This window comes from Serinus canaria, chromosome 9 (genome assembly GCF_022539315.1).
Source record: "Serinus canaria isolate serCan28SL12 chromosome 9, serCan2020, whole genome shotgun sequence".
NCBI lineage: Eukaryota > Metazoa > Chordata > Aves > Passeriformes > Fringillidae > Serinus > Serinus canaria.
Window position 1 is genome coordinate 1,141,090 of NC_066323.1, and position 141,995 is coordinate 1,283,084.

Sequence of the window (141,995 nt, forward strand, 5' to 3'; positions counted from 1 at the left end):
GGGTTTGGAAATTGCTCACGTTCAGGAATGAGCAGGGCTGGATTTTGGGTTGGTTTGGGTTAAACCCCAGAGCTGGTGTGTGGAAGGGACTGGGGGTGCTGGCTTGCACTGGGAGCTCTCTTCCATGGCAGAGTCCTGGAGCTGTGGGCTCTGAGGAGGTTGTTTGCATCCAGCCCTTTTTCCAGGATGGGCCCAAGGACCCTCAGTGAGCTCTCAATGCTGTCATTGCCAAGGACCAGGATGGTTCCTGCAGGGATGAGCAAAGCAACAGAGAAAATACTGCACAATCAGAGCTACCAACGTGCTCCTGGTGGATATTTAAATCCAAAATGTTTTGGATACTTAAATCCAAAGTGGTTTGGATATTTATATCCAAATTACTTAAATCCAAAGTGGTTTGGATATTTAAATTCAAAAGGTTTTGGATATTTAAATCCAAAGTGGTTCAGATATTTAAATCCTAAATGTTTTGGATATTTAAATCCAAACTGTTCTAATACATGTTGTTTGAAAAAGAACCAACAAAATCTATTTATACATTTGCTTGAGAAGTTCCCTGCTCTCATTCTACACTGCATTGATGATCTCTGTGTTTCTCCTTTTAGGAGGGTGACTGGGAGAAGCTGCCAGCTGAATTTCTGTTTTATTTTCCTCCAAGTTTTAATTGAAGGCAGGAGAAGTGTGGCTGGGCTCTCTGTTTTAGGGAGTTATTTCTGACTCCAGAGCAGTGCATCCCAATTGCTCCCATCAGGCTGAGGCTGAAGGGCAGGCTGGGAGTGCCTGGTGACAGGCCTGGGGACAGCAGGTGACACAGAGCTGTGCTGGTCCCACACACCAGGGGCAGCACCTCGGTGACACCACGACTCGGTGACACCACTCAGAGGTGGCAGGCTGAGCCCTGGCTCTGAGGGCAGGACACACAGAGTATCTGGTGTGTAAAGCTGCTTTTGATGGCCAGCTCACCCTTACCTGTGAGCTCAGGGGGAACTGCAGGATGTGATTTGGAACTCAAGGCAATAAATTCCAGGTTCTCACCTGTGAATTGACTTCATTCCCCACACACTCCGTGGTTTGTTCTGAGGCAAGGTGAGGATTTGTTGGTCCAGGTGTTGAAGATTAAATGGAGGAAATCTCCTTTCCTCACCTCCCAGACCTCCTGTGGAAATCTCCCATGTGAGAGATATCTTCTGTGACTAAATTTGGCTTTAACAAGGTTCTTGTGATCACTCTGCCACATTCCAGGATCTGACACCCATCCCCATGTTTTAGCTGATACAAGGATTTTCAGGAATCTGAACATTTCATTCTTTCCCAAGAGCTTTGGGAAGTCTGGAGCCAGTTTTGAGTATTTTTGGTTTTACTCCCCACCCTGCACTCCCTGTGCTGAGCCCACCTGTGGCCTCACCATCTTCCTGCAGGTCCCCTGGAGCACCACTGTCCCCTGGGGCCACCATCATGGGAAGTGATCAAAAGTGATGGGGAAAAAAGCCAAGCAGGGGAGCTCAGAGTTCCCCAGGAGTGCAGACAGCCCAAGAGGAGAAAGCCAAGAGCCTTTCCAGTTCAGCCTCCTTTCCCTTTCCCTTTCCCTTTCCCTTTCCCTTTCCCTTTCCCTTTCCCTTTCCCTTTCCCTTTCCCTTTCCCTTTCCCTTTCCCTTTCCCTTTCCCTTTCCCTTTCCCTTTCCCTTTCCCTTTCCCTTTCCCTTTCCCTTTCCCTTTCCCTTTCCCTTTCCCTGCCTGTGGCAGTTCCTTGCTCCAAGGTCCAGGGTTTCTCCCCAGAGGTTTGAGGGTGTTTGGGTGGATCAGGCTGAGAACCCCTCTGGGCAGCAGAGCTCAGGCACCCCCGTGCTGCCAGAAAGGAATTTTTCCTGACTCTAATTTGGGTGACTGCTCCTTCCCAAAGGCTGGCATCTCACCTGTCAGGATAACAAACAGCAGAGCTCGGGCAGCCAGGGAGGCAAACGCCAGGAACACTCCGTGCTTGAGAGGGACCAGGCTCCAAGGACAAACATTTGCATTTTTTGGGACAACATTCCCAGCTTTGAGCCAGAAACCTGCAGCAGCCACACCACGGGAGCAGGAACCAAACCACCCTGGCAGATCCCTCAGACCCCACTCCCTCCACTCCCCTTCCATCCTCCTCCTCCTCCTCACACAGCCAGACTGGGCAAGGCCAGGAACATCCCTGCTCCAGCCCTGCTCCCACTGACTGGAAGCTACAGGAAAAAGCAGCTTCTCCTCATTTTTCCACTTTTCCAGCAACATTTTTTTGCCAAAGATACATCTTGCTAGCTTGGAAAATTTCAAATTTTATTTCTACTCAGCCTTGAATAATCTCTGAGCTCATTTCATCACCTGCAGGCTTCTCATTCTTTTTTTGCCCACCTTTTCTCCTTTCAGTCTCCTCTACAGCACTTCCTCCACTTTGGAATCATTTGAAAGTAACAAAGAAGATCAAACAAACTGGGGGTTTTCCAGATTTGCAGAAATTTTGAAAAGTTACAGAATGGAGAAGAGAATTTAAAACATTCAGTTACAAAGTAGAGCAAAAGCAGGAAAAAAGAGGGAAAATCAAACCAGTTCAATATTTAAAATTATTTTCCAGCCATACAAAATCTTTCAGATTTCCCTATTTAAACCTGAGAGCAGCAGCACAGACCCATATACACAATAAAAGGATAAAATCCACCGGGATTAAATAAGGAAAATTAACTTTTTACATCAAGCTGATTGAGGAAAGCAGAAAGTCCTCACTGCTGGCATCCTCCTGGCAGTGTCAGAGACCTGGTGCACCTCAAGGCTGGGTTTCTAACCACACTCCCTGGCTGGCAGGACATCAGAAGAACCCCTGGATGTCCCCAGGGAAGGTGGCAGCTGCTCCTTGGGCAGTGTCCCCACAGTGGGACATTGTCCCTCAGGGGAGGGACAGTGCCAGGGGCACGGAGAGTTCCTGGTGTTTGTCTCCCTGGCTGCCAGAGCTCTGTTGTTTCCTGTCCTGGCAGGTGAGATGCCATTGTCCCTCTGGCCCTGCAGGCACTTTCCCTGCTCCCTGTGCCCCACGGGCTCTGGGGTGGCCTCGTGGCTGTCCTGTGGTGGCCCTTGGGCAGGCTTTGGTGGCCTGGGGTTACAGGTAGGTGACCCGGGGTCACAGGTAGGTGGTGGCCCAGGGTCACAGGTAGGTGGTGGCCAGGGGTCACAGGTAGGTGGCCCCAGGTCACAGGTAGGTGGTGGCCAGGGGTCACAGGTAGGTGGTGGCCCAGGGTCACAGGTAGGTGGCCCCAGGTCACAGGTAGGTGGCCCAGGGTCACAGGTAGGTGGTGGCCCTGGGTCACAGGTAGGTGGTGGCCAGGGGTCACAGGTAGGTGGTGGCCAGAGGTCACAGGTAGGTGGCCCAGGGGTCACAGGTAGGTGGTGGCCAGGGGTCACAGGTAGGTGGCCCCAGGTCACAGGTAGGTGGCCCCAGGTCACAGGTAGGTGGTGGCCTGGGGTCACAGGTAGGTGGTGGCCAGGGGTCACAGGTAGGTGGTGGCCCAGGGTCACAGGTAGGTGGCCCGGGGTCACAGGTAGGTGGTGGCCCAGGGTCACAGGTAGGTGGTGGCCCTGGGTCACAGGTAGGTGGCCCGGGGTCACAGGTAGGTGGTGGCCAGGGTCCGTAGGTGGTGGCCCAGGGTCACAGGTAGGTGGCCCCAGGTCACAGGTAGGTGGCCCAGGGTCACAGGTAGGTGGTGGCCTGGGGTCACAGGTAGGTGGTGGCCAGGGGTCACAGGTAGGTGGCCCCAGGTCACAGGTAGGTGGTGGCCAGGGGTCACAGGTAGGTGGTGGCCCAGGGTCACAGGTAGGTGGCCCCAGGTCACAGGTAGGTGGTGGCCAGGGGTCACAGGTAGGTGGTGGCCCGGGGTCACAGGTAGGTGGTGGCCAGGGGTCACAGGTAGGTGGTGGCCAGGGGTCACAGGTAGGTGGTGGCCTCGTGGCTGTGGCGCTGGCGGGCCTGGGCCACGGCCACGTTGAGGCACTGCAGCCACTGCTCAGCGTTCCTCTCGTCCTTGGCCTTGAGCACGTAGCTCCTGCTCTCCGTGAAGATCTCGAAGGCTCGGGGCAGGCTCCGGTCCCGCCGCTTCTTGGCCACCACCTTGACACTCTGCACCTTGCTCAGCTCGATGGGACACTCATCAGGGTCGTCCTTCTGCAGCACGGGGGACAGGGCAGGGTCACCCGGGGAGGAACCAGCCCTCACAAACTGCCCAGGGCTGTTGACAGGGTCCCAGGCTGGCTTGGACAGGGCTGGGACAGTGGGAGGTGTCCCTGCCGTGGCAGGGGTGGCACTGGGTGGGCTTTAAGGTCCCTTCCAGCCCAAACCACTCTGGCATTCTGTGAACTCGTCCTTCCTTGTGGAGATGTTCCCAGGTGCCACCAGCTGCTGCTGCCACATCTTGTGGCTGCCCTTGTCCCTGGAAATGTCCAAGGCCACGGGGCTTGGAGCAGCCTGGGATAGTGGAAGGTGTCTCTGCCATGGCAGGGGGATGGAATGAGTTGGTTCTTTATGTCCCATGAAAATTGGGGACCCAGCAGTGACAGCTCCTGAGCAGCACTCTGGCTGCACTTGGTGTCCCCTGCCACGCACTTTGTGAGTGGGAGAAGCATCAGGGGAAAGCTGAGGGGTGACAACCTCTGGGAAAACCAGAACAGGCAAAGCTGAGGGGTGCCAGGCCATGGGGAAAGCACCATGGGCAGATGTGAGGGCTGCAGCCCCGGGAGCAGTGCAGGGAGCAGGGAGCAGGGACAGGGAACAGGGCAGAGAACAGGGCAGGGAACAGGGCAGGGAGCAGGGCTGGGAGCAGGGCAGGGAACAGGGACAGGGAGCAGGGCAGGGAGCAGGGCAGGGAGCAGCTCAGGGCTGGGAGCAGGGACAGGGAGCAGGGCAGAGAACAGGGCAGGGAGCAGGGCAGGGAGCAGCTCAGGGCTGGGGGCAGTGCAGGGAGCAGGGAGCAGGGACAGGGAGCAGGGCAGGGCTGCTCGGTGACTCACGGATTTGCCCCTGCGGAACAGCAGCTGGTTGCCAGCCAGGGTGAAGTAGCGCGTTTTCCACCTCTTGATGAACTTCCAGCGGACCTGCTTCTCCTTCAGCTTGCCCTCCATCAGGGGCTGCCCGTCCTGGTTCATGCCTGGGGAGGGGAGCACACGGCCAGGGTTAGTGCTGCCCTCCCTGTTCCCAGCCAAAGGCTCTCCGTGCTGCAGGAAGGTCGCTCTGCCTTCCTCATCCTCCCAGCCTCCAGCACTCAGCTCTCACTTCACACAGACAGCTCAGCCTGTGGGGAGGCCGAGCAGATGGAGCTGACAGCTCAGACCCCTCTTCCATCTCTTCTCCTACTCCCTCAGCCATCCCAAACTTCTCCCCACCACTGCACCTCCCAGTTACTCCTCAGCCCTGCAGTGCCCATTTCTGGCCTTGGGCACTTCTGGGCACTGCCAGGGACCCAGGGGCAGCCACAGCTCCTCTGGCACCCTGTGCCAGGGCCTGCCCACCCTCCCAGGAGGAATTCCTTCCCAGGATCCCACCTAACCCTGCTCTCTGGCAGTTTAAAGCCCTGATATCTCCTAGGGGTCTCTTTTTCCTTTCTCTTCTGTCTTTACATTGATGGCCAGGACACACAGGACCAGACAGACCAGAGGGCAGGGCAGGCACAGGCAGTCTGAGCAGGGATGTTCTGGAGGGGGTGTTTGCCTTGGAGCCCATCCCAGCATCTGTCAGAGGGGCAGTGATCCCTGGCTGGCTCCTCTCCCAGCCCCCCATCCCTTTTCCTTGACAGCCTTCCCGGCCATCGGCAGCTCCTGAGTGTCCAGGGTGCCCAAGTGCCACCCAAGGGAGTGCCAAAGGCTCGATGGCCCTCTGGGCCCCAGCCCCTGTCTGGAAGAGGGCAAACCAAGGCCAGGACACGGCATCAGCTGGAGGTGAAGGACGTGTCCTTCCCCCAGCGCTGTTTTCCTTGGCAGCGAGGCTGGCGGGGGGTGCACTGTGGACTCGTGCAATTTCCTCAGGAAAGACCATAAATATTTCTGTCTGTGCAGGCAGGGAGCGCCTGGAAGGAGATGGATGAATGAAAAGGGGGTTGGCAGAGCCTCAGTGCCGGAGGGAGCTGCAGCTGGGATTGCCACGGCAGGGGCAGGGCCGTGCTCTGCTCCCCGCGGCCGCTGCAGCCCTGACTCCACAACTCTCCTGGATATTTCTGTGCCAGCACCAAACACAGCACCCAGCCTGGCATGGGACAGAGCACAGCACAGGGCTTCTTCCTCCCTGGACAGATATTGTCACTGCAAACGGGGATGCATTTCCCAGGAGGCTGGTTTGGGGCTGCACCCTCTCCCCCCCTGCTCTTTAATGGGACAGAACCACACTTTAGTGTCCCCCGTACTAAAAGCTTTGTAATTGTGTTAAATATTGTTCCCTGCCTGGCTCCTGGTTCCACAGGAACATCTTCAATCCCATTCCAGAGCTGTAGGAACATATTTGAACCAAACTAGGAGGGGTAAAACACAAAAGGCTCGGGGACCAGATGATAGTGAGATAGTTTGTGGTCAGGAGCACAACATGAGAAGGGAAGTGAATGTGCAATTTTGGCCTAAAGTGAATTTTTATGGCCAGAATCTTTCAAATCCAGGGTTTGCTGAGAAATGTTGATATCTGTAAGGAGCCAGTGGCTTTAGGCAATGCTAGCAGAGGACTTCTCCTGTGAATCCACAAAGGAGCCCGGGGGAGCTCTGGTGGCAGCTTCCAAAGTGGCCGTAATGAATCTGATGCCAGCGTGTCTGAGGGGCTGATTAGGAGAGAGAGATTCAAGCAAGATAGGAATAAAGCTCTTTTCCAATGTTTTTCTAAGCCCTTCTGCTTATTTTCCTTGTGGTTGACTTCACAGAACCCCAGAATAGCTCAGCTGGAGGAGAGCTGGAGGGGTCTCGCCTCCAGCTCCAAGCAAGGTCACCCACGGGGTCAGACTGGGCTGCTCATGGATTTATCCACGTGGGACTTGAAAAATCCCCTCAACATCTCGGGGCAGGCTCTGCCAGGGCTTGATATCCTCACGGTGGGAAAGCTTTCACTCACAGGGAGCAATTCCTGTCCAATGTCCCCTCTAAATCTCTCCCCTTTCAGACTGAAAAGGTCATGAAATACCCAGAAGTCTTGAAACACCTATTTTTTCTTAAATCCTCTTAATATAGACACACTGACTCCAGCTTAACCCTGAGTAGTTCCTGTTGATGTGTCTGTTGGAATTTTCTATTTTCCATCTTGCTTTCTTTGCAGAACTACAACACACCCAGCTCGAAGTAGTTTGGGCACTGAATAAAAAGTTAAAAACCCTCCAAACTCTTCCAAGATGAACTTGAGACAGATAAAACCCAAAGCTTTAAATCTTGAATTTGATGAAACATAAAATCCTCCACAAGAATTCATGAATGATCTCAGTGATAATAAACCCCTATGAACTTGAAAGAATGGAATGTGTGGCAGAGAAATGCAATTAACCTCAGGGAATATGGATTCCCTCTCTTCCATTAATCACCACCGTGGGTTTTGCTGAAAACCTGGAAGGAGCCCATTGCTGGGTCCCACTTTTGATGATTTCCCAGTGAGGATTAGAGCTGGGCTCCTTCATTTCTCTGGCTAGCTGGCACTGCAGGAGGGGATAAATGTATTCCCAAGCTAAGGTGGTGTTGGCTTCCCCAGGGAGTTGCAGTTTTCCAGAGGAATTCCCAAACACCCTCAGTTTATCCCCAATCCCAGATCCTTGGCCACGGCTCCTCTGCAGCCCCCAGGGATCCCTGCCTGTCTTTGTGAGCTTCCAGAGGGGGAAGGAGCTGGAATTCCCTCAATTCCCTCGCCGGCTCTCGGGTGGTTTTGCAGAATGTTTTGTGCAAGAGCTGGTGGAGCCAAACTCCCAGTCCAGGGGGTTGTGCTGGAATGAGGCTCCCAGCAGGCAGCTTGTCCCAACAGGAGGAATCCTGGTGCTTTCCAGCCCTCCAGGTGCCTGGTGGCTGTGCTGGAATGCTGTGAGCTGCTGCTCCTGCCCTGAGCCCAGGGCAGCTCAGCAGGGTTTGTGGGAATGCTGCTCCTCAGAGCAGGAGAAGCCAATCCAGGGTGATTTAACAGCACTTCTGGAGAAGTGTGGCTGTACAAGTCATGCTTTGGCACTGAAGAATGCATGAGAAGGAGTCAAACTTTCTCCAGTTGTCACTGTGGGTGCATCATCACTTTGCTTCAGCCTCACAGGTTCTTTCCACACAGGATCAGCTTCCAGCCCCAAAATGCCTCCCAGCTACAGCCAAACAGGAATCACAGACACATGGAATGGTTTGGGCTGAAAAGGATCTTAAATATCATCTCACCCCACCCCAGCCACAGCAGGGACACCTCCCACTGTCCCAGGTGCTCCCAGTGTCCAGCCTGGCCTTGGGCACTGCCAGGGATGCAGGGCCAGCCACAGCTGCTCTGGGAATTCCATCCCAAGGCAAGGCCAGGGCTTTAAGGCAGTGTTTGCCCAAGTCTGGAGGATAAATGGCATCCTGCACCACAGCATCCAAAAAATGTAACAAAACCCCTGCAGACAATAACAGGAAAAAAATTTGCCTCTGAATTCCTTCTTCAACAGGAATTTGGTTGCTAAACAGAATTGCTGAGAGGAAGAAGTTGCTTTCTCGCCTCTCAGAAGTATTTCAGATGTCAAAGGGTCTTTCACACTCTGGAATGAAAATAAAAGATGCTTCACAGCCTTTAAATTCCTTACCAGTCCAAGGAGACCTCCAAATCCTTGCTTGTGTCAGATCCTACACACCCAGAGAGACCCTGCAGGGTCTCCCACTCTGCCACAGCTCTGCAGCACCAACACAAAGGTGGAGTTGTCACTCCCTGCAAATTTTTATTCCACTGAGCTCCCTCTTCCACGTTGCCTTCCTCAGCTTTCACATGACCCATTCAGGGAATTTATTTTCTTGGTTTTCTAAAGGCCTTTGGAGCTCAGAAGCAAATCATGATTCTCACAATGAGCCTTTCTTACAAAAATTCTTTTAAAGTGAGACAAAGAGAGCTACTGCTGATGAAAAGGACAGTTACAGCCAGGAGAGCAGGAGTGAGGCAAGGCTGGACTGCTTAAATGTCTTTGGAAACTCAGACCTAAGTTGCTTCATTAAGCTTTGACATTTTAAGCAAGAGTCTCGTTTTCCTCATCACTCAACATCCCTGACGTGATGGAAACCACACTGAGAGCTCTGTGGAGATGAAGCTTTAACTCAGAGCAGGGTTTCTGTCCTGGTCCTGGAGTCCCAGGAGAGCTGGGGAAGGAGAAGAGGCTCAAACACCCATGGGGTGAGCAGGGGCAGCCCAGCCTGCAGCAGCAGCTGGCCTCTCCTGCAAGACTTCCTAAATTCGGGGTGATGCAGTCTGAAGAGACACTAACTGCTAGAATAAATCTCTGAAACAGCCAATTATTCAAAAACTTGGCCAAAATAGTCCAAATTCTTGGCCAGGACTGGTCAGACTTACAGAGTGGCAGAAAGCATCTGAGAACAAGATTCCTCTGCCTGTCAGGGCTCTGACCTGGCACTGCTGCCTGCCAGAGAGCTTCAAAAGCTTCAAGGGCTCCAGGAGCTTAGACCTGGGAAAAAGGCTGGTTTTCCCCATTTCCCACTCACCCTCTCTTCCAATACAGCTGAAGGATTCTGCCTTTGTAAGACTTAAACATGTCCCTAAATGTGCACTGTGCAGTAAATTATATTACAGCAAATACTTCTGAGAGTGAGGAAAGCAGGAACCAGGGGTTGTTTCTGTGCCAATGTGCCCTGACTTGTGGCACCTGGGTGGGCTCCAGGGGAGCTGGGATGTGGTGCAGGAGGTGCAGTCCTGTCTCTGGGATGTGGTGCAGGAGGTGCCATCCTGTCTCTGGGATGTGGTGCAGGAGGTGCCATCCTGTCTCTGGGATGTGGTGCAGGAGGTGCCATCCTGTCTCTGGGATGTGGTGCAGGAGGTGCAGTCCTGTCTCTGGGATGTGGTGCAGGAGATGCAGTCCTGTCTCTGGGATGTGGTGCAGGAGGTGCAGTCCTGTCTCTGGGATGTGGTGCAGGAGGTGCCATCCTGTCTCTGGGATGTGGTGCAGGAGGTGCAGTCCTGTCTCTGGGATGTGGTGCAGGAGGTGCAGTCCTGTCTCTGGGATGTGGTGCAGGAGGTGCAGTCCTGTCTCTGGGATGTGGTGCAGGAGGTGCCATCCTGTGTCTGGGATGTGGTGCAGGAGATGCCATCCTGTCTCTGGGATGTGGTGCAGGAGATGCCATCCTGTCTCTGGGATGTGGTGCAGGAGGTGCCATCCTGTCTCTGGGATGTGGTGCAGGAGGTGCCATCCTGTCTCTGGGATGTGGTGCAGGAGGTGCCATCCTGTCTCTGGGATGTGGTGCAGGAGGTGCCATCCTGTGTCTGGGATGTGGTGCAGGAGGTGCCATCCTGTCTCTGGGATGTGGTGCAGGAGGTGCCATCCTGTCTCTGGGATGTGGTGCAGGAGGTGCCATCCTGTCTCTGGGATGTGGTGCAGGAGGTGCAGTCCTGTCTCTGGGATGTGGTGCAGGAGGTGCAGTCCTGTCTCTGGACACTGCAGGATGGGTGCAGAGCCCTGCCCAGGGCTCAGGGATGGTGCAGATTTGGGGTTGTGTCCCTCTAAGCACACACCAAACCAGGTTTGGGCTGACTCCCTCACCAAAGATGAGTTTAATGGAGAATTCCCACTAAAATAGCCACTGGAAAGTTTGGTTTTCCCTTCCCCCACCACGGCCAGGCACCCAGCACGAGCAGTGAGCTTCACCCCAGGCTCTGCAGCCCCCCGTGGCAGAGGCAGGACCCCTCTGTACCTGTTGCCTTCTCGGGGTTGTTGCACATGAAGCACTGCCAGGCTCCTGCCTCCTCGCTGTAGCCAAACAAATCAAAGAACCTCACCTCCTCCAGGTGCATCTGGATGTTCTCCAGCTCCTGGGGGGGAGGAGAGAAACCAAACTCAGGAGGTGAAGAAGCACCGGAACCCCAAATCCAGAGGGACACAGGGGGTCCTTCCCATGTCTCCTGCAGAGGGACAAGGGGCCAGGGCACTGAGCTGGGCAGGACTGGGCACTGAGCTGGGCACTGAGCTGGGCACTGAGCTGGGCACTGAGCTGGGCAGGACAGGGCACTGAGCTGGGCAGGACTGGGCACTGAGCTGGGCAGGAATGGGCACTGTGCTGGGCAGGAATGGGCACTGAGCTGGCCACTGAGCTGGGCAGGACAGGGCACTGAGCTGGGCACTGAGCTGGGCAGGACAGGGCACTGAGCTGGGCAGGACTGGGCACTGAGCTGGGCAGGACAAGGCACTGAGCTGGGCAGGACAGGGCACTGAGCTGGGCACTGAGCTGGGCTGGACAGGGCACTGAGCTGAGCAGGACAGGGCACTGAGCTGGGCAGGACAGGGCACTGAGCTGGGCACTGAGCTGGGCAGGACAGGTCTCTCTTTCCAGCAGCAGTAGCAGCTGATCCATGAACTATGGGCGGGGGGTGGTCTGGGATTTGTTTTTCCTCTCCCCTGCCCCTGTCAGCAGCCTGGCCCAGCACTTTTCCCACCTTGGAGCACGAGAGTGATGAGGACAGGCTGAGGGAGGAAAACACAGATTGATGCACTGGGAGGAAACCCCATCCCACTGGGAAGGGATGCACAGGCTGGGAAGGGATGGATGCAGGATTGCAGCCTTGCCAGGCAGGCTGCAGTGAAGGAGAGGGAGCAGGGCACAGCCAGTGCCTTGTCCTGCCCCCAGCTCCTGCTGTGGCACCTTGGGGACACAAGATGGGCAGAACAAAGGCACTGCAGTGCATGGGCTGGGCAGGACATGACAGCACACAGGGACAAGGCTGACAGAAAGCCTGGGAGCTTCCCCATCTCATGAAAAATCTGGTGGTGGCTGCCATGAGGCAAGTGCAGCCTGAAAGAGAGCAACTCCCACTGAAATATCAGTGCAGAAACCTGCCTGCTCCAGCACTTGAAATAACCTGCAAGGAGCCCCTTATTTCAGGAGGAAAAAGCCTAACTGGAGAGGAGAGATTTATCTCATCCCTGTGCCCATCACCCTGAGAAGCTCAGAGAGCCCCTCGTGCCAAGGTGGCCCTTCCTTCTGCCAGGTGAACAGGGAGGAGAGGGGAGAACAGAGCCCAAAAATGTTAATTCTGCTCTTAAAGCAACAAAGGGATCCCCGAGGGCACCACATGGGGCCAGGAGAGCAGAGCCACCACCTCAGGGCTGCCAGAGGAGCCAGCAGGGCTCAGGCAGCTCCCTTGTGCTGGGCACACTCAGGGCTCTGATAAGGAGCTCTGCAGAGCCCAGGCAGCCTGGGAGGAGCCACATCTGGAAGTGCTTTGCTCCTGGCACATCTGGAGCCGTGCTGAATGGATAAATAAATGTTTTCTGTGGCATGGAGAGGCTGCCCAGTGGAACACAGCGAGCTCTGTGTGAGCCAGAGCTCAGGGCAGCTCCAGGGATCACCAGAGCTGAAGGCATTTCTCAGAATTCAGTCTGCAGTGAGGCACTGATGTCACACATTGCTCTCCAGGTTTGAAAAATGCTTTAGAATCCATATTGGAAATAAATTATCACCTCCCACTGTCTCAGGCTGCCCATCCAGCCTGGCCTTGGGCACTGCCAGGGATCCAGGGGCAGCCCCGGCTGCTCTGGGCACCTGTGCCAGGGCCTGCCCACCCTGCCAGCCAGGAATTCCTTCCCAATATCCCATCCCACCCTGAAAAGGCATTTCACACTCTGCTAGAACACAATGCATAAAACTTAGTGTCAAATTTAGCAGACAATGTTGATGCTGCCTTTGCATCAACACACTTCAAGGTTTAATTGAAAATTAAAAGTTCTGTACTTAATGAAGCAACCACACCCCCAGAATTTTGCTGCCTGGACTACTGGCAGAGGAATGACACCAACAAATACAATAATGTGTCCAATAATTCACAATGTCTGAAGTCCTGCTAGCAGCGAGAAGAACTTCTGAGATGACAAATTGCAATTATGACAGAAGCTGAGGAAAGTAAGGACTAGGTCATGCAGGGAATGTTCCAGGCAGATTTTTTTGGAATTGCAAAAGAAAAGAAAACCTTCTTTATGGCAGTCCTAGTCCTCATTCCCAGAAAACTGAATGGAAATTGCACTAGAGACAAACTCAGGCTCAGTAGTAAATGAAACCAGAACAAGCTCTGGTTCTGTGTTAATGAACAAAACCAACCCAGAAAGTCAATCCAGCAGCAGAGCCCAGGAGGGGACCTGCAGAGCCAGAGCAGCTCAGGGGGTTCCAGCTCTGTCCTCAGCCCCCAGGGCTGCTCCCTGCTCCAACCCCTGCTGGATCCCAGACCCTGCAGAGACCAGGATCCCCTCCCTGCTCTGCTGCTCTGGAACTCTGAGGTGCTGGAGCCCTGGGCACTGAGAATTTCAGAGCTCTGTGCTGCCAGGCACTGACCCCCAGGAGAACCCTGCACTGACCTGGGGCTGTGGAGAAGGATCCCAGAATGGAATGGTGGCACTGGGATTGTGGGTGTGGAGTTGGGATAGAAGGGTGTGATATCACAGGTGGGAAACTCAGAGTTTGAGGGGTTAGAATACAGTAATGGATAGAAAGCAAGGTGGAGGGTTTGGGGCAGAGGCTGCTCCTTCTCCTTCATTTTCTTCTCCCTGGGTTTGGGTGGCTTTGTGCAATTGGATAAAAAGTCCCCATTGCAGGGCAGGGCTGGTTGGTTATTGGGTTAAAAGTGAAACTAATTGAGGTGTAATTTCTTGATTGGGCAGTTCATCCCTCAAAGGCCTTGCAGAGAGAGATGGGGCTCCATGTTTAGTTTGTTGGAGTGAAGTGCTGCAGAGCTCAGGGTTTGTGAGGCTGTGACATGGATAAGGAACAAACATCTAACAAACATCTGAGTCCCAACAAGAAACATCTCACACATTTAATCCCAACCCCAAAATAAACCAAGACTCCACCCCAAGGTACTGCCACGGAGTGAGGAGAGCTCCCCAGACAGGCTGGGCTCTGCACCTGAGCAGTGCCAGGGTCCCTGCAGAGCCCCTGAGCTGGGGCTGGTGCCACAGCCCTGAGCTCTGTGCCCCCCACCCCCTGCACCAGCTCTGCCTCTGGCTGACTGCAGCTTGCCAGGGCTCCAGCTAAGCCTGTGCTGAGCAGCAAAGCTGCTCCAAAGCCTCTGCATCAGCCAGGCCTGGATTCAACAGCAGCTCAGATCCTTAGCACAGCTCCTCTGTGTGAGTAAAACTGGCCCCAAAGCTGCTCTCAGATGTGGGGGTGCCCCACTCTGAGCCCCAGCAAGAGTTCCCACTCCTTCACCACATTGTCCTGGGAGTTCAGAAGGTGTTCCCAGCAGAACTCTGGTTTTAAAGCAGCCATAGTTGGTAATTTAATCCTATTCCACCAGACATCTTCATGCCCACAATATTCTCAGAGAGTGTTTTAAAATCATGTTTGACAACTTATTTCATCCAACTGAGCTGGATGGGGATGCTCAGGAATAAATAGATATTTGTTTTCCAATCCTACAGTGGCCTTTTCCCAGCAGCTGATGAATAGCTTGGAAAGAGCATTCACTGAAATCCTGGAGACAGAAAAGAGCTTTGGGCTGCAATCCCTTCAGCTGATGGGGGTAACTAATGGCACATGTGCAGACAAATAACTCCATAAAATCCAGGGCTGGATTTTTAGTGTTTAGCTGGGTGAACTTCCAAGGGCTGCCCAGCACCCCAGAGCAGCAGCTAAGCTGAGCCTGGAGCTCCAGACTGTGGGCAGGACCAAACCCACAGGGAGCAGCCCTGCTCTCCATGCCACGGGTCAGGTCAGGGATGGGGTGGGGGACCAGCCTGGGCACCTCTCAAAGCCCAGCACAAAACACCCCTGAGCAGAGAAAAGGCTGCAGAGTGCAGGGCTGAGTCCTCCTGCTCTTTAATGGGTGAGGAAAGTGACCCCTTACCTGCTGCTGTGGGAAGGTGCCCTGGATCATGGCACTCTCAAAGCTGTGCGTGCCCTTGAGCTGAGTCTTCTCCCACAGGGCCTTGAGGACTTGCACAGAGCTGCTTTGGATGGACAAAGGTTCTGCAAGCAGGCTCTGCAGGAAACATTGGCAATGATTTCAGGTGGTTTTTCCCTCAGGTGGTTTTTCCCTCAGCTGTTACCAGAGAGCATCCTGTGCTCCCAGTGGGACAGCCAGGAACACAGCCAGGGGTGAGCCCAGCTCTGCCCGGGGGCTCTGATGGATCCATGGGCTCACAGCTGGATGCAACACCAAACTTCTCATTTCCTCTGGGCCTTCTGAAGCTTATTGCACACCCCACAGCTCTGAGGATTCCCTTCAGTGGCCACTACACGACCTGGCTCTGTACTGAAATGTGAATTTATCACCAGTCAGCAGCACTGGTCTCTGTGAACCACACACAGAGACCTGGGGAGCTGCATCCCCCTGGGAAAACCTGGCACTTCCAGCCAGAGGGAGGGGTGCCTGACACCCCTGCAGGGCTGTGGGAGCTGGTTTGGAGCTCCCCAGTCCTTGAGGAGCATGAGCAGAGCTTGTGAGTGCCCTGGACAGAGAGCAGGATGAAGCACAGGAGGGAGAGCTCCTCAGGACAGTCAGCACGGACTGCAGGGGGTTTCAGCCCCTGCACAGCACAGGATGCCACCCTGCTGGGTGGGTGCTGTCCCCTCAGAGCTCCCTGAGCCCCAGGACAGGGAGGCTCCACCCTGGCATTCCCAGAGCCCGAGCTGTTTGTGGCACCCCTGCTCACAGAGCAGCCCTGTGCCTGGGAACCTTTGTGCCTCTCCTCAATCTCCTCCGTGATCTTTCAATTAAAGAATGCATTCACATGCAGGAGCCAAGATAGGAGTGCACAACACATCTCATTTTCCATACTGCAAATATTTGATTTCACAATATGGGCAATGTCCTTCGAACGTGGCACTCCTGGATGGACTTTCTGTCTCCTCTGTCTGAGCAAACCCATCCAGCCTAATCCTGCTGTCCTGCACTAATAATTTCCCAATTTCCATCCAAGAGTTTTGAAACACAGTAGAACTCTTCATTATTATTTTTTAAATTAACTGACCAGTGTTCTTGAAAAGTATTTATTTCTAGGAAAAAACACAGGGCAGAGCAATTCAGGCTGTTCCATCCACAGCATCCCTCACTGTGTTCATTTTGGATAAATCCTGGGTGTTCCCAAGGCTGCCTGAGGATGGGATGGGCTGCACTGAAAGGCTCTGTGTGAGGTAGGAAACTGAACACTGTATTTCAGCTCAAACCCCACCTGTTGCACCTTGGAGTGTGAATGTGGGGGTCTCTCTCAGTTTCACACCATTTGTAACCTGTTAGGAAATTCCACACTTGTGCAAGTACTGGGCTGTTCTTGGAAACAAAATTAAACACAGGAAAGTCACCTGAAGGGTGGTAGAACAGCACTGAGCTGATTTACAAAGTCTGCTCAGTCCAAACCTCTGCAGTAACACCCCGGTGGGTTCTGCCCCTCCAACCCCCTCCTGCAGCCTTGGGGGAGGTGCTGCTCCCCCAAAATCCACTGCCAAATCCTGGCTGCTTCCAAGGCACCTGGAAGTTCTGCCTGAATAAGAACCATATGCTTTGGTCCCACTTTTTTATCCCCAGACTTTGTAATCTCCCCAGCCAGTTTGAATTTGGGGTATTTACCAGAAAAGAACTCATAAAGCACAGAACAACTTCAGCCCAGTGGAACGAGTTCCTGAGGGTCCCAAGGGCTGTGAGTTAGGGGTGCATGTGATGAGTTCAACCACGAAACATTCCTGTCCAGGTGGCACAGGAGCAGCCCAGAGGGGCCCTGGCTGGCGTGGCCCTCACTCACCTGCTGGAACAGGAACATGATGTGGATCCAGAGGGGAGGCTGCTGGCTCACCAGGGTGAAGCTGGATTTGCTGTACAGGCAGTAGTGGCCCTTCAGGGGACAGCTGAAGAACAGCTTTGCCACACAGCTTTGAACAGCATCTGCAAAGGCAAACAGGGGATGTAAAAATCAGCTCCAAAGCTGAGAGGAAACTCAGTGCCCATGCTGGGGGGGCCAGAGCCACGTGGGAAAACATTCCACTCAGGATTTGGGGCACTCCTGCAGCCAGCAGGGCACTGAGGTGTCTGCAGCCTCAAAGGAGGAGAGAAATTCAGTGTTCAGTGCCTCAGATCTCACCCTGTAACCCTTTAGAGCCAAATGAGGAGGGGCAGCCCAGCCCAGCCAGGCTGTTGATAGCCCTTGTGCTTTCTGATGTGTTGGGGATATCAAACCAGCAGGTCCATCCAAACTGTGGGTCCCTTATCCTATTTAAAGAGCTTGCTGGGAAAGCCCTGCCCTGGCAGCCCCCAGCCAGGTGGGGCTGGCACCTGTGGGATCCCTGCTGAGGTGAAGGTTTGAACTGGAAATTGAGATGCACAATTCTGCTTTTGCTAAATATTATAGAGCATGGAATGGTTTGGGTTGGAACAGACCTCAAATCCCACCCAGTGCCACCCCTGCCATGGCAGGGACACCTCCCACTGTCCCAGGCTGCTCCCAGCCCCAGTGTCCAACCTGGCCTTGGGCACTGCCAGGGATCCAGGGACAGCCACAGCTGCTCTGGGCACCTGTGCCAGGGCCTGCCCACCCTGCCAGCCAGGAATTCCTTCCCAAAATCCCATCCATCCCTGCCCTCTGTCCATGTGAAGCCATTTCCTCAGCAAACCCAAAGAGCTCTGTCTGAGGATGATAAAATGGTTTCCCCTGGCCAGCTTCTGGGGTTTGCTCCCAGCCTCACAGCCACCTGGCCTCTCTGTAGCATTTCTGGCAGGTTCCAGCATCCCACTTGGAGATTTTCTGCATTTTCCATGACAATCTGTGACACTGACACTTTCTCCTGGCAACACATTCTTTTGTACCTCTGGTGAACTCATTCCTCCCATGTCACACCTTTACACAAACACTGAACTTATCACATTTCCCTCCTCTGCATTCACATCTTGGTTAGATGGAGAATGCTAAAACTGAGCATTTCAAACCTGTCTGTGGGGACACACAGGCTGCCTCTGCTCTCAGCCTCTCCTTCTCAGCAGATCCAGGAACCATCTCTGCTTACTCACGTTTTCTCCAAAGTCACAACTCATTTTTCCAGTCAGGAGATTTTCTCTGAGCATTTTCTTCCTTCCCCCTTCTCCCCACGGTGACTCACCAGGACAGCACGAGACTGACTCACATCCCTGCGTGGCTGGCCCATGAGCAACACACCCCAGCAGGGAAAAACGGGGCAGGAACCCACTTCTCTTGGAGTATGCCATAAAATGCCCACACCTGGATTGCTGGCTGTGGGGAACACTTGAGTTTCACCACCCAAACCTGCCAGTTCTCACCCAAACCTGCCAGTGCTCGTGTTCCCTGCAACAGAGGAGTCTGGGAAGCCAGAGGGGTTAATGAGAGCCATCCTGGATCCTGGGGCACATGAAAGCACACCATGACATTCCCAAGGAGGCTGCTGACAGATGCTGCTCCAAACTGCAGACCCCTCACAGATGCTGAAATAACCTTCACTCATGCACTCAAGCAGAAATCGGGCTTGGCCTGGGGCCATGTGTGTGAAAAGTTGATGTTTCAAGATGGGAAATGACTCTTAGCTAAAAATGACCCCAAAGCACGTGAAGAGGAGGGTGAAGAGGAGCAGGCAGCTTGTCCTTCTCTTCCCTGGAACACAGCCATTGCTCTCCCAGGTACAAACACCTGGACTGACAGAACCCCGGGGAGCAGAAGGGGCAGAGCTGCAGCCGTGGGGAGAAAAGGCTCCAGGTAGGATCTGCTTGGGGGGCAGGGAAGGACCTTCCTGAATGCTGCAGATAAAAATGGCAAAGGATCTCTGGAGAAGCTCCTGAGGAGGTGCTTATCAAGGGTTTGTGGTGACACTGAGGAGCACAGGGAGGCTGAGGACACGTGCCAAAACCAACAGCAGCCCCAGAGCAGAGCCCTGGCTGGCTGAGCACCAAGTCCCTGGAAAAGTGCAGCACCCATTTGTCACTACCTCTGCACAAAGCTCCTTCCCAGACCCTCTCCCAGGCTCTGGAATGAGCTGAGCAGCTCCTCAGGGCTGCTCTGCTCTGTTTGATGTGCTGGGTTTGGCACTGGCTGAGCAGCAGCCCACGTTTGCTACGTGCAGCTTCCAGCAGCTCCTGAAGAACCACCAGGATCCACCTCTGACAGGGAATATCAGTTATTCCAGTGGCAGCAGAACCTTGGGATCATGGAGTGCCTTGGCTGGAGGAGACTTTAAATATCATCTCAGCCCACCCCCTGCCATGGCAGGGACACCTTCCACTGTCCCAGGTGCTCCCAGCCCCAGAGTCCTGCCAGGGATCCAGGGGCGGCCACAGCTGCTCTGGGAATTCCATCCCAGCCAGGAATCCTCCCCAGTATCCCATCCATCCCTGCCCTCTGGCAGTTTAAGACCATCTTCTCCTGTCCTTTCATTATCTGCCAGGTTCTCCTCCTTCCCCAGCTTTGGCAGGAGAGTCCAAGCACCACAAGAGAAGGATTTTGAAACACGAGAGCAAGTGAGGAGCACCACCAGACACAAACCCACCCACAGAGTCACCAAATGCCCCCGAAGGCTGGTCAAGACATTCCTCAGCCAAGGAACATTTCTCAGCCCAGCTCTTGGCGAGTCTCTGCCTTCCAGCAAGGGAGCAAGGGAATAACTCCTTCCTCCTACAGGAAACAAGGGAATATATGTTGCAATTTTAAAGTTCACAACTGAGTGGTTGTGCCTGGGGAAAAGGAACGAAATACAACCAGAAGAATGTCAGCAGAGCTGTTAATTGTTACCTATTCCAGCTTCACATGCTGGGCTGAACCAGGAGGGTACAGAGTCACTGGCTCTGGGAACAATTAATGTGTTATTTGATTTACATTGGTGATCCTTTACTATTAAATGAAATCTGTTAATAGGAGTAAAAGTATGCTCATAAATTTCCTGAATAGAATCAAATCCATGCATAAACATGGAACCAATAAGAAATGGATGCAACTTTTTAAATTTTGGGTCTAAGCTTTTTCAGCTTCCTCAGTTTCCTTCGCCTGACCTCTTCAGTTTGGGTTACAAAAAATATGCAAACAATAAATACATTTTATGGGAGGAGAGGGCAATTTTTAAAGCGAGCAGCTTCAAGAAATGCTGCTTTACATTGTTCTTAGCACACTAACTTTGTGTGCAGGGCATAACTCAGTCCTGGGTGTGAGTTACACCAGCAGAGAAGGCTGGGCTGTGATGGGGGTGGGCACCAACAACGAGGCACCCAGCACAGACTCCACATCCAAGGGGCAGATCCAGGAGCTCAGAAGCCATAAAACTATCCCAGAATTACAGACTAGGTTGGAAGGGCCTTAAAGCTCCTGTTCTACCTCCCCTTCCTTCCCCTGGACCAGACTGCCCCAAGCCCTCTGGTTGATGCCCCCACCCTCAGGAGTGTCCCAGCTGCCAGGTGAGGCCCACCTGGAGAGCAGCCCCAGGATGTGCCACACGTGTGTGAGGGCAGCCAGGGGACAGGTCACATCCCCAACACTCTGCTGTGGCACTGGGAATCTCTCCTTGGTCTGACAACGTGGATCACCAGGAGCACAATGGTCACCCTGAGCTGTGGCACTGCCATCCTCAGCTGTGACACTGCCATCCCCAGCGGTGGCACTGCCATCCTGAGCTGTGACACTGCCATCCCCAGCGGTGGCACTGCCATCCTGAGCTGTGACACTGCCATCCCCAGTGGTGGCACTGCCATCCTGAGCTGTGGCACTGCCATCCTGAGCTGTGGCACTGCCATCCCCAGCGGTAGCACTGCCATCCTGAGCTGTGGCACTGCCATTCTGAGCTGTGGCACTGCCATCCCCAGCGGTGGCATTGCCATCCTGAGCTGTGGCACTGCCATCCCCAGCAGTGGCACTGCCATCCTGAGCTGTGGCACTGCCATCCTGAGCTGTGGCACTGCCATCCTGAGCAGTGGCACTGCCATCCTCAGCTGCTATCCTCACCTGTGGCACTGCCATTCTGAGCTGTGGCACTGCCATCCCCAGCGGTGGCACTGCCATCCTGAGCTGTGACACTGCCATCCTCAGCTGTGGCACTGCCATCCTCAGCTGCCATCCTGAGCTGTGGCACTGCCATTCTGAGCTGTGGCACTGCCATCCTGAGCTGTGACACTGCCATCCTGAGCAGTGCCACTGCCATGTCCCTGCCTCCCTGTCCCTGGGGAGTTTGGAATGCCAGCCCTGGTGGCTGGAATGCCAGCTGATGTTTGCAGAGCAGCTCCCTGGGAATGCCCTCCCGAGCCTGCCCAGCTCTGTGATCCCCGGCAGGACCCGAGGCCCATCTGTTCCCAATCAGGGGCTGCTGATGGAATGCTGGAACCCATCAGGGCTGAGCAGGGCTGAGCACTGCAGGGGAGCAATGAGCTTTTCCATCCACGCCGCCATCTGGTCCCCATTAGCCCCCAGTACCACATAAAACATAATAACAGCCACACTGGGGGCCAGCAGGCTGCAACCTGCTCCCCCTGCTGCCTCCCCCTCTGCCAGGAGTGCCAGGGAATGCTCCCTGCATGGATTTCCTCCTGCATGGCACCAGCAGCCAGCAGGGGCTGCTGGAAAATGGTTCCCATGTTTTTCCTTGGGTGTGGCTGAGCTGGCCTCAGTGAGCGAGGGGAAATGATCCCGTGGTGTCCCAGGGTCTGTCCTTCCAAAAGGAGCCTGGAGATGGCAAATCCTCCAGCATCCCTGGCACACTGATATCATCAGATCTTTCCTTCCAGCAGCTCACTCCACATTCAAAGCTCTGGGAATTAATGGTGGCTTTTTTAACCAAATTAGCCAAAAATGGAGCAGGGCAGGAGCAGAACACAAGGGCCTGTCCTTGCTCTACCCAAACCCAGCAGCTGTGCAGGTCCTGTCTGGGAATGGCTGCACCCAGCCCTGCCAAGGGCAGGGTACACAGGGCCATGGCTCTGAGGCACTGTCCTGGCAGGGGGGGCGAACAAGGAGAGCAGATCAGAAATCCTGGTGGGAAACCCTGATCCACCAGGAGAACACAGCATCCCAACCCATCCCTGCTGAACTCCATGAAAATGAAGAGCCTGACAAATATGGTGGCTCGTTGTTTTTCTCTTCTTTTGAGGAAAAGATCCCCAGGGTTAAGTGGCTTTAAGTGATGAATGTGACATAAAAAAAAGCCTCAAATTGCATCAGGTATGTCAGAGATGTGGGTCAGGGCACAAGGCTTCAAGCAAAGCAGGAACTGAACCAATAAATGGATTTTTGTGGGTTTGGGTTCCTTCTTTCTGCCCCAGCTCAAATCCCCTCTCTTACTGCAGTGTTATTCCAAAAAAATTCCCTCCTGCACGTGAGTCTGGTGCTGCAGCTTGTCTGCTCTGTGAAACACCCCCAGCTTAGCCCTTTTCTTTAGGATAAAACCTTCTGGCCCACAGCCCAGTGCTAGCACTGCTCCTGCTGCAGGATCATCACCCAATTCACAGCTCTCCCCTGCCCAAGGCACAGCCAGCCAAAAACAGTAAATATTAAACAACAGGGCTGACATGGCAATTTTTCAAGGTCTGTACGAGGCATCTTCAAACTGTCTCAGACAGTTCATGGATCCACCCTGACACTTCTTAACCTGCAGCCCTTCCCAGCTGTAAAATCTGACACTCCAGTTAATATTGCATCCATTTGGACAGGGAATATAAATGGAATGAGCTTAGAAGTCAACAAGGAGCCTGCAAATCACACCCTGTAAAGCAAAACTACTCCGTGAGGGGTAAGACCTACACAGCAAACATCTGACTCAAGAGCAAAAAAGCCAATTTGCAAATCACAGAGCATTTAGCAGAGCAGAGGTGCCTATTTTGTGTGTTTTGAACTTGTCTCTGACAACTTCATGGCGTGTTCTCCAGCACCTGGGTGGGGGCAGACACTCAGTCAATCCTCCCAGTCACTGTGATGCTGCAAATCCCCTTTCCAGGCTGCAGAGGCCATTCACCTCCACATGGAGGGCTCTGATTTCCCTCACACTCCTGCAGCCACTCTCATCCTTTATGCTCCCAACTGAGGCTCTAATTAATGCAGGCAGGCCCAGAATGGGTTGGGTTGGAAGGGACCTTAGAGCCCCTCCAGCTCTGGCAGGGACACCTTCCCCTGTGTCACTAGTGCCCAGATCTGAGGGTCCTGCGGGAAAACTGGGACATTCCCAAGGTTCTGTCCTCACCAGCACAGCCCCTCCTGGAGGAGCCCCCAGCCTGGGCTTAAGATTGAGGAATTCTCCCCATTCCCAGCCAGGCTGCCCCAGGTCAGACACCACCAGCAGCAGAAATGCCAGCAGGGGTGGAACTCTGGAGAGCAGAATTTGGCCCATCACCCCTTGGAAATTCTTCTGAATTCCTCCTTACTAACACCCTGCTGTCCCCCAGAGCTGCCACTTGCAATCCCAGGAAAGGCCTGAGCAAGGAAAGGAAAGGTTGGGAAATGTGCACTCTTGCAACACATTTTGCCACAATTTCCTCCAAATGCTCTGTCACGAGGGGCTGCTCTGGGGTTCTTATCCTTTCATACCTTCCTTGTCTCACACATTAAATTTCCAGCTCAGACTCCCTCACAGCCACCATAAAATCAGCCAACTATATTTATTAATGTTTTCTAATCTTGTTTTTTTCTGCTAAACACGTTGGTGAAATGTAAAACACGCCTTTGAGTGGGCCCTGATAGAGTTTGGGGATCTCTGAAGTGCAATAACTGCAGGTTTTTGGAGAGCTTTATGCAATATCTGGAATATTAACAGAGCTGTCCCCTGTGGAATGAGCAGGGCTGCATTTCTTCAGCAGATTTAGAACCAGTCCCATAAATCTCTGCTCTGCACATGTGTCCCTGCTCAAGGAATTTCCCTAGGAATGCTAGTTGAGGATTTTCAGGAAATTACAATGGTTTGAATGAATTTAGAAATAGTCACGTGCCTGGGATGTATCACAAGAGGTATTGCAGAAAGGAAACTGAGCAATACATTAAAAAATATTCAATATATGGGATTTCATTAATGTGGGGTCAGAGCACTCAGCACTTCAAAAACCACATTGTTCACTCTCATGTTTTCACTGGAATTTTATGCAACACGAGTTTTATCCTTAATTCTACCAAATAACTATTTCAACTACTAACCCTGGAATTCAAGGTATTTAGGAAATTCACCTTTTAAAATATATGTAGAGAAAGAATTATATCCCTTTTATGAGTGGAAACTGCTTTTCCACTTCTTGACCACTGAGAAAGGAAAGAAATAAATCTTTTATCAACTTCAGTTGATGCTTGTTGGAGCTGAAGTGATGCTGAGTTAGAAGGTGATGTTTGAAGTGACTGGAAATTTAATTTATTAAATCTAATTTAATTTAATTCATTGAGGCAGCTGCTCTTTGGGATCAACGTGGCCCAGGGAAGGGTTGGGCTGTGAACAGCTCATGGCCACCTCTGAGGGGTTGGATGCACCCAGATTCACCTCAGAGGGAATAAAGGAGGAGGCTCCAGACCCAGCCCAGCCCAGCCCAAAGCACTCACTTCAAAGAGCAGCAGATCACAGACCCACCAGGGATGAAAGCAGCCAAGATGGAGCAGCCCAGGCACTGGTGAGATGGGATCCAGCCCAGCCCAGCCCATGGGGGTCTCACCCTGCTGTGCCCCCAGGGAGTTCTGGGGTTGGAATGAGCTGCCCTCAGGGTCCCAGCTGATTTAATGACTTGGTAATGAGGAAGGAGCCCCAGATCTGCCCAAACCAACCCAGCCTGGAGCTGGGAATGTCCCTTCCCACCCTGCCCTTGTGCCCAGAGGCTCTGCCACCCTCAGGGCTCAGTCCCCATCACATCCAGAAGGAAATGTCCACCTGAGCCTTTGTGGGAGTCTGGGAGAGGCACGGGATGTGTCCCTGGAGGAAATGAATCCTGGAAGGGTTCAAAAAATTCCCTTTGGGAATTCCATTCTACAGCTGATGTTCCTCCCAGCCTGTGCTGGGGGTCTTTGCTCCCCTTTGGGCTCTGGGGGGGTCTGGGGGGCTGTAGAAGCCCTTGGGGGGCTCAGACTGCTCACCTTCGATCACACACTGCTCAGGGATGGGAATCCTCCTCCCCATCTCCAGCACAAACTCCTTGACCTTGCCCAGGTTCTCCTTCAGGTGCAGGTACAGCTTGTCCTGGTGCTCCTCAGGGCCCGTGGCTGCCTCTGCCCTTCCCTCCAGGGTCTTCTCCAGGGTCACCTCTGGCAGACTGGCTGCCTGGGGCTCATCAGCCCCTGCCTGTGAGAGCAGGCAGCTCCCCAGGTGCCCTGGCTCAGGCTGCACCCCAGAGGGCACCTGCTGGTGCTCCTGGCTGAGGCAGAGCTCGGAGAAGGAGATGCCAGCAGGGATGTCCCCACTGTCCTCCTCTGTCCCTCCCTCTGAGCTCAGCCCCTTCACCCTGAGTGTGTGCAGGGCCAGGCTCTTGGACCTGCAGGGAGGAAAGGAAAAAGGGTTTGGAATAGAGGCAAGGCACAAAAATCCCCCCAAAACCTGCCCTGTGCAGCTCCCTCAGAGAGCCCAGGGCAGAAGGGGCAAGAACCTTCTGGGAAATCTGCATTTCCTAAGCCAGGCTCAAGCCTCAGCTTCAATAAGCAAATGAAATGGAACAATATCCAAATGATATCCACATATCCCACCATCTGCCATGGGGGAGCAAGGCAGCCCCTCTGCAAGGACCCTGGAGCCCTGGGGTGGTGTGGCTGCTGTGCCAATCCACCATAAAAAAGGCAAGCAGCAATTTCACTGAGCCAGGAGCCTGCCTCCCTCCAGCCCTTCCTGCCCTGCATCCCTGCTGGGGAGGGAGGGAGCAAAGAGGGCAGGAGTGGCTGAAAGGGCAAATCCTGGAGCAGGAAGAGCAGAGCTCTGTGAGGGGCAGGGACAGCCCGAGGAGCCTGTGGGTCACATTGCTGCCACTGATAAATACTGTTAGTGATAACACCCAGCAGAGCTCTCAGGACCTTCCTGTCTGTGATATCTCAGTGCAGGGTTGGCTTTTTTCCTGCCCTTTTAGCTACTTTAGGGCACAGAAAAGATTAAATGGGTTCCCCAGAGCAGCTGGGGCTGCCCCTGGATCCCTGGCAGTGCCCAGGGCCAGGCTGGATGGGGCTGGGAGCACCTGGGACAGTGGGAGGTGTCCCTGCCATGGCAGGGGTGGCACTGGGTGAGCTTTAAGGACCTTTCCAACCCAAACCATCCTGGGATTCTGGGATTTGGAAAGATTTCATCTAGCCCTTAAGTTCATGGATGCAAAAGCCAGTTAAATTTAGGGTTATGCTGCCTGTGGGTATCCCATGAGCAGACCAAACCCTCCCCATCTGGTTAAAGTTTTGTGACAGAACTGATCTCCCTGAAGCCCTCACACATTTTCCAGAGCCATACCTGTTAAACCTCATATCCTTCCTTTCTTCTTTAGAGACCTGGCCCAGGCTGTATCTCCTCACTGAGCCAGGGGTGCTGCTGTCCACATTTATTTTCTCTTCAAAAGCCTGGATTTTAACTTGCAGCTTTTCATCTTCTTCGCTGCCGTTCACGACAGATTTTAAATCATCCAGTGGCACAGGACATTCTGCCTCAGGGTCCTTTTCCACCCTGAGGAAGCAGAAAGCAGAGGTTTAACTCTGGCACACTCTGTTCATTGTGCTGATGCTGTGTCTGTGCCTGGGACTTGTGGTTTGGATCTGGTGAAATAATTATGCTTAAACAGAGATTCCCTGAGGTTATTTTCAGGAACATCTTCTAGATCAACATCTCTGGTGAACCAGAAGCATTGAACATCTCTGACAACCCTGGACTGGAAACTGCCAAGCACCAGCAAATCACAACTCAGTCCCTCACAGTCAAAAGTTTTTCATCTGGACTCAAACCATCCTCTCAAAATTGCTAAACACTAACTTATTGCATTATTTTCACAAGGCAAAAGTCAAACTATTTGCAGACTTTATAGAATTCTGTGGTTTTAAAGCTTTGACCAAAGTACATGCAGTTCTTACTGAATTACTGCCCTCTGAGAAAGAAAAATACCTTTTAAAACTCAGGAAAAGTTATGAGCAGTGTGACTCCAGCTGAGCAAAGAGAAAATGAAGAGTTAAAATGAACTTGTAGGACTGCAGGGCAAGTAGTTCTGTTTTGGATTCCTTCTGTTTGTCTTAAAATCCCAGAATCAGAGAACCAGGGAATGGTTTGGGTTGGAAGGGACCTTAAAGGAAGGGACACCTTCCTCTGTTCCAGGCTGCTTCAAACCCTGCCCAGCCTGGCCCTAGGCACTGCCACAGCCACAATATGGAACTTTTTAATACAAAATTCAAAGGTAACTTTCAAATAAATTGAAGGGAAGCTGTTGATTTTACAGGACAAAAAGAAATCTGCTGGAAAAGACACTGTTGGTAAAAACGTGCTGGGTTCCCTCAAACAGCTTTGGAAATGGCTTTTTCTGGGTTCCTGCATCACTCAGAGACTCAGCTGCCCTGAATATTTGGCCATTTGCTGGAAATCTGAATTTTGAGAATCTTTACTCTGCCTTGGAGATGCTGCAGCAGCAGCAGGACTGGAATTCCCAGGGAGCAAGAGCAGAGCATCACTGCTCCTTCCCCTCTCCCTGCCCTGCTGGGATGATGTGCACGTTCCCACCTCACTCCTGCAGCAGGGAGGGACTGGCACCAAAAACCATGGAGCAAACAGGAATCTCTTGGAGAATCAAGGGGAATTGGACAGCATTTACTTTTTAAACCCCACCCACAGCTCTAAAACAAGTTTGTTATGCTTCTATTTCTTTGTTTGATTTTCTTTTTTTTTCCCCCTGATGAACAAACATCTGAATAGCATTTTACATCTAAATCTGTAAAACATGGATCTATAAAACCACAAATGAGGGCTTTAACACAGCCCTTCCAAGGCAGCAGAGCCTCACAAGTCACACTCCCAGTGGGGGAGCCCATTAAAAACTCCCCAAACTGCACATTACCAATGGTAAAAAGCCAGGTTTTTACAAAACAACCAGAAATGTGGCATCACAAATGCACTTTTTCACTTGTTTTGATAAAGGCAGCTCAGGATATTTCTCAGGGGAGCTGGCAAGTTTTGTCTTGCTTTGTTTTTAATTCAAGCAAGATCTCATAATATATTAACACTGAGGAGCACTTGGAAAATATTCTTCTGTAATAAAGACCCTCGATGTGACCTTTCCTAACAAATCTTTCTGGGGATGTAAGACAAGATTTAATTTATTGGAAAGCAGTCACTCCACCACAGCTCCCAACACTGCTCCCATTGTGGGAGCTGAGCTCTGAGGAAAACTCCTGTTCCCTGTGTAAATATGGGCAAGGCCTGGGGGCACAGGGAGGGGATTGATGGACTGATGGGCCTTGGGAGTGACAGACCCCAACCAGGGAGCCTTGGTGGTGTTTGGGATTACAAATGGTGTTTCAAACAGCACCTCTTTGTCCAGCTTTCTCCTGCTGAGCTCCCATGGCTTTGAGAAGGGGCTGCAAGGAAGTACTTCTCCTCAAGAACCACAAAATCGTTGTGGTTGGAAAAGAAACGTGGATGAATCCCATTTTCTGTATGTAGAGCAGAAAAAAGTCACTCCTAGGGTGTGGAGGGTGGGCTCCTCAAGCCACCATCCCATTGTTGCCCCTGCTGGTTCCAGGATTCCCAGGTGGGAAGCAGAGGGTCTCCGAGTGCCCAGGAGCTCTCCTGTGCACCAGCCCTGCGCCCACATCAGTTCCTTGGGAAGCCAAAAGCACAGACCCCCACAAAACCCCCAGAGAGGGCTCCATCCCACCCCACTGGGACCCCTGGCAGCCCTTCCTGCTGGGCTCCCCCTCCAGCTCCTCTCAGACCAGCCATTGTCTGCAGCCTTGGCAAGAGGCACGGCTGAGGCTGCTGGAGCAGGATCAGTTTACACCAAAGCTGTCTGCAGGAGGAGGAGGAGGGTGCACGAGCTCATGGGGAAACCACCATGCCAAAACCAGTGCCAGGCTGCTGCTGGCTTCATGCTTTAAATCCTCTGGGCAAATGCACCTCAGAGCCAGGGGATGCATTAACACAAAGGGCATTTCTCCAGACCAGCAGTGGGGTGCTCACGGTGGGGAAAAGAGCATCCCAAAGGGACATTAATGAAAATGCACCTGGGGCTGTGGCCAGGGATTCACCTCTGTGCCCATGGAGGCCACGAGGATGGGTCAGGTGTTCCTGGTTTGTTAAGGGAGAGAAAATCACCTCCTCAAACAGGATGGACAAGAAAGTTTGAAGAAGGCAAGTGGTGGAAGAAAAATAATGGAACTGTCAGCAGAATCCCAGACTGGTTTGGGCTGGAGGGACCTTAGAGATCATCCCATTCCACCCCCTTCCACTGGAACCTTTCCACTGTCCCAGGTGCTCCAAGCCCTGTCCAGCCTGGCCTTGGGCACTGCAGGGATCCAGGGGCAGCCCCAGCTGCTCTGTGCCAGGGCCTGGCACCCTCTGGGTAAAGAACTTCCTGGTATTTAACCTAAATCTCTCCTGTGCCAGTGTCAAGCAATTCCAAGCAGCCACAGCACTGGGAGGAGCAGCATTGGTGCAGCCCCTTGAGCTCAGCTCTTACCCAGAACAAGGACTTTGAAGCTTTCTTCCCCTTTAATTGACTACACTGCCCCTCTAGGTTGGATAAGTCCATTAAAACCCTGCATATGTTCTTTAAAAGCCCCTCTGGGACTGAATAACTTGCAATTTTGGGACAGTAAGGAGCAGCAGGGCATGGCCTGGTTTTAATTATGCTCCCCAGTCCCTGCATGTAAAATTCCCTGTGTCAGAGAATGCTGGGCCAGCCATGGCTCTGAAGAAATCAGCTTTTCCTTACGTAAACACAGGAGTTCTGGAAGGAATGGCCATCATCCAGGCCCACAGTTTAAAACCCTGCTTTCCTTTCACAGCACAAACACCCTGGCTTGCTGCTCTTTAGCTCAGTGACTGCAGCAGCTCCAGAGCTGGGAGGGCACTTCCACCTTCACATCTGGACTGCTCCCACTGCCCAAGCACGAGTCAAAACCAGCTCTGCTTAAATCAGCAGAGAGCTCTCACTCAGCCTTGTCTGATTTAGCTGATACTCTGCCTGAAATGTAAAACCAAATAGCCAAAAACTGTGAAAAACAGCGGTTTGCTGTGATCTCTCACAGCCATATTGAGATAATGAGGGCACAGAGGGTTGGGGAGGGGATGAAATTTAAAATAAATAAAGAAATAAATAAAATCAAGGAGTGGAGAGAGAAAATCATCTGTAACCACACTCACACAGACAATGAAACTTCTACTCTTCAGCCAGTCCTTAACAAAGAGAATTTTAGCTACAAACAGCCAGATTTTGATGAAAACCTTGCTTTTAACTGGGTTTTCTTAGCAGCTCTAGAGAGAAATGTTAAGCCCAGAATATAATAAGGAATAGGAACATCACAGTATTTTAACAAAGTAATTTTTAACCCCAAATGGAGGGACCACGATGGGTTGGGCATGCCAAGGGCTGGTTTCTGCTGAGGTTCTGCCACCAGGTGAGGCTTGGACATTTCTCAAAGCCCTGTAGTCAGATGAGGGGCTCTGTCTGGGTTCCTCTCCTTTCTCATTTTTACCTCTCTCCAGGACACCAATTATTTGTTTCTCCACTGACCTCAGTGTTTTGGCTCCACTGCTCCCAGTCTGGCTCCAGGGCTGGCCTTCACTGTCAGGAGTTTTCTGACACCTGTGTTCCATTTTTCCAAAGAATCTCTACTCCTGTGTGCCCCCCTGACCTACTGCAGGATACACAACTCTGATTCTCAGTCTCTCAGTAATTAGAAGTGACTGCCACCCTGTATTTAAATAACATTCCTATCCTCACTGTGACAAACCCCACAACTCTTCAACCTCAGGATGCACAGCCAGAAGCAGCTGAGCAAGCAGAACATCTCACTGTGGATGCTTCAGAAATTCTTTTTAGACTTTTTTTTGGGCAAATCTTCTTCAGGGAGCTACGCCAGCCATTGTTCTCCTCACCCTCAGTGGGCATTTTCTAGAATAAACTCACTGATAATTGTGAGGCCTGACTTCACTGATTTATTTTTAACCGAGGCTTTTTTAGCTTGCTGAAACCTACTTATCTGGGGCATGGCTTTCTTCATGGCAAAGGGAGCATATTTAATGGGAATTTTGGTGCCTCACAGTGATGCCTGGAGAGGCTACCTGGAACAGAGGCTGGGCAGTGTTAAAGGAATCAAGCAGGGATTTATTAAAAGGCCTTCAAAGGAACTTGGGCAGCACAAGAGCCTGGCTGAGGCTCCACCCAAGACGGACCCCAGGTCAGGAGTTCTCACCCTTTTAGAAGTTTTGGTCCCTTTCCACGCTGGGTTCACTGTCCAGTTGCAGCCCCAGGCTCTGCAGTCCCACCCTCCCAGCTGCTCTCCTCCATCCCTGCTGTTTGCACCCTTGGGGCTGGAGCTGCAGCGCTGTCCTTGGCTCTGGGGCTGGGCAGGGGAGCTGCTAGCACTGTGTGTGGAGCTCAGAGTCACACTCTAGGGCAGTAGAGAGCCTGGAAGCTGTGAAAGCCGAGCTGCAGGCCTGAGCAGTGCAGTGTGAGAGCAGCAGTACCTGGCTGCCGCCGCGCCGTCGGTGCCGAGCTGCCGCGCCAGCAGCCTGGCGATGGCAGAGAAGCTGTTGCTCATGCGGTAAATGTCCCTGCTCTGGGGGCCCAGGATGCTCGAGAAGCTGTCGGTGAGGCTCTTGATCTCCAGCAGCAGGAGGTGGTGAAAGGAGTGCTCCATGTTGGCCAGCTGGTTCACCAGATACAGCAGGGAGGTTCTGGCTCGCTCCTGGGCAGCGTGGGGAGATAAGAACAGGGCTGAACACAAGAATTCATTGTTTGCTGCTCTCAGGGGTTTGTGTGCTGGGACTGAGTCACGTCCCTGGGCAAGAGGGGCTGCCCCACCATGACACAGGCAGCTGCCTCAAACACAGTTTATTTGTGGTTACACTGAAGTGACTTTTGTTCCTCTTGGCGTTACCTAACCCAGCCTAACTCAGGACATCTTGTCTCCTCCTCAGACCTAGAGCCAGATCCCTGAAGGCTCTTTAAGGGCCCTGCATCCTTCTGGGTTGGTGATCAGGGCCCCAGCAGCACCAAGCTCCCCTTTCACCTCCGATGAGTCTGGCTCAGCTACTTCATAAAACCAGAGAAGGGACCTCAGAGGCCACCCATTCCCATCCCTGCCATGGGCACAGACACCTTCCACAGGCTGCTCCAAGCCCCACCAACACCTCCAGGAATGGGGAGCATCCAGCCTGGATCTGAACATCTCCAGGTTAGGGCTCCTCTGTTAGAGCTGTCCTAATTAGATTGGGTTTCATAGTCCTAAAAACACCCAAGTGGGAAAAGCAGTGGAACAACCAGCAATTAACTCAGGAACTCCCTTCAGATCCTTCAGTGGGGGAATCCTTTTAGTCAGGGAAGCCCACCTGGTCCTCAGCAGATTGATGGAGAAACTGGGAGATGTTTGGATTTCAGCCTGTGCTGAAACACAAACAAAGGCAAAGACAAACAGCTTTCTTCTTCCCAAGGGCCAGCAGGGAGCTCATGTGCCACGCACGTGCTCTGGGCTCTGCAGGGTCCCTGCCCCATTTCCTCCTCTCTTCTGGGACCTCGTAACCAGAGAGCAAACTCTGCTGAAAGGTTGATTCCAGACCCAGCTGGGCTATAAAAATACCCGGGAGACTTTGGCAGGACGTGGCCCTGCATCTCGGGTGAGACTTTTTTTGAAGAGCAAACCAACGTAATTCAAGGAAAAGCAGCTCTGCTGCGCCGTGCCAGGACAGAGATAAATGGCAGGAGTGGATCAGACAAACTGCACCCCTTCAGCCATGTGGGGGAAGCTCCAGCTACACCCTGGGCTGGGCTGATGTGACCAAGGCTTTTCCTCAATGGCTTGGATGAGGTTGACTCTTTGGTGCACAGTTACTCATTTATTTGAAAGCCGATCCTTCCTCCAAGAGATAAACAGAGGCTCAATTAACATTTAAAACACATTTTTGTTTTCTAAACAAACTGTGCAGCAGACTAAATGGAGGAGCAGTTTTGACCATTTTCCTGTCACTTTGATCCAGCTGGAGAGTCTCCAGCCATGCTGAAATGCTGCTACTCGCCTGGAGTGAGGTAAAAGAACAATAAACTCGCCTGAGTAATATAATATGTAACAGTTATACAAAACAAAATTACAGCAAAACAGCTCAACATGAAAGCAGCCCTTATCCCTGCCACAGCTCTTATCCAAAATGTTTCACAAAGCCTATTTGGATGCACGTAACCCCTTGTTATTTCAGCAATGCCTGTTTGATGTATTCGTGTATTTTCTCGTAAGCAGCCCTTGCGTTTTATGGCATTACATCTGCCAGAAGGTGAGGAGCTAAAGCACAAGCAATGAGGTCTGGCAAACTGTGCTTTTTTCCTAAAAACAGGTTCAGGAGACTACAAAAAGATCACAAGGCTTTCAGAAATAACTCCAACTCCCAGATGGTTCAAAACATAGGGGAAAAAAATAAAGTGTCCGACTGCCCCGAGCCCCAAGATGGTTTTTCATTTGCACAAGTTTATGGTTAAGGGACAAGTTCTGACTCCAGCTTGCCCCCCGAGAGTGTCGCTGACACCAGCAGAAGTGGTGTGTGTAAACAAGGGGCAACCTTTCAAATCCAGAGCTCTCCTCTCTCCCGGGGTCCCTGGAAGCACAGGAGGCTTTTTCTAGGAGCCAGCAAGGATTTGCTGCTCAGATCCACAGCCTCGACCATCGAGGGCCAAGCCTCAATCCTTGCCACCTCTTTTCCCCAGGCAAGCCTTCCAGTGAAACACAACATCAACAAATAAAGCCCCAGCACTGCCATTGATGTCTCCTTGCCTGCTTGTTTTGCTTGGCTGGGCAGGGGACACTGATTCCTGTCTGGGAAGTGACAGAACATCCACGGCACGCTCGGGGACAGGGGGACAAGGGATCAGGGAGGGTTGGGAAGGCCCTGGCACAGGGGCTGTGAGATGAGATGAGATGGGACCATCAGAGGCACACGTGGGGTGGTGGCTGGACTCGATGGTCCTGGAGGACTTTTCCAGCCTGGCAGATTTTATGATTCCATGATCTCACCTCTGCTCAGGACTCAGCCATGGAGGCATTTCCTTTCCCTCTTAGCTGAGGTGATTATTTTCGTAAGACTGGCTTAGACAGGGCTTGGAGCAGCCTGGGGTAGTGGAAGTGTCCCTGCCCGTGGCAGGGGAATGGGATGAGCTTCAAGATCCCTTCCAACCCAAACCACTCTGTCATTCTAAGATCTTCCACAATCCAGAATTATTCCCACTTCCTAACCTTTTAGAGAGCAAAACCAGAGAGGAGCCGTTGATCTCCTGGTGGAACATTCACCTCTGCCACCCTCTGTGTGTTGTCTTTATCCCTGTTTTTGAGCCTGGAGCACAGGGTCCCTGGATGTCAGTGACAAACACAGCAAACAAATGACAAATGTGTCCTCCCCACAGGCTGGGATGCTGCTGAGTCAGCAGCTTCCCAAAAAATCAGACTCATGGCACTGGACATGGTGAGAGCTTTCTCAACATTTACTCCAGGGAGGCTGGACATTAGTGATTCAGGGCAGGCTGTGTGTGCTCCACTCAGTAGATTGGTGCAGCCACTTAAACCAACAGGTTAAAATTACGAGGGGAAAATATTCTTTGAATCATGTCTTTGTAAACTTTACTCTAGTGTGCAATTTCCAGCAGTACATGGAATCCAACAGGGCCAGTTGGTTCCTCGCTCATTCTTGGTTTGGTATAAAACAATCACAGCAACAAAAGGCAAAATAAATAAATCCAGGCCCTTTGAAGTAGCAGAACTCAGCGGAAATGGAGCCTCAGAGACACCCAGATGGGGAGAGCTGCTTCAACACCCCAAAACACAGAATCCAAATGAAATCCCTCAGTTCTGAGCCCAGCTGTGCTCAGCTGAGGATTGGCTGGTTAGCAACCGTAACGTTTCTAGAAAATGCTGACACTCAGATACTAAACACAGAATTAAATGTGGTCACCTGCAGGTCTTATAAAAGTAAAACTTGCTGGGGGATGGAAGTAAACAAGGAGAGAACAAAAAACCTCATTTGGCTCCCAGGCCTCAATGGGATTTTGGCTCCTCTTTCCACACAACAGAAATAAGATTTATGAAGCCAAACCAAATCTGGTTTTGATTCTTCTGAGATAAATTTAATTTTACATGAATGTAAAGCTCCAGATCAGTGAGGATGGTGTCTTCCTGTGCTGCTCAGACACACGGGGCCCAGCCAATACACACCCAAATTAATTGCCAAAGGGGGAAGTACTGGAATAAGATCATCTTTAGGTCCCTCCCAACCCAAACCATTCCATGATTCCATGGCAGGGCAGTCAGGTTACTAGATAAGAAATATGTGGATGCATTACTTCATACAAGGATAAAAGCAACCCCAACCTCAACCCCAAGCAAGTCCTCTTGTTTCCCACCTTACCTCATCGAGATGCCCAACAGCTCCAACGATCTTTGCTGTCTGCCCAATCAAACTGGGAAAATTCTCCCCAACTTCCCTCAGTGTGGGAAGGAAAGGGGCCAAGGCTGCAGGTTCATAGCTGGATATTTCCAGAAGGATGTTTAGAATCATCTCGCTGTGGTTGGGGTCCCTCAGGTGTGCAAATAAAAATGGCAAACAGTCTCTCAGCACCTGTTAAAAAATCAGAAACAAACTGGATCTCTGTTTTGAACTGTGAACACATATAATTAGAGGAGATACAACCACCAGAGTGATAAAAATAAGCCCCCAGACTCTGAGTTAATAGACGTTTTCCACCCTTGGTGACCTTTGCATAGAGCTATCACTGAGGTCAATCCAAGTTCAACTGAACATATGGAAAAAGGGTAAGCTCTGCTTTAAAATATGGCAGCTATGCATAAATAAGTAAGGAAATGCCCAATTAAAAAAAATACCAAAAACCACCTTTACTAAATATTTTCCCTGCTCCAGGCCAGTCTATATTTTATTGATTAAAACATAAGACTCAGCCTTCCTCAATAATACAGTAAATTAAAGTACTTGTATAAATTTTTGGGCTCCAGCAGAAACTAAACAATGTGACAAGGTCAGGAACTGGAATAGAGGGAGAAAGGGGGGCAAGACCCTCCCTGCATAATAAATGTGCTGTAGGTAAGTGGTCATTTCTTGTAAGAACCCAATTTTCGGGAGACCGAGGGTGTAGTCCTCGGAGCCACCCTCCAAACAGGATGCAGTTGTGTTCTGAGGGATTAATTCAGCGTACACAGGCACTAATGCACCCTGGATTCAGGGAAACTGCTGCAGCTGTGGAAAAGACCTTCAGACACAGACACGGGGTATAAAACAACCCCTTCTTTTGTTCTTTTTTTGGGGGGGATTATCAGTTCTCATCAGTTCCTAAATCATTTTAATTGGGCTTGACATGGATTTTAATACAGTTCATGTACACGGACAGAAACACAGTCAGGGGAATTCACACTCAGCTGACAGAGGAAGAGCCAAAAACATTGGAGACAAATGGTTTAACCCAAACCTTGTGGTCCAGCAGAGTCTTTGCTCTGTTCTCCTTATGTCTAGGTGGAGAACTTGGGATGGAATTAGAGAATTGACAGGGAATTAGCACAGGAAGGCACTGCCCTGCACGGTGCCATTCCTCCCTCACCAAGCCTGACACACAACCCCCCAGAGGAGGGCAGGCAGACGCTCCTGGCGTGGTTTACCCCCAGTTCTCTCTTCCTGGCCACGGTGTGCAGGAGCCTGAGGAGGTGGAGCTGCTCAGGTGGGTCCAGCTGGGCCATGGGTGCCACCAGCTCGGGCAGGCGGGCGCGGATCGGCCGCGGCTGCTTCTCGTAGAGCGCGGGCAGCACCCGCAGCAGCATCCAGTTCCCTGGGGACACAGCAGGGACAGGGCTCAGCCTGACAGCTGTGCCTGGGGTGCATCCTATCTGCCAGAGCTGGGGCAGTTCTCTCTGCTCTTGGGGCAGTTTTCTTTCTCTCTCCCATAGCCAACCCTCCCTCCAGGAGATCTCTGCTGTCCATGGGCCATTCATTATTAATTATCTGCTGTCCATGGCCAGGGAGTGTCCCTGCAGGGCTGATCAAATCCCACCATCCCATGGGGAGATGCTCTGCCCAGGGGAGGAGCCAAGCATTCCTACCTGGATCCAATCTGAGGTGCTGGGAGCAGCCCAGCAGCCTTTGCCCCCTGCATTCCCAGAGGAGCAGCTTTCTGCTGCCCTGCATTCCCAGAGGGAGAGCAGGCCCAGCTCCAGCAGCCCTGGAGCTGCAGAGGAAAACTCCCCCCTTGTGCAGGATCCCTGCTCCAGCAGAACCACAGCTGGCACTGCAGGAGGGCTGAGCCCCCCTGGGATGGGACTGTGCCACCACCCTGAGCCCCCCTGGGATGGGACTGTGCCACCACCCTGAGCCGCCCTGGGATGGGACTGTGCCACCACCCTGAGCCCCCCTGGGATGGGACTGTGCCACCACCCTGAGCCCCCCTGGGATGGGACTGTGCCACCACCCTGACACACAGTGGGACAGGGACTGCTCTGACTCTGGCAGGGGTTTGTTTTCTTTTTTGTACTTTTGTATTTTTAATTTTCCTAGTAAAGAACTGTTATTCCTATTCCCATAGCTTTGCCTGAGAGCCCCTTAATTTCAAAATTACAATAATTCATTTTCCATTTCAGGGGAGGCTCCTGCCTTCCTTAGCAGACACCTGTCTGTTCAAACCAGGACAGACAGACAGGACTAGCTGTCAGTCAGTGCCCAGCACTGGGCAGAATCCCACAGCACCAGCACACTCTGGAGACAGCAGGCTAACCACCACAGAATGGTTTGGGTTGGAGAGTTGTTAAAGCTCATCTCCTTCCACCAGGCTGCTCCAGCCTGGCCTAGAAGGATCATCAGTACAAAACCAGGGAGGCATAAAACTGTAGAAAATTACATACTGAGCCAAGAAACCAAATAAATAATCAAAATAGAGCAAATCATTGCAGGCATAACAGCACTGTGTAAAAAAACCCCACAAATTCCTATTAATTATAATTTTATTTCTGAATATCATGAGAATGCTGCTTAATGAGCTTAAAGTTTTGGATGATGCTCTGCTGAGTCCTAGGCCAAACTAAGTGTGATTTCAATTAACAAAGAAACAAGAGAAGAAAGAAGGAGAGAAATGACAAAGAAGCAACAACAACAACAAAAGACAAAAACTACAATTCTCCTTTGCTGAGATTCAGATTTTCAGATTAAATAAGCATCATATGGAAGGAACAGTTGGTGAACAGAGAGCTAAACATGCATTTGAACAGAAATAGTTAAGGATGCCATTTCCAGGAATAGAAGGAGCCAGAGAGAGCCAACTGCAGACAGACAGAGATATGCTAAACCCTCTCTCACACATTTTCTTAAGATGTCTGTGCATAATTCAATTTGAAGCCCAGGCTCATACCAAAATATATAACTTCACATCGCAGTACATGCCTGCCTCAATGGATTTAAGTTTCACTTGAGCAACATATGGAAAACATCTGCCTATTGCAACCTAGTATGGCTCCTTTCTGTAAACCCTTGGAAGTCCTCACGGCCTCTTTGGATTTGGTTTCCAAGAGGAATCAGCTCTCTGGCCTGCTGCTTTTCCCCCCATTTACATCTGAGCCGGATAACTTTGGAAGATAAGCAGATCTGTTCATGGATGGTAGGAAAAGGATATTTGGGTTCAGACTGGAGCACGTGGGGCTCTTGCCAGATGCAGAAAATGCACCCCAGGACACGGCTGGGTCTCACAACCTCCCCCTGAGCCAAGAAACGAGCACATAACTCAGGGCAGGTTCAGACAGCTCTGAGCCCAACAGCTCATAATGATCCCTGAGGGTCCCCATCCTTCACAGGAGTGGCTCTCCACTCCAGCCAGCCACACTTCTGCACCTTGTCCTGCTTGGAGAATCCCTGGCTGCTTCCCAGGGGTGGCTCCGAGCCCCCCGTGCAGCCCCAGCTGTGCCAAAGGCCAGGCCAGACCCCACTCCCACCCCACGGACACAGCAAGTTTATCTTGTTCTGTTCCACACAGTCACAGAGGCCAGGGGCAAAGGAAAGAGATTTGCTGATGAATCTCCCTGAAAAGATGAGCAAACTGCTCCACTCTGGCCATTTTCTAACCACCACGTTCCCTGGACCCTTCCCAGTGGATCTGGATAAAAATGTCACCACTAACATTCCATGGGATTGATGCCTAGAACCAATTCCCCCAGAAGAGAACCTGGATCTCAGGGAAAGGTTCTTCCCCCAGAGGGTGCTGGCACTTCCCAGGCTCCCCAGGGAAGGGCACAGCCCCGAGGCTGCCAGGAGAGTTTGGACAGCCCTGCCAGGGATGCCCAGGCTGGGATTGCTGGGGAATCTGAGCAGGGCCAGAGGAGGATCCTTGGAGCATCCTTGTGGGTTCTTTCCAACCTAGGGTGAGGATGGATTCACTGGAACTTTCATAGACTCATGTCATAGCTTGAAATGGAAACATTTTGTACTGAATACACCAAAAATTATTTTCTCTTTGATGGCATCATGCTTCCAGCACTAAGTCCTTTCGTCACACTGGCCCTTGCTTAGTTTGCACTGGGAGTTTTCTGCCCAGAGCAGAGCCCTTAAACTCCAGTCAAATTTCAGCAAGGATTGCAAAAGATGAAATTCCCGTATTCCTGGACAGGCAAATTTCCTCCCAGCTATAGAAGTGTGATGGGAAGGAATCCAAGAGGCAGAAACAAAAATAACAGCTTTAAGCAAGGAAAGACACCAACCTGAGCCATGCTATTGCCTAAGCTGGGATGTCAGGGATAGGAAGGGATCTGGAAGGGAAGACTGATTATTTAGTCTGGCAAAGGAGCGTTTGGAGTGTGGGGTGTATCAGAGGAGTGATGCAATCACAGATGATGGACTGCAGCCACCGAGCCTCTCTAACAAAAAATACTTTGTGCTAGCACAGCTTTGGGCAGCTTCCTGCAGCAAACACTGCTGGGCTGATATTCCCTAACCAAGATAAATGGAAAGCAAAGGCAATCAGAGCAATCCCCTCCCTCTGCAGCGAGATTGAAGTGACCTCACTGACATGGAATTGCTTTGAAGGGAAGAACCTGTGTGCACACGTGTGAATAATCCCAGATATCCCAGTTTGGGTCTGCTCTTCCGAGACCTCAAGAAAGGTCAGCAGGCACAATCCAGTTGGCCATTTTCTGCTCTCTTCATGTTTGAGGTAGCAAGGGATACTCAGAGCTGTTTGGTTGTCACATCTTTATGGGCTCCCAGGGGATTTATGCACACCCAGCTCCCCAACTACTCAATTCCCAGAGCTCTGACAGCCAGAGGTGATATCGGGAATTCTGAATAATTCACTTGTTCCCAAGCTTGCTTCATCTGCCTCAGTCTAAACTAAGAAAATGTTTGTTGTGTGAGAATGGAAAAACATCCCACTCAACTCCCTAAATGCCTTGCTTCCCTGTTCCTTCCCTGCCACCCTGACCCCCAATACTTTCCAGATTAGATTTCCTCACCCTTCCCAAGCAGACCACACGCTGGGAATGACACAATTCCAGCACACAGTGTCCTACAGCTGGGGACACTCCATGGAGGGACCCCAGGGGCATGGTGGGGTGGTGCCAGCCCTGCACCCATTCCTGGAAAAGGCTGCCCCGAGCTCCAGCTCTGCAATCCCAGCAGCAAAGAGAGCTCGGGAAGAACGAGGGCCCTGGAGCACATGGCAGTGTCTTATGGGCAGATGGATTTTCACTCCAAAGGGAGTTTCCAAAGACAAAACTCAAGCACCAAGACTAATTTTCCCCCAGGATGACTCAGGTTTGGCACACACCTGCTGGAAAGTAATGGAATCATTTAGGTTGGAAAGGACCCCCAGGATCAGAGCCCAGCCTGTGCCCCATCCCCACCTTGTCCCCACCACCCTCCCAGGGAGGAATCCCTCCCCAGTACCCAAGGCACAGGTAGTGCAGGTTTGTATAAGCAAAACCAGAGACACAAATGGAAAGGGAGCCCAGATTCCAAGTCAGATGTAATTACAGGAGGGTTTTTTTGCTATTCTCTGGATATTTCATAGCCAATACACAATTTGTATGAGATCATCCCCAATCTCACCTAAGCAAAGCATCTCTGACATGATTCATGGCCTGTTGAACCAACAGGATTACAGAATTTAAATCAGATTAATACCAATAAGACTTAGACTAAGTGAATGTTTCATCCAAAAGCACCTTGTTTTGCTTTTTCAAAGGTAACAGACACAAGTCTGATTGTGCAGCTGCAGATTTACAGTTCCCAAAACAGGATACAGCACTAACTGATTATCCACGGAGTAATGGTGGTGTAAGTGCTAATTAGGGCTGGAAAAGCAGGACCCTAACAAGCTGTTAGAACTCCTTAAGAGCTCTCCTTTATTGCTTAAAGTAAATTGCTGGTATATAATAGAATTTATTATACAGCAGCGCCTAACCCTCCAAAAAAAGCTGCACTATTTAGCTAAACCAGACACGTGTACCCAAACCAGCTCCAGGTATGTTTATTTTTCTACCGATCCCCTCCAGAGCCCTGGCACACACCGACCACAAACTGAACTTGCAGGGAACACTTTCTTTTGCACAAACGACACCAAACAACCCAACCCAGCCCCCGGCGCTGCCGCACGTCCCAATCCGCCCTGGGGCGAGCCCGCCTCTCCCCTTGGCCACTCCGAGCATCCCCCAAGCCAACCTGGAGGGCTGGGATTGAGCAAGCTGCCCGCCCCTTGCCTCCCCTTCCCTTCCTTCCCCTGCCGGCCAAAAGGCGCAGCCGGGAGCGCTCTCTCATTCATTGGGGTCGGGCGCTGCCAGCGCTCACTCGCGGCTCCGCTGCAGCCCCTGCAGTCCCTGCAGCTCCTGCACAACGCCGGCTCCGCTGCAGCCCTGCAGTCCCTGCAGCTCCTGCACAGCCCCGGCTCCGCTGCAGCCCCCGCAGAGCCCCAGGACCGCCAGGAGAATGCTGCCCCTGAAGCTCCTGTCCCTGCTCACGCTGCTCTGTGCTTTCAGGGCTTTTGGCTCTGTGGTGGATGAAGACGATGACTACGAGCTCATGTACGTGAACCTGGATAATGAAATCGAAGGTCCAGCCCCTGCGACTGAGGAAGGTGAGTAAATTTAAACTGAAATTATGTGCAGAAATGCCTTCGATGATGCCTTGGTCTTCTAAGAGTTATTACTGCAAACGTAATTTAGTTTTTCCAGAGGGAGAAGCTCCTGCTCGTAGCTGTGGGTTATTTTGGGCAGTAAAGGTAAAGCCCGTGGATGGGGTGCCTTGGGCTGTGCTTTAGGCTCTTGATTTCTCAGTTTTCCTGCAAAAGGCTGCTGCTGTCCCAGGCGTTTAAGATCTCTGTAATCACACCCCTGCACGGTTCTGTCCTGACACAGACGGGAAGGCACTGGCCCCAGCACGGCAGGGGGTTGGAACCAGATTGTCTGTAAAGTCCCTTCCAGCCCAAACCAGTCTGAGCCCACAATTCTGTGACAGTCTGGAGGACACAGCCTTGCACAGAGCCAGGTTTTGCCAAACGCTGCCGTGTAAAGCTCGGTACAAAAGAAGAGCAACATCTGTACGTTCCCTTGCAGCTGCTTCGTGCGACTGCCAGCGGGAGCACAGCAAGTGGGACAAGCTGTTCATCATGCTGGAGAACTCGCAGATGAAGGAGAACATGATGCTGCAGGCTCTGGATGAGCTCCCCAGGATGGAGCTGCAGACCCTGAAGGCAGAGCTGAGCCAGCTGGCCACCACCCTGGCGGGCGCCTTCACCAGTGTCACCTCCCACGTGGTGTCCCAGGTGGAGCAGGTGCTGCTGAGGAGCAGGGACCAGGCTGAGGAGGCCAGGAGGCTGCAGGAGTCAGAGCAAGGGAAGGTTCTGGAGCACGTCCTGCAGCTGAGCCACAACGTGTCGGTGAGGCTGGGCTGGCTGGAGAGCGCCTGGCGCCACAGGGCCGAGGAGCAGGCACAGCAAACAGCCCTGCAGCAGGACAAACAGGGGACAGGGGACAGCCTCATCCTGAGCTCGCTGTGGAAGGAGCTGCAGCAGACCCGGGCTGAGCTGAGGGCGTCACAGCAATGGGCAGCTCAGCACCTGCTGCCAGCAGGTAAGGCCAGCCTGAGAGCTTGGGGGAGGCCACTCCAAACTAATAGGGACCCACAAACCCCCTCCCGGGCACCTCCTCCTGCAACAGCTCCAGAGCAGCCCCAGGAGCAGCAGGGCAGCTTGGAACAGGCTGTGTGTGAAGGGTGGAACCCCAGAACTCATGGAAAGAGAGGCACTGAGCTTTTCAAACGTGGGATCAAAGAAAGGTTTCATCAAAGTCCTCGTGCAGGGCAGAGCCGGCCAGGATCCCACCTCCTCCAGGCTCTCCCAGATCAAAGCCATTGTCAGAGAGCAGTAAATGTATTTTAGACATCCAGAGTATGTTCTCTCACCTTTTGCCTTCCCAGCTGGTGACTCCTGTGCGTTTGCAGCAGTCACGGAGCTCTCCTGTTCTCCTGCATGTCCCCACTCCTTCCTCTTCCTCCATGAGCATCTCCTCACCAGCCCGATGCCCAAGAGCTGGACATGCTGCTGCCAGCCAGCCAAGCACACTTCCAGGGCAGGGAGGGCACATTCCCTGCATGCCAGTGGGAATATTCTGCCCTGAATATTCCCACTGGCACAGAGAAACCAGTGAGCCGTGCTGCTGCTGTTTGGGGGATTTTTCCTTTTCCAAAACATTTGCACTGATCAGTGGGGTGGCTGTAGAAAGGTGGGCTCACTCCTCAAATCCCAAATCAGCTATTCTGTGCAGGGCAAAGAGAGAGACACCCAAAGAAGCAGCAGCAGCTTGGGTGTGGCAGAGCAGCCCCTCATTTGTGGAAATCACCATGTGCAAGACAAACTGCACTGAAATCACCCTGCCCACCAGCGAGCTGTCACTGCCCAGCTTCTAACTGCTGGTTAATGGCTCTGTTTTCCACAAATAGAAGATATTGCCACCTAACCCCCCCCAAAATCTACCCCCGCAGGGTGGGTGCGTAGGAAGGAGGGGGTGCAGCATCCCCAGAGGGAACTCTCAGCAGGGAGCAGAGAGGAGCAGTAATTGCTACAGCAGAGGCAACAAAAGCCACAGAATTGTTCACATCAAAGCCTTTACAGCCTAACCTGAGCCCATCCCTTCGTGCAGGGCAGACTCAGCTTTAGAAGTAAATTGGTTTCACTGCTTTATCACACCTCCTCAGAAATCTTTGTGTGCTGGGAGGAGTCTTGGAGCATATTCCTCTTTTCCCCAAACACAAACTTGCAGAGAGCATGATCTCATTCCTTATCTCCCTGTCCCCCAACCAGCCTCAGCAGCTACTCTGCACTAGGTGAGAGCAACAAACTCGATCTGCATTGAGGATCATCAGTGGAAATTCAGTTTATTTCCACTGGTTCCCACATGATTATACATAAAACAACCATACTTGTAAATTTAAAGGCTACATTTTAAGTACTTCCAGAGTATCTCTCTGGACTTTTTTTTTCCAAGGGAATTTTTAGCAACTGACTTTAATTTTTCACATCTTGACTTACTGCCAGCCATACTCTTGAGGGATTTTCTAATCACACTTTTTTGTTCTTCACTGAGGCTGGTTTTAATTTTGTTTAGGCTTTGATAATAGAGCCTGAAAGCCTGCTAATTAAAATCTTTTTCACAATAGTGCTCCTAAGTAGCATTTTAAGGAGAATCCCCAGCAGTTGCTCACTGACCCTGCCCCTCCTCAAAAGGGTCAATGAGAGATGTAAAATCTGCTCAAAGCTGGAGGGAAGCAGCCCATGAAATACCACAGCAGCTCACTCCTGGAGGGCACAAAGAGTCCTTCATTCCCTGGAGCAGAAATTTCTACACACGTTTTAGACATTTGGGATACTCCAGCTTCTTTAAACAGGAAATGAAGCAGCTTAATTGGAGAAGGGGCTGCTTGTTCCCTCCTGTCACCTTGGATATTAACTTAGGTGCAACCAGGGAGCAGCACAGAAACCACCAGCAATGTCTTGGCTTTACTGATCACCAGTTGCTTTCCCAAGCTGCATAAATTTCTGTTAGTGGTTTTAACTAACTTCTATTATCAACGCTTTGATTAATTGGACATGAAAGAATAGCTGGTTAAACAGTAACACTTGTCTCATCATTTCCCCCGTTTAACCAGTGCCCATGAAAACTCCTGAGCAAAAAATCCTAAAGGCAGGGCCAGGAAAGGGAATCCTGTAAATTAAGGAAGCAAGCCCATCTCAGCATGTTCCTGCCAACATTCTCTGCCTCTCAGCAGCTCCTGTGCCCTGGTGCCTGTTACCCATGGCACAGCCTCCCTGCAGTTCCCTTCTCCAGGCACAGCCTCCCCCCTCTCCTGGGAATGCCATACCTGCTGTTTGAGGGGATCCCTTCCCGCAGTCTGGGTGTTTTCACTACTCCAGACTTGGAGGATAAAACAACATTCCAGTGGCGCCGAGGGAGGGTTACCCAATTACCTGGCAGAATTACCCAACTCCAGGGGCTGACAGAGTCCCTCTCCCAGGGGTGGTGCTCCATTCAGAGCTTCCCAAAGGAAGCAGCAGGGCAGACAGGTTGCAGTAACCCTTTGGATGTCCCAGGACTGTACAGTGCCCCCTGTGCAGGCACAGAAGAGCCCAGAGATTCCTGCAGCCTGGTTTATCCCTTGCCATAGTGTCCAGCAATTCCCCCACCAGCTCTGACAGCTCCTTCCAATCATCCTGGGGTAGGTTCCTGCATCCCACTGGATGAGCTGAGCTCTCAGCTCCCTTTGGGAAGCACTGGATCAGGCACTGGGACAGGCTGCCCAGAGGAGTGATGGGAGTCCCCATCCCTGGAAGAGCTCAAAAATGGGTGGATGTGGCACTTGAGGGCCTGGTTTAGTGGTGCACATGGTGGTGCTGGGCTGGCAGTTCACAGAATCATGGAATGATTTGGGATGAAGGGATCTTTAAAGATCATCTTGTTCCAATCCCACCTGCCATGGGCAGGGACACCTTTCCCTGTCCCAGGTTGCTCCAAGCCTCAGTGTCCAGCCTGGCCTTGGACACTGCCAGGGATGGGGCAGCCACACCTTGGTGATCACAGAGGTTCTTTTCCAACCTTAATGATGCCACGCAGTGTCAAAGGTCCCAGCTGTGCACATACAAATAACCCAGTTCTTATTTACCTGACAATCTTCTAAACCCTTCCAGGCTGTGAAACCGCAATTCTGTTCCCCATGCGCTCGAGGAAGATCTTTGGGAGCGTCCACCCGACCTCTGGAATGACCCTGAGCTCCTTCACTGCCTGCATCTGGCTCAAGGTGACCGAGGCCTTGGACAAAACCATCGTCTTCTCCTACGGCACCAGGTTCAACCCCTACGAGATCCAGCTGTACCTGAGCCGGGCCTCGGCCGTGCTCGCCGTGGGCGGCGCCCAGCACAAGCTGGCTGCCACAAACGTGGTTGTTCCCGGCAAGTGGCTCCACCTGTGCGGCTCCTGGAGCTCGGAGAACGGATCTGCATCCCTGTGGGCACAGGGGGAGCTGGCAGCCAGCGCCTGGCACGTGGCTGGGGCTCACACCATCCCCGACGGGGGCATCCTGCAGCTGGGCCAGGAGAAGAACGGCTGCTGCGTGGGAGGGGGGTTTGATGAAGCTCTGGCCTTCTCGGGGAAGCTGACTGGCTTTAACCTGTGGGACCGAGTGCTCAGCCCCGCTGAGGTGACAGCCCAGAGCACGGGGGACACCTGTGGCACTCGGGGCAATGTGGTGGGCTGGGGGGTCACCGAGGTGCTGCCCTACGGAGGGGCTCAGTACGTGTCCTAAAGCCCGGGGGCTGCACAGGAGCGGATTGTGCAGAGCTGAACGTCCACCTTGCAACAGCCAGAGCTGCAGCAGCCCCTGCCTCTGGAATTCCCAAGGAACAGCAGCCCTGCAGGTCCACAGAAGGAGGCACTGTGGGGATGGGATCGATCTCTGCCTGCTGTCCTGGAGAAACCCCTGAAACACAGCCACACACCAAGGCGTGGCACTGGGAAAGCTGTTCCTGGGGTCAGGCAGCTCTGCCTCTCCAGTGCAGGGTTTCTGATGTATAAAGTGAGGGTCACCATGGACACTCAGGAGCCAAATGGAGCTCCCAACATCCCTGCTGAGGAAAATCTGACCTGGCTCTGCAAAACAGAGCAGCTGGGGCTGCCCCTGGATCCCTGGCAGTGCCCAGGGCCAGGCTGGACATTGGGGCTGGGAGCACCTGGGACAGTGGGAGGTGTCCCTGCCATGGCAGGGGTGGCACTGGAAAAGCTTTAAGGTCCCTTCCAAACCAAACCATTCTAGGCTCCCTCCAATCCTTGGGTTCTCTAGTGTTAATGTGAATTTTACAGAGGAAGCACCCAAATCAAGAAGTGTGTTGTCTATTAATCCTTGTTAGTAATGTGTAGACTCAAAGAAAGCTAGTTCCTTGTTTAAAGCATTATTTATGCCACGGATTGATATAAAAATAATATTCCCCATCATAATCTGATGTGCCATTGGGAGGAAATGCAGCTGTATTATATTGTACATTGACTTTGTGATAATTTTATTGAAATTATTTTTGTAAAGTTGTTTTGTAAATAAAGATACTTTACTAGACTAAATCTCTCTACTCTTCTTATAAACCAGAATTCTGAACCAAGGCCCAAGTGGGGCTTTTTCCACATTTTGAACCATGCAGTTTTAGCTGCTGATAAAGAAAACACCAATAGCAACATTTCATAGGAGCAGGGACCCCATGCACAATCCTGGCCCTCTGGGGCCAGGTTTCAAGGTACATTTGGACTTGTTTGCTACCCTCAGGGGGTTTGTACAAGATAGAATTGCTGCTCAGTGCCAGTGATTTTCTTCTCTCTCACAGAAACTTATCCCAAATCCCCTAAAAGCCTAGGGATGGATACAGAGCACAGCAGCAGCTGCAGAGAGCCAAGGAACTGCTGATGATTTTCATGTAAAAACAGAGCACGAGCAGAGAATGATGAATACCCTACTCACTGGGTATGTAACAATTTACAATAAGAACCATGACTTGCTACCTGTTGAAACCTCTGAAGGAGTTATCATGAGGAATGTCTTATTCAAACAATTCCTATTTCCCCTGGAAGCAGCCCATCCTTCTTCTCTATCCCCATGTTTCCCTGTCTCTCTCGTTCTCTACAGATGTCCTGAGAACACACTCTGACAAATTTCTTGACATGCTGCTGCTACACTTCCTCCTGACCTTGACAGATCCTTGCTGCCTGGTACAAAAGCAGTAAAAAAAAGGTAAATTCCACTTTCCTGTGCCATTCAAGAGGGTTGTGCTTCATACCTAAAGTTATACGAGACCTGCTCCAAAGTTTTGGCAGCACTGCTTATTTAAGGGAAAAGAATTGCTCTGATTGCTGGGATTTCTCCTGTTACCCTGCAATAAAAATGTATCTACATTACAAATGCTTGGCAGTAAACTTGACAAAAATCCCTCACTAAGTAATATCTGCAAATAACCTTAGCTAGAGAACAATGAAATATTACCTCTGTTCATCTCTGGCAGCCAAAACCCAGATCTTCAGAGTAACAAAAACACTCAGGGTCCCACCATTGTGCAAGGGAAAACCACTCTCAAATCCTCCCTCTGTTCAGTGCCCTCCATTAAGTGAAAACAAATGTCCTTGAAATGCAGCAGGAAAAGGAAAATCCTCAAAAAGACCTCCAGAAATCCTTCCTGGCTGCTCCTCTTACTGCAGCTCATACCTGAAATGCTTTGTCTTGGAAGGAGCCTTCTCCTGTCTCAGCTCAGGTCTGGCAGAGGACCAAAGGCTAAGCCAGGCCTTCCATCCTCACTGACTCAGCTGGAAAACTTCCCTTTTCCTGAGTGCTCTGCTCTTCCTTCATCACCCCCAGCACCAGCAAAGCTCTCCCACAGCCCAGCAGCACTCCAGCACACTTCTCTCCTTCCTTCCTCGCTCAGCTGTGCTTGCCTTTGCCAGCAGTTTGGAGGAAATGGCATTTGGGGGAATTTGGGCTCCAGCTATGAAAAAGCCTCTGCAATCCTGCCCTGCCAAGGCAGATGGGGGAGCGAGGCTGAGCCCCAGCCCAGCACCACAGGATGCCAGAGCTGCTCTGGGAGGGGGAGCAGCCGCGGGACTCTCGGATTACAGGGCAGAGCTGCTGCTGTCCCCCGGGAATAAACGGGAATAAATCCGTGTGACCCCGGTGCTGACGGGCGGTGTCAGCACAGAGCTCAGAGCCCACGCTCACTGGGGCACAGCAGCCAAACCCTTCCCAAAGAGCTCTTTTTTAGCTAATGAGATAAGAACGGGCTTGTGCAGCCAAAGAGTTGCCCCAAGTAATGAAAAACTCCAGTTCCTCTCCAGCATTTGCAGGCAAGGGGCCAAAGTTTGCTCAGCCTGGTGCCACGAGGCTGAGCCCCGTCTGTGCAGCCCCACAACACGGCTTTGTCTCCAAAAACTGCCTTGGAAATCCATCCTCAGCAGCCGAGCCTCCTGCTCCCTTCAGCAAACACTCGGGGCAGCTCTCAGCTCCCATCCTGCTGCACACCCGGCCTCAAACACCAATTATGCGCAGGGTAATTCAGTCACCACGCAAAACAAATCGTTCTGCCCGTTCGAGCGGCCCCTTCCAGGCTGGAATTCCCAAACCTGATATCCACAGCAACATCTGCTGGTGGAAGAACAGAAATACACAACTCAGCCGTGCTGAAACCTTCCCTTGTGGTGCGCATCACTTTTCCCAAAACCATGGATATATTCGCTATTTCTTTCTCTTACTACCCAACATTTACAAGTGGCAACACATAACATTAGCACATTAGTAAGTCTTAAAAGAATCAATTTATAAATTAATTTATAAATCGATAAATACAGGATGCAGACTTTAATTTGAGGGCTTAACATCTTCATAACAACATTCTTTTAATAATTATTGCTACTTACTGCTATTACCCTACTCGAAGGAGAACACTGATTTTACCACTGCAGTAGCACTGTGTTGCAACAAACACTGTGAACTTTATTACTCCAATTCAATTGGACCTCCTTTTATAGAGGAATGAATATTTTTGGCTTTTTAAACCACAAAAAAAATAAAATGTAAAGAGATTAGCAACATTGTTCTATATAAAGCTAATAACGTGGGCAAAATGAAAGAACCACTACAGAGCTTTTATATCTTCCATCTGACTATCCCACCACAGAATGGGATTAATTTCATCCCCATTTCTCTTTTGGAGCCTTGCCAGTGACACTAAGAGGAAGGATAAGAGCTCCATGGCTGGTGCCTCATATCAGGGCTGATAATTTGGAGTCCATTAGCAGGGAATATTAACGAGCACAGATGTATTTCCTGCCCTGTGGGTCAGCCAATCCATACCAAAACCTCCAGAGCTGCAGTAAATTCACAAATTCCTTGAGAAAGCCTATTGTTAGAGTGTGATTAATACATTTGATCACATTTATGGATATTTCCATAGGTCTGCTTTATACAGCTCCTATGATTTGTTGGATGGTTGGATTGATCCTGGAGTCTTTCCCAGCCCTAATGACTGATTGATTCTATAAGATCATGGCTCTGTACCTGCCTAGCACAGCCTGATCTGTCACACACCTGGGTCAATCCCCAGCTCAGGGCTGGGCCTACCTTGCAGGACACTCCTGACAATGGCTTCTGTGTGCTCAGCCAGCAGCTCAGCCTTGGCAATGGCAGCCAAGGACAGGTAACTGGACATGTTCCTGCACAGCTCCTTGTTGCCCCTCTGCAGGAACTTCACTGCCACTGGCACAGCCAAGGCCATCACTGGAGGCTGGTTGTAATTCTGCAAAAACAGGGAAAAAAATGTATATAAAAGTCTAGTGCTAGGCAGAGTATGGAAACCAAAGTCAAAGCAATGGGGGGAGTAGAGAAAAACACTTGTCAAGAAAGGTGATGTTTTGGTACCACCACTGAAGGCAGGAGTCAAAGAAAGAGCAAACACAGAAATTTAAAACTACTGCAGCAGGAAAAGTTAAGAATAGTCCTATTTTTGTCTGCTGCTAGAGGAAGCAGAAGGGCACTAACAAACTATGTGGTGCATAAATCAGAATCAATATAGATAAAATACAGAAGATATGAAGTGCACTAACTACATGCTACCATTTCTAATGAGACATTTTGTGTTTGGTGCTCCCTGGGAAGACAGAGGCTGTATCCATCATCCCAAAGCACAGGAAACACCTTGGAGCAGCCACTCCCTGCAACTGCACTGGACACTTGCTCACAGTGTAGTAGCTCTAGTATTGATCATTAATTATTCTGTAACCATTGAGATTTTATTTTTTAATTTAAACTCACAGAATTCCAGAATGGTTTGGGTTGGAAAGGTCCTTAAAGCTCCCCCAGTGCCACCCCTGCCATGGCAGGGACACCTCCCAGTGTCCCAGGTGCTCCAGCCCCAGTGTCCAGCCTGGCCTTGGGCACTGCCAGGGATCCAGGGGCAGCCAGAGCTGCTCTGGGAACCTCCAGCCAATTCCTCTGAACACTGAGATCTTTCAGGAGTGCAAACTCCTCTTCCTGAAATGGCTCCCAGCTTCTGGAATCTCAGGGTCCCTGAGTATGCACTGGGGTTTGGAATCAAGGTCAGGAAAGGTTTTCTGTTATTATTTGTAGAGAAAATTGTGTGTACAAAGCACACACATCCATTGCCTGCTGAATTCCCACAGCAGCAGGACACATTTGTGTGTCACTGAGCACCCAGATTCCCTCTGGAGCCTCCTTAACCAGTGCTGTGCTCTCCTTTCCACTCAGATCTTTGAAACTGGAGCACACCCCTGTTTCTGAAAATAATCCTGCAGTGTGTCATGTCTAATTAGCAGCTGAAATCCCAGGCAAACCTGGAACCCAGATGTTTGAGACAGCAACAACTAGAACAGTGCAAAGGAAGGCAGAGCAGATTTTCTGGACTTTCATTCTGGAGCAGCTCTGACTAGAATAAATTTAGACTAAGAAACCCCAAGTCTGTTATTCCACAGAGCTTGAGGGGCTCTGAGGATTTTCCCTAGGAGCAGAGACTTGCCAAGCAGTGAACACTCCCTCCCAGAGACCCCTGAGGGAGCAGGGGCTGCAGCCACCCCTTGGTGTCAAGACAGATCATTCTGGCAGCTGCCATGTGACCAAAAGCTGCATCTTTAATGAGAAAAGCCCTTCAAATAAATGGAGCTTTCTGCAGCAGCATGTTTAAATCAACATAATGCCTTGTTATGTTTGGCTGAGACACCAGGGAGCAGGAGCCAAATGCTGCTCCAAGTTATTGCTCTGCTACTCCACACAAAGAATGGGAAGATAAGGCTTGGCTCTCTGACTAGGATTTAAAAGATCTAAGAAAATTCCAAAGAACAATTCTCCCCCCCAATAAAGATAAAATCCATAGTTAAGAAAAGGCTTGAATTCAGAAGGAAGGAGAAAGGTTTCATTTGTTCCATGATAAACATCAGGGCAGGAAGGCACACTCAGAAGATGTGGAGGTGACAATGAAGAGCAGATTTCAATAAAGTGGTACAGTGATGTTTGCAAACCTTGGGGACCTCCCTGCTGCTGATATCAACAGAGACCTGCCTGAGATCCAGCCCAGCTGGCAGGTATTCATTATTGTTCCAACTGTCCCCCACATCTGCTGGAAAACCTCCCTTTGTACCTCTTTGTTTTAATGCAAAGGAACTTGCCAATAAAAGCTCTGTTTCAGGGAGCAGCAAATGTACTTTAGAACTCAGCTGTGGCTGCCCCTGGATCCCTGGCAGTGCCCAAGGCCAGGCTGGACAGGCTTGGAGCAGCCTGGGGCAGTGGAAGGTGTCCCTGCCATGGCAGGGGTGGCACTGGATGAGCTTTGAGGTCCCTCCACTCCAAACCATTCCTGGATTCTGTGAGTTGCCTCAATGATTTCAAGAGGAATCAGAGCAGTGCAATTCTCCAAGCTCTGAGTTTTAAACATCACCACTCACCAGCACCCAAAAAGAGAGTTACCCAAGCATTTTAAAAAGTAAAACCAAAAAAACTGGCACAGAGATCCCAGCACTGCTGCTCTCAGGCCAGCTCTACCTGCAGGATACAGCTCATGATGTCAGAGGCGATTTTGGCATGTGGGGCATCCTCATCCTTGCCAGAGGGTGTCAGGTTGTGCTCCAGGCAGGACTCCCAGAGGGCCACCAGGGCCCTGCCGTGCCTCTCGATGGAGGCAGTCTCCCTGATGGCCGTGGTGATCCGTGTGATGCAGATCTCCACCACAGCCTGGTCGTTGTCGTTGGTCTGGTAGTCCTGGGCCAAGCAAGACACACCTGCAGTGAACTGCTCTGCCAGGACCCCACCACATCCCATTTTTGTAGCAGCCAATGTCCATTTTTCCATGCCCACCTTTACAACAAGTGTTCAGCCTGATAAACCTCCAGCATTTGTCACCCCACAGGTCTTAATTCTCATTACTGGGAAGGTATGGACCCCTGCAATCTCATATAATCTTTAATATGCTTTAAATAACTATTTAATAAAAATTATTATGATGATGAACTTGAAATATCTTTGAAGCTGGTGGGAACTGGATTTTGTCACATTTAAAAATATTTTTAAACATTTAAAATATAAATATTTTTAAACATTTAAAATATAAATATTTATAAAATTAGATATTTTAAAAGATAAATATATAAAATTTATATACTTATTAAATATTTATATATACATATAAATATAACTAAAATATAAACATTTATATACATTTATAGATATATTTAAAATACTTGCTCTTCAAGTCTTGTCAGAAATTTAAATTGTTTATATACCACCCCTTATTGAGACAATATAATCTCATAAAACATTTTTTTTTAATGACAATGTTTCACTCACTGCAGCTGAACTAATGATTCTGATCTGTTCAAGAGCTTCGGAGAGGCTTCCTTCGATCTCAGCATCCTCCAGGGAGAAGAGATCCCCTGCCCGGGACAGGTCCTTCTGTGCCAAAACCAGCCCGAAGAGGTGATGCATGGCCGGCTCAGCCGCCCTCTGCAGGCAGCATGGGCACTCAGCGGGGCACAAAACGGGAACAGTCCCGGCCACGAGCACTCAGGTTCACATGAAGGATAAATCTGGGCTGTATTTCAAGGCTTCCTTGGCCCCAGTCTTAAAGAAAACAATAAAAAATAAAAAAATAAAAAACTTTTTAAAAAAATTAGCTAACGCATTGATTGACATATTCCAGTTTAGCAAAGATTTTCAAATGTGTGTGAAAGTGTCACACAAGACCCCTGAGCCAGGGACATCCTCAAGCACATTCATGAACTGTGTGAATTTTTATCTTCAAACACCAAGTAGCTTAAAATTAGATTTAAAAATACATAATAATTGAACCCAAGGTTTTCTTTTCTGTGCGTGTTACCTGAGCAGGCTGGCCCCTGAACCAGCTGCAGAAGGTTCTAAATCCCTTTCCCTGGTCAGGAGCAGAGCTCCAGGAGGAGGAGGGTGAAGCCTCTTCCTTTGTTTCCTGAGCTGTTGTGTCTTGACTCCAGAAAAACATTACTAGCAAGATTGGGAAGATAGCGAGCTTTGTTTAGAAAAAACTGTCACTTTTGTTGCCAAAATGATCCCTAGGGTCTTTTAAACTCCTGTAAAACAAAGCCTTGGCTGAGGAGAAACTCTGCTCTTCTCCTTGGCTGAGGAATGGAGCAGAGGCTGAGCCAGGCTCACACTTTGGGAAGTGTCCTGTACTTGTCCCAAAACTCTGCTTATGGCCCACGTGGATTCACTGTGTTAATCCCTCTGGATTCTTCTCTGGAGTTGACAAAGCCACAGGATATATCATTTACAATTATTATTATTTGAGATACCTTTAATCCCTATTTTATTATCTTTTTCAGGGGAAAAAAAATTCAAATATAATCATAGAAACACAGAACGTTAAAGAATTGGGAGGGACCTTAAAGCCCATCCAGTCCCAGTCCCCTGCCAGGGGCAGGGCCACCTCCCACCAGCCCAGGGTGCCCAAGGCCTTCCCCAGCCTGGCTTTCAACACTGCCAGTGTTGGGGCATGCACAGACAGGGCAAAACCAAGGCAAAACACTGAGAACCTTCTGGAAGCAGCTCCCTGACCAATCTCTAGTTTAACAGGCAGCACACTGCACTTGCTAATGGCACAAGGCAGGGCTGCTTTAATTTCCCCAGCTCCACCAATGCCATTCCACAGGACTCCCAATCCCATGGAGCAGAAGCAGAAAGGAGCTGAGACTGCAAATCCCGAGGCACAAATCACCCACCCCAACCACAGGCAGGCTGGGTGGGCAGATGCTCTCACCTGCTCACACTCAGCCATTCACAGATCCAAAACAGAAAGTCAGAAAGACTCAGACATAGATTTCTTTACCTGCTCGGGGTCCCCCCAGGCCATCCTCAGGGATGGGGCCAGGTGCTCTGGGGACAAAACCTGCCCCTTTGCTCCTGTCCCCCCGGGCAGCAGCCAGGGCCAGGGCAGCAGGAAGGCTGGCAGGCAGGCAGGCATCCCGAGCTGTGAATTGCAGTGCCACGGGGAAGGAATCCCAGGAATGCAGACTAAAGCAGCCTAAAAGTTACCCTGGGCTCCGTCAGGTGACCAAGGAACCCAAATGCAGCCAGGCCTTATCTCTGAATGAGCTGCTCTGTTTCCAGGGCAAAATACAAAGCCTGCTCCACTTGAGGGCAGTTGTTTTTAATAGAGGAAACAGAACTCTCTGTGTTAGTGGAAAGCTATCCTTCCCTGGGAAGGAGGGGAAACAGCCCTCAGTAAGCTCCCACTGTTGGAAAGAAAGAGAACAAGTGAACAGCCTTGCTGGAGAGGAGATTTCCTGGCCAAAGGAATAAATGCAGTCGTTCTGCAGCCTTTACCTGAGCACAAAAGAGGCTCTGAGGTTTGCTTTGCCTTTTAACATGAGCCTCAGGAGTAGCACAACAAAATGTGCCCACACAATGCAGAAGAGTGCTCCAGGAAGGAGCCCTCCCTTGGATCAGCTGCTCTGAAACACAGCAACCCTTTCTGCAGGAGCTGGGCTTCATCATCCTCCTGGGTCCCCTCCAGCTCAGGATATTCCCTGATCCTTGGGAATATCATTGGCCTTTTGCAAATGATCCTCCCCTGGGTGTGCTCCTGCACAGCAGCTTCTCAGAGAGCTCCTGAGCTCTACCCAAACAGAGAATTTTATGTGAGTTTTATAGACAACACTCAGGATAATGCAGGAAAACACTTATTTATTGTGAGCTCTTGGAAATGGAATTATAGCAAATCCTCTTAATGCTTACATTGTGTAACAGTGCTGGAAATACTTTCCTTCCATCAGCATTAAAGAGAATTGTTCCTTAAGCATTTCCTTGCTCACGACAAGATTTGCTATTAATAGGCAGCTGGCACTGAGCAAGAGGGAAAACAAATCATGTGTCTTATAAAATGTAATTTTTAAATTTTTTTTTAAGGGTCAAGCTGAGCAATGAAATTGCTGCAGGGTGTAGCTCCTGAGGTGTCTCATCACCTTGGCTCCACACCACCCATCAGAGTTCTCTCACTGGCTGTATTTGTGTCCCACACAGAGAAGGAATGGAGAAGGCAAGGGTTTGGCCAAAGTTGGTCCATCCTGCCTGGATCCCCCTGGCACTGCAGAGGGGGTTCAGAGCAGGAATTCACACCTTTCCAAGGCCAAAACATGGGGGACAAAGCAGGAACTCCAGTGCTCACAACAAACTTCAACTCATTGCTATGCAGGAAAACACCCTCAGCTTATAACACCAACCACCTGCACTGGTTCTGGTGCAGTCCCACATTAATGCCAAGGTTTGATCTGATTTTCAACACCTCCTTTCCCTTTTCATGCCAAGCTGAAAGAGCCACCCTTTCCCTGGGACCTTGAAGCTGCTCCCCTCCAAGGTGAGTCTCTCCACTTTGCTGCAGGCACAGCATTCTTACCAAAGCTCCTTATCAGAAGCAATCAGAATAAAAGCCAGCCTGACAGGTTTCAGAGCTTGAAGCTACTGAATTGGTCTGTTTGCAAAATAATTCCCCCAATAATAGAAGATTAACAATAAAAATCCCATGTAAAAGGGCAGTTGGACCTACAGGCATCCAAAAGCCATTTGAACTTGAGCTGAAAGGCTGAGCCTTACAGTTTACCAGGAGCTCAGCTTCTGCAGAATGACATTAGAAGGACAAGCAAAAAATATCATCTTTTCAACCACAGAGGAAGGGAGAAGATAATTTTTTTTTATATTTACAGTGAAGGAAATTCTACAAGAAAATAATTTCCTAACATCCAAAAGACTCGAAATGTAAATCCAGCTGCTTGATTTTCGGGGTGTTATCCCACTGAAAACAGAACCACAACCTTCAAACAATTGTGTCTTTTTTATCTAGTTCTGTGCTACACAACATCCATCAGGAAAGCCTTCACTCTGTTTAAGGAAGTTTAAGGAACTCAGGCCACTGGAGTTCATGTTAAGTGAACCTTTACAGGATTTTCTGGTTTCTCCCTTGCTGCAGCTGCAGTGAGGACAGGGATATTCCCATTTCCAATTTCTTATTCCCCACGGAAGGGCTGAGCCACAAGAGGTGCCAAAGCTCTTTGATAAACACAAGGACATGCTAATTTTCTGAAATCTTCCACAATATAAAAGGCACAGAATGTGCATCTGGTTCAAAAATGTAACTTGCAGTGTCCAGTAAATTCCACAGGAGACAAAAGTGATCTGGGAATTCCCTCGACCTGGAGAGGGAATTCTCTAGACTCATGCTAGAGAACTGGGAGCTGTTTTATCCTGGTCATCTAGGGCACAACACAGCCCAGAGCTCTGAGTAACCTTAAAAAAGAAACAAAAACTCTTTCCTTACCTCTCAGCCATGCTGCCATGCTTAACTCATGGATTACACAGAGTGCTTTGGATGAAAGGCACTGGAGGAAAACAGAAGGAAAATAGTGTCAGTGACTGTGCCTTTCCAGACTGTAGAACTGCCCCCAGGACTGCTCCAGGAATGACTGGTTTGCACCAAACAGGGTTTAACCCTCAGGACCTGGGTCCTTAAAGGCCAGGAGCTGAGCTCTGGGCTGGTTATTCACACGAGCATGGAGTGAACAGAGCAGGTTTGGATTTTCATGCTCTGGGCTTTGCAGTTTGTAACAACTGCATATTTACTTGTCATTTCCTTTTCCATGAATGGCAGGAAGATTAGAATCATCCCCAAAGACAAATTTGAATTTCAGGTAGAATTTCCTTCTTTTGAAATTCTTCTTCCTCATCTTCAAGAAAGAATTTTGTGGAATTACTGTCTCAAGAGTTACAGAAGTTTGTAATATTGCCAAGACTGCTGGATGCTTCTATCCCCCCTGCACTGACCCAGGGAAAAAAAAAAGCCTGGACACATTTCCCAAGAACATCCACATATGCAATTCATGGACAGAATATTACAAGATATTTCAGAGAACCTTTCCCCTCTGTGTTGCAGTAATCAAAATTTATTTTTTTTTTTATGCTTGGAAAGCATTTCCTCCCTAAACCAGAGCATTCTTTCAAAACTTGGAAATAAAGTTCTCACATTTTTCAGTGAAAGGAAAGGATTAAAGATTATATTGAGAGAGCATCATTTTCACACAGGGTGAATAGTCTACAGCAGTTCCCATGGGATCAGCTGCATATATTTAAAATCTTCCCACAAGACAACCATTGTTTCCTATGAATCTCTCTCTTTTTTTCTGTCAGGACAGGTTTCCACACTTCGCATCCCTTGAAATTCCATAGATGCTGAGTGGACCAGATGATGAAATGATAAATGATGAAGTCAATTAATTAATTTTAACAGCTAAAATTAATTTTAGGGGTTAAAACTGTTTTTTACTGATGGAACACCTCGCAGCAGTGCTGGGAGCTGGCTTGCTCTCAGCACCCAGCTCTTGGACACAAGGAACCTGTGTCCCTGTGGAGGCCACTGCAGGACAATCAGCAACTACAGAGCCTTGCAAGAGATCTCTCCGACCAGAATTCCAGGGCTGAGCCATCACCACAGCCTGAGGGCAGTTCAGGGTCCCTCCAGATGTGGGAATAAACCAGTTCATCACAGGGGAGAATAATCAGCAGGTTTATGGGGCAGAATCTGCCTGAGCTGAACCAGCTCTCCCCGAGCTCCGAGGCAATTCTGGCTGCACAGCCCGTGCAGGAGCCACTGCTGCAGAGGGGCAGGAATGCACTTAGGAACTTGGCAACTTCTACTGCTGCAAACAGACAACTTGATCAATTTTTTATATACATAAATTACTTGATAATCTGGGTGCTGTCAAGACAGTTTTCTCTGACTTTCAATCTATAAGAAATCCTATTTGGCTGCTGGTTCAGCACACACTGATGCTTTATATAACACTTCATAAGACGAAGCATTTTTAACATCAGTAAGGCAGATTTGTAAGAATTCCATGTTTAAATGTCTCCATGATATTAAATATTAGACTAAACTAAACAACACAGTGCTAAAATGGAATAAATTGCTTCATAACAAACACCAATTCCATCACTGTCACAATGATGCCATCAAAAGCTGCTCATTTTCAAGGCTGCTTAATGAGCTTTTAGATCTGTGACTTATTCAAGACCACAGTGATGTTACTGAAAAAGAATTTGGTTTAAAATTTTACAAAGGGGATAATGTGTATTTCTGTCAAAAGGGAGTGAAGGAGGAAATGGGCCAGAGCATGAGGGACAACAGGGTCAGAATACAGGGACCCTGTCATGAAAAATGCCACTCTGGCAGGGAAAATTGGACTAGAGCAGTAAATAAATGCAAAAACCACTGGACCTCAAAGTCTCCTGAAGCAGCAGTCACCAGACAAGCACTGAATGTCCTCAAGTTCCTCCCAGGTACCTGGCAATCCACCCCAGTGCCTCTCCAGCTGGTGATTTAATAGGACCAGCAGCCCCCCAGCGTGCCAGGGCTCCCCCAAAGCAAGGCTTTCATTCTGGAGCCCAGGGACAAAGTGTCCCCAAGCACTTGAGGTGAGGGGAAGGAGACAGCTGAGCCCCAGAAGGATCCAGAGGTGCTGCAGGTTCATGTCCCACACACAGACAATGCTTCTTCCCTCCCTAGCACCCCCAGCCAACTCACAGCACTCCTCCCAGGCATCACTGTAACACATTTCTACCCCCACAGCCCAGCTCCTGCAGTCAGAGAACCCCAGGCACAGCCACGCTGCTAAGGACCACGTTCCCTCCAAACTGCCTCCATTATTTAACACTCAGCCCTGATCCCCAACTCCCCTCCTCCAGTCATTTATTCATTATTCTAGCTGGTACACGAACACATATTTAAGTTATTCATACCTCTCAGAAGCGAGACCTGGGAAAAACATGAATAATTGATGGCAAACTGGCGCTCTGCAGAGAAGTTGGGATGGGCTCCATCCCAGCTGCCCGTGCCCCTTCCATCCCCCTGGCTCTGGTATGTGAGCGAGGCTGCTGGCGGGTGCTCAGCCCTGTCAAGCCGACCGTACAGTCTATTCAGTTACCCTGGAGTTGTCATGTGGAATCAAGCAAACAAATATCTTCTCTCCCTCTGCCCCAACTCCAGTGCTGGAAAACACATCAGGAATAATTCCTCACCCAGCTTAACTTGGGCAGCAGATCGAGTGAAAGTGCTCCCAGCTCGATAGGGAATTTGAATTAGTTAAAAGAATTTATCAACAGCCAGTGGTTACATTCAGTTAATTAATAACCTGCTTAAGAGTAACAAGGAAATTGCAGAAGTTAATATTACTTATGGGGCCTCCTCTCAAAGGCTGGAGCCTCTCAGTGCCTCTGGAGGAGCTTTAGCCCAAAGAGAAGTCAGGGGAGAGCAGGACACTGAGGAAATGCACCTTTCAGCTGACACTTGTGGCATCTCACCAGCCCCTGAACCTCAGCCAGCCCTTCCAAAGGGACCTGCCCAGGTGGGACCCGTGCCCAGGACCTACCTGAGCGCCTCCAGAGCTTGGCAGCTGTAACAGAAATGATCTCCAAAGCATTCCAGAGGCCTTCTGCACACACCTGATCCTTCCCCACCAAGCATGTCCATATTTTTCCCCTTAACTTCCCTCTGACAAATGAATCCCAGATTCCTACCAAGTCAAGCTTAACTAAAACTGACCCTAGGGATCTGAGCCTGCCTGTGTCCTCCTCTCCAGGGAGAGCACAGCAGCAAACCCCCACTGGAAGTGTCCCAGCAAGGACATTTTTCTAATAACAGCCAAAGAAATATCAAAGGAATCCACTGGGAACAGCCAAGTGTAAGGTCAAGCACCCTTGGGCAGCTGCTGGGAGAAAGGAAAGCCTGTTTGCCCAAAGATAATGAGGAGAAATGTTTGTAGAACTCTTGTTAGGGCTTTTGTAATACTGAAGGAGTTTATAAATTACAGGTTTTTGAAAAATCTGCTCCTTAGAATACACATTCAGTCACACAGGTCCTCAATTTTGATGGCAATTCCTCCTAATGGCTTTTTTGCTCCTGTTCATTGCACCACAGCCTGGGCAATCAAATACAAAATTAATGGGGGGTGAACACATTCTTTTAACAACGTTAAAGTTGTTGTTGTTCTTTAAGGGAAATCCAATTGTGTGTTTCCTACATCTTCCTTTTAGCTCAGGAACAACAGGAACACAGCTTCTCTCCCACTTCCATGAGACTGTAAAAAAGCTTGTGAGATGATGGCAAGACAGAAATACTCTCACTCTGAAATTCATTTTCTAAACAAGAGACTTTAACATAATGAATTTCACAGGGCAGGGTGGTCTGACTAGGAGAGCACAGGCAGGGGGTTGGATTTTATTTCTGCATCTGATAACAAGTTTATTCCTTTTACAGCAGGAATTCAGAGCTTCCTTTCCTCACCATGAACCTAATTTTGACTTCTAATAGCAGCCAGAATCACCCAAAGATTGTGGATTTCCCATCCCTGGAAGTGTCCAAGGCCAGGCTGGACTGGGCTGGGAGCAACCTGGGATAGTGGAAGGTGCTCATGGCAGGGGATGGAACAAGATGAGCTTTCAAGTCTTTGGCATAATAATAAGACAAGCCAAGATATTGTGGTAATAAAGCAAAAAGGTTCACATACATCTTTCACCAGCTGAAAGAAGAGAATTTCTTTTATGAAAATAGGTTTTTCCCCATCGTGGAAAAAAGAAATTGGTTTTAATTTTTATTACAACAGCTACAATGAATGACGCCCTTTTTCAGCAAAGCCCTGGAAATATTTATTTTGTTAGACTTTTAAAAACAAACATCTTGTTAGGGAAGAGACAGGCTATTGTTCTCCCTCTGACTAATTGGGGAGAAGCAACAGAATATTCCATATTCATTACATTTCAATTACATTTCACCAAAATGACTCATGTTATCTTCCACCCAGACAAAGTGTTTTAATTTTAATAACGACAATGCCGACAGCTACAATACTGTTCTTGCAGAACTTTGCTTGTAAATAATTAACAATTGTTGTATAATGACAGAGGGGGGGTTGATAGCTCAATTAATTTCACAGTCAGGCTGGAGTCTCTTTAATTTTGGGTATTCATAAGAACCCACTCCCCTCCCAACATAAAAGGCTAATGGCAAAATCAGGTTTATATCCCTGCAGCCCATCCCAACACCAAAATTCTGTTGTATGCCAGGAATCAGCTGTGGAAAACCAAGGAGAATTGTGCAGGACTCACAGATCACACCTCCAGAGGGTTTCAGTTTGGCTAATAATTGTCTGGGTTTGAGGCTGAAATCTGGAATGGGACAAATAACAAGTTTCAAATGCTGCTCTGTGCTGGGGTGGCCTCAGCAGGGGACAGATGCAGGACATGGCACCACTTATTAATGGCCTTTAAATATGTGCACTCCAAGCAGGACACCCAGGAGTGTTCCCCTAATCCACTCATATTCTGAAAATCAGGCACCATTCCCCTGATTCTGGTGGAATCAGCCAGGACACAAACACCTTGAGGACCATGTAAAGGTTCCTCTTGTTTCCATACCAAGTCTTGCTTATTCTCCAGTTACCGTGTACCAGCCACAGTCACAGCCCCTGCTGAAATTAAAAGAGCTTTTCCCTGAATAAAAGGGAAAAGCTGGGATTATGACCCAGGTCTTGCAGGAGCCAAACCCTGCCGAGCCCTGGCACTGCTGTTTGGGTTTGCAGTGCTCAGAGCTCATTAACAGCTGCCCTGCTCCGAAGGCTCATTTGCATCACAAACCCAACATCTGCTGCGCCACCGTGGTGATAAAGTTGATCACAAATAGGGAAACTTTGCATACTCATTTCTTTATAACCACCGCTGGTTCAGAGAGGTCTCCAAAATATTCACAAGCAACAGCAAAAGTCACCTCAGCCTCCCTTTGGACAAACTCAAACACACGCAGCCTTGTTTTCACATCCCCACACACATTCACATTTCACATCTCAGGTAACATTTTCATTAACCACCTGCATCATTTCCCCACCGAAGGCATATTTTATTACTTCAGACATCTCCTTCCACTGGCTTGGCTTTCCACAGACAGGGCTTCCTTAATTGAGCTGCATAGTTTATGAACTGCGCTAATTGAGCCGCAGAACTCCGCTGCTGCCGGGTTTCAGAGCCCGAGCGCTGGGTCGGTGCCGCTGGAGCTGCAGCTCCGCGGGTTGAGGAGCCCTTTCACAGCCCTGCACTCCCAACATTCCTGGAGGGTTTTCCCACTTCGTAATACCCGAAGGGCTCAAAAGCTGCGTTCGGCTCGAACAAGGTTTTTTAAGGAGAGCCAGGACAAACGAAGGAAGGGGCTGCTGACAGCCCAAGGAACGAACCCTCTGTCCCTGAGGGCAGCAGGGAGGAAAACTCACCCAGGAGAGCAAGAGCGGCGATCCCACACACGGGAAAACCCGCCCGACTCCAGAGACCGCTCCAAGCACGCTGCCAGGCCCTGGGTAGGAGCCAGGAGCCTTTGAAAGGGTCCTGGAAGCATGAAGGAGGAGCGGTATTGATAGGGAACCGTGAGGAGCTGGCGGTCCCAGCTGCCCGAGTTAAGAGCTCAGCAATCAGGGCCGAGACACGGCGTCTGGAGCCAGGGCTGGTTCCGCACAGCATCCAGCTGTTTCTCACCCTAATTAACTCTATAGGCTAAAAGGGATTATTAATATTAATCACCAGGCCTCTGAAGCTGCTAATGAAACCACTAATCCATAGCAGTGCAAATGAACACAGGGATTTGCTCAGTTACACGGGAGAGAAGCGCTACCTGCTCTACAAAGTGCTCACACCTTGCTTGAGCACCGGTCTCCTCCTGGCTACGGAGAGATGCCTCAGTAAGGCGCTAAAAACCCTAAAACATCTGCCGAATAAGCTTTCCATCGTTAAAGCTGCACCTCAGAGGAGCACAGGGCTTTGAAAGGGGAACACGCTTCCAGCAGCACCTCATTTCACAGGGTGGCAGAGCTAAGCAGCAGCACTCACTCGGGTGAGTAAGGAAAACAGAACAGAGGCAGCACCTCACAGGAAACCTTACTGAAATTAATTCACACCAGCACTGATGTGGAAGGGGCTTGGCAGGCAAAGCTTTGTTTGCTAGATTTGTAGAATTCTTTGTGCAAATAAACATGAAACTGTAGAATGTTGGAGAGGAAAATCCTCGAGCTTACCAAACCTGTTGAGGCAAGAGCTGTCAGGTCTAGGCTCACCTGATGTTTGTCCTGATGTTGCCTCCCTAAGCAAAGCTTTTCAAAACTCCACAATTAGGAAATTACTCATTAGCCAGAGACTTTTCCCTACTCCACTAGGAACAGAGGACACCAGGTCACTGGTTTGTTCCGGTGTCTGAATTAATGATTCTTTGCTCTCTCAAATGTCTCCTTTTGAAGGAAACATCTCTTTATTTTCATCTCTTTCTCACTCTGCTCGTGTTGTCCTGTCCTGTTCCTGAGCAATCCTCACTGAGTTTTCATTTCCTCAGTTTCTCTGTTTTGGGGGTTCTGTTAGTTTGGGTTTGTTTATGGGGTGGTTGTTTTGGGGTTTTTTGGGTGGTATCCTTGTATGTATCTGTTTTTCCTCCAACATCCTCCCTGACCTGAGAACCTCCTGCTCCAGAAACCAACTCCCTGAATTTTCAACACATTTTGCAGAGAAACCATTTTCCTCTCATAACTTCAAAATTTAAACCAATAGATCTTTCAAAATAAAACCAGATCTGATCCTTTGTGTCTAAAATGTGGTTCCTGGCTTTTCCCCAGCAGGTCTGAATTTATCAAATCGGGAGGTGTACACATTGCATTAAAACCAAGTAATAGAAAATTCAGTGTTCACCTTTCAAGTCCAACTCAGTAGGAAACCAATTCAATTTTGCTGTCAATTACGTTAGGGAGAAATAGGAGAAAATAGAAAAAAAATCAGATTAATGCATTCTGAGATAAATGGTATTTCAGATAAGTTTAATCTTACTTTTGAGAGGTGCTAACTCATCACGTGCATCTACATTGAGGAGCCTGGGAGGCACAACACCAAAATTGTTTCACCCTCATTCAACTGAATTAGGGTTTCCTTTTTTTCCCTCAGCAGGACCCTCAGGACAGGACGAGGATTTCAGCTGGGGCCTGAAATTCCATATCCAGTTTAACTGACTTTAACCATAAAGGCAATTTTCTCCTAATCAGAAGTGAGATTGGCCCTCTGGTCTCCCTTGTCAGGCTGTAAATAGATGCTCCCCTCGCTCCTCGGGAGGACGAGGATTAAAGGAAGGCAGCATGGAAAAGAGAGTGAAACCCACGGGAGCTGGGGGTGGAGACCATCAACTTTAGAGATGTTTTCAGGAGGCTCCAGATCTCAGCTCAGCACATTCTTCAGCTTAACTTTAAATCTGAGTAAGAGTCTCATCTTTGTAATTACTCAGTGTCCCATCCCTTAGAGTGGGGCTGAGACTGGCAGGTGCCTCCAGGGGCCACCAAGCCCCAGCAGGGTGGTCAGGGCCACCTCCACCTGGATTCTGAACCATTTCCATGGCTCTCCCCTGGATTCAGTGCATCCCCATCCTTCTTGTACTGAGGAATTTGTTTTTTAGAAGTGAAGTGCATTTATCACCTCTCATCCACAGGAAAAAAACCTTCCTGGATGTCTTCAAATCCTTAACATTATTTCACCTGTAAAATGATAAAATCTACTTTGATTTGCCACTCGAACAGTGCCTTCAGCCACCCTGTATTTTGGTCCCAGGAGGGGTTAATGTCACACATATATACACACAAAGGATTTTTATAATTTAATAGCGAGGCAACAAAGAAATTCACTTAATGACAAGTTCTTGGACTAATGCATTATTCATTTTGTTATGTGACAGCAGAACAAAACTGTAGCCATAAATATATAATGTTACACACCACTTTTAATGTCGTTTACATTTATGGAGTAATTGGCTGTCATCCACATTATCCTCTTTTTAGTCACTTCTTTTTTAAGGGAGTGTCATGAAATGCAGCTCATGGCATCAAAGATGTGTTTATTCAGGAACAGGGACAGCAACAGGCCTGAAAAAACCCAGTAATCTCAATCTCTGTTTCTGAAAACTTTTTTCAGCCTCTGGAAGAATTTTAGACCTATCTTTACACCACTTTTCCACATACAAATTGCTTTTTTGCTCCTTTTCCCTATGATTAACATGAGTTTTTAAATATTCAGGAACAAAAGGAGACAAGGTGAGAAAGAGGACCTGTGACGAGGCTCTACAGAGATCCAAAGGAAACAGGGGTGGATTCAGGCCAGCTGCACAATGTGCTTGCATGAAGGGTCAGTCCATCCAGGAGCTCCCCTCCTACAGCCACAGAATCCTGGAGTGCCTGGGATGGAGGGGACACCTTCCACTCCAGCCTGGTCTTCCCCACATGACAAAACCAATTCCTTGCACAAGCCTGCCACCAGAACTGTTACAAACTCTCCTGCTTTTCCCATCCCCAACAGATGACTGCCATGAACATAACAGGGAATTTCACCGTGCCAGACAAATGCAGCTCAGCTGCCAAAACCAACACTGAATCATTGCCTGAGCAGCAATTACCCTAGAACAATGCAGATACCCAGAGTCTGCCTTTAATCATCCCCCCAGCCCTGTGTTAATTAGCTAGGCTGCAGCAACCACTGGCATGATGAGCCTGCATGAGAATAAAAAGTAAAACTGTATTAAAAATTCAGTAAATTATACAACACTCTTCTCTATCAAAATAGTCTAAAATATTCATGTTTGGCTTTCCAGGACCTAAAGGGGGCTTGCAAAGAGGCGGGAGGGGCACTTTTCACAAGGGCCTGGAGTGAAAGGACAAGGGGGAATAGCCTTGAGCAGGAGGGCAGGGTTCAATGGGATTTTAGGGAAAAACCCTTCCCTGTGCAGGTGGGCAGGCCCTGGCACAGGGTGCCCGTAGCAGCTGTGGCTGCCCCTGGATCCCTGGGAATGTCCAAGGCCAGGCTGGGCAGGGCTTGGATCCACCTGGGACAGTGGGAATTGTCCCTGCCCATGGCAGGGGTGGAATGGGATGGGATTTAAGGTCCTTCCAACCCAAACCGTTCTGTGTTTCTAAAAGGACAAAGAAACTGGGATTGTCAATCAGAATTCTTTGTACTGCGGTCTTTGTTGATCAGATTAAATGTGTTTAAACCAGCAGATGGGCGCTGGTGCCTCACTGGGAAGTCTCACGATGCTGCTGCAATTCCCGCGGGTCAGACGGTGATTCTGCCCCCTGGAGGGCACATCTGGACCCGGGGAGCAGCTCACCCTCTGTGTGCCCTTCCAGCCTTGCCCAGGCTGGGATTCAGGGATTAAACCGCGGCCTCGCGGTGTGTCCGTGCCGAAGGGCCCAGAGCGGCTCGGCCCCGGCGGGCCCGGCCCTCAGGGAGCTGCGGCCGCAGCGCCGCCCGCGCACCAGCAGGGGGCGCCCCGCGCCCGCGCTCTGAGGCGATGGCGGCGGGCCGGGCAGGGCAGGGGCGGCGGCGGTGGGGACGGTGCTGTCCCGGCCATCCCGGCCATCCCGCTTTTCTCCATCCTCACCTGCTCCCTCCCCGCATGCAGGGTCTCCCTCGAGGCGAGCCCGCCGCACGCCGGAGCGGCAGCCGCAGCCCTGCGGATCCGTGCCGGCCCCGCTGGGTCCGTGCCCCCGCTGCCGGTGCCGTTCCCGGTTTTATTCCCGTGTCCTCCTCTCCCATTCCCGTGGTCCCCCGGGATCACGCTGGCGCTCCCCGGCTCCTCAGGGAAGAGGGGAAGGGCAGGCCCGGGGCCCGGTTCCCTCAGGACGTGGCTCCCCGGGATGGAATGCCGGGCTCTCCAGAAAGGCGCTTCCTTCTCTGCTGTTGTTTGGTTTATTATTGTTAATTAAACCATAGAATCCTAGATCACAGGATCAAAGAACCCGGACCCGTTTGGGTTGGAAGGGATGGTAAAGCTCATCCCATTCCAGCCCTGCCATGGCCAGGGACACTTCCCACTATGCCAGGTTAAGATAAACTGGGATTATTCTCTGGGAACTGGCCTTGGTTCTCAGGTGACATCTGGCCAAGCATAATTTACAACCAGGAGTGTCTAAGATGCTTTCAGAGAACAGTTTTGGCCAAAATCCAGGGAGCAGGTTAATACTGGGACATGCTTGCAGGAGCCCTGGTTACTCCATGGCCCAGCTCCACCTTTTCCTTCCCCAGCAGGAATTAAATGATGCAAGCTGTAAAACTGAACCCCTTCTGGGGCTTGAGCTGTTCTTAACTGCGCTTTAAAGACCTTTGGCACACCAGCCAAACACTCATCTGACATCCCCATCCACCACTTGCAGTCCTGGGTGTTTGACATCCAGAGCGCAGGGATGTTCACGGCAGCTGGAAAGGCAGAGGAGCTGTGCCAAATCTCCCAAATCTCTCAAATTCCAGGGAAAACCTGCACCTCCTTGTCTGCACTGGGAGGCTGTTCCTAAGCATGTGGATTTCACTCCTAAACCATTGTCTATTTCTGTTTACTCACTCCAGAGTAAGATACTAAAATGAGAAAAAGTGTCCAAGGAAGAGGCTCAGGTTACTGATTCCTTATTCCTAAATACCTTGGACCACAACAGAGTTGTTTGTAGCTGGGCAAGCACTAAACCTTTACAGAAAGGGATGGTGCCAAGGGTCCAGGTCACACCCTCTCTGGAACTCCTCCATATGGAAGTAACCAGTATTTGAGCAGCAATCTCAGACAGAATATGAGGTTACAGGCAAAGAATTGTTATAGGAACATAAACCATTTTTAATATAATTTTATAATTTGGGGGTTGGAACTGGATGATATTTAAGATCCCTTCCAACACAAACCATTCTATGCTTTTCTCATCACTGACAACTTCAATACTACAGCGAGCAAAGAAACGTTCTGGCACTCCCCTTATCCTCTTTTCATGTGGAATTCCTGGGTTTGCTCTTCCTGGGACAGGACGTTTGGCATGGGATTTAAGAAAAGTAGCAATTTTTGTAATAGTAAAATTATAGTCTCAGGGACTGGCAACACAAATATTCTGCTGCATAAATATTGAATAATAACAACCCAAAAATCAAATTTAAATACCGTGTCTTGCTTTAGTGAGTCTGCTCAGCTGCAGAGTGCCAGAATGGGATAAAAAGTACTTGAAACACTACTTGCAGCATTTTTTTAGACTTTAAAATTTATTTTCAAAGATGGCTACAAAGTCTAGTAACTTCCCCAGTATAAACTGAATAAACTGAATATATCCTCCAGGCTCAGGTGATTTCTCAGTGTATAAATGTATTTTTATTGTTTAATTGGTTTAGGTCCAATGATGACAGTTCTCTGGAAAGGCAGCCAATTCCTGCAGGAAACTTGTTCCAGCATTTAAAGCCTGAAGTCTCATGGAAAGAAAAAGGAGTTTCTGGCTGACGAGCAAAGTGAGTCCTAATTTTACAGGGAATGATGCTCTGGGAAAACAAACTTTCAAACTTTTACAAGATTGGAATAGTTTGGTGCATAAGGGTGGCATCATTTAGGGGGTTTTGGGGGCAGGATCACCCTACATTTGCCTTCTGCAAGCTTTTTATGCTTCCCATGTTTCCTGTGGAGTGTTAAATAACACAAACTGTTTTCCTCACCTGTGTTGAGTCACTGATTAGGCTGGATGCATTTTAGTGACTTTAAAACTCACCTGGAGTCCGAGTCATAGCACCTGAGTCACCTGAGTTCTTGTTCATAGCATTATCTCCAAATTAATTGCATGGAACTAACAAATAGATAAATATTTTATATAAATATATTTTTAAAGAGTGAGTAGCATGTTCAGAATATGGATAAGTACATTGTGACTTTATTAGAATCACATTGAACATGAAAAATCAGAGTTCTGGTCTTAGATGCCAATGAATTCCCTGGTTTAGCTTCTCCTGTAGCAGTTTTCTGGCCCCTCAGTGTCACCAGCCACCTCATTCACCACGAGCTCCCATTAAAATGCTGCAGTGACAAATCTGGAGTGTTCCATACTGGATCCACAAAGCGTTTCTCTTTCCTGGAAGTGCAGCTTGTGTCTGTAGTGAGCGAAGAGGAGCAGCACTGTGTGGGTGATGGCTGGCTCCCAGGGGCTGTGTTTATTCCCTGCAATCTGGCAGGTTCCTCTGGGAGATTGGGGCTGACTGGAGCTGCTGCAGCCGTCGGGATGTGCAGGGCTTTGCACAGAGGATGTTCAGCATCTCTAACAGGATTTGGGGATTTGCACGGGGTGGGAATGGAGGCAGAAATCAGCTCCTGGGATTGGAGCTCCATCCAGGAGTGATGGCTCCTCAGCTGCTCTCAGTCCCTCCCCAGCAGACAGCAGGAGATTGGGCAGGAGCAGAGCACCCTGGATTTGGCACCTCCTGCAGGAATGTGCCAGGGATGTGTGGGAGGGCTGGCACAGGGCTCACTGCCATTGTCTGCTTGCCTGCTGCACTCCCCTAAGTTGAAAGTCTTAAGCAGTTCTCAGATTCAAACATGAGTAATCTTGCCTGAAGCCTTTTGCAAAAGCTGCCTTTTTCTTTCTCTTTCTTTTTTTTTTTTTTTAATTTTATCTTGGATATGTTCCTCTATCTGCATAATACAGATAGAATAATATGCCAGAGAAGCATGTTGTTCATGTTTGCAAAAATATTTGGTGGTTGACAAATGAGCTTGATGTACTGTGCTGTTGTACTGACTTGACACTAATCTCTGCCACTTAGAGCAAATGAGAATAAATCACCTCTCCTCTCTTATCTTCTCCACCCTGAGTTGTGTGTGCACTTGCAGCTCAAGCTAGCTCAAGGTTTATTTAAATCCATGCTTTCCCAGCAATCCTGTCCTGCCAATTCGGTTTGGGTTGGGAAAAGGTCAGGAGCAGCCCTGGAGCTGGCACTTGCACAGTGCTGAATCACTTGGTCACTGTGTTCAGGTTTCAGAATGCAGGTAGGACATGACAAAGGGAAAGGGGGAATGATCTCAGCAGCTGAAAATGCCTGGAAGAAATGGGGTTGACTCCAAAGTCTGTTCCTATAATGGGGATATAATTTACTGGCCTAGTAAAAGAGCTGTGGAGATCAAGTGAAATAAATCCACGCTTGCTCAGCTGTTGAGCTGCAGAAATGTGAGCTGAAATATTAATTGGAGAGGGGCTTTACATTAAAACTGTCATGTTTGTGAGCATGGAATTCAGCAAGGCATGTCCAGTGGGCTCAGCTTTGGGATTGCTCCCCAGTCCTCACTGTCAGTCTGAATCCCACTCTCCAGTTCAGGGGCTTTAGTGGAGTTGTGAGCTCTCTGTTCAGTCTGAGCCCTTCTGTGTTTAACACAGGGTTCTCTTATTTCTGCCATCTATAAACCACGCCATAATTGCCCAAATATTTACACTGATGTTTATTTCTGGCAGTGATTTCGTGTTTGTCATTCACATTATGATTATGAAGCAACATTTCTCTGCAGTTGAGAGGTATTTCAAATTATTTGCCTACTGAACAAGCAAATGTTTCATTTCCTACAGATTGTCACTGCTGCTTTTTATGAGAACAAGGACCTAATTATGATTTCACAATTTGTGTACTGTAAGCTCAAGAATCAGAAGGTAATCAAAGGTAAGTTTTTACAACAATAAAATGTTCTCCATGATGTAGCACAGTCTTTACTGAGAGATTTTCCTACAGCATCTAAATACCTTTTATTTCAGAGGGAACCAAAAATAAAGTGTGCAAATTCTGGAGTTCTGAGACCTGTTGCCTCCAGTTTTCCTTTCCTTTTCATTTCTGACCCACACACATCTGTGACTATTTTCCATGGAGTACTTTCAGTTGATATAAAAAATGCAATAGCTTTTTGGAATCTGGTTCCACATTTTAACTGGTTCCATGGTTTTTGTGGAAATGTGTGGGAGTTGAAACCAAGCCTCATTTCTTTGTGGGGTTCAGTTGGTTTCCTCCCCGTTGATTAAAAGTGGGCTTTATTTGCTTATAGCATAAAATATGTTGACATCTTCATGTGTTCTGTTTCAATATATGCATTTGAAAAAACATATTCCAGGGAATGAAATTACTGGAGTTGTGCTTGAGCAGATCCTGGTGGTGGCTGGAATGTTCAGCCTGCCCAAGGACTACTGTTTGGTCTGAAATGGAAGACAGCTCTCTTCACATTGTATCAAATCAAAACCATTAACTCATCAATTTAAAAATAAATTGGGAAAGAAAATCCATGGTACAGCAGAGGTAACAAAAAGCTGAAGTAAACCAGATGCCTCCCCACAGACCAAACGGGGTAAGACAGATTCAATGTGGAGCTGATAATGAACCTGGAGATAGGGCAGTGCTGAGGGATTTCCTTCCTGCTGCCTCCTCTGGACACAGACCCAGGCTTTGGAGCATGGAACAGCCACTGCCTGGTCCAAAATGAGCCAGCCATCAATATCTTAGTGAGATTTTACTAATTCACATTCCAAATACCCTTGCTTTGGCAGTTTTTTATCAAGGTGTGTGGCAAGAAAGTTCCATTCTATTCCATTCATCAGTTTTGTTCATTAGCTGTTTTTTAATTATAAATTAGAGATCATGCATAATCATAATATGAGGGAGAAGGTGAGAATGAACATTTCCTGTCAGGAGCAATGCCCACCAAGGAGCTCCCCAGCAATTCCTCCACTGCCACCCTCAGCACTGCAGCAGTGAGCAGGGCTGGGCACAGAGCCCAGAATAAAGGGGTGGAACTTCCACTGCTGCCAAGAAAAAGAGACATGAAATTCTACCTTTACATTTGCATATTTGTACTGCAAACAGAAAGTGACCTCAAATCAACAGCAGATGTTATTTTTTAGCTAATTTGTTTGTGTGTCATTCCAGGCAGTCCCAGCCTGAGGAATTTGGGCACAGCCTGGATTGTGGGGTGTGCAGCTCGGAGTGGCACTGCCCTCTGTCAGCTGCTCCTCAGGAACCAGCAGCACAGGCCAGCAATCCCAAGGAATAATGTCAATTCTTACCTCTTTCCATTAAAAAAAAAAAAAAAATCCACCCAGAAGGGTCTTGAAAAGTTTGTGTACTTTAAAAAAACCTGGAGGATTTTTTAACAAGGATTTAGCAACCATGTTTGTGGATGTTTTTCCCACCCATCCCAAAATAAAGAAGTTGTAAAATTGCTTCTTTCAGTGGCTTCACAGGCTTGTTGTGTCCTTTGGGCCCTGAGGATGCTGCTCTGAACTAACAGAACATAAATGTTGTGTCCCTGCCTGTGGGAAATGCTGTAAACATCCACGTGGAGACCACAAAAAAATCAATAAAAGTGGAAAATCACCATTGTACCTGCTGCTGTCAGTGGAGCAGGAAAGTTCACAGCCCATTCCAGCAGTCTGATGGCCCTCCTGCTAATGCCAGGGAAATAATTGTAATCCAGCAGCACGGCCCAGCAGGGAGGCAGCTTATTTTCAAAACACAGCCAGAGTGAGAAAACCAGCCACTCTTAAACTGTGAAAAATGAGTAGTTTGCTTTCTCCAGACAGGATGATTTTTTACATTTTTTTTCTCGTGGCTCAAGCTACAGTTGTTAGTTTTGATTTGAGTTATTGTGCCCAGGCTTTTTTAGCAGGAGGACTGGATTGATATCAGTGTCATATCCCAAAGCCTGGCACCAGTTTTGATCTGCAGTGTTGTGAGATGAAGATTAAACCCTTCCTGGCCCTCTCTGGTCATCTGAAGAGCAGCACTGCCCTGCCTGAAAGGAGCTCTGTCCACAAACTCAGCCGAGGACTCTCAGTTTAATCCTGTGAAATGCCTTGGAGCATTCCTGCCAAAATCCATGTGCTTCCCTTGTCCCGAGCTCTCCTGACCTGACTGAAATGCCAGGCTTCATTTGTGGCTGTGTCCTGTGCTGTCCTGGGCAGCAGATTCCCTCAGCTCTGTAAAAATGTGAGTGGCTTTTTGGCAATTGTTTATTTCATTTTCTGTTCCTTCCAGTGCTGGGTTCTCCCTCACACCGAGCACTCCTCATCTCACATCCCCACTTTGCTTTTGTGACTGAAAAAAGGGATTTTTTTTCTCCATTCAGAGAAGGATGATGAGAATTTTAGGAGAACACTGGTCTTTAATTGCTGGAGAAAGACTGATTGGCAGGGGAAGAGAAAGGGAATATTTACAGCTGGATTTATCAGCAGAAATCTGCTTTCTGCAATTGTTGTCATGAGCAAGTGGCATCCCACCTTCTCTTTCTCCAAACTATTCCATCCTGGGAATAAGTTAGAATTAGAGGAAAATTTGTTTTAAATCTTAGCCCCTTTTCACCAACATGCCAGTACCTTTCACCACAACCTCTTCACTATCAGTATATTTTAAAAACCCCAACAAATACATCAAAAGACCAGAAGATTTTACTTTGTCAATTATATACAGACATTTTAATTGATTATGGAACTGATTAATTAATTTTTAAGCCTGTTGATATTCCCTCTCTACCTGGAATGGCAAAGCATTTTCAAAAAGATGTGCTAAATACACTAAATACAGCACCAGATTCCTTAAACACTAGTTTAAGGAATGGTCAAAAACTAGTTTAAAAATGGTCATTTGGAAACAGATTATCCCTGCTGTTTGCACTCCCACAAATTACCCAGAGACCTAAGCACTGTAACAGTTCCTGAATGTTCAGTGATTTGTGCTGAAACTCAAAAAATTCAGAGCCCCAGAAAGACAGGACAAAAATGACTGAAAGTCTTTGAATGGGCTATACCACAAAATGCCCAAATTATCTCTAACTGCCTGCTCTGGGTACATTTTAACATTTCTGTGTATTTACAAACTGTTCTTTTAGTAATCTGTGTATAAAATTTGTGTTTAGCTCCAGAGGAGATGCACAGAAGGCACCTTCTACCTGCTCTTTGCCTTGGCCATGATGGGAAACTGCACCTGTGGACTGAGCCTTGTTCCAAAGATGCCAAACCCCAAATCCTCCTGGGCCCTCTGCTTTGTTCACACCTTCCCTGGCTCACTGGGAGCTTTGCTCCTTGACATTTTGGTATCATTTTCCTGTTACAGCCACAGAGTCAGGGTAGGCTCATTAATAAATAGATCAGAAATGAAGTGGATTCTTTTTAAAGTCACATTTTTTCTAACTTGATAATAAAACCCTCTTGCTGAACAATACTTTGTACCCTTTCTATAATGATAATTCTTACAAGAATAGCAAGTTTATAGAAGATAGCAATATTAAAGCTACTTTGAACAGATTAATTTATAACTTGGAGTCAATAAGTAGACACTAAACATTGGGAGGGGTTGCACATGGTGCTGGGGTATTTTTATACTTAATATATTCACAGCCAGTGTAGTAGTTATTGTTAGTTATGCTCTTTCCAGGTGGAGCATGGGCATTTTGTTCTCAAGAAATGAAAAGCAAAATCTTTGGAGAAACTTTTGTACCTTGGCTTCAAACACCTGGTGAAAGGGATGGATTGGGACTCTGCACTGCAGTCACCTGTCTTGTTACCAGAGCTTGGATTTGCACTTAGAAGAGCAAAAAAAAGGAGATTTTCTGATTTTTTTTTTTTTTTTCTGCAGGAAGAATTGTAGGATTGTGTGTGAAAACATCTCAGGGTTTAACTCCATGAACTGGAGCCATAAGCCAGGATGGAACAAGGAGGGATTCCAGGCATTTTGTGTTAATCCATTCCAGATTAAAAGCAAGTTCTTCCCCAGATTTACCTGGAACTCTTCCAGGAGTTGTGATTCCCAGAAGTTATGATTCCAGTTGGTGTTGTCTTTCTGATTAAAGGAATTTCAGAAGGCCCTGCAATCAGAGGAGTGACCTGACAGCCCTGGCCTCGGGATGGGCCCTGAAATTCCAGTGCCATTCCCAAGCCCCAGGTTGTGGGCTGGGTAAAACCTTCTGCACCACAGAACACAATCCCCCACTGAGCTGGGGATGCTGAACTGTGGGTCCTGGCCTGTTCTGAAACAAATTCTGCTGTTACCTGTCATGGGACAGTGCATTCTGGGAGCAGGCTGTGGCATTCAGGGGTTATTCCTTGAACCAAGTCCTGACTTTCTCCTGCTCCAGCCCCCAGCTGGAAACATAAACCAGGCAGGATTTATTTACCCAAACCCCCCAGAACTTGATTTTGACGACCCTCACAGTGCAGTCTGTACAGATTTGCAGATGCTGTTCTGTGATAGACTCTGAAAATCAACTTTTTATTGCCCCCAAAGCTCCCCTGCTCCATTCCCTGCCCCAGGACTGCAGTGCCAGGCTGCACGTGACATCAATTCCTGGGTTCTGCCTTGATTGGGGTCTGAATCCAATCTTGTTAATACTCCTCCAGTTCAAATTGTATTGGAAACAGATGCTGCCAAATCAGGTTGAGGAGCTTACAGGAATCTGGTCAAGTATGAAGTCTTGGTTGGGGATGGATGAAGTATTTGTAATCAAGAGAAAACAAAAGCAGACCTCCTGCTTGGAGAGCCCTGAAGGTAAGGGAGGCACTGCTTTTAGAAAGAGCTCCACTGCTACCTCTTGCCAAGCAAGAAAATAAATTCTGACAAATTTATCCATCACTTCAGTCCAGAAACCAAAGGATGGGCTCACCTGGGTCTTGGAAAACAGGAATTTACCCCAGAAGTCCTAATTGCTAAGAGGGAGGTATTTCATCATTGGTATTTGTGTAACAGTCTGTTTTGAGGAGAAATTGCCTAATTCTGGTCGACTTTATTCCTGATTGTGTCCAGAGTTTCATTCGGTGGAAAATAAACCCTCATTTCTCAAGGTCCAAGGCAGGATTAAGAGTTCACTCACTCTGTGTCTGCTGCACTATTCCTGTGCTTCCATCTGACACAGACTAATCCTGGAAACAAATGGGCTCCTGCTCAGGCTGGAGCAGCAGCTCCAGGGCAGGATTCCCCCAGAGCCCCTTCAGCCTGGGTTAAAGGACAGCAACACCCTCAGCCCAGAGCTGTGGTGGCTGCAGTTAAAGGGGCTGGCTTGCACAAACAGCCAGTTATTGCCAGAATTAATGGGAGTGTCCAGCTGTCTGCAGAGCAGGAGCTGCCCTCCTGCTCACTTTGAGAGGAGTTTCATCACTGCACATTTCAATTATAAATTGGACAGAATTGCCTTTTCCAGTTGATGTTTCCTCCCCCTTTGCAGCAGGAGATGGTTGGGATTTGAGGTACTCTGGAGCTTGTCAGAGATGCTAAATCCAGGCTTGGATCTCAGTAGAGCTTTATGTTCTGTGCATGACTCTTTAATGTTTCCCTTGTACACAGGGCTGCAGTCCCACTTGTTTGAAAATCCTAAACCAGTCCAGCCCTTGGCCTTGGAGCAGCACCATCCTGAAGCTGCTAAGAGCCTGGATCTAGTGCAAGTTTTTCAGGAAAACTTCATCCTTTCCTCTTATTTCCTCCCCTGTGTCCTTCCTCCCCTGCTCCCTCCAAACCCAAACAACTCTGCTTTGTATTTAGTTCAGAAAAAACCCTTCACCGAGATTTTTTTTCCTTATTTTTTAGCTTTGACATCACCCCATTGTCTGGGAATTGTGTCCAGCTCTTCCACATGTTTTCCTTTTCATTAAACATGGCCAGGCTGTGACTGGATAGCCAGAGTTTATTCAGCAAGAGCCAAGCTGCTGTACACAGACTTCTCCTGCACCTTTGGAATCCTTTCTAACCCTCCACAAAACATCAGGCTCTGCAATTTAATTACTGGCCTAAAAATAGAAGCCTGGCCTGACTATTGAGCCAGCAGAGTTTCCCAGCCAGACACTGAACTTCTCTGCACTCCTGTAAATGCTTGGGGATGCCTCCAGTTTTTAAACTAATTTTTTAAATTCATCTCAGATTTTTAAATTGCCAGTACATTGTTTAATTTCAGGGAACAAATTTGCTGCAGTAGCTCAGTGGCAGTTGGAAAGTTTACCCTGGAACCCATTTTGGATATCTCCTTCCTCCACCCTGGGCTCTCTCCTGAGGTCTGAAAGTTCCTGGATTCTGTATTTTATTTTGTTATTATTTTAAAAAAGAAGCAGCTGTTATATTTGCTGCACAAACATTCTGGAAATACTCTTTGACAAGCTGCACATGATGAGTGGTTATCATTTATCACCTGCAGAGCTCTGGGGCTGCTGATGGCTCAGGGTGCTGCAGCCCAGGGGCTTGGGGATGGCTTCTCCAGCCTCGAAAACTCCAAGGTTCTGGCATTCTGTAATCCATGGTGGGACTCCCAACAGATTTTCCCAGTTCCCAGGGAAGCCTCTGTTAGAAACCAGACTGGTTTGTACCAGACTCAGAACTCAGGTCCAAAACTCCTCAATTCTCCTCAAAACTTGGGGAGAATTGTGATTATTTGGTGTTTAAGGGCTGCCTGTGCTCCCAGCCAATGATTTGACTGCAGAGCTGACACCACCAGGAGAAAGGACAAGGACACATTTGGTGATTCCTTTTAGAGGAGCAGTGTTTCAATGGCCTGCTTTACAATGGGGATAAATAATTATGTCTAATTGCACAACTGGTGCTGAAAACAGCTCTAAATGTTGAGTCATTTGTTGTCTGAGTGTCAGTGCCTGGAAATTTGACTGCCTGGAAGTTTTGCAGGAGATGAGAATTGTGTTTTGTCACCAGGCCCTGCTGAGCTATTGCTAATTAGTGTTTTTAATAATTTTTAATCACTTTTTCTCCTTACCAGCCTCTCCTTTCCTTTTATACATTTGTGGGCTGATCAAGAAGCTCCTTTGATTTCAGGTAACTTAAAGGGACACGATATAAATTTTGGTTTTAAATAATACAAATTAATGGAAAATAAATTTGTTTTTAAATAATAAACTAATGGATTCAATGGATTGTATTTAAATTCCTGCCAAAAGCACCCACTGAAACTGAAATGTTTTCCCTGTGTTTTTGAGGATCCACCTTGGAGAACTCCATTACTTTATTAGTTTCAGTCTGTATTTCCCTGCTTTCTGGAGTGAGTAGAAGGAATTAAAAATTAACCTTTTCAGTCCATAAATTAAAATGCAATTTGTTGTCCTCCCAGATTTATCTGCTGTACACATGAGATTAGCAATCTCCTGCCTGGCTGTGATTGAAACCATGACTTGCTCCTTCTTAATGCCCTTAGAATTTGTTCTTCCATCATTTCTTCAAAGATTATTTCTCCTTTTATTGCTGCTCTGTGTAATCCTATTTTGGGATGTCTTTTTATCCCCGTTTCATACTGCTGGTTAGAACAGCCAAATGTTGGGTGTATAAAGTTGCTGTGATTTAATTTGAGGCTTTTGACTGAAAAGAATTTGAATTTTTGCATGTGAAGCAGTGGTAGTTATTTACTGGTAGGTCATATATAAGCAATTACTGTGAATGGGTTCACTCAAGGCTTCAGCTTGAGAAAATGTTATTTCCATGCTCAAACATCCCAGGTTAAAGGCTGAAAGGCAGATCCTGATCACCTCTTCCTTAATCCCAGGAAAACACAGCATGGAGCTCCCATCCCAGCTACTTTATTGGAGAGCAAAGTGCCTCAAATCTTCTTGCTTTATTTTACTAATTCTTCCCTGGTGCTGCTTGTAATCCGAGATTAACAGCATTGTTTGCTAATTTCATTGTTTTAACTATCATGGAAATCTCATTAACTAAAGGAAACATCTAAAATGTCTCCAGGGCTTTATTTTTAAACAAATTAATCCCATTTTAAACAAATTCACCCCACCACAGTTCTCTGTTGTTGTCAGCAAACTCCTCCAAGACTGGAGTTACTCCTGGTTGTTACATCCCAGGTTTGATGCCTTGTTCAATAAGAAAAGTGTGTCTAAAATAAGAAAACTCTGCTTCATTTGCACCTTCTGCCTTTCTCCTGCAATGTGAGGTTTTCCCAAGCCCATCCTGCTGTTCCCCCTCCCCAGACTCGTGTTCCCGGGAAGGGAAGCTGGTTCAGCACGAGTGTGGAGCCCCAGCTGCTCATTCCAGCCTCCCATTCCCTCTGTCCTTACCAAGGAGCTCTTCAGCTCTTCAGAATCCTCTGCAAGCAACAAAAGCTGCTCCCACCGTTTTTGGGTGCACCCCCTGTATTCCCAAAGCCACGGGTGGGCACGGCCCTGCTCCCTGCAGAGGCTGAGCAGGCAGGAGAACAGAGATCCCTGGCCTCAGGGAGCCTTGGGACAGCACCCGTGCTGCTGGAGCAGCCCAGTTCCCTGCTCTGTACTGGGATGAACTGGGATTGCAGCTGGAGCAGCCCAGTTCCCTGCTCTGTGCTGGGATAAACTGGGATTGCAGCTGGAGCAGCCCAGTTCCCTGCTCTGTACTGGGATGAACTGGGATTGCAGCTGGAGCAGCCCAGTTCCCTGCTCTGTACTGGGATGAACTGGGATTGCAGCTGGATCAGCCCAGTTCCCTGCTCTGTGCTGGGATAAACTGGGATTGCAGCTGGAGCAGCCCAGTTCCCTGCTCTGTACTGGGATGAACTGGGATTGCAGCTGGAGCAGCCCAGTTCCCTGCTCTGTACTGGGATGAACTGGGATTGCAGCTGGATCAGCCCAGTTTCCTGCTCTGTACTGGGATGAACTGGGATTGCAGCTGGAGCAGCCCAGTTCCCTGCTCTGTACTGGGATAAACTGGGATTGCAGCTGGAGCAGCCCAGTTCCCTGCTCTGTACTGGGATTGCAGCTGGATCAGCCCAGTTCCCTGCTCTGTACTGGGATGAACTGGGATTGCTGCTGGGCTGTGTCCCCTGCCCTGGGAGGTGACAGGGGTGCACCCAGACATTCCCTGGCAGCACAGCCTCTCTCCAAAGGCTCTGGACCTGTCCCCTGGAAGCTGCTCCAGCTTTTCCAGATCCCAGTCCCGGAGTTTCCCAGCCCTCCTGCCGGGTAAGGAGCCCCATCCCAGCGGGGACTTAAACCCGACCCCTGCCGGGGGGCGTTGAGGGAATCTTAATGGCAGAGGGAGGATTCATGAATATTAACAGCCTCGAGTGCCTCGGTGTCCATCGTGTGGCTGCTGTGAGAGGCTGCTGGAAATATATGGGACGGAGACAGGGCATTGATTCATCCCAGGATGAGGGGGGTCGCCCTAATGTGCTCCAAACAGCTTTTAAATAATGACTGCGGAGGAATTAAGACCAGTTTAATCCGACTAAATAATACTCCTAATGATAAACCATTAAAATCAAGTTGACTTTTAGATTCTAGCAATTGTATCAGACAAGGTGATTACACTCACCATCAGTATTGATAATCATTAAAATAGATTAAAGCATGGACTGGGAAATGAGAGATGCTGGGTGACTCTGGCAGAAACGCTGCTTTGACTTTCCAGCAGGGCCCTTCCTGCTCCCTGGAACTTCTGCTGCTCCCTGGGGATTCAGGGACTGTTCTCCACCAGCCTCAGAATGAGCAACTCTTGAAACAGCACATTTTATATCAAAATCTCTTGGGAGGGTGGCTGCAGACAACAGGAAGGAAAAGGATTGCGTGGCCTTGCCTCGGTCCACCTGCTCTGCCTGGAGCCCAACCCTTGTTCTTCTGTTTTCCAGGGTGGGAACACATCCAGAGGGAACGGCCCTCACTGGGAACTGAGCTTTGATTTCTGCAGCAGCAGCCTGAGGGTTCTTCTCTTACAGGATTGTGGCCCAGGGTGACTCTGAGGAAGCTGAACCTGCAGAGCTGCCCATGAGCAGAGCCTCAGCTCTGAGCTGGGTGTGGCTGGACACAAGCTAGCCCTAAAGCCACCAGCCCACGGGGCCAGAACCAGGTGGTCTTTGAGGTCCCTCCCAACCCAAACCGTTCTGTGATCCTGTGACAATGGGAAGGACCAGAAGCAGCCAAGGCAGGGGGAGAGGAGGAGCCACCTCATTAGAGCTGCTCTTTTCTTGCCACAGGCAGCACCTCTGCCCTGAGGATTGGCCAGAATCCCAGAGCCTGATGATAAAAATCCCCTCCACATGAAGGGAGAAGGTGTTCTGTGAGTGGACAATGCAGAAGAGCTCTTGGCCATGCTGGAGAAGGAATTTCTCAGTGTTCCAAAAGGCTCCTTGGCAATGGGGCCTCCCCCTGCAGTGCTGCCTGCGAGCCACCTCATCCCTCTGAGGGCTCTAACTCAGCCTGGCGTGTTTGGGGTGATCCAGGGCAGCGTGGCTGCTGCTCTGCTCTGGGAATATTGATATGGAGCACTCACTTGTCTGTGCCTTCAATTGCAAAGGGCTTTTTAAAATTGATTACTGGTCTGGCTGAAGTTATTGGATGACCCTGTAAATACAGAGCGAGGATGGGTGTTTTATGATGTCTGACTCCCCTACAATATTTTTTTATTAAGTAAACGGTAATGGAAATATTGGGTTTTCATTCCTTGCTTGCTCCTTTTCCAACAATTGCCAGTAAATCAAAGTTGCAAAGAGCTGCTCCGTGCTGGCAGAGCTGACAGAGCCTGGTGGGCACTCATTTTGGAGATGATATCCCCTTATTTCTAGGCACTCAGCAGACTTCAGCACTGATGTATTGACACTCCCAGCTTTCAGGTCAAGGAAATAGTGCAGGAAAGCATTTCCAGCAGAGAAATGCCCATATTTTAAAGTAAGGACTGCCGGTGGTAGTGACGCCAATTTGCTGAGGTACAAAAATGCCACGCTTAGAAAGCAAGGAAGTATTTCTTCCCTTCTTCTTCCAACATCACGTCCGGGTGTCTCCATATCCATCAGGCACTTTGGACAGCACAGAAACCCCTGTGAGCCGCTGGCCACAGAGCCAGGCTTGGGCCATCTCTCCCATCACACATCTAACACCCAATGCCAGGCAACTGGGGCACCTCCCCACCCTCCCAGGAAGGATTTTCCCCTCACGTCTGATCCAAATCCCCTTTCTTTTAAGCGATTTGTTTGTAACCCGAGAGCAGCCAGCCCGGCTCTGCTCAGTTTCTTTAGGACCAGTGATTCCAGCCGGGATTCCCTGGGATACTGGGAGCCCCGGCATGCCGGGACTGGTCGGGATATCGCCCCCGCTCTGCCGGGGGAGCTGCAAGCCCTCATCCCTCATCGCATCCCGCATCCCGCATCCCATCCTGCTTCCCGCATCACATCCCGCATTCCCCATCCCGCATTCCCTATCCCGTATTCCCCATCCCGCATCCCATCCTGCTTCCCGCATCACATCCCGCATCCCCCCGCGGCCGGAGCCGCCCCCACCAGATGGAGCAGTTGCTGTTCCAGCGCTGCCGAGCCGTGAATCCCAAACTCTGCGGAGCTGCGGCTCCAGCAGGGACCCGCTGATCCTGCGGCTGCTCCCGGAGCCACGAGAAGCAAACCCCAGCCCTCCTTTGCTTCGCTTGTTTTGGCAGCCTCTGCTTCCCGAGCCCGTCCCAGCTCTGCCCGGGTTTTTCCCGGCTGAGCCGCTGCTGTTTTAGCGAACTCTTCTCACCCGCTTTGGCCAAAAGGGCAAACAGGAGATCAAAGATCAGCCAGCCCGTGACAGTGAACCGTGCTCCAGGTGTGGGCTGGGGGTGTCTGTCCCGGGGCGAGCAGAGGATGCCCACACAGCCACCCATCCCTTGGCACAGCTCTGGGGCTGGGGCTGGACCTTGTGGCTCTGCACAACTCCCTGACAGGGACAGGAGGAGAGGGAACGGCCTCAGCCTGGCCAGGGGAGGGGAGGGTTGGATACTGGGAGAATTTCTTCTCAGAGAGGGCTGTCCAGCCTGGCACTACTGCCCAGGGCAGTGATGGAATGCCCAGTCCTGGAGGGATTTATCAGCCCTGTGATGTGGCACTTGGGGACATGGTCAGTGTGGCCTTGGCAGTGCTGGGGGAATGGTTGGACTCGATGACCTCAGAGGGCTGTTCCAAACTGAACAATTCTCTAAATCTGTTCCTTGACTCTCCTACTGCTTTAAAACAAAATTGTTCCTAACCTATCCTGCCCTGGCTGCACGGCTGCCATGGAGGGTGATGCTAAACCCTGTGTGCCCATACTTCTGTGAGAACCACGAGAGGTAAAACTTGAGATTTTTCTATCTCTGCTGGAGGTGAACCTCGAGGTCCAGGTACCCCCAGAATTTGGAAGGCTCAGCCAGAACTCCAGATGTTGCAGTTTGGAGCTGGCTCTGAGCTGGTGAAAACCAAGGTGTGATTTATTATTGCCTCATTCGTCTGCACATTGAAAATAAGATTGTGTTACATAATCAGATCTCATTTGTTATTTATTGCTTTCTCTCCCTGCACAGATGTGGATGTTTCTCTCTCTCTCCTGGTGGATATTCCCCGTGGTTTTCCTGCTGGGCTGTGGAAGGTGCTGTGGGATGGGTGGGGAGCCAGGGCCAGAGGGACGGGATGGATTGAAGTTTTTCCAAAGAAAACCAACATCTTTTGCCTGTTAGTGCCTACAAAACTGCAGGAACTTCTGCAAACGGTGAGTTCAGGGGCCATGGCTTGTCCAGGGAGGTGAAGTGCTCGGATATCAAGCTCATACTGCTGCAAAAAATGCCCCAAAGATGTTTGGTGACACCAAACCCCACCACTGCTTGTGCAGGTAACTCTCCCGTGCCTGCCTGCTGCCCTTTCCTGGCAGGGCAGGCAGAGTCACCCCCAGGCTCCTGCTGTGCTGCTTGGGCATGACAATCCTGATCCAGGGGCTGCCAAAGGGCAATCCTTGCTGCTCAGCACAGCAAAACCCTGCAGCACGAGTGCTTTCCCTGCCCAGCAGCCTTCCAGAGCTCAAGGAGCATTTGGACAATGCTCTCAGGGCATGGTGGGGTTTTGGGAGTGTCCTGTGCAGGACCAGGAGTTGGACTGGATGATCCCTGTGGGTCCCTCCCAGCTCAGGATGTTCTGTGATTCTGGGACTCTTCTGTCCCACAGAGCATCCCACAGGGAGCTGAGCCCATCCACACCCCGGGTAAAATCCACATCCTGCTGAGAGAAAGTGAGATTTAGGATTTAGAAATAGTATGAGGTGAAAGGGCTTGGGAGGGGCTCTGCACTGCACCAAAATCTACAGGTGCTTGTGGGTGCCAGCCCTGCTGCTCACACAGAGCACTGGGAAGAGATCCTGCTCTCTAATCCAGATGGATCAGCCCTTGGAGCATCCCATACCCACACCTATCAGTTCCATCTCCCAAACCACAACAGAAAGGTGATTTGAGATGTGTTTTGGATCCCCACAGCAAATTTAACACGACCCCAGCGGTGCCAGCTCTGCAAGAACTTGCCCCAAGCACAAAGCTGGAGACAGGTTTGATTTGAAACCTCTTTGTGCAATATTCCAGCTCCTACTTAAAAGCAGGTGTATGATGGGGACGTAATAAATGTTGATCTTCTCACTCCAACTCTCTGCTAATGTGATTTTTGGTGCTGCATCATGTAGAAAATATGAATTCTTGTTTTCCTATGTAAAAGTGCTGTCACAAACCCCAGCAAGTTTTCAGTGTGATGAGACCCTTAAAAAGGGGGGGATTTTTGTTGTGCTGTAGTTACTGATGTCTTCTGCAAAGGAGATCCTTAGGACACGGGAACAGCTCTGGCTGCCAGTGCTGGGAATCCCTTGGACCCTCATGGAATGCAGGGACAGTGATGGAAAACCTCCCCAGCTTCTTGGCAGGGTTTGTCCTGCCTTGCTTTGTGCTTCTCTCAGGTTTTTCACCTGGGACCAGCCTGTGTCCCCTCCCTGCCTTCCCTCACTGCTCTCACACAGAAGGACTTTTCCTGCCAGCCCAGCACAGCCTGTCTGAACTCACTGCTGTCCCTGAGGGGACCTGGTGGCAGCAAGGGGCACAGGGACAGAACTTCCCTCAGGAATGCTGTCCTGGCCCTGGCTGCTGCACAGCACCAGGGTTTCTCACTGACTGTCCCAAAGGTGAAGCTCTTGGTGAATGCTTGATCATTCCTCTGCAGCCCAAATTAATTAAAGCACAGCAGATCTGTTGTGTGGAATAAATGGGAATCATTTTACGTGGTGGAGTGGTTACAATGTGTGCTCTTCCAGGGCACACCTGGGAAATCAGGGTCCTTTGCTGGCTGGGGAGGGTGCTGCCCTGCTTTTCCATGCATCCCTGAGCCAAGAGGGAATGCAGAGTAATGCAGGGTGACTTAATACCCAACATGACAGACGGATAATCCACACCCGTGTAAAACGTTGTAAGCACCAGCTGCACGTGACCAGCCTTCATCCAAAACATGTGTGGATCTCCAGCACTCCCTGCACAGCACTCCCTGCACAGCATTCCCTGCGCTGCATTCCCTGTGCTGCATTCCCTGCACAGCATTCCCTGTGCTGCATTCCCTGTGCTGCATTCCCTGCACAGCATTCCCTGTGCTGCATTCCCTGTGCTGCATTCCCTGTGCTGCATTCCCTGTGCTGCATTCCCTGCACAACACTCCGTGCAAAGCATTCCTTCCACTGCATTCCCTGCACAGCATTCCCACCCATCTCACTCCAACCCCTTGCCAGGGGGAGGGACAGCCCCCAGACCTCCAAGTACTCCAGAAGAAGTGCCCTTACTGACAGCCCTCTCAGGAGCAGTGCAAGTATGCATCTCCTGAAAATTCCGGGTTTTTAACTGAAAATGGGGATGTGGAGCCACCAGCCGGAGAGCAAAGGGGACAGAGCTGTCAGAGCCAAGCTTTCTCTTCAGAACCATTATTAAATCATCAGATGTTGCTGAGAGAGGAGCACCAGCCCAAATTCCTTATAAATCCTTTCAGATAGTAAGGCCACAGTCAATAGTACACATGGAAGAGGAGGAGATTTGGAAATTCCTTTGGAAAAGATCCAGCTCCTCTCAGAATTCTCCTCCAGGATGTTTGGAGCCCTGGGGAGTAGCTCTGGGAGTGTGGGGGAGGCTGTGCCCAGTGGTGTGCCCAGGAGCCCAGACCTGCACAGCATGGAAGGAAAACCTGTTCAATCCTTTAGAGAGCAACCAAAAAATTAAATGTTGTGTCTTTATTACATTAGATTTCCAGTTTCTAGGAGAATGGTTGCTTCTCTCCATGCTGGTGGTGCTCCCTCAGTCCTCACAGCTCCAGGAGTTTGGGGTCCCTGCATTCTACTCAGGGTGAAGGGAGCAATATGGATAATTATATTGATAATTTTGGGGTTTGCAAAATTTCTCAGCTCCTGATCCCTCCCACTGCTGGTATTTGCTCTCCAAAAGAGAAAATGGGGTTTGCATTTCCCAGCCATGCCAAACTTGTGGTCCGGATGTTCCACACAAATCCTGTCCCAGCCCAGCTCTCCACTGCTGCCCTGGAGGAGAATGGGAATCTGAAGGAAGTGTGGGAAATGGGAACCAAACAGAGTACAAAGAAATGAAGAGCCCAATTTTGGGGAGGGATGAGGAGCACTCCTGCACACAATCCCCCCTTCCTGTGCTGCCTGTGTTCATGGATTCTTGTTTTGACTCATTCTGCAGCTCCAGCTGTGGCAGCAGCTTCTAAGAGAGCGGCTCAAATACAAATTTGATGTTCAAGTGGAGGAATCAACAGAATTATTCAAGTGGTGCAGAAACAGCCTCAGAAAAGAGAGTGTGCAGCATCTCAGCTATTAATGTATTATTCCCTAACAGCATTCCTTGCTCATTGAAAGAGCAGAAGGGCCTGATTTGGAATGCTCCAGTTTATTTAAGAATATTAAATATGCCAAAGCTTTTCCAAGTAATAGTTTTATTAGTCCCTGCTGGGATCACACAGGGATCCAATCCTGCTCTGTGCAGCACCCGGGGCACCTCTACCCACAGGGTGACATCGCACCTGGAAGGGCCACACGCTGCTTCATTTGCATAAGAAGTTCATTAACAAGTAATTAAATGGCAGGGGTGAGGGCCCGTGGATGGGCAGGGTTTAGTGGAGGAGCCAAGGAGCTTCTCTGGTGACCCTGTCCCTGCTTGGTGTTTTTGTAAAACCATCTCTGGATGCACCAGAACCAGGGTTTGTGGTTCTTATCAGTGCTGTTATCAGTGCCCCGGGTTTGGACAGCACAAACTTGGGTGGGGCAGGAGGGGAGTTCTGGGCATGGCCTGGGGATGATTCCTGGATTCCTGTTCTGGTGTGATTCCACACACCCAGAGGTAAATCCCCAGGAGTTTGGTTTCTGTTCTGGTGTGAAATCCCTAGGTGTAATTCCAAACACCCAGAGCTAAATCCCCAGGAGTTTGGTTTCTGTTCTGGTGTGATTCCACACACCCAGAGGTAAATCCCCAGGAGTTTGGTTTCTGTTCTGGTGTGATTCCACACACCCAGAAGAGCTAATCCCAGGAGTTTTGTTCTGGTGATTCCACACCCCAAGTAATCCCCAAGAAGTTTGGTTTCTGTTCTGGTGTGATTCCACACACCCAAAGGTAAATCCCCAGGAGTTTGGTTTCTGTTCTGGTGTGATTCCATACACCCAGAGGTAAATCCCTAGGAGTGTGGTGGCTGTGTGGGGCACAGAGAGAGCCTTTCTACCCAAGCTGGCTGCAGGGGCACAAATCCATCCTTGAGCCACTGGCCAAGGGCAGTGAGAGCACCCTGAGTGGCACCAGCGCCGTGCTGGAGCAGCATTCCCATTGCCAGGAACAAAGCCCACTGGAGCTGCCCCAGCACTCCCCAGGCCCTGGCACAGGGGCAGCTGGAGCTGGGCACTGCTCTGTTCCCCCTCTGCTGGGGGAATTCACCTTTTACTTTTCTAGCTGTAATCCCAGCGTGGTACCCTGACCACAGGGGGCTGCCACGGCCCCCCTGTCCCCTGGCTGGAGTCACACCCAGCCCTCAGCTCTGGAGCTGCTCTTTGGAGCTACTCAGTATTCAGTGGCACCACTTACCTAATGCACACGGATTTAATTCATTTCTGATTGATCCCATAATTACAAAATTTGTTTAAAGCTGTTATATTATCTCCTTATTTGACACAATATGGCACAATTTTGTTATAGTATTGAAAACCAAATAAGACAACTGCAGCTGGTAGCATTTCAAAGAGCCATTCCCTTTAAGATGAAATCAATCCTGTTTCAAGTTTATTCCCTTGCTTTAGGATCGAGGCTCTAGGGGTGTATTTTGCTGAAAAATGTCTTTTTGATTTTTCAGAAATTCTTTAGATTAATATGCAGCTGTCATTGCAAGGCAAATCCAGCCCGGCTTTCATGTGCTCCTCTCTCCCCGGGCTGTGGCGAGCGCTCGGCCCTGCCGGGAGCCAGCGCGGCGCTGGTGGCAGCCCGGGCACGGCCACCCGGGCACGGCCACCGGGCACGGCCACCGGGCACGGCCACGGGCACGGCCACCCGGCCTCGCCCCACGCTCACCGCCCCTGTTAAACCTGGCTTAAAGCACAAGCCCGTGACAACACAGAGAGTTCGGGTCCTTTGTGCGGCCCCTGGAGTGTCCTTTGAAAAGTTGTTTAACTTGCAGATCATGTCGACAAAACTTTCCGAGGGGATGCTTTGGAGTAAATAGACGCTGAAGGCCCTGAGTGAAGTTTAAATATTTATATCAATATTTGGCTTATTCTTTCAGCAGCATCGATCACAGAATCACAGAAGGGTTTGGGTTGGGAGGGACATTAAAGCTCATCCAATGTCCCATGGCAGGGACACCTCCCACTGTCCCAGGTGCTCCCAGCCCCAGTGTCCAGCCAGGCCTTGGGCACTGCCAGGGGCAGCCCCAGCTGCTCTGGGCACCTGTGCCAGGGCCTGCCCACCCTCCAGGCAGGAATTCATACCCAAAATCCCATCCATCCCTGCCCTCTGTCCATGTGAAGCCATTCCCATTTCTCATGGATGTGCCCTACAGAGACTCCACCTCAGCCATGGCTCATCCCTGGTGTTTGGGAAGGAATTTTCCCGTTTTCTCCCTGCATTCCATCCCTGCATAGCCCCCCGGGCTGCCGAGGAGCGGGATGATCTCAGGCCAGCAGCTCCTGCCCAGGATTTGCCTGGGTGGGCAGGGGAGGCCCTGGGGGCTGCTGGAGCTCCTGCCCCGCAGAAAACACTGCCACAGCTTTCGAGACAGCGTCAGAAAAAAAAGAAACAAGTTCTCTTTTTATTCTTTTCCTTACTGGGTGGGAAGAAAGAAATAAAATGGTTATTTGAGTGCTCCTGTGGAGTCCCGAGCCGGCCCAGCACCGCTCCTTCCCCTGCTGGAGCATGCGGGCAGGTGAGAGCAGGGATGGAGCGCTCCGGGAAGGGGAGCGGGGCCGGGCTGGGGCGTTCCTGCAGGCTTTAAAGAGCTCGTCTCAGAGCGGGGACAGGGATCAGTCTCTTTTCTTGCAACTCGCTTCACAGAGAGCCCCGCTGTCCCCTGACATCTTCAAAGGCGGCGCTGGCAGAGCGATTGAAAGGCGGCCGTGCGGGAGGCGCGCTCCGGCAGCGAGATGAAATGCGGGAGATGCGCTCCCCTCCTCCGAGCCCGGCCTCCCCTTCCCACCACCACCGAGCCTTCCCGAGCAGGATTCCTCTGCTTCCCCGGCCCCCCAACCCGGCCTTGGCCGCTGCAGGGGCTGGGGGAGCTGGGGGGGCTCCCCAGGCCCGCTCCCACACCCAGCTGGGCATCGGGCACCCGGGTGTTGGTGTTGGGGTGCTGGCAGTGCTGCGGGTGCTGGGAGGTGCTGGGGGTATGGGGGTGCTGGGGGAACTGGGGTCCTGAGGGCACCGGAGGGTGATGGGGGTGCTGAGGGGACTGGGGTTCTGAAGGTTCTGGGGAGTCTGAGGGTTCTGGGGGGATCTGGGGTTGTTGGGCGTTCTGAGAGTTCTGGGGGATCTGAGGGCTCTGAAGGTTTTAGGGGATCTGGGGTTGCTGAGGGTGCCGGGGGATCTGGGGGTTCTGGGGGATCTGGGGGACCTGGTGGTTTTGGGGGTTCTGGGGGTGCTGGGGGGCAACAGCTCGGGCTGCACGGAGCCCTCAGCCCTGCCAGCCTGGTCCCTGCCGTCACCCTCAGCCCGTGTCACCTCCCGGCTGTCCCACCCGGAGGGTCCCGGCCGTGCCCGGCCGAGGGCTCTCAGGGGCCGCCTCTGACCCCTGAGCCTGGCCAGGACCCTCCGGAGCCCGGGGCCGCCCCGGCTGCTGCTCCTCGCAGCAGGGATGCAAATGAACGGCTCTGGAGCGTGTTGGATAAATACAATGTTTGTTCTTCCTAATGGATTTCAGCAAGATATGGTAAATATTAACTCCCAGGTGGGGCAAATGCATAATTCATCAGCAGGCTCGCTCTACCGGTTCCCGATGAACGCGTGGCGGCCCTGGCTGCGGCAGAGTTAATTCTCCTCCCAGAAGCTGGGCTGGGATTTGTGCTGGGAGCAGCACCGATAACCCAGGGCTGGTTCTGCTCTTGCTGAGCAGGGCTCACACAGCAGCGAGGGCTTTGCTGCAGAGCTGGGCGTGCACAAGGAGCCGGGGGACCCAGCCCGGACAGCTGACCCCAGCTGACCCCAGGGATTTCATTTGAACCCTCCCCAAATCCCTCCAGAGGAGTTAAGAGTTACTCCTAAAACCTCAGTGTGGGGATGCAGGTGAGTGGTTGAGCTGGGGACAGCTCTGACACCATTTCTGTGGGGTTTAGTCATTAATTATCCCTCTCTCAGTCATTAATGATCCTCTCTCCTGTGTCCACACGCTCCTCTCTGTGTCAGCCAACACATCCCTGTGCAAACCCCACAGCACCCAAATGAATCCCTGCTGCTCCCAAACCCCAGTTTTTGGTAGGTGTGTGCTGAGGAAAGGGTTAAGAGCTGAAACCCTCCTGCATCGATCCTTGGCCATGTCATTTAACCCAATTAATTCCAGCGCAGTAAATAGGATTTAAATTTCTGCTGAAGTGATTTGTTAAGTCAGGAGATAAATACAGGCCCTCACCTCCTTCCCGTTAATTAGATGTCAATTCATAAACGCAGGAATTTGATGCCACGGCGAAAATTGCCCCCAGAAATGATTAGAGCCGCTCTTAAACTGGTGGAGGAAATCTGTTTTAACAGACTATTGGCCCTTCCGCTTTTTCCTGGGCATAAATTAACCCCTGCACACACCTCGGTGGCTCTGGTGGCAGCGCCGGGTGACACTGTCACCCTCTGGAGCTGCTCCCTAGCCCTGCAGTTGGATTTAAGCCCAAGCCTAAGAAGTCAAGGCTGGCGCACTGACTTAGCAGTGCCCGGTTTTTCTCCTTGTTTGAAGCTGCCTTTGCCTCGTGTGGTGACAGCCCCACCAAAAGCCATCTCCCGAAATGAAAGCAGTGACATTCAGCGATGCGATTTCAGACCTGGCTAAGTCAGATGTTAAACACCTTAGGGGTATAATCTCCTTTTAATGTGAGCACAACTCCCATTAACATTAATAGGGGGTTGTGTGGCGGCTTCAAAAGGAGAATATGCACCTAAAAGTGCAAATTAGCACTTACAAACTCTATTGATAAATTATTAAAGCGGATCATTAAAGCATAGCCACGCCTCCAGATCATTAGAGCAAGTCCAAAACATCACGGGGGCATGCGCAGTGCTCCCTCATTAAAACAGCTCCTAAAATGCCATTTAGGGCCCAAAATGAATCCAGAGTAAATATTGGTTCATCAGCCGCTGCTTCGTGCAGAATTTGGAGCTTTAAGAGCTTGAACTTCTCTTCTTTAAATGCAAATGAGCAGCAGGCAGTGCTTTAATGTGGGTCCCCGCTCAGAAATCGGTGTTTAAAAGGTAAATTAAAGCCCAAAGCCCCGAGCCCGGGGCCAGGCTGTCACCAGAGCTCTTTGTTGTTGTTTTGTGGTGACAAAGCTGCACCCTGTCCCCGGGGGCCCAGGCCCCAATTCCCAGCTCTGCCACAACTCGTTTTCCTCCCGTCCCGGTGCCGTGGGGCCTGTGGGTGACACCAGAGGCTTTGAGGGGACACTGGAATCCTCCTTGCTTGCCCTTCGTGCCTTCCCTCGTCCCCAGGTCACAGCACCCATGGCTGCAGCAGCTGATCCCATCCTGGCCGTGTCCAGCCCCAGGGATGTGCCTCACTGGGCACACCGGGGCTGGCTCCTCCTCCCCGTGGGGACCCGGAGCTGACCCCTCCAGGCTGCTCATGGTGGGAATGCAATCACCCTGAAATCCTAAAAGGGGTTCAGCAGGACGTGGTCATCCTGGGAGGTGGTTACTCCAGCTGGGATGATTTTCGGATTTCACTGAAATGGTATTGCCTCAACTGCAGTATTCAGGTTTGTAGCATCCCAACATTCCTGATTTATAGGGTATTGCCTTCACCCTTCCAGGGATATTTTTTAAATTAAAAAACAAACAAACAAAAAAAGGGTTATAATGTTATAACCACTATCCTAAACACAAATCCTAAACTCCAAACCCATTCCAGGAGCCATTCACCAAATTATTTTTGAAAATAAGATTATTTCTATTAATGTAACAGCAAAAGGAGTAAAGGTTAAGAAAGCAGCCCCTCAGTGCTGATCCTGAGTTTGGGATGATGTCTGTTCTTTCTGCTATTGAGAATTTTGCAACAGGTGAATGTGAAGATAAAGAAATTCTATTTATTTATTTATTTATTTTTATAAATTAATAATATTTCTGGAGATAAATAAAGGCACAAATTCAGCTGGGGAGGTTAAAACAGAACGAGAACCAGGCCTTGGTGCACCATCAGCCAGAGCTGGGTGCTGGCTGAGGTGTTGCTGTATTTCCCAGGAAAATTGAAATGTGGATTTTGGGGTTGGGTTTGAGCAGGTTCAGCTCTGAGCTGGAGGCTCCGGGTGCAGCATCTGCCCAGGCACGTCTCCAACAGCCCCCGGTGTCACCAGAGCCACCGGTGCCCCCAGCAACACCCCCCGAGGAGCCCAGCCAGGCTCAGCCCTATTAAACGAGTTTTAATTATTCCACACGTTACACTGAAAACACTCGTTCCTTTTTAAAAATAATTCTCCTCAGAAAACACGTTTTATCTCTCTAATAAGAAACCATTAATTAGGAGATGTTGACCCGACGAGCTGTGATAGTTTGGTGGCTGATGAACACTGCCTTTAATCAGACCTTTTACAAGCTGGTGGATGTTAACTTGTGGCTGTTAATTATTCACACCTTCAAGTATTCCGATGGTCGGAATATTTCATGAATGTCCTTCTTTTTATTTAACAGCGACGATGGATTTTATGAGCCAGGAATTGCACTTATTAATTTACAGTCGTTTTGCACTTCCATGCCAGTCGTTTGGCATTAACTCTCTGTTTAAAAATAATAAATGACCCCTGACTCGCTATTGTCTCTCCTAATTAGCATATTGTCTTTTAAAGAGGAAAGCGTGTTTTCTCTTCATTAACAGTAATATTACCTCGGCAGACAATCAGTAGGTCCGTGATCTAGGAGCTGCTGTGGACGCCAAATTACCTCCTCTACCAGGACAAAATCAATTAACACCACTAGGGATGTCATTATTGTCACATTATGTCACCGGATATACTCCAGGGTAAATAAATGATTTGTGGAATTTTTAATGCCGGAAAGCCGCGGCTGAGCCACCCGGGTGGTGGGACCGGGGTCTCCGGGCACTGCCCGGCCCTGCCCTGCCCTTCCCCGGGGGCCGGAGCTGGACAGTCCCGGGGGACAGGGCTGGGCTGGGCTGGGCTGGGCTGGGGGGACCCCGAATCCCCCCGGAGCGGGACCCCAAATCCCCCGGGTCACCCCGGCGCACCGGGACAGCGCCGAGCTCCGGCGGGGAGCGCCCCTGAGAGCTGGGAGAGGGAGGGCTCAGCGAGGGCAGAGAGCATCTCACAAACAATTTTATTGCCAGGACCGGCCGCCTTTGCCGCTCCGACACGAACCGCCCGGCTGCTCCTCGGCGGAGCTTCCGCAGCGCCCGGGAGGTGCCGGCGTTAAAAGTGTCCCCAAGTTGTGCTTTTGCCCTGCGTCGGGGGGTGTTTAATTAAGTCTGCTCTGTCTGACACGATCTGATGTCATTGTACAAGGAGATGTTCTTTGTTAGCAGCGCGCTTAGTTTCAGGCTCCTCTGTGTATTTGAAACCATGGTAACAGAAGAGTAAGCTAAAGCCAATGAGATAATGAGATATTCTCATTGTAATTGTGTTTCACGAGGGCACACGCTCCCATGGGTGGGATCCGACTGTCTTACAACTGCGAACAGAATTTAAGGGACAGGAATAAATTAGCGCGGCGGCGTTTGCCACAACAGCCGTGTAAACACTCCCGACGCGGCGCTGCCGCTGTCCCAGCGCCTTCCAGCGCGTCCTGCGCGGCTGTGGCGCGGGGAAAAACGCTGCCAAATGGGGAGCGCTGCGCCGAAACCCCTCCGAACTTCAAGGAAGTTGGGGTTTGAAAGGCTTTAACGAGCTGCGAGGCGCTGGTTTGCATGATAATTGCGGTGGGCGCTGGAGAGGAGGCGATGGAGGCAGGGGAAGGGGGACCGGGCTGGAGCTGCCGCGGCCCCGGCTTGTTGGGGAGATTGGGGAAAATCCCATGTTGAACGCAGCCCGAGGGCCCGTGGGGCTCGTCCTCCTGCTCCCCTGGTAGTGAAATCCAAAAATTCAGCCGTGATTTAAATGATAAAACTTTCTGGAGGTGCTGAGGAAGGGAGGACTTTGTGCTCTCCCATTGTAAAGGGAGAGAAATTCAAAGCGAGGGGTTGGGTTTGGAGAGCCCTGAGTGAGGTTTTCATTCTGCTCCCAGACGGGGACAGGGGGGGCCACACCGTGGGCAGCACTTCACACACGAGATGGACTCCGAGCACCACAAAGCAAACTAGGAAATGTGATTTGGGGAGTGGAAACAGGATCAGATCTGCTTCATGCCCTAATTGTCTTCATCCTATAATTGTCTTCATCCTGTGTAATTCCCAGCAAATGTACAATTACTGCTCTTTTCCCCAGAACATCTCAGTGCCATTTGGGGTGGAGTGTGAGCCCAGGGAATATGGGATGGTCTCCTGAGAAAAGTCACAAAACGTCTGGGAAAACCCTTTTTTCCTGGAGCAGGAATAGTGATGGGGTCCCCGGGAGGAGAGCCCGGAGCTGCTCCACCACCCAGGCAGGCTCAGGCAGGGGAGCAGCCACCACTTGCTCCACATTGTAGGCAAGGATGATTTTTATTAATGTAATTATTACAGTTGCTCAAAGAGTGTGCTTCTGATGTGGGGACAGCTGACAAGATAAATTATATCTGTTGTCAGCTGCATGGAGAGACCTTTGGGAGATTTTAATTAGGAGCAGGCTCACCCCAGCCCATTGTGCATCTTCCCCAGAGCAGGGCTGGAGCCACACAGCAACCACCCCATCCAACCTCCTTCTGAACCAACCATCCAACCTCTTCCCCAACCATCCATCTTCCTCCCCAACCATCCAACTTCCTTCCCAACCATCCATCCTCCTTCCCAACCATCCATCCTCCTTCCCAACCATCCAACCTCCTTCTGAACCATCCATTTTCCTTCTGAACCATCCAACCTCCTCCCCAACCATCCAACCTCCTCCTCACCATCCAACCTCCTCCTCACCATCCAACCTCCTCTCCAACCATCCAACCTCCTCTCTCTCCAACTATCCAATCTTCTCCCCACACCATCCAACCTCCTTCCCACACCACAGAGATTTGGGGTTTGCCTCATGCACAAAAATTAGTGCCCGTATTTGGTGCAAAACAAGACCAGGAAGTGCCACATTTTACACGGGCGCCACTTCTGGGGGCATTTCCCATTAAAGCTGTCAGCAAATCATCCCCACAAGGGAGATAATCAGATATAAAACCTCCCTGTAACTGGCTGACTATGCTGTAAGCTTCTCCCTGGCACGGAGTCCAAAGGAAAGGTTTGTTTAGACTCTTAAAGGAAGGTTATTTTCAGTGCTGCAGTGCCTGGGCACACTCTGACCCAGAGCCTGGGGACTGTGTGGGATACAAGGTGCTTCAGCTCCAAAGCTGATGCAGGAGGATACTCCAGGACCCAGGTGTGGGGTAGATTGGTCAGCCCCACCCTCTGAGCTGTCCACAACCATCACCCCCCACAAGCCTGTCCCGGGCCTCCCACATGGACAGATGCACCAGGAAGGAAGAATATTTTAGAAATTGTTCCAAAAGAATCTGCCCAGACTCTCATGCAACCCCATCTCCTCACTGATGTGCCCAGCACAGAGCAAGTTGCCAAGAGCCTTCTCTCAGAATTCACCACAGAAGAGCTGTCTGACAGCCTTGTACAGGAAATCAGAGCTGTGTCGTGGCTTTTGGAAATTTCAGCAATATACACAAATCAAGTGCATTTATTAAATCAGTGTATAATCATTTTTACAAGGAAGTGTAATATAAAAACAGACATAAAAGATTCTGAAAGTAACGCTACACATTTCTTTTGGACAAATGTTATTTCAGGGATTTATGATAATTCCTTTTTTGAAAGAAAAACGAAGCTAATTGAAACAAACTTTGTAGTTTCTATTAATGCCATTGGAATACAGTATGTGCTGCCAGTTACAAAGTGACATTGAAAGCTGATGCTGTTCTCAACAACACCACGATTTCTCAGTTTTATGTACTTTTTAATTTCCTCTGTGGAAAATCTGTTCTTCATAAAAGGGCTGCTGAAGAAAATGTGGAAAAAGTTGATTCATTCCATATTTACATTCTTGCAAGTACCTGGAAATGAACCAATTACCAATGGGAGCCAAAAGAGAAGTTAGGCAAGTCATTTAGAAAACTCATCTTCTGACAGGCTCTGCCTCAGAAGTGCCCTGGGAAAGTCCTGCTCCGACTGCAAACCCCTTCCAGCCCAGCAGGACTGGGATCCTTGGCCCTGGTCCTTGTCCCACTCCGAGCTCCAGACCCTCTGGAGCTTGGGGACAGCTCTGGAAAGGGGCCTGGACTCCTGTTCCAAACTTCAACTCACACTTGGACTGGGACCCCAGTCTCAAACCAAAACATGAACATCAACTCAAAGCCAAGGCCACAACCAAACCCAAAACCAAACCAAACCAAACCTGAACCTAAATGCAACCCAACCCTGATGTGAACCCAACCAAAACCCAAATCCCAACTCAGAACCAAGCCTACACCAAACCCAAAGCTGAGCCCAACCAAAACACAAACCTGAGCCCAAATAAATCCCACACCCAAACCTGAATCTGAGCCCAACTCAAACTAAAACCTGACCCTAAGCCAACCTCCAGCCAAAGCCAAACCAAAAATAATCAAACTCCTCCACAAACCCAAACTCCAAACCAAACTTGAACTGTAACCCAACCCAAATCTAGTCTGAAGCCCCAGCAGCCTCTCAGCCCAGCACATCAGGGCAGGGCTCCTGTGCTTGCAGGAGAATGCTCTTCCTACTAAACCCTCAGAACCTCTCCTAGTTAAATTTTAAAAATTAAAAAAAAAAAAGAAAACCAAAATTCCCCAAAAGATTAAGAGGAAGGGGGGTTACTTGTACTTTTGCCAGTCCCACCCTGAAACCACCAAGAGAGCAGAGCTGCCTCACCCAGCCCCAGATGTGGCTGCTGCCAGCCCCAGCCTGAGCCATTCCCCCTTTTCCCCTCAGAGTTTCAGCTGATGTGCTGCTAAAAAAGCCCCCCAGCTCAGGAGGGGGCTGTTTGGAGCTTTGTGCTCCCTGTTGGTGACTCAGCTGTGCAGGAGCTGAGTTTTTCCCTAGGCCTGGCTTTAATAAAGCCTCGCTGCCCCGAGGTGCTGCTTGGGGCGCGTGCGGCTTTCAGCGGCGCTAGGCCCGGACAAGGCTTTATTAAATTCTGCCAGAGGAAGAAAAGGAGAAAGTTGAGTTTCCTGCACTAATATGAGTTTTTATTCTGTTTTTTTTTTTATCCCCCCCAGCCTGGTGGCTTTCACACCCATTGTGAGCTCATTTCCAGCAGGGTTTGATGGCTCCTCATTCCCGGGAAAGGCCCCTCAGGCCCCTCAGGCCCCGGGGGAAGGGAGAAGCCTTGTCCTGGTCCCACCTCCTGCTCCACAGACTGGAACACAGCCTCTGTCAGCGTGGATACAATGAGGTGGTGAGTTTTGCCTCTCTGAGGTGTTTGCACCCCATCCCTGTAATCCCTGTTTGGGTTTATTTTGGCAAGGAAATAAACTCGGGATCAGGGGTCTGCCCCAGCGCCCGGCAGCCCCGCTCTGCTGCAGGGTGCACAGAGGATGAACCTCCCTCCTTCCAGGCGTGGGGAAACTCGGGGAGAAACTTCCCACACTCAGGAGAACTGGGGAAGAGAATGTTTGTTTTCTTGAAGAGGGAGAGAAAACCATTCCCCAGTCCTGCCCTGGCCACAGAGCCAGCATGGACGGGGCTGGCCTGAGCTCCTGCCTCATGGCTGTGCACACCCTGGCTCAGATCACACCCCTGAGCCTGAGGATCACAAAATTCTCATGGAAAAGCAGCACTGGGCAGGTGGGATTGACCCACTGATCCCGATCCCCAGCGGCCACGCCATGGCCACTGCACAATAAACACGGCTCGGAGCAGATATACCAGCATTGATCTGATGCTAATAATCCTTTGCACTTCCACAGGGCTTCTAGGGAGTCTCCAGGGTTTCTAGGATTGTTCTTCATATCCAGAGCCCTGAAATGGCAACTGGCTTTGGTGATCCCCTTGGATCTGTGGGAGCCTCAGAGCCATCCGACTTTATAGGAGCAAAAATTAAAATTGCTTGATATGCAACAGGTTTCTCTGGCTCCCTGGCCCAAATCCTGTTTGTAAACCCAGCCTTTCGTGTTCCTCCCAGCAAGCAGTGAGCAGGGAAGTTGGTTTGTGGCCTCCAAATTAAATTAGGATTGATTTTATTTTGTTTTTTTTTTTTTTTCTACAGGCAGACTGAAGAAATATCTCCAGTTAAAATTGCTTTAAGTCCATTTTAAAGTATGTGCTTTCATACTGAATTTAGCACACAGGCCGTTAGTCTTGTTATTTTAAATTAACTAGAAAATCAATTGGAAAAAGTAATTTCCATGCACAGCTGCAGGAAACTGTGGGAGCACCAACATCTGCTGCAAAGGGGCATCTGAACATCTTAAATATTGGAGGGTAAATGAACCACTGAATGTGGACACTTTAAACTCAGCTGAAACACACCACCATGGCATTAATTAACTGCATCTGTATGGATGTGTCAGTGTTAGGTTAATTGTCAGACTTGATGGTCTTAAAGGCCTTTCCCAATATTAATGATCCTGTGATTCTGTATTTTATATAGGATATATATAATTTTGTTCATATTTTTCCTCTTGTTGTTGTTGTTCTTCTCCTTCTCCTTAGTGTCAGTATTTTTAATTTCCAGCCTTCCTCCTTCCCATCTCCTCCTGCCCATTTCCACCCCCCACATTCTGAGCACAGAACATTTCTGTGCCTCTTTTGAGCTGTTCCTGCCTGGTCTTTTCCAAGTTTCCAGGAGACAGGGCCCAGGTAATTCGTGGGCTAATGGGGCCCTTTGCTGTTAGGACTGGCAGATGAAACGCTGTAATATCCTTGCAAAATTTAATGAAAGGAGAAAAACAAACTCTTGACTGAGCAAGAGGAGTCAGATGTGCAGCTTCTCCGACAGGAATGGTTCTGTTTTCCCCTTGGATTTTCCATCCCAAGAAGGGTGCAGGTTGTACATGGGATTTACGTGCTGGCTTTTGTTTCGGTGTTGATTTATTTATGCTGAGGCTATGAACTGAGTGAGTGCAAAGTGCCTGCTGAATGCCATTCGGATAAATCACTGCTGGTATTTATTGTATTCCTTGCTGGACTGGTGTTGCACACACTGATATAAAAAAAATGGACGGGAAATCAATGTGGCTCAGTGTAAAATATCTTGACTATAAAGATTTTTCAGATCTATCAAACATACAGTGTGTTTGCTGTGTCTGGAGGCCGTTCCCTTGACATGAGGATTGTACTAATTGTCCAAGTATTTGATTTAATTTGCCGTGGGAGCCAGGAAGGAGCACACAGCTCCTACATCAGGGATTCACTGTGGGTTTGGGGCAGGAAAATGCTCTGTACATAGGCAGCCATGGGAGAGAATCCCTTCCATGAATTTGAGCCCAATGCAAAGCCCCCAAGGCTGTTTTCCCTTCCTTCCCCCATGCCTCCCTGGTGTAGGGATGCTGCAGGACTTCTTCACATCACAGAAATCAGAACAGCACAAATTGTCCACAGACACTCCGCAGATTTGTTCTTGGGTTAGGGATGTCCTTCAGCCTGGAAAGCTGTTTCCTGGTGGGATTGCACAGCCAGCAAGCCCCTGAGCTCAAGGTGCCTCCTCCTCCTCCTCCACCACAACATCTCTTGAAGAGGATTCTGAGCTGAGCAGGGCTTGCCACAGCTGCACATGAACGGCTCCACAGTGATGGAGAGCAGGGCTGGATGGGACATAAGGAGGAAATTCTTCCCTGGGAGGGTGGGCAGGCCCTGGCACAGCTGTGGCTGCCCCTGGATCCCTGGCAGTGCCCAAGGCCAGGCTGGACATTGGGGTTTGGAGCACCCTGGGACAGTGGAAGGTGTCCCTGCCGTGGCAGGGGTGACACTGGGTGGGATTTAAGGTCTCTCGCCCAATTCTGGGATCAGGGATGCACTCAGGGAGGCTCGGGGTGCACCTGGGGGTGCTCGTGTGTGCAGACAGCTTCCAGGGAGCCGTGAGGGGGTGAGATGCTGCTTTGCCTGCACATCCCTTGTTGCAGGGAAGCCCCGCGTGCCGGCACCGCGTGTCCCGTGTCACCGCACACCGCGGCACCGCGGCCTCGTTAACGGGGGGTTAATTGGGAAAGCGATCGCGCCCGATAGCGGCGGGAAGCGCGTCCCCCTCGGAGCGGCACCTCTCCTGTTTGGATAGAAAGGAGCAGAACAATTCCAGTATTTCAAACATCACTCAGGCCCCGCCGCTCTAATCGCTGCCGGCCCAACCTGCCTCGGGTCACTAATGCATTCAAACACCGCTAATGACACCGGGGGATGACAAGATAAGGCCGGGCTGCGGATGAATGACTGCACAAAGGCAACGTGGCAGAAGTAATTAGAGCCTCACGTGGGCCCAGACGCCGAATTTCGTGTAGAGCTGAACCCCCCCAGATAACCCCTTGTGCTGGGAGCTGGGGCTGGGCCACCCCTGGAACCCAGCTGACATTGGCTGCCATGAACATGAACCAATTTGCAGCGCAGAACCAACCTCCATTTCCCTCCATTAATTAGACAAATTAATTAAAGCGCTCTTTGGAATCTATTCCCCATTCAAGACGAGGATGCTGCAGAGATTTTGTTAAATGGTTCAGAGAAGGCTTATTAATCCTGAAATGAATTCTATCAAGCCCTGTAAAGCACCAACTTCAAGTGCATTTGTGGAGAAGAAAGCTTTGCAAATCAGATAGGAAAGCTACAAAAGTGCTGGGTATTATCCTAATCTGGGGAGTGTTTAATTTGACACTCTTATGTCAAGATATTAGAAGAGAATGAGCAAATGGCCTGATAAATATGTACTTAAAGTATGACAATCCTCATAATCAGTTAATTTCTATTTATCTTGTGATACCCTTTTCCACAGAAACTTGTATTAGAAAATAAATAAGATTACAGGGTAATTCTGAGAGCTGTAAAAACATAAAACACTCGTCTGCCCTTAAAGGCAGAAGTTGTGTTTTATTGTGCAGCACTTCCACAGTGATTCCATCCACTCCCAGACATGGGATTGTCTCGTGCAGGGACTGGCATGGTACCACCAAACCCCCACCGTGGCCATCTCCCTGCAGCCTAGGGATATGGAGCAGCCAGGAGCAGCCAGGGAGAGGGATCAGAGCTTGGAGATCTTATTGTGCCAGAGCTTGGTGATTTCTTCTGCAAACCACATTGCACCGAGGAACAGAGCCTGTCTGAGGGAAGGCTTGACCTGGGGAGTGCCTGGGCAGAGCCTGGGAGGGTTTGGACTCAAAATTCCTCATCAGAGAGGCCAAAGAACAGCCTTAAAGGCTGCAGGATATGACCCAGGCCTGAAACAATAGCCAGCCCAGAAGAAATGAGTTTATTATCTGCTCTAAAGGGATTTTATTGACTTGCTGAAAAAAAAGAGTCATATTTAATATTGAAGTATAACTTTTAAAAACAGAGATGCTGACTCTATAAAAATGTGCTCTGGAGCTGAGACCTTGACTCCAAAGCGTAATCCAGAGTTTTTTTATAGCTGTGCTATAAATCATCAAAATTAAATGTTTGTGTTAGCAGCAGTGGGAGAAGACTATGCAGAGTGTGGGGATGTGTCACCCAGCACAAAGCTCAGCAACTGCACACCCTGGGATGGCTCTGACCCGGGGAGGGCTGGGGGTGGGGTTTGCCTCCATTTCTGCTGGGTTCTGCTGTTCCCTTGTGGGGTTTTTCCCAGTGGGGCAGGCGAGGTGTCGGGAAGCTCCCAGTTCCCTGAGTCCCTGCTGGGGCTGGGTGCTATGGGGGTGAGCTGGGAGAGCAGGAGCAGGATGGAGAGAGGCTGCTCAGGACAGTGAGAGTGAAAAAATGAGGGATTTTCCCCCATTCACATGGAGGACACCAGGCTGGCACCACCAGGCCCGGGCTCAGCCTTCTTGAGCTTCTTTCTCACCATAATAATCACAGGAATATCATCTTTATCCAGGAACTGTCCAGATCCCCTGGCCAGGCTGGCCCCAGGGGGTTTGCAGCCCTAGCCTGGCTGGAGGAGGGTTTTCAGTGCTGTCCTGCACATGAACCCCTTCCCTGCACCACTGCAAATGCTCTGCAGTCTGGCCAGCCAACCTGTTAACATCCTCTCCTTCACACTCCCGCAACGAGCCAGCTGCTCTGCTAGCAAAATACAGCTGGAGAGGTTTATAAATAGTAAATTAAGGCTTGCTCCAGCCACTCCAGCTGGGCAATGTTAGAGGAGTGAGCAATTCATCACCGGGGTGTCATCCCCCCTTGATGTGCTGCCCACCAGCCCCGCGCCGGCGCGAGCCGGGGACTCCTCGCCTCGCTTGGCTCAGCTCCCAATTTAGTGTTTGATCCTTCTCTCAGAATTGTTTTGCCAGTGTAACCCAACCAGCTGGGGAAGTGTCGGGGACAGGTCGCTCATGGAGGCTCAAGGACAGGGCTCCCAGGGAGGGACGGGTGCTGCAGTGCCCAGGAGCCCCCAGTCTGCCCCGCTTGCCCCTCGGCCACTGCGGGGACGTTTCAGGGCCAGGCCTGAACAAGCTCCATCTCTGCTGGGCAGGAGGGGCTGGAGAGATGAGCCCGGACATCTGACACATCCTCCTGCTGTGACTTTGCTTCAGGGAGAGGGGAGAGAGGGCTCGGTCCCTCCATCTGTTGTGTGCATCAGCCGAGGGTCTCCTGGGTGTGTATCCATATCAAAACTCAATTAGAAAATGAGCCCTGCATGTGAAGGACTATTGTGTTCCAAGTATTTTTATAATTAAATCTGAGAAGGTGGGACAGGCTATTTATGAAGGGCCTTCACAGAACATTTCCTAGTGCATGGAGGAAGGGGGTAGGAGAGTTTATTTTATGCATGGTTATATCATTTTTAGTGTAAAACGGGGAGAAATCTCTCTGAGGGGTCAGGATCCCAAATGCACATCATCATCATCACCACCACCACAACCATCACCCTGCACTGCTGCTGGTTAAATATTTATTACCACTCAGGCACTGAGCAGAGGTTTCATCCCAGGAACTGGAGGGGTGCAATAGCAACCTGCACCTCCATCCCATGGAGCAGCCTCCAATGGAATTGCTCAGAATCACTGAATCCCAGAATGGCTGGAATTGAAAAGGACCTTATAGCCCATCCAGTGCCACCCCTGTCATGGCAGGGACACCTCCCACTGTCCCAGGCTGCTCCAAGCCCTGTCCAGCCTGGCCTTGGGCACTGCCAGGGATCCAGGGTCAGCCACAGCTGCTCTGGGCACCCTGTGCCAGGGCTTGTCCACCCTCACAAGAAGGGATTTCTCCCTGACATCTAATCCAAATCTTTCTTCCTTTATTTTAAGGTCATTGCCCATTATCTTATCACCATCTGCCTGTGTAAAAAGTTGCTTCTCTTCTTTTTTATAAGCCCCCTTCAAGTACTGGAAACTGTGGGGCTTTGGCTTTGTGCAGCTGCTCTTGAAGTCCTGCACTGAGAAGAAAAGTTATTCGCTTTCTACATCCCTGCCTGAATTATTTCCCACTTGCAGAGCTGCTACCTACAGGATATAATCATGAGCACAGTAAATCATTGTGCCATGTCAAGCTGCAAGTGGTTTTGGAGTTAGATCTGGAGTTCAGATCTGCATCTGACTGTGTATTTTATCTCAAATGTACTTTTTAATTTGTCCTTCTGAAATTCTTCTAAATTTAGGGGGTATCCAGCAAGAAGAGGAAAAGTTTTTCTAAGTAACTGTGGTTATTTTACTGCCAAAGTCTCTGCAAGAAATCTCAGCCCAGTGCTGGAGTTAGGGCTGTGTTCAGGACTGGGTGTCCCTTTCCTGCACCCCAGACTCTGCTCTGCCCACAGAAACACCCAGAGTGTACACAAAGATTTTTCAGCCACAAATTGCATTTCTGTTCTTTGCACAGATCTATTTAATCCCCATCATGATTTTAATAATTTTTATCTGTCCATTTTTTATTCTGTTAAAAAGCCAGTATGACGGCCCCCGTTAATCACCCAAAGGAGTGGGAGTTTTAATATTCTTCATAGAAGGTGAATATTGGATGTGCAGATGTCACCTCCTTTAGTGGCTCTGTCATGGGGACACTGTGACAGCACAGGGCAGCAGTGAGGGGACAGGAGGGACAAACTCCTCAGTGCTGTCCTTGAGCTCCCCTTGCTGAGGGGTGACAGGCGGGGGGTGAGGAGGACTTGGCCAGGAACAGAAGAATTCAGGGCCCAAAATGAGATGTCTTGGCGTTTTCTGGGTTGGCTCCCTGGAGCCTGGCTTGGAGGCTGGGCTGCCTGAGCCATTATCCCGCTGCCAGCGCTGCCGAGCGAAGGCTCCGCACCGCAGCGTGCAGCAGTCACGTTCTTCAGTCTGCATTGTCTTCAGAAAATAATCCCCACTCCATAATTCCCCCGTAGTTCTCCACATGAGGGTCTTCCCTGCCCAGGCAGGGGATGGGAAGGCAGCAGAAGCTCTGCCACGGTCGGTGAGCCCAAAGTGCATCATGCCGGGCATGGAGCATGGCTCTGCCGGCACCAAACCCCGCTGGCACCCACGGGCCGTGGAAACCACAGGTCATCACAGCTGAATCAGCACATTAAAAAAATAACATCCTGGCAGAAGGGACTGTCTTCAAAGCACAAAGGCCAGAAAGAACAATTGTATTAAACTGCATTCATGAATTCATAATAAAGTTCAATTTGCCACCATTTATCATGTGACTTAAAATTAAATTGTGTTTTCAGCGCAAAAGAAAAGGGTTTTGTGCTTTTTTTGAAAATAATACAAAATCTTTCATGCCGTTCACAAGTCATTTGTATTAGCACCAGTGTATACAGATTAATTTATTTATTTTCATTAATTCGTCGCTGTTTCCCATTGTTCCATTATCCTCAGGGACAATCCTTATTCTTTCATGTATTTTTAAGCTCTAAAGAGTCACACAGACAAATAACAGACTAAAAAGGCACAGTGGCTTTAGCTGTCTCTTGGGTTTGGAGTGCTGGAAGGAGTTAAAAACTATGAGCTGGAGGAGACCATTGTGGTGGCATTGGTCTTAACATTGGTATTGATTTGGCATAGATGTTGGTATTGGTATTGGCATTGGTGCTGGTGTTGATTTTGGCATTGGTGTCGATGCTGGCTTTGGTTTTGGTGTTGATTTTGGCAGTGTTGATTCTGGCTTTTTGGTGTTGGTGCTGGCATTGACATCGCCATTGATGCTGATGCTGACATTGGCATTGATGTTGGGGTTGGCACATTAGGACAGGACCCAGGACACAGGGAGGCACCAAAACAGAGACTCTATCCCATAAGGGTTGGCCTGTAGGAGGAACACTGGCAGCAAACCCTCATCCACACCAGCACCCACAATGAAATAATGGAAATTCAACTGCTGGAGCTGTGGCTGCCTTTGGGCACTGCACAAAGATTGTGCAGGTCTGAAGCAGGAGCTGCTCACAGAACCCATCACCCCGTGCAGGATAAAGAGCAAATCCAGCCCAGCGTCCCCCGGTCGCCCCTGCCGAGCGCGCTCCTTATCAGCGCCGTTTGTGCGCCCGCCGAAAATAATCATCTGTGAATGGAGCCCTAATTACATTAGAGCTAATCCATTTTCCTCTCTGAAGCTGGTAGTCAACAGTTTATTCTCTCACCTCCGAGATGAAACCGAATGTCAATTTTGGAGATAACATTGACGTGAACTTATGTATCAGGCAAGTAGACAAATACCATTATAATCATTTATAATCCTTTAAAGCTGTGACTGAGAAGTGGCATTTGGACTGGATTTAAACTTGGCGTTGTCCATGCGGAAGATTAACCGCTCCATAAGACTTTGATTTCGGAATATTGCCCATTAGAGAGTTTTGACATAGGAAATTGAAGTATTATATATAGTTTTAACGTGGTTAACAGAGTCTGACACAAACAATAACATTCCAACTTCAGTTAATTCTTTCGCATCCCATTTTCCCCAGCAGGGAAAACTCCGCTGTCATCCAAAAGCACCCCAGCAGGACTTTGAAGATTATTCCTGCTGGATGGGAATTACCATTCCCAGCTCATTCCTGCTGCTGCCGATCACTATCGATGCTCTCCAGGAGCTGCTCTGCATCAGCCAGCTCTGTTTGTGCAACAAGGCCCAGCCTCTGGGGCCAACACCAGCACAAAAAAATCATAAAATCGTGGAATTGTATAGGTTGGAAAAATCTAAGACCAAGTTCAACCATTGCCCCAGCGCTGCCAAGGCCACCACTGACCCATGTCCCCAGGTGTCACATACACAGGGATGTTAAATCCCTCCAGGGATAGGGACTCCACCACTGCCCTGGGCAGCTTTGCCAGGCTGGACAATCCTTTCCTTGGAAATTTTCCCTGGATGGAGCAAAGGAATGGCCAGAGTTCTGCAGTGTTTAGAGTTCATCCTTCCCAAATGCTCTGTAGGGGCTGATGGCAGAAGTTAGTGCTGACTGCTGACAAAGGAATGGATCTTATCCAGTGCCACTGGATTTTCCTGGTGACTTTTGTACTAAATCTACAAGTTCCGGACATTGCCCATGCAGAGGTAAAGAGCCAAACCCCAGCAGGGGATGGTGCTGTGGTCCTTGCTGGATGCTCCCAGCCCTGCAGCTGCTCCAGGGAAAATAAGCACCAGGATCACACTTAGAGCTTCCAGGAGGAAATTAGTGATTAGTGTTTAACACTCTTTATTGCCACTTGTTCCTCAAAATCACAAGCAGCTTAGGAGGGATAGAAAGGAAATTTCAGTGGTGGTGCCTGCTGGATGAGGAGAAGGCATCAAGGGAGGGTGGTCAGGGGAGAGGTGGAAAAGCTCAGTTGCTCTGGTTTAGATATTCTCCATGCACGGGGATGTGCCAGGCTGCTGTAGGCTCTTGATGTGGGCTGGGCCTTCTCCAGCCTTTGAAAAGCTTGAGGTGCTTTCCATGTGCCATTCGTGGTTTCCAGGGTTGTGCCCCAATTTGAGGCCTCTCCTTTTACCACAGGAGGGATGTGAGTGACTGTGAGCAGGTCCCAGGGGAGGAGGAGTGACCAGCCAGGGTTGGACAGGGATGTTTGGGGCTCTGGAGGAGGCGAGGGGGGAAGGAGCCACCCAGGGCTGCCCCCACGTTCCCCCCTGGGTCCCCAGCCCAGAGAACTGGGTGTCTGTTGGAGGCACATTCCAGCCCATGCGAACAGCTTGCTGTCATCTGGCTTCAATCTGGGGATAAATGGGCTCCAGAAGTTTTGGAATATTTGTATAAGACCACAACGCTTCTTATCAAAACATTTCCCATTATTATTTTCCAGTCTTCCCTCCATCCCCAGCTACCTCCTCCTTCCCTTCAGTGCCCAGCCATGCCCCAGCCATTAGCAGTGCTATCATTTTTTCTCTCCATATGGGAAGCAGAGGAGAGCTTTCCTCTAAAGAGGGCAGCCCAGATCCTCCTGGGGCTCCCAACCCATCCTCCATCTGCGGTCACACAAGTGTTTCCTCCCGGGCATTATCCCTGGAAATGAAAGAATGTGAACACGCCAGGCTCATTTGTTTTGTGTGTTTAATTTCGGCGTAGGTTTGTGTAAGTACTTATCGTCTTCTCCTCGGGAGATAATCCAAGACAAATGTGCAGGCGAGAGGCAGCTTTAACAAATGGGGCTGCCTCCCAAAAACTCCATGGAATAAATGGGGATGGAAGAGCAGCCTGAGCCTGCAGAAGGGATGCTCCCAGGAAGCACAGGAAGTTATGAACACAGCTCAAATCAGCATGACCCCATCATCAATATTCATAGAGCCCAGACAAAATATTTCATATTGGAGCTGCTCATAAATCAGAGCGAGGAGAAGAAGGGGAAAAGGGAAGAGGTGAGGAGAAAGGGAAAGATAGAAAGGAAGGAATAGCTGGGGGATGAGGGGATGGCGAGGAGGGACTCGGCTCATTCAGGGTAACATCTGCTCACTCTGAAGTGGAACCACCTGTTAGTTTATTAAACTGTGCAATTAATTTATGTGGAAGGCAGGGAAGGCTACATCTCCTCAAAACCTTCCCTTTTAGTCTCTTCCTCCAAAAGTGAGCTGGGTAAAACTGCATGGCACCATCGCTTCCACAGGGAATGGAGGGTCCCCAGCATGTCCCCCCATGGTGCCCATCATGGCTGGGAGCCAAGAGAGTCCCAGAATCCCTTAGGCTGGAAAAGCTCTTTGAGTCCAACCTCTCCCCCAGCAGTGGCAGGACCCCTAACCCATGTCCCCAAGTGCCACATCCACAGGGCTGTTAAATCTCTCCAGGGATGGGGATTCCATCATTGCCCTGTTCCAGGCTTTGACAACCCTCCCCACAAAGGAATTTTTCCTAATATCCAAGCTAAACCTCCCCTAGAGCAACTTGAGGTTGTTTCCTGTCCTGTCACTTATTTCCTCAGAGAAGAGCCTGATCCCCATCGACCTTCAGATGGAGGTTGAGTATCACAGAGCATCTCTACAAGGAACCTCATCATCCTGGGCAGGCAAACAGGGGCTGCAAACCACTGCTCACACACATTCCAAAGGTTTGTCTCCAAAATCCTGCAGTGCCAGGGGAAAGCATTGTGCAGGAGAGGTTTTGCACCAGCCTCTTGCAGCCCCACTCTCCAGCACTTATCCATGTCAAAACACTTGAATTTTTCATTATCAAAAAAAAAAAAAAAACCCAACAAAAACACCCCCAAACAAACAAACAAACAAACAAAAAATACCCAAAGATTTTCAATAATTTATTTCAGGCATCTATTCCTGCAAGTCCCCACCAGAGGAGGGCCCGGAGCCCCCGGGGGTCCTGGGCCTTCCGAGCCCGCAGGATCGGGCTCCAATTAAGTGCAATGCTCTCCAGATTTGGTTCCCATTATTGTCTTCTTTGGCATGACCGACCAGAGCACTCGAATTGGAAAGGCCCCAGAATCTTCAGTCTCCTAAAATATTTTCAATAACGTTGAGAGCAATTTTCCTTAGAGCATGTAAGGATTTCAGTGGAAGAGCCAACTTTCCCAGAGGAATGATCCAATTATGAGCACTGGATGCTCTTGTCAATCTCTCCCTCAGGGACGTGGAAAATCAAAATTATGATTTATTTTTTTGAATGTGACAGTGAACGTAAAGGCAGAAATCTAAACCATGCCCTTATCTCCCCATGCACCCCCAGCTCCCTCTCTGATAAAGTCAGCTAAAAATACCCACTCGTTTCAGGCAGAACCTCCTGAAGTTCTGCTCTAATGACAGCACAGGCAGGACCCAGCCCTGGGAGCAGCTGAATGATGACTTTTTAATGGTGACCTTTGCATGTAAAAATTGAGTCAAAATTACTCTGCTTCTTGCTAATGCACCGAGGGAAATGTGGTTTGAACCCCGTGGTTTGTGCTCGGTGACAAAGGGAGGGAGAGGCACCAGCAGGCCCCCAAAAGCTAAAAATAGATCCCACGGGGTGGGGGGGTGGGGGCAGTGAGTGAGGAACTGGCTGTGCCTTTGCTCAGGATGCTGTGGGTGATGGCCCCAGGATGCTGATCATGGGCTGTGCCAGCTGGGATGGGATCCCAATGGGCACCATGGGCTGTGCCAGCTGGGATGGGATCCTGAAGGGCACCATGGGCTGTGCCAGCTGGGATGGGATCCTGAAGGGCACCATGGGCTGTGCCAGCTGGGATGGGATCCCAATGGGCACCATGGGCTGTGCCAGCTGGGATGGGATCCTAATGGGCACCATGGGCTGTGCCAGCTGGGATGGGATCCCAATGGGCACCATGGGCTGTGCCAGCTGGGATGGGATCCCAATGGGCACCATGGGCTGTGCCAGCTGGGATGGGATCCCAATGGGCACCATGGGCTGTGCCAGCTGGGATGGGATCCCAAAAGGCACCATGGGCTGTGCCAGCGGGGATGGGATCCCAATGGGCACCAGGGCCTGTGCCAACAGGGATGGGATCCCAATGGGCACCATGGGCTGTGCCAGCTGGGATGGGATCCTGAAGGGCACCATGGGCTGTGCCAGCTGGGATGGGATCCCAATGGGCACCAGGGCCTGTGCCAACAGGGATGGGAGCCAACACCCTGCAGCCCCCGCTCCTCCCAGCCACCCTGTGCCCCCTGCGTGGGTGCAGCCGTGCCGGGGTGCAGCTGAGCCGTGTGCCAGCCGCGCCGTGCCGGTGCATTGTGCCGGGGAAGGAGCTGCCTTTGTCTGGCGGGCAGCAGGGGGCCTTTGTCCCCACGGGGCCGCCTGGCTCCCGGGGCTGGAACACCAAGATCAAGGCATGGGCAGTGGGATGTGCAGCCACCCGCTCCCCCTTAGAAGTTGTTGTTGCTATGGGGTCTATTGTTGGCAGCTTTCCCCCAGTGCTTTACATCCTGCACCTTGCTTTTCACAGGGTGAACAATAATGCAAACTCTTTTTGCTCCTGGAGTTGCCTTTTCACAGTTTCCCCCCCTTTTGCAACCTATAATGAGTGATAACTCTAAAGAACAGCACAGTTCTCCAAGAGGCTCCCCCCCATCCCCAGCTCACACCTGTGCTGCTCGCTGGGTTATTCTGCCCGAGAAGCCCAGGGAAATCTGCATATTTGGGGATGTATTAATTACCCAACGTGACATCTCTAACTCTGCAAAGATTCTCTCTGGCTAATGAAGCTGTCAGGGCAGGCTCCACGCCGATGCCGCCCTGCCGTGGGTGCTGGCCCATGGCCAGCACAGCTCCTGCTGTTCCCAGCCCCAGTCTCCAATCCCAGCAGCACAGGAGCAGGATCCAGCCCTGGCTGCTCCCATCATCACCACAACAGGTCCATCCTCCAGCACTTCTGGATTGCCTCAGCAAAAAAAAAACAGCTGGAAATCAAAACTGTTTGGTCTCATCTATTAATCCTGGAGGTTGAACCTGCAGCAGGGGGAACCAGAGCTTTGATCCTTTCAGGGTGTGACCTCAGGCCCCTGCAGATCCTCTGTGTGCTCCTGCAGGGCTCTGAAGAAGACAAATGGAATGAATTTGATATTGTGCCAGGGACAGGAGCAGGATCCCTTGCCTGGGTCCCGGAGGGCAGAGGATGGGCAAGTCCCTGCACCAACACACCACTCATTTCCTATGGTCAGGTTCCCATCCCTGTTCCAGCAGTGGGGAAACATCCCAAGAAGCTGGTCCTGCTCCTGGGAGCCTCCCCCTGGCAGTGCTCAATCCCACGCTCCCAACCTCAGCAATCTGTCTTTCATGACACCCATTGTAAGGGATGAATAACCCCATGTTCAGAGCAGTTTTCCATGATGGGACTGATCTTTCCTGCTGATACAGATTGGGCTCCCTCAGCTCAAACCCAAGTAGTAAAATTCCTTAAATGGAAATTGATATTCATGTTTAAATAAATTGTTTTATTGGTTTAAGAATTCCTAATGATGAGGAGCAGGAGGGCTGCTGGAGCGCGTGCCAGATCGTCTGCTTTCCTAATGACAAATGTTTGAATTAAAATAATTCTAATTAAATGGATGTCAAAAAAATGTTTCAGTTCAAAACACACTTCACAACCTCACATCACATCCTATCAGGCAGTGGAGCACATGACAAAACACAAAACAAACTGAGACCTTTAGGCAGACATTCCTCAAAGAGCAGCGGTAATTCCCAGCTGGCTGTGCCAGTGCCAGCAGCCAGAGGGGTGGCAGGGCCAGGAGTCACCTGCACCAAACCAAAGCCACTTTTGGGGGCTTTAATTATTCGGACATCATGTGACTTTGTACAGCTTCAGCTCTCCTGGAGGATGTGGGAATCTTCACTCTCACCCAGCACACACGGAGCCAGAGGCAAGGTTTGCTCTCCTCCTGCCCAGGGTGGTTTTCAGGGTTGGCTTTGGATGATTTCTCTTTTGGAGTGGTCGTCTGGGATCACCCAATCATCAAATGGGTTGGGTTGGGAGGGACCTTAATGCCCATCTTATTCCACTCCCCACTGTGGGCAAGGACACCTTCCACCATCCCAGGGTGCTCAAAGTCCCATCCAGCCTGGCCTTGGACACTGCCAGGGGTGGGGCAGATGCAGTTTTTTGGGTCAATGGGTACCCAGTGATGCAGGGCAAACATGGGAGCAAGCTGCAGCCAGGTGCTCAGTGTGGTCAGGAGTGCTGCAGGAGGGAAAGGGGGGAGAGTGAGGAACATCAGCAGCAACAACCCCGGGACAGCTCTGAACCCCCCTCTCTGACCCCAAAGGGATCTAACAGGACTTGAGGCCATTTATCATTTTCTCCATCTGACCTTTTTAATTTCCCATCCCAGGAGTATTTCCAAGGGATCCCCAGCCCCTGGGGGCTGCAGGTGAACCTGGCAGGATCCCATGAGATCCCCCATCCTCTATCCCACATCCCACACAAGGCAAGGCCGCTCTGCCGGCAGGGCCAAACGCTGTAATTGGATCTTAATTACACAACTCTGAGAGAGGTTATTTTTATTTCTTTGTTTGTTAATGCAATTATTTAGCTGCCCTATTTTAGCCTTGACCTTGCAGGAAGAGGGTATTTTCCAGTCAGCATAATGCTTTATCTTTGAAAGCTCCAATCAATAAGGATAATTAATGATGCCTGCTGCAATGATAGCCTCAGCAATCATTATCCCACATTAATCCCTGCAGTCAGCCTGGGGTCAAGGCCATCTAAATCATTCACCTGGGGGTGGAGAAATTCAAATAATTTCCCCATTTAAATCCAAGCAAACAAATCCCACTGTATTTTTCCGAGCTGTTTGGAAGAGGCTGCAGCCTGTTGCAGCCGTGGGTTTGCAGGAGCTGTGGATCCTCCCTGCAGGAATCCAGGTCCCCTGGTGGGGATGGCAGTGGGGACATGCCCCAGGGACATGCCACACGTGCCACCAGGTTCTCCTGGCAGGAGGATTCAATGTGGGGATTGTCCCACTGCCCACACAGCAGACCCCGGTCCCAAAACTGGGATCACCCGGCGTGGTTGTGCTGTGGGAGCAGGAAGGGGTTGTGCTCCTCTTGCAGGGACAAAATGGCTCTGCCACCAACCCCAGGACGGGGGGTTTGTCAGCCTTTAGTGCTGGGTTGTGCTGGAAACCCTTGGGACACCCAAAGAGGGGACAAGGCATTCCCAGGACATCTCCAAGAGGAGTAGAGGTCTCTCCCCAGGGTATTCCTGTCCCCCACCAGCCCCCCAGACTCCAGCCCATGCCTGAACTCCTGGGACAGCCACATGCACAACCCCTGTTCACCCAACTGCTGCTGCTGCAGGTGTCCCCAACCCCCCTGCTCATCCCACATCCCATTCCCAACCAGTATGGAGTGAGAGACTGGCAACTGGGCATGAGCACAAACTGCAAACCCATGGATCTTTCTCTTTCTCCAGCCTGTCCTTGGCACATGTATAATCTCTTAGGGGCAGGGATGCATGTGGGGCAGTGTGGAGAGCCCAAGGAAAACCCTTGGCAGGTTCCCTCTGGAATCTGCAGCCATCCTCCATGGCTGCTGTGCCTGGCTGTTTTTAACATCCCCTGTCAGAAGGGTGCAGCTTTTTGACATCTCTGTGCTAGCAGTGAAGATATCCCTCTGTCTGCTCCATGCAAAGATAATATTTGGGATACAGCCAGCACTGGGGGCGCATCCTGATACCTCCCAACATAGTCAGCTGGGAGAATGCTGCATCCCTTTGACCCCAAGGTGAGGAGGAGGACAAGGATCCCATCCAGCCCCGGGTGCCAGTCCCAGCCAAAACGCCCATCCGGTGCTGCTGGGCAGAAAGAGGCACCAAGGACTTTGTCAGGATATGGAGAAACCCACAAAGCCAAGCTGGTGTTATTATAGAACGGCTGCAGAGCAATGTCCTTGGCCAAAAACCGGCGTTGTTGGCAATCAATACAGTTTTGCTGATCTAAAGCTGCCTCTGGTGGCCCTTGCAGGGCTGGGTTTTACAGCTGGACGTGTGGCCTGCTGTGATGCCCACTGCAGTGTCCACAGCAATGCCCACCACGATGCCCTCCATGATGCCCACCATGATTCCCACTGAACACCCACCACAATTCCCACCATCATTCCCACTGGGATGTCCAGCACCCTGCAGGACCAGCAGTGGAGCAGGGTCTCAGGGCTGTCCCTGTGTCCCCCCAGGGTCTCAGCCCAGCTCAGGGGCTTGGTGGCCCCCAGGGTGGGAGAAGTTTGAGACGTGCCAGCGTTGAGTCCTTCCATGGAAACAAAGGGACAATTTGGATTAGTTCTGATTTATGGCTCTGTTATGACCAAGTTGGTGTTTTCACCAAAGTCCTTCTCCCCCTGCCTGGAATTAATTCTATATTAACTGCAGCATATAATTTATATGTGGACACATCCACATATTCAATAAATTATGGCCTAACTCTATAATTCCACAGCTATAATTAATTACATTAAAGACCTGCATTTTAAGCCCACAATTAGATAACCCTGGGAGACAATCCCGTTAGCATTTTTAATAAATACTTGTGTTTGAAGCTGTTGAACAGAGCACCTGATAACTGATAGAGCAGTGTTAACATCTGTTCCATTATTTCCACAGGACGTTGCTTTAACGTAATGCTCCTCACATAAAATATGCATTTGTTCTTGACTGTCAAGTGCCTCTATTATTTTATTAAAAAGTCAAAAAAGAATATAATCAGACTTCATAATTTATGTGTGACATTTTCATTACAGAAAACTTTATGCAAAATTGAATTCTAAAATTTAATTTCCTGTGATGTTTAAATTACTTACTATCTGGCTCCTCTCCAAACATTGTGATCACTCCAGGCCCCATATGAATTCCATTAAGGATATGTTTAGCTGCTGCCAAAACGTATGGGGTATTTTTCTATGTAATTCCAAGAATATGCTCCCTAAATTTATTTTGTGCCAGTTTAAATAGTTTCTCTCATGCAGGAAAGAAACACAAGACATTTTAACAGCTGCTATGGCTTTTTTGGTTGTTGTTTCCCTTGGGGTTTGATGCCCATTGTGGTTCTTCAGTCCCCTTAGCCAGAGGAGAATTCCCAGCAGTCTGGGAGGACTGGATGGAGCCCTGAGCTTTGAGGGTGCCCTGCTCACCACATTCTCTGTGTTGCACTGGAAATTAGCACATGTAAATTAGGTGTAATGAGTGTGTGGCTGAAGGAACATGGCTGGTGCTGGTTCAGTTCCCAAAGTCTGGGGTTTTCATTGCCCCTGCTCCACATCATCTCCCTGGGATGTCTTCAGTATCCATGTAAGGAAGAAAGAGGAAATCAGGGCCTGGAGAAGGGCAGGAATTGGGAATTGTGAGGTTCTTGAATGGAACCTGAGTGGGTCAGACACAGAATCCCAGAATGCCTGAATCCCAGAATTCCAGAATCACACAATATCCCAATCTGGACCCACAAGGGTCAAGTCCAGCTTCTGGGCCTGGAGCAGTGGGGGGTGTGGAAGGCCCCATGGAGGGACAGGGGGATGCTCCAACCCCACCAAGATCCCCAGGACATGTGGAGCCACCCCCTCTCTGGTCCCATCACCACCAGGGGGGCTCAGGCCACACATTTCAGCATCTCCCAACTTCATCCCTCCCTCGGAGCAGTGTCCTCCGGCCGTGTCCATGGTTGTGGACAAATATTTGAGGAATGAACCAGGTGTCTCTGCCATCCCTGAGCTATCCCAGCTCTTCCTGGCAGCTCTTTCTAAAATCAATCTGCGTTTTGCATGGCCTCATCCACCCGGAGCCAAGGCACTCTCAGCACTGAGATCAATACATCCTCCGGCCCAGCGCTATCGGATTCGCTCCTTTGCTGAGCAGAACCCGCCAGTAAAACTCAGCCTGCTTGGGAAACACAGCCTGATCTCATGAACCTTCAGAGAAATACAGGGAAAACCTTCAGGCGTGCTTTTGGAAACAATTCCAAAATTGTTGTTGCTGTAAAATTGTGATGTTTTGTGTGCTGTGATTGACGGTGATGTAGGAGCTGCCAAAATGAAGGTGCTGTGCCAGATTCCTGCTTCCCTCCCTTTGCCTGGACCCTGTGAGCAGCAGTCACACCCTGGTGCCTGCGTGGGAAGAGTGACTGGGAATAAAGAGATGCTGGGAAAAGGAGATGCCTCGACAGAGCCATGCCCGTGCCCTTCGCAGTCAGCTTTGGTGTGGATCAAGGAGATGAGCATGGTGGTGAACATCCCAGGATGTTCCAGCAGATCCCAGCACATCCCAGCAGATCCCAGCATGTGCCAAGATGTCCCAGCTGATCCCAGTAAATCCTTGTTCATCCCAGCACATCCCAGTTGATCCCAGCATGTGCCAGGATGTCCCACCTGATCCCAGCACATCCCAGTAGCCCCAGTGTTCCCAGCTCATTCCAGTTCATTGCCTCTTTAGGGATGTTCAGGAAAGGCCTGAGCTCGCTGACTCCACGTCAGAGGAGAGGAGAGAAAATCCAAAAACCCCTCACCTGCTTGGATGGAGTGGGATTTTGCAGATCCAGGGGGTGGAATCCCCTCCCAAGGACAGGGTCCCTGCTCCCTGGCCATGTGCATCCCCCTGTGCTAGGGCTGCCTTTGGATCTGATCCCATTGCAGGTGGGGAAGCGGGAGCAGGGCTGATGCTGGGAACAGGGATGTCACTGCTGGGATGGGCCCTCTCCCAGCCTTCCCTGGGCACTGGGAGGCCAAACTGGTGAGTGGAAAGCTCCCAGTTGCCGTTGGGAGTTCCGGTAACCGGATCTACCCGGGCCAGTTGCGAGCACAGAACTAATAAAGGATGCAGCCGGGCTGATGCCGAAGGAAGGCTGGGCAGGAATAGGATGACAGAGCAATATCGCAGGAGGTAGGATCCTGCTGAGTCTGGAAGTGCCTGATTTATTTATATTCAGCTAAACTGAAATATTCAGAAGGAGAAAATCTTCAAGCTGGACCCTTTCGCTGCCTCCTTTCAGAAGAGAGGGATGTGTGTGGTGTTTGCCAGGGAATGATGCTCGCCCTCTGCCTCTTCCAGTGCCCAGCTCCCATTAATTCAGGCAGCACAACTCCAAGATGAATTTTTTCTCTGATACCTTGTGGTTCACAGATTGGGTGATGACAAAACGAGGTAATTTATTACCAGTATATTAATTTATTTATTATTGAACATTTGATTAACCTGTACACTTTGCTGCCTGCTCATCTTCAGGGGTTTGTAGTAAATGTATTCATGTATTCCTGAGTGTGAGCTGGTACCTTCATAATTCACCAGTTAATTTTGTACCCCTTAAACCCTTTGTTTAAGGGTTAAACACTAATGATGGTAAAGCACATTCTCATTCTGGAGAGCTGCTTCCCTCAAAATCTGCTACCCCATTCCAGGCTCAGCCCTCCTTGTGTGAACAGGTCATGCATTTATATGGAGTCCAGCATTTGTAGCCTATTTCCAATCCTTAATGGGTCAGAACCATTTAGGCAGACTGTAATGGAAAAGTGGATATAAAGGGTGGTCACCATTCCTGTAGGCTGTTCATAAAACAGAATCACAAAATCTCCTGAGCTGGAAGGGATGCCCAAGGATCATCCAGCCCAAGCCCTCCCTGGCCCTGCCCAGACACCCCAACAATCCCAGCCTGGGCATCCCTGGCAGCGCTGTCCAAACTCTCCTGGAGCTCTGGCAGGCTCGGGGCCATGCCCATTCCCTGGGGAGCCTGGACAGTGCCCAGCAACTTTCCCTGATCTCCAACCTAACTCTCCCCTGGCCCAGCTCCAGCCACTCCTTGGGTCCTGTTCCTGTCACAGAGAGCAGAGATCGCTGCCTGATGTTGGCTGACCAGGGCTGTTGGTGGGTGATGGACATGAGACCCCAGTGGGAAGATGTTCCCTCTCAGGTGAAGCTTTCCACAGCTCTGAGCTGCCCTTGGCCACCTTGGCAGCCAGGGCCGGTGCTGAGGGGGGAGTTTTGAGGGGGATCTGGCATTTTGGGGCAAAAAACTTGAGGGAAAAAAGGGCATCTCACAGCGCGGTAAAAATAGTATTGTGGGGAAGGGAGGGGGCTGTAATAAGAAACACGTTGGGCTGGAAATAACTTAATTCTGTCACAAACACCAGCTTAATGTATGCCCTTAAATTTGCAGCCATCTAGTTTTCCCTGCAACATCCGCCCGTATCGGGAGGATCTGCTCCATCCAGACACCGTGGTGCCTCGCGTCCGCGCTCGCAGCAGCTTTTAATGAGCATTTCTCTATTTATCTCATGTCACTGCTTCCCCAGCAGCCCCGTGCCCGGCCTGGCCAGTAAAAGCCATTATCTCTATTATGCTGCCGATAGCCCATCGCCGGGATTGCTGCTCCCTAATTGCTGCAGCACCCTCCTCCTCCTCCTCCTCCTCCTCCTCCTCCTGCTGATAGATTACCCCGGGCTAACGGCCCCAGAGCCCGCTCCCCAGCGCCAGCCGAGCCCCAGCTATTGGGCTCTGCTCTCAGGAATAAATCCTAAGCTATCAATATATAATAGGGCTAAATAATCAACAGCTCGAGACGTTGTCTGCTCCGGGAGGGCTCCGCCGCGCCGGGCAGTTTTTATCGGCTATAATTAGCAGCAGGCAGAGCCTGTGCCTGGCCGGGCTGTGCAGGAACGAGGACAGGTTTTATGCACGTTCTAACATGATTTAATCGGCTGCTCTGCCTGTCTCGATAATGTGCAGGGGTGTAAAAAAGTCCAGCTGGCCTGGGAACGTGTGGGAAACATAAATCCTGAGGCGGGCGGCTCTGGAGGGAGCTCTGCCCTCGCCGCTGCAGAGGTGCCTTATTCCTGATAGCAGGGGAGCGGCCGTGGGAGAACTCCTGGGAGAGGATTTGGACGGGGCTTGGAGCAACCCGGACTGCGGAAGGTGCCCCTGCCCATGGCAGGGGGTGGGACTGCATGGGCTTTAAGGTCCCTTCCCAGGCAAACCACTCCGTGACTCTGTGATTCCGAGATTCTGTGATTGTGTGCTCAGCCTGGGGGCTTCGATAGGAGGGGCTTTGGATCCATTTAGGAGGGGCTTTGCAGCCAGGAGCAGAGGATGCTGTTGGAAAACGTCCCCAGCCAAATCCGCCTGGGTAAAGTAGCTGCGCACCAGCCACGGGAGGGGAGGAAGGGAAGGTGCCCCAAAACAAGGCAGTAAAACTATAAAGTTAATGAGGAACCCGTGTCCTTTTTTACAGTATCACCCTTTACAACCCCCTCCTCGGGAGCCAGGCTTTCAGGGGAGCACAGCAAACGCTGTAAAATGGATGTTTAATGTAGCTGGGGGCCAAGAAAAACATTGTATAATTGTAGTAAGCAGCTTGCTAAGTAAAGTGATAGCTTTTAAAGGACGAAATACAGCGTAGGTTTGCAGGGCTGCACAGGCTCCAGCCTCAGATTGCCTCATAACAGTTTCCTCCTTCCACTTACAAACACATCTCTGAGAAGATTTGGGATGAACATCTCTGGTTTTTGAGATCAGCTGCTGACTAGGTCTGCTCTGGGAATAAATGACTTGAAACCGTCAGTCCTTGCCCCACTCACACCAAATTTTGTTTGATTTTCATCCTTTTACACAAACAGGATCTGTCCCACTGTGTCCCAGCAGGGCACTGGGGCAGAGAGGGATGCTCCCCTGGGATAACCACCCCGGCTGCACCCACACTTCAGTTTGGCTCCTGGGGGTTCTGTGGGGCCCCAGCGCCTCCCAGCCCACCCCAGTCCCACCAAGACCACAGTTCCAGGGCTTCCCAGCCTGTGTGGTGTGGTTTGGGCTGGGTTTCTGAGGAGAAGGGGCACAGGGAGAGGGATTTGGGTTTGGCTGGCTGGTGGAGTTAAAGTCTTCTTTGCCTCCCAACACTCCAGACAACAGTTGCTGTTCAGCCCTTGTAAATTCAAATTAAAGGGCACCTGTGGCTTGGCTGTGGTCTCTAATACAGAAATTAATCTGTTGTATGTAATCTGTGTCCTCAGGAGGTGGGGAGTCCACTGCTCAGGACCTGCAGTGTCTGTGGTGCATCTTCTCCTCCTGCCCCAGCGGAACCCTGGTTCTCATCACCACTGAGAGCCACGATGCCCAGCCTGGGCCATCCCCCAGGGTCTGCAACTTCTGCTGGAAAAGCTGCTCACTTTCATGTGATATTTCCTGTTCAGAGGTGCTGAGGGTGTCACTGGTAAGCTCAGTGAAGTGAGGGGCTGAGCCTTTCTGGTGGCAGTCAGGAGATGGTACCACTGCAGAGAACTGTGACCGAAGCACAGTCTGGTGTTACAGTCACAATACTCTCAATTTGGGCAGAAACAGCAAGATTCAAGTACAAAATACCCTCCTTGGCCCCTAATTCTGGGTCCTGTTCAAGCTGAGAATAAACCCATGCACCTTTGCTTTCTGTGCGTGCACATAATGGGAAATTTCATCAGCTGCAATATTCCTGAAGACAGAACTCATGAGATATATCACATGTAAATGGACACATCATCTGAGCAAGGCCCCATTCATCAATAGCACTTGGAAATGCAGTGGAAGATCTGATGGGATTATGTAGATCTCAACTATCCATGGGTGAATGAAATTGGGTAACCTTAGCAACCCCAGGTAGGCTTGTGCAGCTATGAATCAAACGTCAGCCCGATGAGCTCTGCGCAAAATAAAGAAATAATTCTTTGAAATATTCATAACAGGCTGCAGAGTATTATTTTATCAGGCCCTGCCTATTATGCATTTTGGAAGCCAGGTTTTAAAAGAACCAACATTAGCATTTACATCCCCCATGCTGGCATAAATGCTTATAAATAAACCCAAGATGAAACACAACCAGCAACTGCAGCAAACCAGGGCTCCTCTTCCTGCTGGTGGAAAGGGCATCTCCCACCAAGCAAATATTCCAGCTGGAGGAACAGCACCGAGCATGGGTTATCCACAAAGGTTTGGAACAGCACCTCCCATGATCAGGTTGGATAAAAACAAAAGTGGTACACTGTCCTTTCACTTGTGTGAAATTCATCAGGCTGCTTTAATGCCAGGAAAAAGAAAGGTGGGAAAAGCTGAAAGTGTCCCTTGAAAGTTGATTAAGTCAAGAAAATGTATGGTTTGGGGTACTTGTTATGCTGTTTGATTATTTATTTTGGGTATCCAAGAAATAGTTTAAATACATACTGTATCTTCATTTAAAAATCCATAATTACATCTGAATTTGCAGAGAATTCCATATCCCTCTGGCCTTGGCTCATGCTCAGCTCCAGAGAGCATTCAGGCACGCGCCAGCTTTGGTCTCCTCCACACTGAAGCACTGGAGTTTTCAAAGTTCCCTGATTTTTCCCACATGGAAAGCCATCCTTTATCCCTGGCATTGCTTGGAGACCGTAGTCCTCATCCTGCAAATTTATTTTAAATTAATTAATGGCCACTGCAGTGACCTGCAGCAGTTGGGATCACCCACTCCAAAACAAACAGCCTCTGAGCAATCTGGTCCAGTGGAAGGTTGGATGATCCTGAAGGTCCCTTCCAACCCAAACTGTTCTGGGATTCCATCACAAGGAGAAGACAGGGCATGGCCAGGGTGCTCAGACACCTCCAAGCCTCCTCCTCCACCTTGGTGCTCCCTGCAGATGTTCTAAGGTTCATCTGTGGCAGAATCACAGAATCCTACACTGGGTTGGGTTGGAAGGGACCTTAAAAATCAAAGCCTAAAGCTGGAATGAGGTTGCTGAAGTTTTCCATACAGCCTGAACACCAGAAGTTATGTTGATAATTAAGAATCTCACTTTTCCTTCAAAATAATTCCTCATACTTGTGGTCAGTGAAAAACCCCAAACATATTTGACTCTTGGGCTCCAGTTCCCTCTTGCTTTCCAGGTCCTGAACTCTGAAGAAATCAGATTACAGCTCCCCAGCCCTCTCAGCACCACGTGCCCTGTGGAGGGCTCCAATTTCAGAGCTGGGAACCACCCATTTATTTATTTTATGGTGCTTTAACCCACCCTCACACTTAACAGGCTGGCAAGCTCTGCACTCTGTTTCTTTATTTCCCAAACAGCTCTTAAAGAATTAGTGTTTCCATAAAAGCTTCTCGTTCCCGTTAAACATTTTGGGTGGTGCTGGAGAGCTGAGCAGTGAAACCACCCTGAGAATTGCAGCAGCAGCTCTGGAGCTGCAGCCTTGTTTGTTCCAAATCACCTCCTCCGATGGCTCTCCCCAACGAGCTGGATTAATTGTTCAGGACCTATAGCACATGCTTCAGTGAAAATAAATTACTTTATTTCTATTACACCACCAGTGGCTGTGTAACTTAATTTCATTAGCTCAAACCTGTTGAGAGTGTTCAGATTTCCATGGCAGGACGCACTCGAAATGAAAAGACGCCTTCGATTCCCAATTAACAGAATCGCTCCCTTTCAACTGAAATGAATGTTATTGAAACCAATTAGCATAGACTGGAAAATCTCTCATTAATGAGGGGAGTGTGGGTGAGTAAACAGCAATGAAAAGATGAAATTAGAGAAGAGGCTCTTCTTGTTGGCCTGAATAATTACATGCTTAGTTGCCTAATTGTCTGGTGAAAAGCCTCGCCGTGCTGGTAACAGATTGCCGTGTTCATTAGGCTGCAAAAGGCCACCTGCTGCTGAGGCTCATTTTCCTGCAGTCTATATCCACGTGTTGCTCCCCAGGGACTGCTATTTGGACACAACACTGGCTGTGAAAAGCAAATGAGCTTGCCAATATGCTGCAATATTGTGTCCTTTATGCCAAGATACAGAAGCTTAATATGTCAAATATAATGAATAAAACCAACAGCGATAACGAAGTTTATGAGGAGAGTGACCTTCCAACACGGCCTGGTGCAGGAGGGCAGGGCCCTCCATGCAGATGTTCCTGCCTGGCCTGGACTGCTCCAAATTACGGAGCACAAAAGAGAAATTACAACCGCCACCCCTTAGACAATGGCAGAAGGAAAGCCCACAATGGCAACTGGTAAAATTGGAAACAAATGTGAAATTCTGAGTGCTAAGAAGGGCTGGCGAAGCTCAGCATTGTTCCGATTTGCTCCGCTGTGGCAATAAACATCAAAGGCAGGAGGCCTCTGCTCCAGCCCTGCCTCAGATCATTCCGTGTCTTATAATTGCTGGGTTTATGGGGCTCTTAAGCCAGGCTTTATTGCACGGTGCTGTTGGCAGGCAGGAGTCACCCTGGGCACGGAGTCCGGGGGCTCTTGCTCCTCTCTGAGCCCCGGCACGTGCTGAGAGTCCGACCTGCCGAGGGTGGGATGGAGGCATGGAGCCTGCTGGAGATGTGGGATGTTGCAGGAGTGTCCAGAGAAGGGAATGGAGCTGGGGAAGGGCCTGGAGCTGGGGGGGCTCAGCCTGGAGAAAAGGAGGCTCAGGAGGGACCTTCTGGCTCTGCACAACTCCCTGACAGGTGAGGGCTGGTCTCTGTTCCCAAAGAACAAGTGAAAACAGCCTCAAGTTACACCAGAGAAGGTTTAGGTTGGATATTGGGAAAATTACTTCATGGAAAAGGTTGTCCAGCCCTGGCACAGCTTCCCAGAGCAGTGGTGGAATTTCCATCCCTGGAAGGATTTAAAAGCTGTGTGGATGTGGCACTTGGGGACATGGTCACTGGTGGCCTTGGCAGTGCTGGGGGATGGTATGACTCCCTGATCTTAGGCGGTGTTTTATTAATTAACAGCTCCATGATTCCATGATTCCATGTCACGCACTGAGCAGGAGGAATTGCAGGGTACAGCAGGTTGGTTCACAGTCACCAGCAAAAAAAATCAGGGATGTGTGGATCTGATAATGGATATGGGTATTGATGTACACATTGGGGGGTATTATACTCCTGCAGCTACTACTAATGAACAGCTGAGGTAACTAATACTAATTGCATTGGGAGGGGACTGGCTGTTCCCTGCTGTCCCCCATGTGGGGACAGGATCTGTGTCCCTGCAGCATTCCCAGGCCTCCCTGTGAGAGGAACAGCCCTGTTGCCATTTCACTGCACAAAACTTCTTCCTGCCCAAAGTTAAAATACTCCATGCCAGCAGTTTGAGCCCCTCACCATGGTGGCACATCCTGTGCTATCACACAGAGCAGCCCCCACTGTCCCCATGTCCCAGCTGTGCCCGAGGCTGGATCCACACGGGTTAAACACAAAAGCTCCAGTCACTCCAGTCACTCCAGTCACTCCAGTCTCTCCAGTCACTCCAGTCTCTCCAGTCACTCCAGTCTCTCCAGTCACTCCAGTCGCTCCAGTCTCTCCAGTCGCTCCAGTCGAAGGCTCGGGTGACCATGGGGGAACAAACGCTGCTGCTTTGCCAGGATTTGGATTGCTCTCTGTGGAGAGGTGAGTGTGGAATGAGCCCCCTCATAAATGCAGAGGATGATAAGATGAGATTGAGAAATGTTTTTATCGTTGGAAGGCAAGGACGATGCCAGCAGTGGCACAGGTGGCGTTCAGGGCAGCACTGGGTGTGTGGTTCCAGCGATGGAGCCCTGTGCAGGGCACTCCCCAATGGCCGCCCCACCAACCCGTCCTTTTTAGGGTTTGCTGTAGCAAACTCTCCCTCCCTGACCATAATCACGGCCTGTATTAACTCCATAAATTGCAGCACAGGGATTTCACCTCAATTAGCCATCGAGTGTCCATTACAATCCCTGTGGAATGGCTGCTGGTGTCTCCAGGAGTAGAAGCAGGCCCCGATCCTGGAGCAAGGGCCTGTTGGGAGGAAGGAAACAAACAGGCCCCTCCCAGCAGGATGTGCTGATTTCTCTGGAAATCCAGAGGAATAATGAGCACACAAAACACAAAAAACACACAAAACAAACACACCAATCCTGCTCTAAACACGGTCAGGAATTGCTGTTTGACTCCAGACAAACAAACCTGCTGAGGCCTGCAGGCCCAACTCCCATGAAAATGGTGGAGCTGCATCTGCTCTCCCTCAGCTGAGGGGGCTGAGCAGTGACCCCAGGGCCCACAGCTTTGAGACCCTGCCAGGGGTGTCAGAGCAAAGAGAGTCCCCTCCCCTATGGACAGGGACCCCCTAAAGCCACCTCCATCCCACAGCTGGAAGGGGATGTGGTGCAGCAGAGCCAGGAGGCCTCACACCATCTCCCCTCAGCAATTTCCACCACAAAAACCATTTATGGCTGTGCCGAGGCCGTGTGCCCACCTGAGCCACAGCTCTGTGTCACATCCCAAATCAAAATTACAGTTCCATGGTACCCTGAATGATTTTTACAGCTCTCTCAGGTTTTATTCCGTGAAAAACCCAATGCGATTACATTATTTAGGCCACTTGCCAACTGGTTAAATATAATTGACTAAATTAATTACTAAGATCAGTTTTACAGCAGATTAGGATAATTTATTGGGCAGTTTGTTGTTTTCCTAATAGTCTCACCTGATTGATGGAGAGGCTTGGCTATAAATGATTTTTTATGACCAAGAACAGCAAACACAAACTTAATCAGGTGTTCCACTCTGCACCGAGGAAAGCCTGTGTAACTTGGATAACATGCAGGTATAATTCTTTGGAATGCCTGTGCAAATTTTGAGTGATTAAAGGGGAAAAAGCTCAGAGAAAGACATTTATGTGAAGCAGCTGGTCTGGGGGGCAGCCCCAGCTCACCTCTGCTGAGCTTTGGGGTGATGGGGATGTGGATGAGAGCTCAGCCCTGCAATTCTTTTGAACTGTCCCTGTGGGGATAAACTGGCCCCTTTGGAGACTCTCTCTCTCTCTATCCAACACATTTTTGGGCCAAAAGTTATTTTGTTAGTGACAAATCAACAGCAGAAAATTGAAAAACAATGACCCAAACTTAATTGAGAAGTTCAAACAAAGGGGAAAAGCCTCTCTGGGTGTGCAGCAGCAGGTTCAGAGATCCCCTCTCAGAAAGGTACCACCTGCAGGGGGTGAGGCACAGGATGTTAATTGCATTGCACCGACTCCTTTTCATGCAAAGAGGGAATTGTTTTCAGACTGCTGATGATTAATGTGGTTATTGATTAGTTGATCAATAAGGCCATGATGTCTAATTATTGATAATCCTTCCCCAAATGAAAGATCGAGTGTAAGGAGTGCTACTTACAGAGCTCCAAATATAAAGTGATTCAGTGTGAAGCCTGGTAATTGAAAGTCAAACTAATTCCATAAATTAAATCACAGCAATCCATAACATTTACCTGATAAATCCTTTGGAAAGCTTTATTTAACTCTCAGTTCTCATTGAGAAAGGAGGCTCCCGGGAAAGTGTCTCAAAGTCTGGGTTTGAGGTGCCTTTTCTTAATGCAAAAGTTAAATTTAATATAAATGTGTATAATAACGACACTGGTTTGAAATGGCTGATCTCACGGCTATAACTGAATATATTTTGTTACAACTTTCTGCTACAACAATTTATTTTGTAAATTTAAGGACACTGGTACCAGTCACAGCAGCGTATCACCTGTACACCAAATTGTTTTCCAAACTTCCCCTCTAAGCCTTTCCCTGCCAACCATTTATATCCTAATTAGAGGGGGGAAAACAACCTCCCTTTTCCCTGACAGCCCCTGCAAGACTTTTTAGACACTTGGAAGAAACAGAAATAAACAAAACTACCTTTTTAAAAGAAAGGGGTTTCTCTTTTAAAATCTAAGCATTGGAAGAACATTTTGAAAAAGGCATTCATTAGGAATTTGTGTTAAATACAATGTAATGGTCCCCAAATGATAGCAGTGATTTGGTTCTAAAAATTGCCCCATATTTAATAACAGCATAAATCACCTGTAAAAGATTCTTCACACCAAGCGAAACTGCTTTACATACATAAACCCCATAATTTGTTTTTATTGAAAAGATTCCGACAGTCGAAGGTTATTTATGTTTTTAATTTGTCTGCACTACTAAATAACTCCCTGCTCGGTGTGCAGCCCTGTGGAAAGCCTCGGATGGGCAGGGCAGGGGAGGCAGGGCTGGCTGTGGGTTCTGGCTCCCTTTGGGGTGAGCACATTGCACAGAACATCTTTGCCCTGAGCTGGGACACCCCGGAGCCAGGAGTGCAGCTGATCCCTCGTGGGAATGGAAATTTGTCATAAAGTCTTTGCAGTTCCCCACCAAAGCCCCAGCTCCAGCCTGTTCTAAGCTCTTCTACACCCTCGTTAGTCCTGGAGCAAACAAAAAAAATTGTATCCCAGAGACAAAATCAAAGAAGTGGGTGCATTTAAATATCAGCTGGGAAGTTGTCCTGAAACAGCATTATCTGTCCTTGGGGTGGTGAGGGGGAGGGCTGGGCTGGGAGCAGCCCTTCCCGGCATGTCCCCCGTGGGCTGGTGGCACCCTCCAGCTGGTGCTGGTCCTGCCAGGGCTGCAGAAGGCACAAAGCCACCCGTGGGGACACGGGCCGTGCTGGCTCCGGGATGAGCAGGGCAGTGGGAGCCGCTGAGCCCCTGTGGGTGTCCAGGCTAACCCAGTGTGTGACTCCGGGCTCCCCGGAGGGCAGGGATCACGGCATGGGACAGGGCTGCAGCTTGGGCTTTCCCCTGCACAGTGCAAGCCTTGTGCTGTGAGAAGCCCTCGGCTTGCGCGGGTGGCAGCGCTGTCCCCACGGAGCATCAGCAGGGCACAGACACCCCCGTGCCCCCCCAGCCCTGCCCGGTGCCATCAGGGGCCGGGGAGAGCCGGGCAGAGGGGTCTGGCAGTGCCAGCCCTGCCCGGTGCCATCAGGGGCCGGGGAGAGCCGGCAGAGGGGTCTGGCAGTGCCAGCCCTGCCCGGTGCCATCAGGGGCCGGGGAGAGCCCGGCAGAGGTGTCTGGCAGTGCCAGCCCTGCCCGGTGCCATCAGGGACTGGGGAGAGCCCGGCAGAGGGGTCTGGCAGTGCCAGCCCTGCCCGGTGCCATCAGGGACCGGGGAGAGCCGGGCAGAGGGGTCTGGCAGTGCCAGCCCTGCCCGGTGCCATCAGGGGCCGGGGAGAGCCGGGCAGAGGGGTCTGGCAGTGCCAGCCCTGCCCGGTGCCATCAGGGGCCGGGGAGAGCCGGGCAGAGGGGTCTGGCAGTGCCAGCCCCGTGTCACGGCGCTGTCGCGCTGCCGGCACGCGGCACTGGCAGCTGTGACAGCCTGATTTAATCTGCGGGAGCCTCGCTGCCTCCGACCACTGCGCCGAGTCATTAACCTTGACTCGCATAATTGAATTCAAGGTTGATTGCCTGTGACCCTCCTCGGCGAGGTCCTCCAAATGTACATATTCATTATGAGGCGCGGGGCTAAATGGATTGCACAGGGAAAGCTGTAGCAATCAGCCTGCTTGGTATGCGAGGGGCGAGGAGGGCACTAATTGCATGTTAGAGCTGAGGATTAGATTATGAAAAGAGTGAGAAAATGAAGATAGATCCCTGTGACACTGTCAGATTAAGGGCAGCCATCCACAGGAATATGACATTGAAAATTTACAGGACTGTTAAGGCAAAGGAGATTTGAAAGGGGGTGGTGGGTGTTGGAGTTTCTTTTATTATTTTTTAAAATTCCCATCTATTCACTCAGTTAGGAGCTGTTTAAAAGCACAAGCTGACAAATGCATATTTTGAATCTCACTAAATGCTGGGGTGGTTTTGATGTCTTTGATGGTGGCTGTAAAGAAGAACATTGTGAATATTTTGCCCCAGAGCACCTACTTGTTGTTTAACACCACCCTGAGCAGCCTGGTGTGGGGAAGGTGTCCCTGCCCAAGGCAGGAGTGCCAGGCTGAGCTTTCCAAACCATTTCATGACAATTCCATGATTCAAGTTGTCCAGTGAGGGCCACCACTGTGCAAACACCCAATGACCCAGGGTTGACAGGCTCATCAGGCTCTGGGAATCCAGCAAAACTCACCTTGGGAATGGGGAAATGTCTGAGCCCCCGAAGCTTTGCCTTGTCCTGATCCCAGGTGGGGCTCCCAGAGCCAACCCTGGCTCTGCCCAGCCCCAGAGGGAAGGTGGCCACCAGCAATCTTTGGGTTCACATCGCTGTTGTTGTGATAGCTGGGTAAGGATTTTCCCATGTTTTGCTGCAACTCCAACCAGATGGGATTTTTTCTTGAATTAAATGAAAGTTAAGTACAAAAACATTTTGCCCGCAGGGAATTCAGATTCTCAATGTGCTTTTAATAACTGTTTGTAAAACATTTAGGAAAATCTATGGCAACATGTTTGAGGGGAGGGGGGAAATCAAATCATTCTTGCCTGAGGATGTTATTCTGGTATCTAAACTTTATGAATCATCCTGTGTGGCCCAATTTCTAGGCAGTTACACTGTGGAACAGAATGGAAGTGTCTGAATTGAATCGATGTAAAATTTTTTAATAAAGATGTTAATCACAGCCATTGGCTGGCAATCTGTTAAGGACTTTATACTAATTTCAATGTCCAAACCTCTGCAGTCCAATAAAGCTTTAAAAGCCCAGTTCAAATTAATGTTCTTGTTAGAATTGATTGCAGTGGGTAGGCTCCAGTTTTGGGCCACTTCTCTAAGCCTGCTCTTGGGTTAAAATCAGGCTTAAAATCACAGAGTGGTTTGCTTTGGGAGGGACTTAAAGCTCTTTTCATTCCACGCCCTGTGCCATGAACAGGGACACCTTCCACTATCCCCGGTTGCTCCAAGCCCTGTCCAACCTGTCCATGAACACTTCAATGTGCCATAAAAGTTGTGTTTAATTCCAGCATTTCTGGAGGTGGAAGCTGAACACCAAAATCCCGATCCAAACATTTTGCCAGCATCACAGGGGTTGTTGTTAAATAGAGAAATTCAGGATGCAAATGGGGTAAAAGCTCATGTAGGTTTTTATCCCAGTCCTACAAAAGGAGGTTTTGGGGAAGCTTTTCCCCTGCTACTCCCAGTTCTTGTCACCCCAGATGTCAGGGGAGGCTGTGAGCATCTATAGATGGAAGGACCAGGCAGAAAACACCCAAATGTCTTCACACAGATGCAACCTGTACCTTTCCCAGGCAGCAATCTCAACTTTTTTGCAAAAACCCTCTTTTTGCATAAGAAACAAATCCTGGAAAGCTGCACAAAGCATGCAGAGCTCCTGGGATCTCTCAGCTTCCCCTCATCAAGGAGCAGAGCTCTTCAGCCAGGCTCCAGGTCACTCCCTGCTCAGGGCACCTGTCCCTCAGCCACCTCTCCAGAACAGCAACTCCATTAATTTGATTAAATTCCCAATGTCCAGACCTTGTGGTGTTGTAATAACAATGGGATCGGAGGTGGCAGCACATCCCAAAAATATCAGCCTTGTGAATTGCTGGGGTTTTGGGGGTTCTGATGTGTTGAGGACATAATTAGTGGGACAACTTTGCGCTTTCCATCTCAGGGCTGCGTCCTGAAAGGAGAGCTTCTCACTAAATGATCTGTCAGGACCACTGCTGGGTGGGTATGAGCAGAATTTTTATGTCCCGCTCATTAAATTACCACGGGCTATGACTTCCTAGGCACTGGAAGTCAAGGGAAATCATTGCTGACTGACAATCCAGGATTGCAGGTTACCAACAGCTGCCTCGAGTTGAATAAGACTGACAAATGACTGCTCCTTGCACAGGCCTGTAATAAAATCACCCTGCGACGTGGGGGTGTCTGTGCAGGAGGGTGGTGGCACCCACAGAAGGAAGAAAGAGTTGTTTATTCACAGGGGGGAAAGGAAGAAGTTTCTGAAGTGTTCAGATTCACCAGCAGCACGTTGCTCTGTAGAGTTACAGGCAGGCAGTGAGACAGCTAAAATCCATTTGTCTCCAAAAATCCCTTTGATTTGTTTCAATTTATGAATGAGCTGCAGAGAGCAAGGCAAGTGCCCAAGGAATGTAAATGAAGTGGCTGTGCCATGCTCTGTGGAGAAGGCCCCCAGACATCTGATGAAGGAAATTTTCTATGAGGAAAACCCGGGTTGTTGGCATTTTGTGAATCCTAAAAATACCCCGAGACAAATAGTCTAACTCACTACTGCTGAAATTTCATTTACTTACCAACCACACTAATGAGGCACTGCAGAGGGACTTCTAATTAGATCCACTTTATTCCTGTCACTGAAATTAATTTATTTGCTTCAGCTCCTAGAACTAGTTTGATATTATCCTGATTTTTAAGCTGGGCTGTACAAAGCTGGGGCTGGCTCTGATGTTTACGCCCTCGTGACCCAAGGCTGGAAGTGCAGGTTTTGCTGCTGGGTTGGTCCCAAGCAGAAGCTCTTCCTCAGCAGGTTTGGAGCATCCCTGTGCTGAGCAGGAGCCAGGGGAGCTGCAGCCCTGGGCTGGCTGTCCCCAGAGCCCCGGGCAGGGCTCTAAGTAAGCACTAAAGCAGCAATATTGTGCCACTTGGCGATTTCCTGCCTCATGCATATTCAAAGAGGGAAGAGGCTGCATGCATAATTCATCAGCCATTACAATTGCATTATACTATTTATACTATTACTTCGGGAGCTGTTTAAATTAAGGGTTACAAATGGCTCGTTTGTTTTCCCCTGCTCCGGCAAGAGGGTTCAGCCTCTCCAAGCTGCTGGGAGGGCTCTGGCCAGGGCAGGGGGCACAGAGGGGTCCCCAGCCAGGGCACCCAGGAACTTTGCAAACTTTTGTCCCGCTGGGATTTGATTTTACAGTGAATGGAGCCCCCTGGGTGAAAGCCCAGCCCTGCGGTCCAGGAGAAGCTTGGTTGGGACTCTGGGAATGCTGAATAAATCACAGCTGTGACAGTGACATGGCTTGAAATCCTCTTCACACCCCAGTAAAACTCAGAGAAACATGGGAAACCCTCAGCTGGTAACTAATTGTCAACTAACTGCTAAACCCCAGGTCTGGCTGCACAGATTATGACTCTTGGTGCCTTTCCAAACATTATTTTATTAATATGAATAATATATTAACTATTGAACAGTCTGGACTGCATCCAAACCACTCTGTTGTAAGTGCTTTGCTAAGACTTACCAAGGATATTTACTTCTCTAAACAACAGGCAACATTTGTATCGGTTTTGGTTTTATTATTGTTTTACTAAATAGTTATGAGAGCACCAAGAGGGGGATCTGAAGATTTTTAAAACGATTTGAAAGATAGTCCATAAAGTGCTTTACATCTTGGTGAGTTTAAAAGGTGAATTACTGTTCTTTAATAATTTAAAGAAAGCCCTCCAGAATGCATTTTTAAATGTATTTCCAGCTAAACACAGGATCCTGTCCTGGGCTCTCATCACCAGGGGATCACGTCAGGATGAATCACAGCAGTCAGGGCTGTGTAATTGAGAGCAAAGCTGCCGAGGGAAGAGCTGCTCCCCGGGGACACCCAGCAGATACCTCTGTTCATTACCCTGTGCCCAGGTCACAGGCCAGGGACAGATCTGATTTAGATATGACTTAAAATTCAATTTCTCAAAGTTTACTTAAAATTACTGAGTTCTGCAAACGCTTTTCTAGAGGGGTGGGGCATTAAACTGAGAGAGGTTTAGGTCAGATATTGGGTTAGATACCCTTTGTGGTGGGAAGTCCCAGCTGGAGCTCGGGCAGCAGGAGCTGGACCCAATGGTCTTTGTGGGTCCCTTCAAACTCTGGTTATTCTGTGATTCTCTGATTCTGTGAATAGGAAGGAATTCCTGGCTGGGAGGGTGGGCAGGCCCTGGCACAGGGTGCCCAGAGCAGCTGTGGCTGCCCCTGGATCCCTGGCAGTGTCCAAGGCCAGGTTGGGATAGTGAAAGGTGTCCCTGCCCATGACAGGGGGTTGGAATGGGATGATTTTCAAGGCCCCTTTCCACCCAAACCATTCTGGGATTACCAGATCACCCCCACTCCTTGCAGATCTGCAGGACTCAGGGATCCCACAGCAACAGGAGAGTGTTCCATGAAAACAGAACTGGCTGTGGCAGGAGGCCCTCTCTGAGTCTGCAGGGTCAGGAGAGACCCGGCCCTTCCCACAGCATTTCCCAGCCAACCTTGGCAGTGGATGCCAGGAGCCCACAGGGCTGCTCAGACACCCCAGAGCTGTTCCCCCACCCCTGGCAGCATCCTCTCTTCTCCCTGCTCCATCGAGGGGCTGGTTCCCATATCACCTCGGGGCTGGTTCCCACATCACTTTGGGGGTGGCTCCCACTCCATCTCCCCTTCACAGCTGAAGCAGTTTTGCTGTCCAGCTCGTTCCCATTTCGCTGCCCACACCCAAACTGGCTGTGACACGGGTGTGCACAGCTCTGAGCATCCCTCGGGCTGACCCCCAGCCCAGAGAGTTTAACCCTCACCAAGCTGCACAGACATAAAAGACACCTCTCAGTTATAAACTCTCAAACTCCCTCAGACTTGCAATTACACATCCCTAGGTGTATTTTTTTGCCCAGCAGACCCTTCAGGAAGGTGCATTTTGCCTTCCAGCTCGAGTTTCTGTATTTTTCTGCCTCGCGGGGAGGTGCCGTTTCACCTTTCCCACTCGCTGGGGGCTGGGCTGGGAGGGGACAGTCCCTCCACGGCGGGGTTAAGGCAGTGAGCTGCCTGCCCAGCAATGAGGATCCTCTTCCAGACAGCCCATCATCCACTAATGGGACTTAAGACAGTTGCTGCCTCATCGGCAGGAGCGTAATGATCGCTGGGCAGGGAGAGACCCATTATCCATCATCCATCCTTCTCCTCTGGCTGATGATAATGATTTCTTAGTTCAACAGTGGTGCACTGGGACCTCAGCGCTTTGTGCACGACTGGGGTTTAATATCCTGATCAAGACAAATACAGATCGTGGCCGGGCCATGGGGCCACTGCAGAGGACAAAGCCAAAAGGCTCCCTGGAAAACTCAGAGGATACACAAGAGCCTAAGAAAACCTGAGAAGTGCCTGTGTTTTGTGCAGTGAGGAGAAAGTCACTCCCTTCCCCCCACAGCACACAACTTTGAGATGAGGATTTGTGTGGAAAGAATCTGATCACCAGGCCAAGAGAAAACCTAAAAGCTCTTGAAAATGTATTTTTACTTCCCATTTCATTCTCTCCAGCTGTTATTCTCCAACTCAAATCACTCTGTAATTCCATTGATTGAATATCGTCATTTCAATAATTACAACTCGTGGATTTAAACTGAAGGAGTGTAGATTAAAATTGGATGTTGGGAAGGAATTCCTGGCTGGGAGGGTGCCCAGAGCAGCTGTGGCTGCCCCTGGATCCCTGGCAGTGCCCAAGGCCAGGTTGGACAGTGGGGCTGGGAGCACCTGGGACAGTGGAAGGTGTCTCTGCAATGGCAGGGGTGGAATGAGATGATTTTTAAGGTCCCTTCCCACCCAAACCACGAGCATTGCACCACAGTGCTGGTGAGCAGTGTCACGGTGATGCTGAGCCACCAGGGCCGTTGTCCCCTGTCCCACCCCCAGCCAAAGCAGCTGTACTCATCCCTGGCAGGGAGAGGGTGAAACCATCTCACCACACCCTCCCTGCCACTCTCAGCAACTTCAAGTCCAATAAAGGATGCTCAGAAGAAACACAATAGCGAGAGCGGAGCCGCCGCTGGAAATTAAATCTGAAAGACGAGGATTTATTCTTGTCGGGGCTCCTCGAGGAGCGCGGGCACACCGGCAGCATGTTAAACACTGCTCAGGTTCAGCCAGACAAATGTCCAGGCAGCTCTGCTGCAATATCCATTTGAAAGGAGCTTAGTGCCACGAGCCTTTCATCTCAATATTCCTGAGGCCGGATTTGAAAGTGCTTAAGGTTAAATATTGCTCACTCTTGGAAAGAACAGCTCCATCTGTCTCGTAAAAAAAAAAAGCTTTCAGTCCTGGAGGTGCTCGGGGAAGCTCACCCATAACATGGGCAGGAGAGGCTGCACAGGCAAAAAGACTCCTGTGGGCCCTGTCCCAGGAGTAATTAGCCCCTCAAATTGAGCAAGGATTAATCCAAAACACCATATATACAAAATATAATCCGCATTTTCTGTGGGACGAGTGACCTGCCTGAGTCAGCGTTGCACAGCTGGATCCTCACATCTGGGCATCCTGAAGAGTGAGGCAAGGAGAAAAGTCCCATCTGACCCTGAAGGATCCCAGAAAGGCACTCCTGATGTGGTCCCTGGCCTCAGAACAGAGCCTCTGGGTGCTCCTGGCTGACTGGAAGCTGCCACAGCATCTCAGAGGCGCCAAGAGACTCCCAGGCTGCTAAATGCCCAATTCACTTTTGAAAACCAGATTTAAGCAGCTGGTTTTGAACATTTGTGGTAAAAGAGAGACCCGAAATAGCATTGTGTGATTTGGGGTGAAGTGCCCCGAGGCCTGGTGATAATAATTGTAGTGCTCTTTAAAAAGAAAAATGACATTTTTTTCAAGGCGGTGAAAGCCGCTGACGACATCCCTGGGGAGCTGGGGAAGCTTTGGAGAGGAGGAATTCTGTCTTTTCAGAGGCTGACAAATGACAGGCTCAGCAGCCTGGAACGTGTCTCCTGGAGCCCTGGATCAGACACAGAGTGATGCTGATGGTGCCCTGGGCCCGTGGTGCCACTGACCAGAGGGACCATGAGAACCCTGGCCAGCAGCTGGAAAAGCCATCGGGTTTTCCAGGGGAGCTGCTGGGAAGCTCTGCTTTAGGAATCACTCCCTGCTCATCCTCAGGGAAGGAGCTGAGGTGGGTCCTGCTGGCAGGCTGGGAAGTGTGGCTGCTTCTCCTCTCAGCTGTGAATCATCCTCAGGGTGTCCCAAGGCCAGGAGGGGAGGTCTGAAGGGTCACAGTCCCTGCTGCTGAACAGCTTTGTTGGAATAAAACTGATCCCAAGATTAAACTGCATTTAAATGGCTCCTCATCCTGTGAAAAACACTTTATTGTGCAGGTTCTCCTTCAGTTTGAAACCTCTTCCCACCACCATCCTCACTCCTGCTGCATTTCCCTGCTCTGCTCAGCCCCGTAAGGTCCCAACACGACCTGGGGTCTTTTTAACCCCCCCCAACTCCAGTTTAATGATTGACTGGGAAGATGGTGCCGCACTGGTCACTCCACGTTGCCAGGAGAGGCTTCCAAGGAAAACTGACTTTTAATGTATTGATCGCTGCTATTTGATTACACTGGGAAAAAGGTCGGAGAGAAAATGCCAATAACGGTACAAAACTTGAAAGCAAATTAATGCTTTCCATCGTCACCCTCCTGCCTCCCGCCAGAGCCTTGCACAGAGATTTTCTGTGAGGTCTTCTCCTTCCCACTGCAGGTGAAGCAGGGAGAGATGTGTGGTCTGGTCCTGATTAAATGGCCCCAGTCTGTGCCCAAAGGTCACACCACTGAGGTGTGGGTGCTGGAGCAGCTCCTCAATCCCATGGACACATAAAAAAGGGTGCCAGGAACCCAAAACCAAGACACATTTTAAAAACCTGTTTTCAAAGTAGGTTTGAAAGAAGGGCTCTGATATTTTAAGTGACTCAGGAAGAACAGAGAATCACACAAAATCCAGAGGCACCTACACCATGGATGTTCTTCAGCAGAAGGATTATCCTGGACATTGGGATGTTCATCTGGAGCCACTGCCAACCCACGCTCACCCAAAGGGGCTCTGTGGCCTCTGTGGGGGAAAAACAAACCCAGCCAGAAGGACCAATGAGAGATCTCACAGAAACACACAAAAGGGACCCAATCAATACCAATAAACTCCTTCAGATGGTGATTAATTAATAGCAATTAATTTTGAAAAGAAGAGGATATTGACTTAAATTGACAGAGGGGCTAACCTTTGAGCAATTCAGAGAAAACATCTTTAAAGCACAGTGATTAAGTTGTAGAAAGTAATAAAAGGGCTACACTGCCTCCAGGACGAGCTGAACCCAGCTTGGGAGTGGTGTCAGGAGAGCTCTAATTAGACGTTGCAGCTTGATAAGGTAAATTGATTAGCTCGGCTCTGCCAGGTGGGATTTAAACAGACATCTCAGTTTGGAATGTGTCCTTTGTACCAAGAGAGCCAGATTCTGGCAGATCATGAAAAAATGCCAAAAGCTTTGCAGGCTGGATGTGCTGCAGCAAGGGAGGTTCCATGGTGTCCCTGCCCATGGCAGGGGTTGGAGTGAAATGGTCCCTTCCAACCCAAACCATTCCATGGGTTTATGATTCCGTGACACCTCACCTCCTGAGAGGTCCCAGCCTTTCCAAAACCTCCTTATTCATGGGAGAACAAGTGTCCAAATGTCCCCACGTGGATGCTTCACTGGAATGCATTCCTGCAGGTTCCCTCACTCCTCTGAAGGCTTTGGCAGCCTTTCCTTCTGATCCAGGCACAGGGGTTGCTGTCTTTGAGCGAGCGAAGCTGCAGAGTCCAACCTGGGTTAGGCTGGGGATAAATTAAATTAATTGTGAGCTGGTGTTAGGGACATGAGGCCTAAACTCCACTCTGACAATTTGCTGATAATTAATTCTGAGTACTTGGTTGTTCTGAGGCTGCATGTGGTGATGGCCAAGTGGGCAAAGCCCGTGGCCACAGCAAACGTGAGTCTGCCTTGGTTTTTAGGCTCCTTGTTTTCCTGGGAATGTAAGTTATTGAAACCCTCCTGGAAAGGAGACAGGGACATCTGGTAGCTCTTTGTGGCAGGATCAGGAGACACAACAGCTCAGCAGGTCAAAATTGTCTTCTGAAGGCCTTAATTTCTTCTCCCTTTTCTTCCTCGACATCCTGAAGTCCTGGCAGATCGTTTGAAGGGAGTCCTAGCCATAATCAAGCAAAACCAATTTCCCAACCTTCATAAAATGCATCCCCCAGAATGACCCTCCATCACAACAGGATGCTCAGAAATTCCTGAAATTTGCTCCTGCTGGGAGCTCCCCCCAGGCAGGAGAGCCCAGCTGTGGGTTTTCCAAGGAAGAGGCTGTTTCTTTTTTAAATAACTTTGCTCTACCTTTAATCTTGAGTGGAACAACGATTCAGGAGCTGAAGGAAATGGTTAATCACAGCCACTTTGTCTGGGATGCAGCACGTGGGCTTGAGCATTATCTGATTGCTCTGTGGGCTTGGAAAAATCACCTCCTTTCCCAAAATGTGCTGTTTTTAGCTGGTTTTTACAGGTCTGGTGAGCTCCTTCAGAGCAGGCACGGAGCTGTTTACTAACAATTATTTCCAAACAGATAATTAAAAGCTGATTTCGATAAAACCTTAAAAATAGAGGCATTCTAGAAACCTTCTCAGCTCATTTTGAAATAGCTCTTTTAAATGTCAGCGGATGAAAACATCATCCAGCAACAGGGAGCTGGGCCCTGTTTTGAAAAACAAATAGCAGTGATTGGATTCAGCTGTGCAACAATGGGAGCTCTGGAAAAGCCCAGCCATGGCTTCACCCCCACGGAAGAGCCCCGTCCTTCCCCCCAGCTCCAGGGCCACGGGCAGGAGGCAGAGCCCAAGGGGTGCCAGAGCCTCATGGAGAACCCCTTGTCATCCTTGTTCTGGGCAAAATAAAGCCATTTCTGTTGGCAGAGATTTGGGAAGGATCCCGAGGCGTGATCGGGTTTCTCCCTCCGAGCTGAGAGGCTGAAGACAGCCCTGTCTACAACAGCTCGTGGAGCAAATCATTATTGAGGCTGAGGACCTAAAATGACCTTGCAGAAAGAAAAAATTGTTATGGCAAGGGAGAAAAACCCACCCCAAGAGGGTCTATTGTTAATGGCTGGCACCATTATAAAGTTCACAATTGGTAACTTATTTAAAGATTATTTTTGCCCAGATTTTTAGTGCTTTGTGCAAATCTGACTTGAAAGGAATGCCATTCTCTCAGCCCTCTCCCAACACTGGTGTTTGCAGCCATGAGCAGCCCCTAAACTTGTATTTCAGCACTATAGACAATTGCAGAAGCAGATCCAGATTCTGATATGACTTTTTAAAAACAAATAAACATCCCCCATTGGGATTTGCAGCCCGTGGCTGCAGGGCCACACTGATGAGTCGGAGCTGGAAAAGCTCATTTCTGGGGCTCATTGAGGCACAGAGGGACCAAACCAGTTCTTGGCTGTTCCAGCAGAGAGTGAGAGAAGAAAACCAAATGCAGGCTCCGAAAATGAGATGAGGGTTTTAGATTTCTCTCGATATTATTAACCTACAATGCTGCCTTTTAGCACTGTTGACCAACATTTTCATACAATTTAAGCTGGCACTGCTCCCGACGGCTCGGGAACCATCACAAGCTGATTTGGGTGTTGCATTTTGACACATTAACGGGTGAGGACAACACTGCATCCCAATGGAGTCAGCCTGGAGGTTTCTTCTTGCTTGTAGGGCTGGAGGAACAAGGGTGAGACCTCAGCCCTGGGGTCCCTGCAGGTCATGATCCAGCAGCAGACCCCCAGTGAGCACTTCCAATACGGGGAGCCTTGAGCTGTGAAAAATGGGGAAAGAGAGAAAAGAAAGAGCAGGAAGGAAGGAAGGAAGGAAGGAAGGAAGGAAGGAAGGAAGGAAGGAAGGAAGGAAGGAAGGAAGGAAGGAGGAGGAAGGACAAGGAAGGAATGGAAGGAAGGAAGGAGGAAGGAAGGAAGGAAAAGGAAGGAAGGAAGGAAGGAAGGAAGGAAGGAGGAAGCAGGAAGGAAGGAAGGAAGGAAGGTAAGGACAGGAAGGAAGGAAGGAAGGAAGGAAGGAGGACCAGGAAGCGAAGGAAGGAAGGAAGGAAAAGGAAGGAAGGAAGGAAGGATAGGAAGGCAAGGAAGGAAGGAAGGAAGGAAGAAGGAAGGAAGGAAGGAAGGAAGGAAGGAAGGAAGGAAGGAAGGAAGGAAGGAAGGAAGGAAGGAAGGAAGGAAGGAAGGAAGGAAGGAAGGAAGGAAGGAGGGAAGGAGGG

At 49.9% G+C, this 141,995-nt stretch overlaps 3 protein-coding genes and 1 long non-coding RNA gene across 6 annotated transcripts; 3 read left to right on the top strand and 1 right to left on the bottom strand.

Annotated features, from left to right (window-relative positions):
- Window positions 1–3,861: 3,861 nt before the first annotated feature.
- On the bottom strand, window positions 3,862–60,921 carry VEPH1 (ventricular zone expressed PH domain containing 1). Its single transcript, XM_050978124.1, has 15 exons — window positions 60,628–60,921; window positions 58,154–58,214; window positions 54,160–54,432; window positions 53,359–53,574; window positions 50,929–51,103; window positions 36,924–37,090; window positions 35,665–35,874; window positions 31,747–31,967; window positions 26,533–26,742; window positions 25,188–25,582; window positions 16,917–17,056; window positions 15,023–15,157; window positions 10,885–11,002; window positions 5,023–5,159; window positions 3,862–4,180 (listed from the first exon to the last, which is right to left on the bottom strand). The coding sequence occupies exons 3-15, from the start codon at window positions 54,295–54,297 to the stop codon at window positions 3,944–3,946; spliced, it is 2,499 nt and encodes an 832-aa protein (XP_050834081.1). The 5' UTR covers window positions 54,298–54,432; window positions 58,154–58,214; window positions 60,628–60,921; the 3' UTR covers window positions 3,862–3,943.
- LOC127059922 (uncharacterized) lies at window positions 9,783–10,406 on the top strand. 3 transcript variants are annotated; one of them, XR_007778271.1, is made up of 3 exons: window positions 9,783–10,013; window positions 10,080–10,178; window positions 10,344–10,406. It is a non-coding gene; the product is annotated as an uncharacterized LOC127059922 (long non-coding RNA). The 3 variants fall into 3 exon arrangements; XR_007778272.1 differs by having other exon boundaries at window positions 10,080–10,145; window positions 10,344–10,373; XR_007778273.1 differs by having other exon boundaries at window positions 9,783–9,980; window positions 10,080–10,145; window positions 10,344–10,373.
- On the top strand, window positions 41,708–47,888 carry PTX3 (pentraxin 3). Its single transcript, XM_009088988.4, has 3 exons — window positions 41,708–42,367; window positions 42,846–43,361; window positions 46,472–47,888. Exons 1-3 carry the CDS (start codon window positions 42,220–42,222, stop codon window positions 47,083–47,085), a joined length of 1,278 nt encoding a protein of 425 aa, XP_009087236.2. The 5' UTR covers window positions 41,708–42,219; the 3' UTR covers window positions 47,086–47,888.
- Window positions 60,922–68,236: 7,315 nt separating the features above from the next.
- Window positions 68,237–77,941, top strand: LOC108961898 (uncharacterized). Its single transcript, XM_050978118.1, is given in 10 exon segments — window positions 68,237–68,271; window positions 68,348–68,422; window positions 70,912–71,084; window positions 71,087–71,178; window positions 72,294–72,384; window positions 73,048–73,057; window positions 74,606–74,656; window positions 74,658–74,694; window positions 75,620–75,796; window positions 77,921–77,941. Coding segments are annotated over 10 exon segments (762 nt in total).
- The last annotated feature ends 64,054 nt before the right edge of the window (window positions 77,942–141,995 follow it).

Coding starts and splice junctions, on each gene's coding strand:
- PTX3 (XM_009088988.4), top strand. CDS start 42,220: ATGCTGCCCCTGAAGCTCCTGTCCCTGCTCACGCTGCTCTGTGCTTTC. Junction 42,368..42,845: donor AGCCCCTGCGACTGAGGAAG/GTGAGTAAATTT, acceptor GTTCCCTTGCAG/CTGCTTCGTGCGACTGCCAG. Junction 43,362..46,471: donor TCAGCACCTGCTGCCAGCAG/GTAAGGCCAGCC, acceptor AAACCCTTCCAG/GCTGTGAAACCGCAATTCTG.
- VEPH1 (XM_050978124.1), bottom strand. CDS start 54,297: ATGCATCACCTCTTCGGGCTGGTTTTGGCACAGAAGGACCTGTCCCGG. Junction 17,057..25,187: donor TGAGCAGTGTGTGATCGAAG/GTGAGCAGTCTG, acceptor TTGCCTTTGCAG/ATGCTGTTCAAAGCTGTGTG. Junction 11,003..15,022: donor GCACCTTCCCACAGCAGCAG/GTAAGGGGTCAC, acceptor CCTCCCCCCCAG/GAGCTGGAGAACATCCAGAT.